Source organism: Motacilla alba, chromosome 1, assembly GCF_015832195.1.
Source record: "Motacilla alba alba isolate MOTALB_02 chromosome 1, Motacilla_alba_V1.0_pri, whole genome shotgun sequence".
In the NCBI taxonomy this organism is placed as follows: Eukaryota; Metazoa; Chordata; class Aves; order Passeriformes; family Motacillidae; genus Motacilla; species Motacilla alba.
Genome location: NC_052016.1, coordinates 50,692,064 through 50,836,242, shown reverse-complemented (window position 1 = coordinate 50,836,242; position 144,179 = coordinate 50,692,064). Strand labels below are relative to the sequence as shown.

General features: G+C 38.8%; 3 protein-coding genes and 1 long non-coding RNA gene across 16 annotated transcripts; 2 read left to right on the top strand and 2 right to left on the bottom strand.

The window, feature by feature from the left end:
- Positions 1 to 72,351: 72,351 nt before the first annotated feature.
- Positions 72,352 to 75,557, bottom strand: LOC119709984. Its single transcript, XR_005259468.1, has 3 exons — positions 75,466 to 75,557; positions 74,105 to 74,264; positions 72,352 to 73,607 (listed from the first exon to the last, which is right to left on the bottom strand). It is a non-coding gene; the product is annotated as an uncharacterized LOC119709984 (long non-coding RNA).
- Positions 75,558 to 80,606: 5,049 nt separating this feature from the next.
- Positions 80,607 to 109,077, bottom strand: AASDHPPT (aminoadipate-semialdehyde dehydrogenase-phosphopantetheinyl transferase). Its single transcript, XM_038147276.1, has 6 exons — positions 108,915 to 109,077; positions 107,896 to 108,121; positions 94,995 to 95,116; positions 94,115 to 94,276; positions 87,441 to 87,518; positions 80,607 to 82,736 (listed from the first exon to the last, which is right to left on the bottom strand). Exons 1-6 carry the CDS (start codon positions 109,056 to 109,058, stop codon positions 82,578 to 82,580), a joined length of 891 nt encoding a protein of 296 aa, XP_038003204.1. The 5' UTR covers positions 109,059 to 109,077; the 3' UTR covers positions 80,607 to 82,577.
- Positions 109,078 to 109,217: 140 nt separating this feature from the next.
- Positions 109,218 to 126,197, top strand: KBTBD3 (kelch repeat and BTB domain containing 3). Of its 9 annotated transcripts, none has more exons than XM_038148268.1 (4): positions 109,218 to 109,457; positions 116,389 to 116,607; positions 117,705 to 117,946; positions 120,605 to 126,197. In XM_038148268.1, exons 3-4 carry the CDS (start codon positions 117,723 to 117,725, stop codon positions 122,223 to 122,225), a joined length of 1,845 nt encoding a protein of 614 aa, XP_038004196.1. In that variant the 5' UTR covers positions 109,218 to 109,457; positions 116,389 to 116,607; positions 117,705 to 117,722; the 3' UTR covers positions 122,226 to 126,197. The 9 variants fall into 9 exon arrangements, with proteins under 9 accessions (XP_038004196.1, XP_038004181.1, XP_038004172.1 ...); XM_038148253.1 differs by having other exon boundaries at positions 116,267 to 116,607; XM_038148244.1 differs by having other exon boundaries at positions 114,564 to 116,607.
- Positions 126,198 to 128,184: 1,987 nt separating this feature from the next.
- On the top strand, positions 128,185 to 136,942 carry MSANTD4 (Myb/SANT DNA binding domain containing 4 with coiled-coils). 5 transcript variants are annotated; one of them, XM_038150687.1, is made up of 4 exons: positions 128,683 to 128,735; positions 129,803 to 129,878; positions 132,647 to 133,275; positions 135,002 to 136,942. In XM_038150687.1, the coding sequence occupies exons 3-4, from the start codon at positions 132,814 to 132,816 to the stop codon at positions 135,575 to 135,577; spliced, it is 1,038 nt and encodes a 345-aa protein (XP_038006615.1). In that variant the 5' UTR covers positions 128,683 to 128,735; positions 129,803 to 129,878; positions 132,647 to 132,813; the 3' UTR covers positions 135,578 to 136,942. The 5 variants fall into 5 exon arrangements, with proteins under 5 accessions (XP_038006653.1, XP_038006643.1, XP_038006615.1 ...); XM_038150696.1 differs by having other exon boundaries at positions 128,718 to 128,735; positions 129,807 to 129,878; XM_038150715.1 differs by lacking the exon at positions 129,803 to 129,878 and having other exon boundaries at positions 128,656 to 128,735.
- The last annotated feature ends 7,237 nt before the right edge of the window (positions 136,943 to 144,179 follow it).

The window sequence follows — 144,179 nt, the reverse complement described above, 5'->3', positions numbered from 1 at the left end:
CTGGAAAATCAATGTAGGGAACAACTGGCAGTGAGGCCAGGTCATTCAAGAACTGTAGTGGGAGTGTCTGGTGGAAGGAGGTCAGACTGGAGAGTGTGTGGCAGCTTGCTTGAGTCCTTGCTGCTCCAAGACAGTCCCACAATTACATTCCACTGCAGGAGGAAAAAAGCAATTGCTCAATTTATAATCTCTGTTGTCTATAAAATGAATGCATTTTATGACAGATGCCCAACTTTTAAAAGCCGAAGTTAGGTGAAATGTATGTCACCCATAAAAATGAAATATTTCTCAAAGAGCATAGAGAAAACAGGAAATAAAAAGCAGCACATTAATTTAACATAGGTTGTAATGAAGAGGGTGATTGGGAAGAGTACGGCTGTGGCTTCATTTATGGAAATGAAGTTGCATCCACTTACACAAAAATGATTATAGCTCCCACTGTCCTAGATTAAACAACCCCCAGGTCTCATTTACCTAATGTGCCCAAAGTTCAGATTCACCCAGCCTTTCTTGACATTTGAATAGCAATTTGAGGCTTCAATTCTTTCTGTCCTTCTTCATTCACAGCTGCTAATTTCTAATTACGCTTTTTTTAAGCAAGCAGCAGGCCAGTGACTCTCTTGCCTGAAGGACTTTTCCTTTCAGTTTTTTGCTTGTTTTCTTTTCTGTGGGGTTTTTTTGTTTGATTGGTTTTTTTAAAGATGGAGTAAGGAGATCTCAAAAAAGCTTAAAACTTCTGAGTAAAAGTATCAGAAGAAGAGTGTGTTGCTTGTATCTAATTCTCAGCTATTGGTAGCATAGTACCATCAGACATTTTATTCTGGTAGGCCTTTTATGTGTACCTGTTGCTACTCAAACAGTTTGGAAGAGATGCATATAGTTATTTTCTTGAGAGAAATAAAAAAAAATTCTCAATATTCTATAGGTATTCTTATTAACACAGTCTCTTAGGGTAAATAGCAAACACCTGGCAGGATGTGTAAGAAAACTGCATTACGACAATTAACTTTTGTTTTGGGATTGCTTAAAAAAGTGATTAATGCAAAATACATTTCATTGCTATATTTTTCTGCATTTTGGTAGAATGATATGGAATAAGATACATGGATTGCGTAACCAAGGAGGAGAAGAAGTTACTTAAAAACTACCTTTATCCTTTTATTTCTTCATCATTTTTTAGTGAAGAATGGTGGAATGACAATGCCGCATCAGAGAAAATGTCCTTTTAACCTTGCTCTGTATGTCAAACAGTGGAGAATGATGGGATCACTGGATAATTGTGGCAGGGAGGGACCTCAGGAGGTCCCTGGTCCAACCTCCTGCTTGCAGCAGGTTCAGCTCTGGGGCCAGTCCAAGCTGCCCAGAGCTTCTCCTAGCCAGTGCTTGCAAACCTCCAAGGACAGAGGCTGCAAAACCTGTGCCTTTGCTTGACTGTCCTCTCATGGCAAAAGTGTCTCCTTATATCGAGGGTGAGCCTTTCCTACTTCAATTACTGCTGCTGTCCCTTGTCCTCCCACCCTGCACAGCTGGGATGAGCCCAGCTACATATCCTTCCTGATCTCCACAAAGGTACTGGTACACTATTTTTTAGAAAAAAAACACCCCTAGCTTTTGTTGCAGTGTGTATTTATATTTCTTTTGATTAGCTTGCCTATCCAGTTTCTTACCTATATAGTTACCCACCTAGCTTGGCTGTGGTGTCCAAACATGAAGACTGGAACATTGTGGAAGATGTTTCTGAAAGTCTTGCCAAGGTTGATGTGTTTGGTATCCCTGCTCTCTCCTTGTTCATGAACACAGGCATGTTACTGTAGAAGACAATCAGGTTGGTCTGACATGATTTATCTTGGCAAACACATGCTCTCTCTGTCACTTTCCTCTCTGTTGTCAGAAATATGCTTCAAGGGGATAGAAACTTGTGCTCAGGGAAACATGAAGAGCTGGGAATGCAGAAGTCATAACTACCCTTACATGCATTCCCCATTTCTAGCACACTTCAGGATAGAGGCTTACTGAATCAAAATTGATATCTATTAGGGAACATCAAAGTACGTTTTCTCCCAATAATACCTGTAATTCCAACCTAATTAAACAGGTAGCATCTCCAACTATGAAAGTGTCACACTTTATTTCAGGCTCTGTGAAGATGTAGATGCCTCAGCTTTGGGGTTCAAAGTCTTCCAATCATCAGTCTTCTCTTTATGTTCAGTGAAGAGAAGCAGGCTCCTAAGTAGGAGGAACAGGCTGGTTTGCTTTGGTTTTGGTTTTTTTTTGGTTTTTTTTGGTTTGTTTTTTTTTTTTTTTCAAAAGACTTGTTTATTTTAAAGTGCTTGCTTGGAAAAGTAAATAAAACTCTCTTTTTTAGATAGAGGCGACTTAGGGTTATAGACTTTTATAGAATGAAAAAGTTGCTACTTCCTCTGCCCAGTGACCTTTGTCTGGATTTGTCAACATACTCAGAAATCATAATAATTTTTACTTTCATTTGGGTTCTTTTTTATTTAATTTTCAATTACTTCACTTATAGATACAGTTTGCCCAGGGAGAGGTCATGGAGTTGGAAATGCAGGGGGAATATCTGGTTAAGCATGATAAATGCAGTTACTGGGCAGGTTCTATGGGATCCCCAAACCACACTGTTAGATAATGAGCCCCCCCTCTCCTGACTGGGATACAGCTGCTTTGTTGTAGGATATCTTCTTTCCAAGAATGCAACCTGCTGAATTCAACTCCTGTCATTCAAGGTGAGATCCAGAATTTGGTCATAACCACTTGATGACAATTATTAGTGTTATCTGTCCTAGGATTGATACAGAGAATTTTACTTGAGACCACATCAGCTTTAACCACATACCCTTAGACTTCAGAGCATTAACCACAGCCAGTGTCTGTGTGTACTTTGCAACAACTTCTTGAATAGCCATTAATTTATACAGAGCTGTCAACTTCATTTTTCCAGCTGTAGGAAGGTACGAAATACTGATGTCTGAGTAATTTTTAATATCTTAATTAAAGCAAAAACATTTCTTTGTGTTTTAATGTGTTCATTTTTTTTATACTTATCTTTGATTTTATCTAGGCCCAGTGCCTTGACATTTGCCTCCACTGTTAACCTTGGTTGCTTCCATAAGTATTCCTGTGAATGGTCAAGCTCCTCTAGCTGTTAAGAATTCATGGCTGAAACTGTATTTGTGATTAAAAGTGCCTTGTTTCCTCAAAAAGCTTTCTCAGAAGGCAGGAAATACCAAATATTTGTGCTTCATGGAAAAACATGATGCACAATTGTCAAAATAAAAATGTTTATATGGACATCAAATTACCACGTTTGTTCAGGCAGGGGTGTGTGCATGTATGTCTGTAACATGGTTGTATTTCATATATACAAAGGATAGTTGAAGCACTGTTCATTTGTTTCAAAAATAATCATTCTTTGTATAGGCAGATGGTACGTGAATATGAATGAGAGTTTTTAAAAAAAATATGTAAATAGAAAACATCCTCCTGTCTTATCTGAAATATTTGAACAGGTTCCACTTGTAAGCACAAGGTTTTAATTTCTAATTTTAGAGTGCAGCCAGCAATAATAGGACTTAGAGAAAATATTGCAGTTTATATAGACATTAGAGATAAATTTTTAAGGCAGCAGCTGGAAACTTTTATTACTATGTCATATGTTGTTGGTTTATTTGATACAAGAATAGAAAAGATAATATACTTTGGGGAAAGTGAATGTAATGTAAACCATACTATTGTATTGTAAACTATTCAAGAAACATTAATTAATCTGGTGGCTGATGTGCCAAATAAGTAGCATCTTAAGGAGATCAGTGACAGTAACTCAGTACACTTCAAAATATTTGTACTTAAGCGCTACCTTTTCTTGTGAATTTTAAGATAAGATTAACCTACAGGCAATTGCAAAAATGTTTGTGAAAAATTCCAATATGGCAATGCCATTGCTGTAGAATCTATAAACTCTTAACCATGGAATAGTGAAAGAAGATTACATTATAATTCACCTTGGGTAGTAAGTTAAATGAAGGTTCTCTCCTGCTTTGAGTAAAGGGAATAATAAAATTGCAGTTGACTTCCCTTCCTTCCTGGGGGCAGGATAGGGTCCTGCCAGGCTTAGGATGATAAATTAAAATAGTGTATCAGCAGCAGATGGTTGCAACAGATGATTGAATAAACACTATGTTTAATTCTTATGAAATAACTTTTTTTTTTAAATGTACAACTTGTCAAGAACTTAAATCTGACTCAGATGAATTCTAAAATGTTCTATATTTTCATCATGGTATGTAGGGGACAATTCTATTTGCCAAAATAATCTCTATAGCAATAATATTATAAAACAGTAACATAATGTATATACTCATTCAAAGTCAGAAAAAAATTAGGTTGTGTAGAGTAAGAAAAATGCAATAGAAATAAGGAGAGAAAGAACAAAGAGAGAGTAGGAAGAGTTTTAAAATATTAGCCACTTTCCCTCCAAACCTTTTTACTCATACTACAAAGGCATTTAGATATCTATTCCCTTTGAAAATGGGAGAGTCTATCTTCTAAAAATGGTGAGGCACCAACATACCTCAGTGGATATGTCTCCTGCACACAGCTGACACCGTGTTATATATAAAACACAGCACTGAAACAGAATGGGTGTTTTGACTCATCCTGTCAACACGCATTATAGATGGCAAGAATCGCGCGTGTCCCTGTGGCTGCTGCGCACACAGCTGGGATTCCCCAGCTATGGAAGACATGTGAAGCACAGTGAGAACACAGGGAGGAAGCTGGATCTGTCCCCTAGGCATATGACAACTGCTCATTCAGTGGACAAATAATCCATGCATCTACAGCTTCGTAGCAGCCATCCAACAGCTCCAGCCAGGTGTGCCCCAGCTCTTCTGGATGGCCCGCAGGTACTCAGCCCCTTGAGGATGTCAGGAGCTTCCCCTTCCCTCTGAACAAGCCTAATAGTTTTATTAATACACATCTGTCATCTGCCATAATCGTAGAACCATAGAAGGGTTTAGGTTGGAAGGGAATTTAATTATCACTCTAGTTCAACCCTTCCCACCATGGGCATGGACAACTTCTACTCGACCAGGTTGCTCAAAGCCCCACCTACCCTGGCCTTGGACATTTCCAGGGATGGGCCATCCATTGCTTCTCTGTGCAACCTTCTCCAGTGCCTTCAGTGAAGAATTTCTTCCTAATGACTTCTTCCATAATGCCTACTTAAGCTTCCATAGAAGCTGTATTTACACTCCATGAATAAAATAACAAGGCATTGCCCATCCTCACACAGCTGATACTGCACATCCAGCTAGAGAGGCCTCTCTGAGTGCATCTCAGGGACTTTGAAAACAAATATCCGCTGTGGGCATCCCACTCCTGCCCACCCTCAGATTTCTGAAATATCAATATTCCCTGGTTTTGGTTTTTTTTTTTGATGGGGTGTGGCATGGAATCAATTTTCTTGAGCCAAACTCATGCCATGGAGAGTGCTAAATATTTACCAGCACACATGATCATGCAATGTGGTTGAGACCAAGGCCAGACTCTCATCACTTTACTTATAAAGACATAGAGAAGTTGCCATAAATCTGTTCAAATATGTTAGGAAAGGAAGGAGCTTTAGTCATGGACACAAGTTAATCTAGAAAAATCACATTAGCTAGGAAAGATTTTTTTTCAAAGTGTTAAATTCATTTAACACCAGGACTCCAAGAACACATTATAAATTAGAACAAAAAAGAACAGATTTGTAATATCTTCCCTAGACAAAGCAAGTTATAAAAAGTTTATTGTTGGAGCAGATTTATGCACATAAATGCAGTGTCTCAGAATTGCATACTCAGTGCACTCATGGCTGAAGGAAGACATTAACCACATTTAGTGCAAGAATGAGCTGTGCCTTGTAAGAGGCAGTGCAATAAATTATTGGGACAATGCATCAGCTACCATGGGATGGTTTTTGTTACTGGAACACTTGAAAGCAACACAAGAGAGCTTTTGAAAAGTAAGACCTCAACCAAGGACTCTAAGATGAATATAAGAGTTACTGTATAGAATCCTGAGTCATGTAAAAGATCAGAGCTTTAGTGGTGCATACAAGGCCACCCCAACAAGGAGAGGTAGGTCCATCTGGGTGCATACTTCAGGGTCGGTGCTTTCTCACTAGAATGTCACAGGTGAACAGATAACCAGTCATGAATTTGCTGCCCTTATTTCAGGTTCTTGATAGACTTCAGTCATTCTTCTATGATTTATGAATGCTTTGATTTTAAGAAATGCTCTTGCAGCTGAAGTATCTGATATGTGGAATCCTGGAAAATATATTGCAGATTTTTCAAAATGCACAGGAGACAGCAGCAGGTATGAGCATTAAAGACGCCATCGTTTTCCCTGCCTCCAAGCACTATGCAGTTGTCATGCCTCAGTTTGGTAGCAGCTGATTGAAACAGTCACTGATCTAGGGATTGCTGTTCAACCAGATGTTTGCAATGTCCTTTGGGACCTTCAGGGAGAAAAATGGAGCATGATCAACAACGATTATAAGTAGCAATGGACTTGAAGAGGCTCACAGACTGTGCACAGTGTGTTCAGCATTCGCAGAAATCTGTCTCTGCATTTGCTATGAGAACAGGAGAAGAAGTCTGAGAGTGGTTCACCTTCCTTACAGCTCTTTAAGAGCCCAGGTACCCTGAAAAAAGATGGGAATCTTTCTAGTCACTTCACAGAAATCTGGAACAGGAATACCCTACCCAGATAGGGTAGAAGAGGAATCAATCAGTTTTTACTAAGCGTCATCCTGTGAAAGGTATTTGCCAGGAAGGGATAAACCATCTGAGCAATTTTCCTTATCAATTTCAAGTAAACAAAGCTAACATGGTTACAGAGAAACTATGCAATGTGCAGCATTCCAAGAAAGAATGGTAAACTTAAAAAAGTAAATTAAAGAAAATACTCCTGTGACATATATGAAGACCAGTTTTGTTTAAAAGGACTGTGCACTTTGGATGGAAGAGCAAAAGCTTAAACTCCATCCTCACTACCAGATAATCACAGTACAAAGTCTTAAATGTTGACTGGCAATCCCTTGGGAGCTGTTATGACTTCAATATTCCCTTGATAAATTAATTTCTCCAAGATGTTCCCAGGGCTTTTGTACATTCTACTTGTGGCTGCACTGATAGCAAAGTCAGATTCCTCAGCTCTCAAAATCCAAGAAATACATTGTGTTGTTTTATGAGATTTGTCTGGTGTGCATTAGAGAGCCAAGAAAGAGGACATGACATGACCTTTAGCATATAGCCTTCTGATTCTGAGGACATGTTTTCATTTGTATGTTGGAGAAGCCCACAGCTCCTTTCACAAAGTGTGGCTGCACAGCCCACACCACAGGCGTGACCACTTTGATGACACATGGGAAAGAGGCATCTGAAGGACAGCATACCGTGGCCAGTGCTGCTGGGTGTTTAAATGGATACTAACTGCATAAAACTCACCTCAGTAAAACACAGATTCCTTATTCCAACAGGACAGTCTACAAACACAGCCCCTAGCCTGCTTAGGTTCCTAAGACATCACTGCTGCCTGTTTCCTCTAAAATTCTTCTATGCAAACTCTTGCTCCTCTGTTGATCAGACATTTTGTTGTGTTGGGTTGATCTGTGATTACCCATAGATCATATATATGTGGATGGTCAGTGAATGTTTCTGTCCTCCTCAAAGGGAAATCTCCAACCACTCTCACCTGTTGCTTCTTCCTAGTGCAAATGCTTGGTTCAAGTTTGGCCAAATCTGAAGCCCTTCATGATGAAGTTGGTTCCCTCTGTCACTTCCCAGGGCACTGAACTTGTCCTTGCCAGTCTGCACATGAAGTAGGAGCCTTCCCCTTTCCAAGTCTCATATCTCCAACCTCCTCCATCTCTGTCATCCAATTCTGAACCTTTACAGCTTCTGGCCATCCCTCCTTCGGTGTGATGCAGGTTCAGTCTCTTGCCTCTCTAGGGTCTCTGTACAGATCCTGTTAATCCTCCTGGATTCAGCTAAACCTGCTCACCTCCTCTGGCAGCTGCTTCAGGTGGCAAGTCAGCTCTTCAACCACAGTGTGTTTCTAGCAGGTAGGACACCATTACTCCCAGTCTCAGAAGCACCAGACACTCCCTATGGCCCAAGTCTTGGGTGGCCATATCTTCCCTCTGAAGATCCCTGACTCTCCCGAGATAGTTTATGCAGTTTATGAACTGGGCTATGTTCCCTACTGCTCAGCAGCCACTTGCTTTCCTAAGCAGTTTTTGGGATACTTCTATACCCCATTTTGCACAAGGTGTTGGAACCTGTTGATTTGAAAACCATGTTTCTGAAGATGTGAGTCCTCAAGAAGTTCAACAAAGGAAAATGGCAAGAACTGACCTGAGGAGGAATAATGTCAGGCATCAGGGTGCGCTGAAACAATTATACATCTGAAGATGATTAGCTGAAGGAGTACTTTCTATTTAAAAGAAAAAAAGCAAGCAAAGTGAAAAAAAAACCCACCAAAAAACCAGGGAAAAAAAAATCCTGAGTAAAGGCAGTTGCAAGACTATTAATCATAGTAGATTGGATGGTCTCAAAAAAACTCCAAATGTCACATCAACATTCCTGATGATATTAAGCCTCAAAAAGATGTTCTCATGATAGTTACTGTGCCACAGATAACAAAGTGAGTCAGAAACTTGAAAGACATCCAGAAATGAATGGGGGGAGGCAGAAGAGTGTCCAAATAAAAAATTTAGATAAGGGTTAGTTTTCTCCCATAAGCTCATTAAATTGGATTTTTTGGCTGCTGTTGTATGACAGTAACTTAACAACAGGGAAAGGGACAGTTTCATACATTTATCTTCAGTATTGGCATTAGCTTGTTAGATTCCTGGAGAAGGTAAGACTAGGTCCCAGTTTTACAATGCATTTCATCCCCTAATTTAACCTCTTAGATTATATTTTCCTTTTCAGTGTTCTGATCAATGAATGGTTTTTTTTTTTGTTTTTTTTCCCCTAGGTTTGTTCCAAAGGATAGCAAACATTGCTGATTTGAAGTTATCTCCTGGAGAACCCTCTGCAAGTCTTCTCTGAATCTGAGTCTATCAACCCCAGTACAATGGCTTTGTTTTTAACCCACAGTGCAAGACTGAGCAGGCAAATAAATGGCTTTTACCCTCTCTCAGCTTAAATAGATACCTAGAACTTTGCAGTGACTCTAAAGGTGGGAATCAAATCTAAATATCCCATTCTATTATTCTAACCAAAGCTGTGTTTCATCCTAATGGGGTCTAGAGTAATGAGACAAATTTATGTAAAATTCACTCATATTGCAGGAACAAAAAGGGTGATGATAAATATAGAGCACTGTGGAATTTGGCCCTTGGTTGCTATTACTGACCTTTTACATGCAATGGAAATTGTCATTATGTCCCCATCACCAAGTAGAGTTTTTATCTAAACAACCATTATAGCAGTTTTGCATGGTTTTGTTTAATGACTAATGTTAAGTATTCAGGCTCTTTTCTCTTTGTATCTGTCTATAAATTGCATAATTAACTGGCCTATAGATCTTTGCATTTCCTCTCTTTCCACTTTTGGAAGAAACTGGTTATTCTCTTTGACCTTAAACCCTCTAGCATTTCATCAGCACCCCTCTTGTTCCCTGCCAAGTGATCATCTCCAATTACAGTCCTAATTGCAGATTTTCAAAGGTCACAATAAGAAGCATTCAAGGGTAGAAAGACTGGCTGGCCAGCTCACCAAAACAGGGGGATAATACCTTCCCAAACAACATACAAATGGCACAAGGCAACCTATTAAATTAATCATATTTAAAATTCTATGATGTAGTCTTATATGTCAACAGAATTATGCCTAAAATATGCTAAATGATAGGCAGCTTAATCTCTGTGAATCATTTCTGTTTATGCACTTGAATGACATGAAACAAAATCCTGGATCTCCCATTAGATCTTGTCTGCCTACCATGATAAAGGAACCAAAACTTTTACAATGATGTTCTAATCTCATAGTAATGGCAAAAGAGCATAGTTCTTGCCCAGAAGTACTTGGAATCTCATCAATTACTTCTTCAAAGTTTGCTTTTATTTTAGATAAAGATAGTATGCTAAGTGATTTCAGAGGCTTGATTTCTCCGCTCCTGTTATTCTAGACATATATGCCTGGTGACTTCCAAGACTACCATCAAATGTTTATGAGATTCCATCTTCAGGAAGACAGTGATGAATTATAAACACCACCTAAGTCAACTACACAGGCAGGAATGTCTCAGGTGCTAGAATTACTGTCAAATCTAGACAACTCCAGATTTCATGGGCACCTCCAAAGGGGAAAAAAAAATTTAGTTAGTTAGCATCTCATATGCTCAAGTTTCCCAGAAGCAAAATTAGTTTTGAACATTGGCAGAATACAGTACATTTCCTGATCTTGGCATAAGGAAAATATTTTGAGATAAAAAACTTGTGCCTCTGTTGACAGCTAACAATTGCAGAGCAACAAATCAGTCATGCTGGGATTCAGCTCATTTAGCTTTGAGTGCCTGCCTGCAATGGACACGTTGGCACGTGTGACAACACTAAGCTTTTCGCACACTTTCTAGTGAGGAAGTTACACTTCAAGGACATGGGCTGTTTCCTGCTCTCTTTCAGATATCTATTCAAAGAGGCAACAAATGAAAATTGCTGTTTTCCCTGACCCTGATCACTGGAACTCTGGTAAGTGACACTGGCAACTGGATAACATGCATTGGCAGCCGTGGGAGAAGAGAGTGGGATATCTCCTGTCAAAGAGGCAACTCCAGTGAGATCTTGGGTCCAGCTTCTGTTAAAATTATTTTTGCAAAACAGCAGAGATGTGGCAGCTAAGGCACTAAAATATGGATAAGAACTCAGGAAGCTGAGTAATTTCTTCTACTTAAAAGGCAAAACATGAAAAATACAACTTTTATTTTCAGATTATCTTCAAAGGACAGAACTCCATAGTACTTCTATAAAGTGTTAAAAACTACTGACAAATCTTCAAAAAAGAAACTGAAGACTGTTCAGTGTAAATATCTGCATATAAAGGGAGATAGGTGACATTTCTAATGCTTCTTCTAAAAATTATTTTATTTTCATGTATTATTTAGAGGTGCTTAAGGCCTTTAGAGGAAAGAAAACCTTGCAGCTGTCCTTACAAATGTAATAAAATCATGCGTTGCCTTATTGTCATATTTCATGCCTTCCCTCCCTATCAACTTCCTACTAATCACTATTCCCTCTTCTTTCTATAAATGAAAAAAAGAATTTCAGGTACTGCAGTAATAATTAAGTCATATGGATGGCAGCAGGTTAGTGCTCACACCCACATTCTACCCCTATTCACTTTACTGGTGCAGTTGCAAAACCACCACTCAGCTGGGGAAAGAACAAGCAGTACAAGAGTACAGCTCATCATATGCCTATTCACTTGTTCTGCCATCCTCCTGTAGGTACCTGTGTTTTTCCTAGAGCAGCATTTTCTGACTAAGATGTCCAACTTACAGATGCTGAAGTGGAAGCAGATGAAAAGCAGTCTCACTTTCCCGCAGCCCATCCTGAACACAGCTGTCAGAGCTAGGCAAGCGAACACAATGGGACCTACACCACAGACATTTAATTGCAAACAGTCCTAAATTAGGGACCCAAGATATAAAGGTGTTTTTGAAAATAATTTTTGGTGAGCTTTGATGCTAGAATTTTCATTAATCCAGGTTGCAAGTAGAATTTTAGATAAGCATGGTATCATTGCTGGCTGACACATAGTGCCAGTAAGTGCATAGTAGATAATGTCAAATAACAGAATAGCAATCAATACACACACGCAAAAACCAGAGAATGTGATGGGGATTTTTTTACAATAGGTTGAAAGCAGAAACAATATGAAAAATCTAAGAACATACACTGACTGACATGTAGAGTAGCCTGGACAAATGTAGTTCTAATACTTGATAGATGTGCCACTTATTAATATTGTGTCAAAAGAAGGTATTTTTCCCTACAAAACCTTGCAGGGGCTGCTCAATGTATGGATGGATTAATCAATTTCCATTAAATAAATTGTCAAATTATGACAAGAAATGCTTGCTGACCCTCAAAATCTACATATTTCATCAGCTTGCCTTTCAGGCCAGCAGCCCAGGGGGCAGCAGAAGTCATGTAGTTGCAGTTAATGGAAAGAGACTGGAGTAACTAGGCAGAGACATGGCTAAATAGCTTTTAAATGAGATTGGAAGAGTGGGCGGGAGGGGGTGTAATAGAGGTCATCTCAGGGAGAATGCATAGCAGATTGAGGTGCAGGAATGAGCAGCTCTTGCAAGTATAGATAAAGAGTTGGAAAGATGTTTCTCCTTCACTGCTTGACTGGAAAGTAACTCAGAGAGAGTTGGGGTTTAGTACACACCATCAATAAATATTCTCTCATTTTCCTCTCTCTTCCTGCTTTTTTACCCTTCATGAAGTTATGTGGAAAATAACTCAGAGAGTGTTGCTGTTGGGTATAAAAATGTGTAAGGACTGGTGAAATGATTAACTATCTTACTGACATTGATGTTTTGTGAAGAGATGAAGGAGCTTCAGGAAAATTACTGCTGAAGTTTGGGTTTGTGAACAGCAACACAATTTAGTGAGTAGTTCTTATAACACCAAACTGGGAGCAGCTACTGTTGCAGTGGAACTGTCATTAAAGCTCATGAAATTTTTAGCTGTAATTTGACTCGAAAGCAGAATTCTAGTTTTTAAATGTACACAGAGTTTGGCAGTACTCCTTAAAACTTTAGTACTTGATCTAAGAGTAAGAAATTGATGTGGAAAATATTTTAATTGGTAATTTTAAGCTTAATCTTAGTTTTTAAACCTTGCACTGCAGACCCCAGGCATGCCTGCTATGGCTTTCTTTTTTTAGATCACAAAATGTGTAGGACCTGATGTTTGGTCCAGAAGATGCATTTATTCATGCTTGTCTTGAAACATTTAGACAATAACCATGAGAGAATATTCCCATATTTAGTCCATGATTAGGACCTCAAAAGAAAAGATAGCCTCTGAATGCCTCAAAACACAGGCAACTGTGACAGCATGGCAGATGACACTCTTTCTGTTGGAATGTTTGATGATATGCAAATCCAGCCCCATGCTGTATGTATTACACAGTAATGGACGATTGTCATTGCTAGAAGAAAAATGGCACTCTGTCACTTTCAGGGTAATTGCTAGGGAGCAAGGCTGATTTCCTTCAAATGTGGAGTCAGAGCTCTATGATGAATGGATTGACGAGTTCATTTTTATCTACAGTACAGAGAATCTGGGTGTTTACTCTTCATTTTCTGTGTGCCCTTATTTTCCTCCAAAGGAAAAACGATGACAACAAAAATCCCTCTTCTTCCTGCATTATTGGAAAGGATAAGAAGACTTTGCTACCTTAAATGGCCCTGCAAGTTTCTCATTTCTGGAAGCACTACCCTCTGGGGGTAAAAGAAGGCTGTTTCCAGAAAAGTAACAATGTATTTTAAAGTAACTAAATGTTTCTCCTTACTGTTCCAAAGCCAGCATTTTTATAAAACCACGGAATGGACCCTGTGCAAGAATGAAATAAAATTATAAAATTATTTCCAAAAGTGATGTTATTTTTTATACAGCATTCATAGGTTCAGTATAAAGAGGATGGAACACAAATGTTCAGAGACAATAAAAATGTTGGGCATAAACTGAAACTCATTGATGTAATCTTCCAGTTTGATAAGCCCAAAGAGTATATAAATAATTGACCATTGTATTCACCTTCTGGCTACATTAGTTTTAAACCTACATCTGTTACCTTGAAAGCTAAGACTTACATTTTACCAGTGAAAAGAAAGCTGAAAAACTGTCACATAACATGAGTACACCAGGAGCTGCTACTTGTGTGAAAACACATCAGTTTTGAAACCAAAATAAACTCCAAAAACTTCACAGATAGCGTTAGAGTTGGTTTTCAGATAAGTACTAAGGAGTGAAGGTGTTGTCATCTTCTTGGACAGGGCTTATGAGGCCTGACACAAAGTCTGTACACTCAAGTTGTTGCCAGCTTTGAAAAATCATACCATTTTTGGTGTCCTGTCAGACCTTATCCATGTCCTCTGCAAATCCTCTACAAGGTCCAAAATTGACTAAATTTTCTAAATTACCAGTTCTTCTGTCCCATCAAGAAACTTTGGTTACTTGTCCTGTGCTATAAGTAACTTTGGTTACTTGTCCACTGCATACTGGGGATGCTGAATCAATGCTCCTCAGGGGCAGGCACAGCTCTGCTTCCACCTCTCCTGATGTGGAGACTGTAAGGGCAGGGAAGAGCCAAAAATCAACACTTCCAACAGGAGATGAAGAGGGAGCAAAATTAACCAAATGTTTGAGGATAGCAGTACTGTGAATTTTCTCCTCTTACCTGAAGATTGTCCCATTAGTCTGGTCAGATCTGCAGAGAAATAGAGAAGACAAAATATGCTGCAGCAGTTAACCTAGACTGAATTTTCCACTGAAGAAGTCTCCCATGGGCTGAAAACGACACCTTATAACCTATCTGAAAGCCAACATTACATTGACAAGGATGGTGTGGATGCGCAAAGTTTGAAAATATAGACAAAGTACACAAATGAAAACCAGATCATATAAATAGGACATACATGAAATTTATGGGGATCAGACTGATAACTAAGGAGGTCACAGAGCTGAGCTATTTCCGTGCAGTTGGAGAAAAAGACAGCTTCAGTTCTCCTTCACACCAGCCCAAAGAGCTGGAGTGTCCTAGAGAGGTGACTAAGTGCCGTGTTTAGGAAAAAGGAGAAGAACAGCACATGCTCCCCTCTTTCTCAAAATGTCTTTGAAGAAAATTTGTTCACTTGAGAACTCCTTTGGGGTTGATTATCCCAGTTCAAGTATTTATTATGAAAATAAGACTGAGATCTAAGGGAAGACTTTGGATTTTTCTCATTGAAAGAAGACTTTGCAAGTCAGGGATGGCTTCAATACTTACTGACCAGCCAGGAGAAGCTATTTACAAAGGCCTGTGTACCTTTATTCATGTCCATGTCCTCAGGCATCTACAGAGCTCTCCTTTAGCCTTGAGGGGACATGAGAGTCTGGGGGTGAGATGCTGCAAATGAGTGGTTTAGGTCACTTTAAAAATATCACTGGTGAGGCATCAGCAAAAACAGGTTTAATACAAATTTGAAGAAGTTCAATGGCAAGGTTTACTCTAATGCTTACTGTGTAGACAATGCACACAAAGAAAACCAGAATAAAAGCAATCTACAATGGTTTGTGCGGGGACCAGACACAAAAAAGGTAAGGAAAGAAAAGAGTAAGGCAGGCTCTCATATTGAGTCACAAGGTTTAGAATGCCAAACTTAGTCTCAGACTGGATCAGCAGTTTAGGTCTAGAGGATTCAGCAACTAAATCACAGCAATATCCAATCCATACCATAACAGCAGCACTTAATCAATTAACTAATCTAACGGTTGCAAAATTATTCAATAGATTTTCCTATAAATGTAACAGTAATTTAACTATAAATCTAACTTAACCATAAGTTTAACACAGATTTTAATATTAAATAATAAATTTAATTATTAGTCTAAAAATGCAACATTTTTAATGTGCACACACAGAGACATAAAGAAGTGTGTGCAAAGGTATACCTATATATGAAAAATTCCCCTTGAGTTTAGTGAAATTCTCATATTGGAAGCCTTTGCATCTTCTCGAAGGGCAGAACTGATCCTCAGGGAGTGGAGGCTTGGGCTCAGGCTTCATCATCAGCTTTCAACAGCAGTCATCTGCAAATAGCAAACTGGAGATTTGGTGAGCTCTGGGAGGAGTCCACTCAGAATATGGTGCCCACAGGGGTTCAGGTTAAAGGGCCTTGCTTAGCAGCACTCTTTGTAGGGTCTCAAGATGCTGGGCTTTAGTCATCAGTAAATTCCCATCCTGGCCACAATCTGGGTCAGTAATTACTGAGACTTTCCTCAAAAAGCTCAATAACAAAGTTATCTTACTCAACCCGTTGTTCAGACATAAAAATAAAAAGTCTCAAGGCTACTTATTAGAAAAGAAGCTCATTAGGCAAAAGAAGTTCTGGGAGAAGTGTTTCTGCTCAAAGGGAGGTAACTGCCCAGATTTCATCAATTAATAAAAGCTGAGTCCTAACGAGCATTCCTGAGAACATAGTGTGATTGGGGGTGGGGGGTGTGAGGTGTGGTGATGGGAGAGGCAACACACCATGAGGCTGTAGAAATTCTATTTCAGCTGCTGATCCAGGCAAAGTGAGATTTTTGACAGGAAAGAGTATTGCTTAAGTTCCTTATTAAAAACTTATATGATGGGAAGCAAGTTGATATTGTCCAAACTCGTTCTGTAAAAATGTAAAAAGCAGAGCTGTGCTTTGTGCAGTTTGTACCAAAGTACAAACATGTGTAACGAACACATTATTAACAACAGTAAATCCTACTAAATCCCTCAAGGGAGTGTTGTTTCTTCACAGAGTGAAGAATATACAGTGCCATCCCCACTCACACTACTGAATCTCAACCCCTCTTAGAGGCAGGTTGCACAGAATGCTGAATCCTAATGGGTTTTGGGGGTTCTCAGAAGAGCACTTCTGTTTCTGGGCCTTTCATTGCCCAGGGAGGAAATATCTTCCACCTGGAGATGGTAAGACACAGTGACAACCACACCCATGAGTCTGTGACAGGTTTCTTTTTGAGTGTCTTTCCTGGGACTTGTCATTCTCTGTTCATTCCCAATACCTGTACATGGCTTTTAGCATGCAGCAGATGCCTGCTCTCTGGAGGATCTAAAGAGAATCCACTGAATAACTGGTCTACTACAGCTGTGAAAAAAGCTTTTTCTGATGCCTCAGAAAGTGTGTTTAGAAGCCATTGCTAGCAATGCACATCAAGGAAAAGCACAACTGGCTGTCTAGTGTGAAAAAGCATCCCTCAGGAGAGAGCAAAGTCAGCTTTAGAAAAGCAGTTTGGAGCGAGGTGAGCTCTAGAGACATTTTCTTTTCTTTTCCTTAAAAACCACTCACTCTAGTCCCTCTGCAGAAGCTTAATTCCATGAACAAAACCCAAACACCTCCATTTTCTGGCTCTCCTCTCCATTACCTGGCACTCAGTTTTCTGAATTGCAGTAGTGGATATTAACTGAAATACCTTCTCCTGGCTGATGTGGAAAGACAACACAGACTTCATCTGGAAAAGAGTTACAAAGGAATGGATTCACTCAGGTCTGCCTTATGGACCCTGCATTAAGCATCAGGTTGACAAAAGGGCCAAAGGATGATCCAGGTTAGCAGGGCACATGTTGAGGCAATCAGGAGAGGAGTGACAACAGAGCCATGAGCCTGCGAGCCAAGCCAGGCTAGGAACAGCAGGGCTTCAGTCTTGTTAGAGCCCCACTGATGGGGAATGGTCTCATGAAGGATGCCTGTCTTGGATTTGCCCTTTGGGACTCATGGTTATTTAGGAGTTAGCCAGTGGCTTCTGACAGGATTGTCCAAGGAGAATTGGAGTAACCACATAAAAAATATTTTTGTCTAATTGGCAGCCTAATGGTATTTTGTCATGAGTCTGGAGCAATGTGGCTCATTGTGTGGGAGTCTAGACAGATATAATTCATGTTTTGTTCTGCCTGTGAGAGAAACCTTAAAAATCTGAGGAATTAATTCCCCTTTGAGCTGAAGGATAATTGGATAACAGAGCCTGACATTAGGATAATCACTGCAGATCTGCTGCCCATGGCATTTCTGGACAATACCTTACAGACCCTTCCTGCTTGGCAGGTCCTGAGATCACCAGTCTTTGGTTCCCAATCCTTCCTATCCTCTGCACAGGGAGACAAAGAACTCAAGGGCCAACAGTGCTCAGCCTTCACAGTGGATGATTATTGCGGAGTCCTTCAAAGTCAAGAAATGCATTAATTTAGCTCATACTTTGGAAGGTTGACAGATGGGCTGAAAGACCTGATCTACAGTTTTCAAAAATAAGAGATGTAATAATCTTAGAAAGTAAGTTTTGGTTTGATACTTAAGGAAAATGGTCTTTGATTAGTGTAGCTGCTTGGAGCTGGCAAGTTCACATGTGACTAGGGAAGTGGAGAAGAAGTGAAATCAGGCAAAACCCCTGATCTAGAAGCAGAAGATGAGGCTCTTACAGAACCAAAGTGGTTGCAAAGAGAACTTTGAAAAGATATTTGGTGGCAAAAGAGCTCCACCATTGCCCTCTCCAGCTGCATCCATAGACAATATGCTGACCCCTTGCCCTGTTTCCTGCCTACCCTTACTGAGAGATGGGAAGGATGGGAAATGCTGGCCTTTAAACCAGTCCAGTTTTCAGATTCTTTACCTCTTTCTCCTCAACATCTTCATCTGCCTTAGAGTGATAAACTTATCCCTAAATAAAACTTACCAGCCCAGAAATGATTGATTACCTGGAATCAATCAAAATTACATTCAACCTGAAATTGCATTTGATGTTTTCAAGTAATGTGCATGTGTGACAGGTTAAATACAGAAAAAATATCAGAAAAACACAGTACAAAACAAAATGTATTTGCCAACATGCAATATCAGTAAACCAACAGATCAATAAACATTTTCAGGTTATGAAGAGGTGACCTTCCTCATGTGTTAAAAAGTTCTATTTATTATCAAACATTTTCTACCTTTTTTTAAAAAAAACCATAGTAAAAGCCAGAATTCTAGCAACCAGCACGTGGCTTGACAGTCTCAATGCCTGGATTTTAGGAAAAAAGCACGCTAAAAAGATTTGCCAGACCGGTTGGAATGGAAGTGACTTGCATGACGCTTTCTGTGACATTGCATGACTTAGTGTAAAAAGTTCCACATGTCAAGAGAGGTGTTCATATTTCCTGCCCTATGAAATCAAGCAGCCCGGGATAGCAGCTCCTCTTCAGGGATACTACTTCAAGGCTTGCAGCTCTTCACATCACTTCTTTGCTACATTTTCCAATACATGGAGCTTTTCAACCCTTCAACTACTGGAGCTGAAATTTTGAAGGAAGCTTCTGCCTGTCATCGAAGCTTACCTGAAATCAACAAAAACACATCAGATGAGCTTGACTTTGAAATTCTCTCAACTTTTGTTTTGAAGTAGACGTGCCTTGTTCAGCTAAGTGGTTCACTTTGTGCTGCCAGTATCAGCTCACATTTGGCCATACTCTGCACTTTTCAAAGCTTGCAATATGCATCTACTCAGCCGATGCAACATAAAGCTGGTTTCTAAACTCTTTAGACATTTTGTATAAATGGGGTGTATACAGCAGAGAGCTATTCAATATCTGTAAAAGTGGTGTAAGGGAAGAAAACTGGTTCTGGTTTTGTGGTGTTGGGGAGACTTAAATGGAGATTGCCCAGGCACTGGGGAAAGGGAGGAAGAAGTGGGATATACTAAAAAGAAGAGAGAAATTGATAATTGGATTTTGTTAAAGAAAATTAGGAGTTGAAAAGAGGATATTAATGGTGGATAAAGGCATCAGAAAACAGTGCTGCAGGAAGGAGGAACTGGTCACACAGCAGATCTGTGATAGGATGATTGGACTGAAAGCCAGAAATAGATGGGGAAGGAAAGGTGAGGTCCTTTGGAGATTCAAGGAGAATTCAAAGACTGATAGAGGAGACTAATGGCAACTGACAAGGATGAAGCTTGAGGATAAGGCAAGTACTTGGGGATGAGTTAAGACCTAAAGAATTTTATTCTCAGCTGCTGACTGCTGCTTCCTCATCTTTTGGGACAGCTCTAGGAAAAGTGCATGACTTTACTGCTAGGAGAAAGACTGCTAGGTATCCACAGTCTGATCTGTCCAGTGCTCAGCTTAGCCTCTGCCTATGTGTGTCAATGTTCCCATATTCTCCAGCAGTTCAGCAAACATATGAGGGGAAACAGATGCAGGATTGTTCCTATCCCACATCCTTTCCTTTGACTGTAAGATTTCCCAGAGAGAACCTGGCTAATATGGGATTTCTACAGAGGCAGGATTAGGCTACTTAATGCAGTTATTCTTTCAGCCTGAGAGGAGGGGAAACTGCTGGAAAGGTGACATACTAACAGCTCCCTCAACAGCACAACCAATAAGTTACATTTGGGCTTTCTGGAAATCTCTCTAACCTTTCAACAGACCAAGTTTTCCCATTTTTTTCCCATTCATTTCATCCATGTGCTGCTAAACATTCCAGGACAACAGCCAAGTTACAGAAGAGGCAGAGTTTGGGGGCTTGGAGGTTTATTTTTTGATTCACTCACAACATATTTTCCCTTTCTGTATTACTCAGGTATGTCCAAGAACAATTTATTTCGCTCAGATGCTTTTTTCCCTTCATAACTCACAAAGCATTCCTCTAGTCCCTGCACTATGCCTTTGATTTATTTCCTCTCTTCTAAAGTAAAATCCACTAGAGGGGGCATCTATCCTACCCTATCTTGGCAATATTGAAAGTCCCTGGAGTTTTCTTTGGCTTTTCAGACTCCTCCTTTCCTCTGTCTCGACTACCCACCCTACTCCACAGCTGGGTCCTAATGGGGCCCTTTCACTGAAGTCTTACCCTAAGTAAAAGCTTCTGTGTGAACAAGTATTTACAAAAGCCAATATCTATATAGTGTTTATCATAATTGTTTTTAAGCTCTGTGGGAAAGGCCATCTTTCATCCAGATGCTTCCCCACCCCTTTAACAGGACTAATACTGTAGAGGAAAGATATGACCTTCCTGCAAGGTTTTTGTTATCATGTATTGACTCCACTGGTCTTGCAATATCAAGTTAAATAAACAACAACCCCAACCAAATTATATATGAGATGACAAAGTAGAGAAGTGAGTTGAGAATGGAGAAACAGATTACCATGTACCACAGTAATGTCTATCTTAAAGACTGAAGGGCATTCATGCACAAGCGTCCTTTTTAAACTTTGAGGTGATTGTACCTGGCCACAAGACTGCCACAATAGCTTTGAACTGTCCTTTTGTCACTGGCTTCAGCAACTTTCTATCTCCTATTGCTGTGCAGAATATTAGAGGAAAACTTTTGTTTGTGGCTTCCCACAGCAGTGCTCTAGGCTACTGCATCTTGTTGAGATGGAATTGTGGTGCATGGCTGTTAAAGCTTGAAACATTCTTCAGTTTAGAAAGTATCGTGTAATCTTACTGTTTCCCACCTCAATATAAGGTGTTCACCAAATGGAAGAGTTTGAAAAAAATACCAAACAGCAAAAGAATTCATCTCTCCCCACATCCATCATGTTAAGTTAGAAACTCAGGAAGCCAGTAAAAGAGAATTGAAAACAGAACTTACCCATGGTCTGAGGTTTACCACATCCCGCAAGGCCAGAGAAGGATTGATCTACACAGAGTAGTTCTAATGATTATTTGTCAAATTTAATTTCCATAATGGATGTACCAGGACTAATGTTTTCCTGACAGATTATTCCACACTTTCAATAGATCATATTTTCCTATTGTTCAGACTAATTTTTCCTCTTCTCAATTCTGCTTCTTCACTGTGTCTCAGGTGAAATTTCATAATTTCATAAATTCATAATTCAAGAAAAATTTTGTTCCAGCTCTTTTACCTGAAAATATTATGAAAATTTACCTTTAGTACATTTTTTCTCTATAAACCTAACTTTGGAAAAAAACTAATTCTATCCAGCACATATCCTAACCTAGGTCCTTCCACCAAGAATAACAGATGTCCAAAGTTTCTAGGAAAAACACTTTAGTATACATTGCAAGTTGAACATATTTGGAGCTCTCCAGCGCTAGACTTACTCGAGTAAGTGTAAGCTGCCTACACTGAGTGCTTTCCAAAGCACGGCAGCAAGGACTGCCCTCAGGGGTGCATGGCGGAGCAGAGGGAGAGCTGAATGACTTCAGCTGATGGCTCCAGGTGTCTGAGCAACTGCAACTCTATTATGGTTCTCTGTGAAAGAGCAAAATTACTCCAGATTAACCAAAGCTGAACCCCAACTCACATAGCAGAAGAAATAATAAGAAGAATAATTTAGCTTATGTGTTGAGGTGCTGCCACCTAACTACAGATTGGACCAGAAAATGTTGGGTTTTTTTTCCTGTACTGCTCATGGGTGAGAAGACTCTGACCACAATGGTGTGAACAGAAGCCAAGAAGATCAGTAAATATTCCCTTACTACTGGTCACCAGGTCTCATTATGTTCCCACTAGTGTTATCCCCCTCCAACACAGTCAGACACACTGGATCGTACTGTCCTCCTCTGTTCATTACTAAAACACAAGAGGAAAATATCTGATGTTAGCATATGAGACGTTTGTTTAGCCTTTTAGCTCACATTGCATATTCAATTTCAAAAGGCATCTGCACTGAGACACAGCTGAACTTAAGAGACTGGCTTTTAAAATACATTGCTTTATATTGAATTTTCTGAAAAAATATGAAAGTACTATGTGCAAGACATTGTATAGCACACAATGTTTTGAAACAAAATATATTCAAAATTTGTTTTTGAACAGCAGACAAAAAAATCAGAATGTATTAGACTGGAGCACAAAATATGATTAAAATCAAATGGCATTTGATAAATTGAATATCCAAAATTAAATGAGATGTCATGGTCAAATGGGAGCAGTCATACTGTATGGAAGGAGAGAATACCAAGTTGGAGATGATAAACACTGGTCTGAGTATGTGGCACTGAAACACTGACATCATTCAGCAGGTGAAGAGAGGGGTATGAGCTAAGGCAAAGGACAGAATGGAAGAAAATACCTGCTGATGAACGAAAAGGCATAAGTTTAACATGAAGGCCTATCAGGTATGCCATATCTACTAAGAAACTGTAACTATTAAGAAACTGATGGAAAAAAAATCTGGTCTGAAAGCTGTGTATCTACCTCAGACTTCCAAAAGAGTTTTGCCTTTAAGTCTTTTGAAAGGAAAAGTCTCAGAGGTGGCATGAAAATGAAGCCTACATGTGGTGAACTGCGAATATGATTTGCTACAAAAATTTGATCCAATTACAATGCACAGAAGAACAATGAGCAATATGGTGGCAAGATATTACCTCATTCACTTGATTCCAATCAAAAGTGTTTTTGAGAATATTTTTCTAATATGTTGAAGCATATATGAGAGTTTACCTGAGAAAAATGAACTGCATTAGCAGCTACAGAAAATACAGAAACAAAAGAAAAAAACCCTGTTGTGATTGCTTTGAGAAATTACAATCTTGTAGTCATGAATGCAGCATTTTTATTTCTAAATAAAAAAGGAGATGAATAAAGTTTGGCACACTGCTGGCACAGCAGTCAGTGCAGCCTGTGTCATAGTTGTGAGCATTCTTTCTGCACTCACAGAGGATATTTTCCTGTTCACAAATTTTACCAAATCTCCTCTCCCCTGAGCTGCATTACAGGCTGCAGTGCAGCTACACACACGTAAGGCCATTGCAGACAGACCTGAGATCCATTTCCCTGCAGCCTGAGAAGGTCAGCTTCTCATTGAATATGCCTGGGCTGCAGCTAGGTAATACCCAAATCTCTTGGTTTGAAGATTTGCAGTTCATCAACGGAGGAAAAAAAAATGACAGGATTTGAGGATAAAACTTGTCAAAACTGACTATTGAGAAAGTTATTCTAAGTATTAAACACATTCACTGAAGGTCGGTTTTGTTTTTTTCTTTCATTGCTTTGGAACTGATGGAATAAGGGGGCACATGGTGTGACTGTGGGGCGGGTTCTCCTTGCAGTAAAAGCATATTTTATCCAGAGGGTCACAGGTGCTATGACTATCAGTGGAGGGTCAGCCCTTCTGTTTTTTTAACTCCCAGGCAGAAATATTTCAAATCCCCTGCTGTCAGGATGGTAGTCTGAGACTCAACAAATTTTGCTTGTACTTAGATGCCCGTCCCCCGAGTGATGTCGCCTTTTCCCACCAAGCATCGCCCCAGCTTTTGGCAACAACACAGATTAATCTGCAAACAGAAGGAAAAGTTGCAGAGCCCTGCTCCCCTCGCTGGTGGAGCTGTGGCCGCCACGGGAGGCCAGCACAATGAGTCCATTAAAATGCACAAGGCCAAGCCAATCTGCAGTGCATGGGAGAGGCGTAATCAGCTTTACCTTCTCATTGTAATGCTTAATAAAAATGGATAATAAAGCATTTGGAGTACTGTTGAAGCAAAATGCTTTTTAAAATAGACTTGATAGTAAAAGGCTCAGTGGGCTTCCTTGAATCAAGTGGCAGCCTCAAGCAATCAAAAAGAATTTCCCAAGAGCTTGCTTAATAAAGGAATAAATGGAAACATTTATTATATTTCACACAGCTCATTCTCCTCATCTTCTGTGGTTAACTGTGTTTGTGCTTAGGACCCATAGTGATGCCTTCCAGCCCCCCAATGGAGTAATAATGCCCAGCACCCCTTTGTCTGAACAAGCTGCTCACAGGCACGCAAGCTGCTTGGGTTGCAAGTGCAGAAACCACTTCTGTTCATCAGATGTCCAGGGGAAGCTTCAGAAACCTTCTAGTTAAGCAAGAAGAGACAGATAAGGATCAAACCTTTTTTCTGTCAGTTCTAAGTGCCAGGAATTTTGCCTATGGAGGGTATTGGGCAATAATTGCAAATGCAGGGCAATGTGCAGTTGGATGTACAATGTGAGTGATGCGCATCCAAAGGACATAGGGCTATGAGAAACTGTAGCCATGATATTTTATGAGAATCCCTTTGCTAGGATTTTCTTCTCCTGAGAAGCTGAGAGGGCCTCAGGAACAAATGAAAACAATTGTTATCTGCTACTGTGGAATGCAGCAGGTGCTTCCTTGATTGGTCGATGTGGGATGTTTCTACTTGGTGACCAATCAAGGAGGCAGCAGCTCTCGGACTCTGGGAGTCACAAGCCTTTGTTATACATTCCTTTCTATTCCTGTCTTGCCTTCTGATGCATCTTTCTCTCTGTTCTGTTAATATAGTTTTAGTGTGGTCTTTTTAATATAATATATATCATAATATAATAAACCAGCCTTCTGAAACATGGAGTCAAGTTTTCTCTGTCTCTTCACCAAGTCCTGGCTGCCCTGAAGACCGCATCAAGAAACTTGGGCTATAAAAAAAATATTCAAAAGGCATAAGCACTGTATTTATTTTACAGACCCTTTTAGCTGTCTCTCAGCCATAAAATTTGGAGGGCTACTGAACAACGCAAACAAAATATTTTTCTTATCATTTTATTATACTCAACCATTCTTTGTTTAAAATTACATCCTTTAAGTGCTGCCCTTTTCCTGGTGCCACCAGACCAGGAGCTGATAGTGGGTCCTCCTGTAAACTGGGAGGTGGAACACATCATCCACCCAGACACACCAGCAAAGAGCTGCCCTTCAGTCAAGCACTATGCTTTGTCAGACATTGAATCCCTTCCAGCAGACGCAGACTTTGGCATTAATCACACTAGATACGGTAATTTTGACTTTCAATGAGAGGAAAACTCTTTTAGTTAAAAAAAAAGAAGCCTGATCTATATTCCATTAAAAATAAATGGAAGTGCTTCCCTTGACTTAGAAATGGAAGATGAGCAGGCTTTTAATTCATTATCTCATTTCATATATAAAATAAATCTGGCTAAACTTTTGTTTACCTGCAGTACTGAAACTTGTCAGGAGATGTTATGTACTGCAGGGGAAAGTGTCACATTGCAAGAGAGTATGTTGAACGTCCCACAGGAGGAAGAGAAACCTTCTGCATGATGAGTCAGAGAAACTCTTGGAGACCTCTGACACTACTACAGTCATGGTGAACTGGCACTGTGGTTTGCTCCCCCCCCCCCCCCCCCCGATGTAATATTTACACACATATAAGCTCTTTCTTTAAAAGGATTAGTTTTCTATTTTTCTTATTATCTTACATCTCTGCTAACCATCAGTAACAAATGGATGAAATCCATCTTTTCCTTGAGGATTACCAGAATGCGTTTGGAAGAGACAGTCAGGAAGAAAGGAAGATGCATCTGTTTATATATTCCAGTCTTGTGACAAAGTAGAATATTTAGCAGTTTGCTAATGAAGGTGGAAAATTGAATGTGTTTCGCAGAACAAAGCAATCCTTTGAGAAGCTGCTTAATGAGGTGAAGGTTAGTTGATGACACAGTCTGTGGTTTAAAGTCCCAAACTACCTGTGTGGAGGAAAAGATACAAATAAGAAAGAAATTAAACTCCTTTATTTTTTTTTCCAGTCAGGGCAGGGGATAAGATAAGCATCAGGTCCAAAATTAGCAGAAACATGAGATTCACACCTACATAAAGAAAGAAGCTGCTCTCATTTAATACAATGTAGAAAAAAAATTGTACACAATTTACAATGGTAGGCTTCCAATCTGTTTGCTGCAGTTGTTCAGTAATCTAATACATTATATTTAATAGCCTTACAGTATGAGCCCATATAACCACATAATATCCAGTATTATTCAGTTTGATCAAATTTAAATAGAAGGGCTAAATACAGACAACATTTTATCCAGTGGAATTAACTGAATAAATGTAAATATGACAAATATGGATACAACTCACTGCCCTGAGCTGCCTTCTAGATTGAATCAAGGACAGAAACAGCCTATGCATATGGACTACTGAGTCAAATACTTATAAGCAGAGCAAAATTTAGACGTATTGCATTTACTTAGACTAAAAGGGTACAGGAGCCTAGGCTATACATTCTCCAAAGGCATATTGTTTTCTTCTTAGTGAGTGATAGATTTTGAATCCAGGAAGTATTTGAGATTGAAAACATCAGTTAAGCCATGATTTCTATAAAGTCCCTGAAAGACAATCTTGCACATGTTGCTCTTAAAGCACAATTTTGTGTAAACAACCCCCCTGCAGAAAAATGTTACCATCCAGTTCTAGAGTCAATAGATGCTATAGGCCAACAAGACCCTTTTGTGCCATCTCACAGTGTCTGTCTGTTCAGGCTTGCAGAAAACACCAATATTTGCCTCATAAGGAAGGATTGTTAAATGGCCCTTGAAAGCTGAGTGAAATTATTGTGACATGATGCATGTAAAAGATCTTTTATAACTTTAAGCTCCTCATGCCTGGTACTTTCATGATTGGGAGAGGCAACTGGTCACTTCTGGACTTCCCAGTTATTTTTTGTGTTGTGCGCTTGAAGGCTGGATGGAACTAATAGTCCTCTGTATTTGGCATTGAATAACCTAATACTTTTTGCAGTAAATACGTAATCACAAAGTGAATGCTGATTTTCAGCGTATGGTGCAGTTCATGATAAACTGACTACTAAGTAAGTACAGCTAGTTTACGGCTCTGACACATCTTTGTTTCCTTCTGTCCAGGTTATCTTCTGTCCATGTGTTCCTGGAGCATTTAATTTCTTTGTTAAGAGAGAACAGACACAAAGCTCACAGAGCAGGAAAGCTGAAACATGCAAAACCTTCTCTGTTTTTTGTCTGATTAGGGTGTATCAGAGGGAGTGGATGCAGCACACAGAGCGAGAGATTCTCTTTTAAGGATGGTTTTTAATACCTTCTATGTGTTTTGTTTATTAGAAATAATTCATATGAATTATCCACATTCAGAGCCACTGACTGCTACTTAATTATGATGTTATCAGTGCTGAAGGAAGAACGACTTGATAGAAAACAAAATCCTTCATACAATTTATCAGCCTGAATAGCAGCCCCAAATAATTAGAACCGTAGACTGCCACAGCATGCAGATGGTGCTGAAAAGCCAGCTATCTGCAGTCAGTCCAATCAATATGGGTTTATCTTGGCAAGGGTGCTATTCAGAGCCATAGAGAAAGACTGTCATGCTTCCCTATTTTATGAGCTTCTCTACCCTTAAATGACTGTCTAGAGGTCTTTTTGCTTTAACCTTATCATTTTCCCTGTACATGGCATAAATGATGTTCAGAAAAGTATGCTCACATTCTATTGTATCATATGACAAATGAACAGAGACAAAGAAAAAAGAAGACAAAACCCACAGACTAATTGGTAGGACCCGAAATTCCCATTGATTTTGACACAATGAGGAGGCTAAGTTCATAATCAAAAAACCAACAAAAAACATAGGAAAATCAATGTTAAGATTTCCTTCACAACCTTACTTTGACTCTTTCCATGACTTAAAAGATGGTTTTACATTCTTTTGTTCAGGCAATTCTTATCTGACATTTGATTTTTCCTCCCATTTTTTTGTAGTTACCATCGCCTACTTGCTGTTTAGCCACTTTATTGAGGCAAATAAAGCTGGCTTTTACAAAATCAGACTGAGGAAAAGGTCAATGTTTTAATTTTTGCAAATCAATAAAAGCAACCTTTGTAATATTTTAACTGCATCATTATTATTAATAACTGCTATTATTTTATGACTATAATAATCATAATAATGAAATACATGTTTTTCTCTGTTCTGTGAAGAGTCAGAAAGGTCTGCAAGACTGCTAGATAGCCTCCAGAAACCTACACCAAGATTAAAACTCCTGCAAGGAGTGAAATGGTTATACCATTTAATTTTCTAGAGTGCTCTTAAGAGCATTGATGGTCAACAATATCTCATCTAATCAGCACAAAGAGGCAGGGAAGGTCTGTCAGTCTCGATGTTTACAGTGGAGAATTGTGGAGATCTCTGGGGACAGAAGCAGCTCTTTGGTGGTGAAGGGGATGGGACATGAACAAAATGGTGAAAGGGGACTCCTTATCATCTCCTTGTGACAGCTCCTGGATCTCTGCAGAGCCAAAAATGCTGAGTTCAGACCTTTTCTTTCTGCACCTGTTCCTGACCAAGGGCACTGCAGCAAGGGCACTTGGTCAAGTCTGGCTGCAGGAGACAAACGGAGCAAATTTGATTGCACAAAGGAAAAATTATGCTCCCCATGAGTGAAATCCAAACCCGCTGTAATACAGCTGACATCAGCCAAGCTTCCTTCTAGGATTACAGCTAAATCAAACAAGAAAGGCTGAATAAGAAAAAGGAAAAAGAATTTTTTTTTTTCCCTTTATTGTGACTTTGTGAAAAAATGCCCTCAGATTCGTACAAATGTTCTGTTGTGTGTATGGCATAAACAGTGCTCTCTAGCCCTGCTCTTGATTAATTTTTTTCTCTTCTTTATTCATTAATAAAGAATTAGCTCAAACATGCATATATATTGACATAATTTGGGGTTGTCATGGCAATGATGCTATACCAGAAATAAATGCAGTGTGAAAGTATAGTGTAATTATTATCAGGGCTTAGATTCAAAAGGAAATATTACTGAGACAGCTTTAAGTCAATACAATGCAAGTACCTTATTTGTATGCATTTGCAGAGATCTTATTTTTATAACAGATCCTTAAGCAGAAAGGGCATTACTGAGGGCTCAGTGAAGACAATCAGATTCTTGCTGTTGATTTTAGCAATTTTTCTTCTAGGAGTGTACATTCACTTTGCTTTGAGCCTGTGGTTGGCAAAACACAAAAAGCAAATTTCTTGCTTTCAGCATTTTCATTTTCAATGCTCTTTTAGCTTCAGGCTTTGGCCAGTGAGTATCAGGGTAGATGCAAGTGAAGGGTGGCATTCTCACAGCCAGTCTAAATTCCCACCTCACTTTCACCCGCACACCAGGGAATGTAAAGGAAGATGCACGAAGAGGAGGAGGAGAGGGATGAAGATGAAATGATTTACAGTCTCCTCCTCTTTCTCCCTTGAAAGAACAACAAGAAACACAGAAGAATTGATGTGGGGAAATTGTGGCAGACCATGCACAAAGCATCACTGGGCAGGGGAGGAGGATGTATCACTCATATGCCCTAAGGCAGAAGCAGGTCTCACATCATGGAATTTCTCTTAATTAGTGTCATGATTTGGAAGGTAGGAGTGATGTCATCAAAGTGCTTGAATTTTCTGAGCAGTAAAAAAAGGCTGAGCTTGATAATACAAGTTCAGGATAGAGGATTGTCTCACTTGTTACAGTAAGTCAGTCCCTTGCAAATATTGCTGCTGAATTGTCTGCCTGAACATCAGTGATGCTTCTGTCACACCCTTTATGACTATGGCTCCTCCTATGGCAGGTTTACCTCAAGTGAGTGTGGCAAAGTGTCCCACAGGAAAGCCACAGAGAGGCAAAAATATCCGTGGGGACAGTGCAGGATGCAGAGCTCACACTCTGGTTACATGAGGAGAGGAGAGGAGAGGAGAGGAGAGGAGAGGAGAGGAGAGGAGAGGAGAGGAGAGGAGAGGAGAGGAGAGGAGAGGAGAGGAGAGGAGAGGAGAGGAGAGGAGAGGAGAGGAGAGGAGAGGAGAGGAGAGGAGAGGAGAGGAGAGGAGAGGAGAGGAGAGATTTCAATTGGAAGTGCCCTACAACAGTCATCTAGTCCAACTGCCTGAACACTTCAGGTCTGACCAAACAACAAAGCATTAAGGCATTGTCCAAATACCTCTTAAACACTGACAGGTTTAGGAGATCAACCTCCAGAAAACCTGTTCTGGTATTTGACCATCCTCTTGGTACAGACATTCTTCCTAACATCCATCCTGAACCTTCCTTGCTGCAGCTTTGAACCATTCCCACACATCCTGCCACTGTATACCAGGGAGAAGAGCTCAGCACCTCCCTCTCCAAGTCTCCTCCTCAGGAAGCTGTGGAGATCATTGACTTTTCCTCTCAGACCCCTTTTCTCCAACTAGACAAGCCCCAGGTCCTGAGCTGTTCCTCACAGGATATTTCTTGCAGCCCTTTCACCTGCTTCGTTGCCCTCCTTCAGAGACATCCAAGTGCTTTCCCATCCCTCTGAAATTGTGGGCACGGAGCTGCACATGGTCCTTGAGGTGAGGCCGCAGCAGTGCCGAGCACAGGGGGACAGTCCCATCTTCTGAGATTGTCTCATGGCTGGACATGCTGTGCCTGACGCATCCCAGGCTGGGCTGTGCCCCAGGATGGGCTTTGCCCTCCTGGCTGCCAGGGCTCACTGCTGGCTCACACAGAGCTGCTGCCCACCAGCACCCACAGGCCCCTCTCCGGAGGGCTCTCCAGCCACTCCTTTCCCAGCTGCACATGACCCAGTGTTACTCTGTTCTAGGTGCAGGATCTGACATTTCAGTGTGTTAAATTTCAGTGCTGGCACAGCAAGCACTAAACACCAAGGTTTCTCCAAACATCTGTTGCACTGAACACTCGAAGCCCTTAAGCAGTCACAGGAAAGGAGAGCTAGCCTTTTAATTTTTAAGTCAGGTCACATTTTTACATACATGTATCTGAGTGTGTGTGTGTATGATTTTTACCACCATAAATTTTTAATTTATTTATAATGCATAATAAAATAATATAAAATATTAGCAGGAGTCTTAAAAGGCATAGATGAAACAAAGTAAGAAACACTTGGTGTTGACAGAAAGGAGACAGGAAAATAATACATTCAGTGAGTTCATTAACATTTACAGGTGATTCTGATGCATCAAATAGCAGAATTAGAGTGGCAGGATGGTGTATCTGAATAATCATTCAAGGAGATAGATTTCCTGACAATAGGAGCATGTTTTTGGATCAGGAATTGATTTTAATAGATATGATATGGCTAAAAGGCTGCATAGTATTTTGAAAATTGACTGCTTGCTCTAGATGTTGTACCTTGCAGACAGATGATTCTGCCAAAGACTGGATGTCTGGTTTTCAAGAGGCAAAAGAAAGTAAGTGACATGAATCTTTAACTTGTAGAACAGGCATAGGCCATTACCACAGTACAATTTTGACCAAAGAGGGGAAAAAGAGAAAAATTAAAAAGCTTTACATGAAATTTAGGGAACTGAGACACAGAATTATTTTTTCTTACACAGAACATTGCTATTTAGGGGTCACTGAGAAGCAAGAAGGGCTTCCATGCCTCTGACATTAGTTGAGGAGTAAAATGGATTTGTAAAACAGAAATTGCATTTCAGTAGCACTTGGGCAAACTAACTGACTACTAATTAGGCCCTGGAATTAGACTCCTGAAACAGGGCAACTGTTCTGCTTTCTTCTTAAATAGCAATTAAAATTTGACTGCACTCCCTTCATGGATCAGTTCTGAATACAGAGAACTGCACTACTACACTGTTTATTCTATATTTAATTTATTTGAAAGGAAAACTACAAGGTCAGATATAGAAATTTTTACAGCCTACTCTTACTGTGTGTCTGCCATAAGATGTAATTGAGAAAAACAAACCAATGCAGGAAAAAACCCTTAAAAGGTTGAGAATATGTACCAGTAATGTCAGGTATATGACAGGAATCAAGAATACAGTAATTTTCCTAAACAGTCATTAATTTTTAATGCAAAATTTAGCATAATAATGTGTGTGAATTTGTAACTGAGCAACTAAAGGAATTTAAGAATATCATCTAAGGTAATAACAAGGAAAACTAATTGTAAATAATAATTACAGTATTTTTCTTTAAAAAGTAGTTGAGTCTGTTATGGTATCACAAGCACTAAAGTCAAAACAAATTTTTTTTATACAGGTATCTCTGACATCACTGAAATCTGAATTAAGAATAAATTAGAGATAGCTTAACAGCTCCAAGCACTGCTTCCTCCACACTGCTGGACTCTCTCTTGGATGTTGCTTATGATGCACACCCTTTTCTGTGCTCCTGACTTCTTAAAAAATTGTAAATGCAGTGGAATGACTCATTTGTGCTTCTTGATTCTGACCCAAGTTGTTGTTCCAAATATCTTATCTCATTTCCTCTACATGTGAGGAATCTTATCTCATTTCCATTACATGTCTATGTATTTTTTTTCACAGAAGTCAAATTAAAGAATTCTGTGTTCTTTTCAAGACACCTAATCTCATTTTGAAGACTCCAGAGCAATGGAAAACATATCACTTCTCTACGTAATCTTTGCAATTGGAAGTTTACTGATAGAAAATGACAGCTGATTTCAAGGTGCAGTGTGATGACCTCAGTCCTGAGATACTGCTTCTTGTTATTCCTTTTCACATCAGGGAAAAGGGAAAGTTAATGCTACTTGCAGTTAATACTGACTGACAGTATTTTCCTTAATACTGGTAATACTATACCAGAATAAAATAATTTCTTGCCCTTCTTATACTTTGCTGTCATAATAGTGAAAACTCAATAGTGGCGCTATGCCTTTAGAATCCCAAGAATAGCCTTTGTGATCCATCCCATCCTCTTCAGAACCGAGGGCAGCACTGCAGTGGTGATCTTCCTTGTGAAATGGATAGACCTGCGCAGCCATTAGGCAACATGAGATGGACCTCTTCCCTTCCTCGACTAGAGGGGCAAATGACTCCCTGCAGCTTGGAGCCCTACCTGCTGCCTCAACTTTTTGACCTTGAGCTGCATTAGAATGCAAATTAAGAACCTTGGTTATCAAGCAGGGAAAAGAAACAGTGACTAAGCCCTATCTCTAAATACCTTTGTGGGCAAAAGGGAGCAAAAGGTTGTGAGGGTTCCAGTCTTGTCCATATAAACATAATGAAATTAAATAGCTACGTGCTGTAGCAAATGCCTTTGGGGTAAAAATGAGATATACATCTTTAACAGAGAGGATTACTAATGACTGGAGCCACTACCTAGAAGTGCAGTGGAATGTCCAGTGGACATTAATTGCTTGAAGTCATTTAAAATAGAAGTGACTCCATCTTTCTCAAGATTACCTGTCCTAATTAATATGTAAAATGTTTGGAACACTTTTATAGAAAGGCACCAAAATCAAGCTACTCCTTTCTGACATTCAAAACCACAAATCATAGGAAATGATGACTGATAAACCCTATCCACTACTGGATAGGCATTAATTTACTGATGAGTTAGCACATAACAAGGTGGAGTTTATCTAACGTTTAACTTGTGGGAAACACTGAAGTGAAAGTGAAGTAACAAGATGCTTTCAAATATTACTCATAAAGTATCTTTACATGCACACAAAACCCTCCTGCCTGTAACAGGCAGTCAGCATAAATTCAGATCATTAAAGGATCACAGATCACAATTGCTGCTGCCGTTAATCATGAGACAGAAAAAGAAAACAGACTCTACAAACCACATGGGGAAGGTTAATGGGATGGAGGAGAAAAATCAAGAGGTTTTATCCATGTAATGTGCCCTGTTGGATTTGTTGCCAGCAGTGAGTGACAGCTCCAGAAGCATGAGGGACTGAAGCGTGGAGGCTTGGACAGCTTTCAGGTGTGAAAAGAAGCTCTGCTAAAGCATCCTGCTTAATGGGACAAAGCAGCTCCCAAAAGTCTCTCTGGGTATAACTGGTGGGTTTTAGCTCTGAATTTCACTACTGGTCAGAGACTACTAGGCTGCATAATATCCTGGCTGTAAAACTGAAGGAATGAAGTAAAGCAAGATGGGTTTTCTTCTGTTTCTTTCTTCTTGCTAAGTGAAGTGAGTGTACACCTGCTTCCTGGAAGTTCACACTAATACTGTTAAATAGTAACATTAGTAACACAAACAAAAGAAGGTGTGAATTTACTAAGAAGGAGAAATGGGTTAGGATTTCTTACCTTTCAAGTTAGGAGAAATATTTGGAATTTGTCTCTAAAATTTCTTCAGAAGTCTAAAACCGGAATCTTGAAAAAATGGATTTTTAAAACTTCCGCATGGTTTAAGACTTTTTTTTGTTGTTGTTGTTTCTTTGCACTCAGATTTTCAGCTGTTCAGGGTTAGGATATTTTTCCCCTCAAAATTGATGAAAACATACATAGGTTTCATTTCCTTTCTGAGAAACTACCAGGTGCTTGATGAATCCTCTAGGCATGAAATATGGTAGCTCAGTAGGTGGCTAGAACCGATGCACTTTTCCCTTTAAAAAGACATAAACTTGATTTCAGTATGAATAACATCCAGCTAAAGTAGCGATTCAATTTCGTAAAGAGCAAGTTAGAATGAGATGATTCTTATCCCACTAATGAGGACATTTGGAAGATGAATCAGAAATAGAAGTACACTTTGTACACAGAGCTAAGCCTACCATGGACTTGGGGGGGAAGCAGCAGAGGTTGGAAAGCTGCATGTGGAGAGTACAGATGGAAAGTACAGCAAAGCCTGGCTGAGTCTCCTCTGCCGTGGTGGGTGGGAGTGGGATCCTCGAGTGCTGAAGGTGAGGGTATTTCTGAATTGCTTTCCCTGCCTCTTTCAGCTTTCCTGAGTCCAGGAAGGTGACAGAGAAGTTCTGCTGACCCATGTACTGTGTACACAGGCCACTGTCTCCAATGAGCCAGTCCAAGTAGTTCTCTACAGCTCACTTTCTCCACTATCCTCCAGCATGGAGACATTAGAAGAGAAAAATAGGGATTTGTTTACAGGTGATGGGCCACTGCAGGTACCCAGCTGAGGTCACTGACTGGGGAGCAATCTAATCTCCATTTGACATCGTCCTGTATTACCAAGCAAATTGTATTCTATTTGCCATCTGTATGGCAGCTGTCTTCTGTTAAGTGGTCAGTTTTCCTTATCTCTTCCACAACCAATCCTCCCTCCGGGGAGACATCTGCTGATAACAGGCTATTGAATGTCACTGTAGGACGGATAAGAACTATAGCATCCCATGTGAGATGCTCCATACAGAGGGAGGAGCCAAGCTTTTCTGCCTGGATATAATCTTGAGGTTCTGGAATACCAGCACGGCTTCTCCACTGGATTTCCAAGAGGAATAGCTGCCTCTTCCACTGGATCTTCAGAGGAAGACTACACCCTTTTTACAGGATCCCTGCTCCAACGGAACCGCACCTGACACTCTAGGAGGACTGCAGCCACAATTCCAATTGGACTGCTACCAGCACCCTGACCAAAAGCGTGTCAGGTTGTATTCTGACTCTGTCAGTATTATTTTGGTTTACTGCATTGTTTATTTTATCTTGTTATTTTCTTCCCTAATAAAGAACTGTTATTCCTGCTCCCATATTTTTTTGCTTGAGAGCCCCTTAATTTAAAATTTATAGCAATTTGGAGGGAAGGGGTTTACATTTTGCATTTCAGGGGAGGCTCCTGCCTTCCTTAGCAGACACCTGTCTTTCCAAACCAAGACAGGCACACAGAAGGCTCACTGGAGGGCAGATGTAAATCTTCTCAGAAGCCACTCTGGAAAAGAAAGTGGGCAAGGACAGGAGCAATCCCTGAGTCCAGTGAAGGCTTTGCCACATCAACGCTTCTTTGTCACCTCCTGGGGTTTTGACTGTTATATCACCTGTTCCCTCTTCTGTTGCATTGGCTTTTTAGTTTTCCACTCTCTCAAGCTTATTTTAATAGTGCATTAAGTAACTCTTTATTAGAGACACATCTTTGTCCCTGATTCCCAGGCTGGAAACTGTCACACCAAATTATTTTGGAGCCCACATGTCACAGAATATACACCAAAGCATGCAAGGCTTTGAAAGGCCTTCAGACCTTTAAATATACACAGTTGTAATACAGAGGAAAAGGCATTTTACTTTGATTTTTTATAATCTTGAGTAACAGAACACTGGTAATGGAAAGTAATTGGAATTTTGGTAAGGAATTTAAAACATAAAAATATAAATTGAAATATCTAACTCCTAATTTAGAGAAAATGAGTACTTTCATCTTCACATTCTGGAGGGCGTTTTTGCAAACATCAGTCAAAATGCCTCATTATCTTCTCCAAGCCTCCTCTTAAAACATTTCTTGCCCTAATGCCAGGAACAAACTTACAGTGGTAAAACTGCTGTTGCAATGATCTAATGACACTTGTGTTGACTGATTTGTGCTACTGATTCCTTTTTATTTCCACCTGCCTCTTTCCATCTGTCCCTTGTCTTGGATGGTAATGTCTTGAAAATCAGAACTTTATTTTATTCTTTGATTAACTTTCTGCATATTTCAGTATGTTCTGCATTTCTGTATATTCTGCATATACACATTCTACGAAGAGGAAAAGAAGAAAATGTAAATACATATGAACAATTGTATTGGCTCAAACCAAAGATATGTCTCAGCAAGTCTCCAGCTATCAGCACAGGAATCGTAAAAGTAGGACTAGAGATAGCGTCCAGATTTGAGCAATCTGAAGCTTTGGGACTTCCTAAACTAGAGGTGTTGTTTTTGTTTTTAATAATCCTGGATTATGACATTTCCCAACTAAACTTACAATGTTCATGTTTTCCTGTGAAAATGTGTCACATATCTTAATTAGGCTTTATTTTGTTCATTTTTGAACCCTGCTGAACAGTTTCAATCATCACCTGCTTTGAAAACCTGTGGTAGCACAGACAAATCCATGGTAATATTGCCTAAGCAAGGTGCTGAGCCTGCAGTGTATGCTGCTGGCCCAGATCACTGCACTAACTCGAACCCCACTGATTTTAGTGAAATACTTTGCATCTGTACAACCTTGATTGCTTGTCTTTCATGGCCTCTGAGATATTCAGTGAAGTTCATACAGTGTTTTTGACTTCTCTTATTGAGAAAGGGCCTGCCCATTTTTCATTTCTCTGCACAGGAACAGGAACAGGAGCAGGGCATGTGAGGCAGTGTTTGAGGAGCCACAGCTCAGTACTTCCACTGTTGTGCAGATTGTCTCACAGCAGAGAGCATCAGCCAGTGTCTGTGCCATCACCTCAGACCCATCACCCTCATGGATGCTTGGGTACTGATAACCTCTCACACATGGGCATATACCCAGCTGACATGTCTTGGAAGGCAGACAATTTTTAAAAATCTTGGGTAATATCATTATTTGCTGAGCTTTGGAGCTCTCAAAGCACTATATTTGTTCAGGGATGTGAGAAAAAGTCCCTTCAAGGCAAAGGTAAAATACATCTGGATGCATCAATGGTGTTCTAATGTTCCATATCTGAGCACGTGTTGGAATGCTTTCATCAGGAGTAGTGGCTAAGTGTTTTAAATATGCACCATCTGCGTTTTCATGTGTTCTTGCTTCTGTTATTGGGATACTGAGATCTCCTGTTTCTGTTATTGAGATCAGATACTGAGAGCAAGCAGTGCAGGAGAGACACATTATGCTCTCAAATATTGTTCTAAGAAGCATCTGGGGCCTTGTGTTCCTTTCCTTGATGAGCACATTTAAAAGCACTTTTGGTGGTGAGAATACCTAAAACTATATTCTTCTAAAAAATCCCCCAGAACCAAAGTCAGAATCACCACCCTGCTCTTTGGAATACTGGAGGCAGCTTCACTGTTTAGATCTTGAGTAGCAGAAACTGACAACAGAGTGTAGTTTTATGTGACTCTTCTGCTCAAAACAGTAGAAATTTCAGATAGATCATCATTATCATTGAGTCATGGAATAGTTTGGTTTGGAAGGGACCTTCAAAGATCATCCAGTCCAGCCCCCCTTGCAATGAGGGTACCCAAACCCACTGCAACACAAGCTCTGTGAATGTGGGGTCTAGCAGCAATTACTCTGCCAAAAGTTATGCCCAGAGAACTGAGACTGTAGTCAGCTTCTGGACCAGTTAATACTGAGTCACTTATGCATTATGAAACAGTTCCAGTTACAGTGCAAGTGAGAGAGCATAGCTAAGGGGATGTTAATTCCCTCAAGGAAGACGTAGGTGAATTAATTCTGCTAAAAATAGCAAATTGTGAGCAAACGTATCCAAATATTTTCTGCTCATCCTGCACTTACCTGCTCAGAACTAAAAGAAAGAACTGATTAGGGAGAGTGTAAAACAAAAAGAAAAAAAATAAGTGTTGATGGGTTTCGTTGGGAAAAATAATTATGATATATCTGTGTAGAAGGAACCAGAGACTGCAGAAGGCCAAGACAAATTTGCTGAAGGCTGTTGAGAAACCAAAGTCTAAATGCACACAGTCAAATTGAAAGTTGTGGGAAACATTGTTTGACAAAGTTGTTCAGGAGAATACCTTGAAAGGTACCTAGATGTGATAGGAAAAAATGGTGGAATTAAACAAACTGGCTTTCAGGAAAACAATACTTGACTGCAGTATGGTCTCAAAAAAGTAAAAAGCCCAACCACCCTCTGCACATTCAGTTTTACATTAAAGTTAAACAAATAACAGAATTTTTTATTATTATATTAATCAAAGTACAACAAGTTTAAGTTCTAATATTATGAAAACAATAGAAATTCTGTTTCCTCATTAGAAGTTTCCCATTATTTTAATGAAAATTTACAGTTTCCCACCAATTAAGTTTAGGTAAATATATAAACTAAATATAACTTACTTGAAAAAAAAAAGGTAATACATTTTAAATATTTTTTAAAAGTAAGTTTCAAAAAATACAAGTTCTAGAGTGCAAAATATGTAACAGTGCTCTTTGTGCACAGAAATGAGATTTTGTATTTATGCTTTCTATTTATCCTGTTGCTGAAAACTATTTCAACTCTTAATTTCACAGATTGTCTTTAGACATCTAGGCAAAGCCCTAGAATTGCTCTACCAGAGGCAATTTTCATTGACAGGAAAATCAATAGTTGGCCCTTACTGCTCTTTTCTACTTCATTTTGTGAGGTAAATAGCAAGAGTGACTTTTATAGGCTACAAACACAATATTCTAGCAGTGGCTCTGACCCAACGTGCCTGACCCAACCCTTACCCCTGTTGCAGCCCCTTGCTGGTGTCTGTGTCACAGTCTTCTCCTGGAATCCTCTCAACATTTTGCCCCAGTCTCTGTCCAGAGGTGCCTGTGTGGCAATTTCTGTCCTCAGAACAGGAACAACCAGTTCAGACAGAAGTGTTGTTACCTCTTTCCTCAGATTTCCTCAAATGTTTCAGAGTATGTTAACTTATATTGACCATTTCTATGACCAAAATGCCAAATTTAAATGTCTCATTTTAAATACCTGAGTCCCTGTCATGGAGATGTGACATTTATTCACTGCCATGCTTTCCTGAGGTAGTTGATCCCTACCAAGGGTGGTTTTGCTTCTCATTCCCTGCCTGGGTCTCAGTGCTGCTCACAGTCCCTGGAAATAATTTCTGGTAAAGACCATACTTCCCATTTCATCTTCTGGAGTAAACTGCCCTTCGTACCACTTTTTCCAGATACCTTCATTTGCTGTTGTTACTGTGCTGTGAAGTTTTTCTGGAACGATTGTTTGTAAAGAATTGTTTAGCCACACAAGATCTCTGGGAGCTGACTAACCTGCTTAGCTACTCCATTACACCAGTTTTGAGATTATACACCATTATGAGATGTGAGCCACTTTAGTTCAGTTTTTCTCAGCAGACAAGGAACAACACAAACCTGTATGAGCCCATGATGATATGGGAATTATCTGGCACAGCAGCAGATGCAGAGCACACCCTGAAGCTCAGGGCAGCCAGCCCTGCTGGCCAGACTCCAACACAACCTTCTTGAAGAACTGAGGGCAAAGCCACATCTTGGTGGCTGATGAATCAGCCATCACCCATGACCAGGGGGTGGAGTTGAAGATGAGAAACAGACACTTCCATACGATCCTCCTGATGCACAGAGATGACTTTACTGTGGTCATGAACATAAGACTGCTGGGGAAAACACACTTTTTTACTGCTTACAGAAGAGCCGTCTTTTCTGAGACAGTGTGACAAAGCCCAGGATCATACAGGCAAGTAAGCAGCCTAAAACACCTTTATCCTCATGTAAAAGGAGTCCAAGAGATGTCTCAAACACAGAGGAAGACTGTTCAGCTCTAATTCTGGATTTCAAACAATCTAGCCAAAATATGACAGACACAGATATCCAATAAGCCACTCATAATCTTACCAATACATTTATTACTAAACAGAGCACTTGGGAATGAAAATATTTTTTTCTCTTTCTTGCTGGATTTGTGTAGATTTAGCCTTATAGCTGTTTATATAAATATGGAAATAGTTATCTAGCCACCAATGTAAATTATGATTTTTATTTTTGGGGTGCCCCTTAGTATTAGGGTCCTCCTATGTCCTGGGGCACATACAGGAAAACTACTGTTCAGGGACTGACTGTGGGATGGAGTGAAAATCACTGCAAGGTACAACAATTAAGAATAAATAGCTCCATAAAGATTATTTGTGAGTTTTGGTGGGTCTGTGATACCAAGGGAAGAGCTAAAAAGTTTTACTGTCAGAGAAATAAGAAGGCTCATTCTCTGCTTGAAACTACCTGGTAAAAATGCATAAAAATCTACTATCCAAGAAAAATCCTTTGGCAAAATTAGGGATTCTTTACAGAAGCTCCATTTCTTTGTTCATGGACTTTAAGTTTTTTAGGCAGAGTTATAAATTCATAACAGTTTTTGTGAGTGCTGAGATTTTTCATTTGGGAATACGAGTGAAATGCAAGATGTTCACAGTCACAATTATCATTGTATATTTATAAGTAGGGCTCAGAGTTGTGACAGCATTTGCATATAAAATCCAAGATATTTGTGTATCTTTAAGAACATAATTGATTGCATGTTCCTATTCTTCATTCAAATGCATTTTAATCTTGGCTGACAATTTCTACCACAAATTATCCCCTATGCAATTTGCAGTTTCTGATCAAATTTTGAAAACAAAATTATTGACTTTGTGCTGTGTATTAATATTAGGCAAGATACAGTTTAGATGCAATCAAACATTTAAGCTAATATTAAAAGAAAGTGAGGAAAAAACTGGATACAAAATCTGGATGATAAGTCACAAAAGTGCAATACATTTAAGTTCATGGGGAGGGTAAGGGGCTAAGAGAATGGTGGATTAAAGACATTATTCAGATTTTCAAGGCATTGCTCTTTTTAACTGCTATTCCATGGTGTTTTACAACAGCCTCAGCTCCTTCTATTCAATGAGGGATGGGATAGGCAATGCACTAAACTCCCAGGAAGGGATTTCTCAACCATAACTGCCTGACACTACTCCTATATGCTCTGAAGCCAGAGGACCACGGGCATTGGAAAAGGTCATATAACCGTGAAAGAGAGAGAATGACTCAGGCTGTTTTCTCTCAGTGAGTCATTCTGAGTCCCACAATCTGCCACTGGTCCGGACCTTTCATAACCCTAACACAGGATGAATAAACTCCTGGTGGGACTGCCATGTCATGGAGTGCATTTTCAATGCTGTTACAAAGCCAAATAAATGGATAATTAATGCAACAGCAAATCCAGGAATTGTCCAGATAAGACTGTTGAAGGATAGAGCAAAAACATTATTGAAATTACTTTGTTAGTAGTTTGTTTGGTTTATTCATATCAAAGAATTAATGCAGTTAGAAATACAGGATTTTTTTATGATCTAATCCAACCTTCCTGTGTCAATAATATACATACTATATATTTCGTGTCCCAGAACTGTAAAGATAATTTAAAATTCTCAGGCTGCAGATCAATGCTTTGTTATATTTGTAAATATTTTTCTTTTATTCAGTAAAAGGCATTATTTCCTAAATCTGTAAATCTATCAAGTGTGAGAGCCAATGAGCAGTATCTAATACATACATACCCTACTGAATAATTCTCTGTCACCTTCTTTCTAAAAATATAATAATGTAATTTATTGCAAAGTTCCATTTGTTTGGTAAACAGAACTAGTTTTATATAAGTCTGTCACTGAAAATGAAGAAAAGGTCTATTGGAATGATCACCACTTTGAAAACAGAGATGAAACGGAATTAGAGGTAATTACATTTCAGCTAATTTGAATAGACAGCACATCTACACAACAAATTCAGAGTAAATAACTTCGGTTCATCTTGTGACTGGTATTTTCTTTCTTCACTGTCAGCCTAGCATGCTAAAGCAAACTTTTGAAAAATTAAAACAGATTGTTTGAATTATCCAAGTTAATCTTGCAAAAAGTGTCAAAGTCAGGTTGATAATGCAAGTGTCATTGTGGTCTCAGATTATTTTAAGGTTGTTTTTACATATAGCCCCACCCATGCTGTCGGCAGACCTGGACATCTGGGGGTTCCCACGGCAGACATACCAAGGTAGGTACCAGACCAACCAAGACACAAAGTTGTGCATGGGCAGGACCACACTAAACACAACCCGAGTCTGAAAGTCTGAAAGTGAGCAAGACTACACTTTCCCATGGGAATTGAGGAGCTTAGAGCTCTTTTAATTTATTACTCTCCAAACAACACTCTTCTTCACACCTTGAGCCATACCCAAATGCAAAAACACACTAATTCCTAGGAAAGAGCCCTACTCTTTTACAACCACCTCCAAAAGGAAAATTGTCATGATGTGTATTCATTTCTAATTATAAGCTTGTTGATTGCAAGTAGCTATTTTTAACAGAAAAAAAACCTTCCTTTCACACTCATTTTCAGAAGTAGGAAGTTACACAGGCATTACAGAACCTTATTTTATTCTCCACAAACCTGTTCTGTCTTCCACAAACCTGGTCTGTAACAAAGGAAAGACACTTTATCTTCATATGCCTCATTTTATTCCTCCACAAATGGAAACAAAGACACTCTTCCTTGTGGAATCCTTTAAAATATTGTAACAAAATGCTCTAGAAAGGAGCCTGTTACTCCTGAACTGTTTGTTGTGCACTGTTTTCTGTCAGTAGTCCAGGTGTTTGTGACAGAAAACTGGAAGGAAGCTCTTAAATCAGTGAGTCCAGTCCCCTGCTTGAATTTCATCATTACTGTATGTTTTTTTTCCAGAAGACAATGGAACTCTATCTTGAAACTACTTAGATGCCTTCTATTGAAAGAAGGTGTGTAATTAATGGCATGTAATGATAATAAGGAAATATTTTATTTTTATTATTTTTAGCCTAAATGCATTCCTGCTCAGTATATATTCATTTTGAAGTTTATTAAGGGCTGTTTTTAAGGATTGTTTTTTGGCTTCCTCCCTCCCACTGCAATACTGTGCTTTGGTTTACATATCTGGTCATGTAATGTGTTTATCCCTTATTATATGCCAAATTTTCCTTTGGAACTGCAAAGGAGTGCACACAGGGGTGAACACAGATTTGCAGAACAGCAGAGGAAGTCTCACAAAAACCATCAATACTCCTCACAAGAACCATTTTTATTTTTTTACCTGCACTGAACTTCAGTCTGCCATGCAGGTAAAACAGACAAGTAGCCTCTGCTGGAAATACGTCTCTCAAAACATCTGAGGAACACTCTAACTTTTTTATATCTGCATCCCTGTGGTATCTCAGAAGATACCTGTGCTCACATAACACCATTTCTCTGCCTCATTCAGCTGATGAATTCCTTATTACTGCAGAAATTCTTAAGCATATGGTCTTTCATTTTATACACCATTAAATTTAATTCCACTTCCATCACTGCAATCTCCAACATAATGCTCTTCTTCCTGGCCTGCCTGTCTGCTAGGAAAGTCAAGATAGCAGAGAGTTCTATCATCACATGCTTGTTTTCGAGATATGAAAATTAATGAAAATACTAGTAAATTAATCTCACAAGCAATTTTTGAGGATCCTCACTGTTACCATTCCCTGGTGACATACCCTCTGGAGAACACCATTTTCATCCGGTCTTTGTGCACTTCCCTACCCACCTTAAAGTAGTTGTACTAATGCATTACCCACATTACAATTAACTCTCTTGTTCTTCAGTCTCACTATGATTTTCTTAATGTAAAATTCCTACTATATTTAATTTTAAAATTATTTTAGCTTTTAAAGAAAATTAATAATATTATGACAGAACTTCAATAAAACCATATTGCATTTATCTATCTATTTATTTATTTATTTAACCTTGTGTCTTTTGTAATTTTTTCTATCAAAATTTGTTTCAAAGCTGTGCAATCAAATTCATTCTTCAAATTTAAATATCTGAGTTGGGCTTCCAAATTTTAATTAATTAGTTCTCCTAAAAATGGGTAGATTCCCTACATGCAGAAAAAAAAAGCAGATATTTTAGAAATTCTTCAGAGGACAAGCTTGTCTGCATTACTGGGGTATTATTAAAACACTGGCTAAAAATATTCAAATACCATTTTAAAACTGTAAGAAAATATTTTATGTAATTTTATATCTTTGACTTGTTTTCCTTCTTTTCACCATTCTTAAATCTGTATTGGCTTTTTTTTTTCCCTACAGTTTTCCCCCGTGTAAGAGTGAAATTCATCTCAACTAATCTTAATTATAGGTTAATCAGTAACTTATCCAGTGTGTAGTTCCAAAGGTAGTGGTTCCAAGTTCCCCTACAGTTCAAAGATACCCCAGATCTTCTCAAGGTAGCCACCCTAAAGCACTGTTCAAGATAGGTGAGATGAATTAAATTTGGAGGTAACATATTTCTTTCCACTGAGTACACAAGAAACTAGACAATTATAATGAAATTAGAAGCATAAAGTTTAAACAGTTAACATTTAAAATGCTTTAAATTAGGAAAGATTAATCCCACCCTAAAAGATTGATTTTCCTTTTTTATTACCTAGTTTTTCATCAGATTAACTTTTTAAAATTTGTTTTTACTATCTTGGCTGTCTGTTAAATTCCTTTGTATTAGGTGTCTCTCCTACCTATCACATAATTCTTCTATTTATTGCTATCCAAGTAGTTGTTATTCACCCATGTTCATCATAAAAATAAAATAGAACAATCCCTAATATTAACTCATGTATTAATGTATTTGTGTTCCTACCAGCTTTTCCCTTATTGTCTGCTTTGACTAATTTTCATTTTTGTTCATCCATGTTTTAATTGCTTGTGTGCAAATGGACTTGAGGGGTTCAGAATATTTGTGCTGCAGTCCAGCACTCTATAGTTTCTGTCAGAATTACAAAAAATTCATAAAAAGTACTGTAAGTATTCAAAAATCATTATCCTGGCTCAAAAAATCCACCAGCTTCTATTTAATTTGAAGGGATTAATTAAAAAAAAAAAAGTTTAAAGATCTATTTGCCTTGTGCTTTTTAAGTCTTAGAGAATTACAATCCAATGATTTTTCTCCCCAGCCAAACGGAAAATGTGAAATATTCATAAATGCCAAAAAGAAAAAGAGGGAGAGATAAAGCAGTGGAGGTGCTACAGAATAGCATGAGCACCAAAGCTAAAGAATTAAATTTCTTGTTTCATGTTAAAATATTGAGTGATGGTAACCATGTTTGAGAATATTGTTGCTTAGTTTTCCCTATCTCTTTCTATAGTTGATAATTCTGTCAAATAATCCTCTATATATTTCTGTGAGTTCTTAAATTTTCCTCTTATCTCATTTTGATTGGTTTAAGGCATACTACATTTCAGAGCACCTTAGTCCAGCTGCTAGATATTTCCCCACACATAAACCTGTTTTCAGTTTTATTCCAAAGTAAATCTATTCTGTTGAGCTCCAGGTCCACTCATCTGTTAGAGAGTTTGACACATGGACATCCTTTCTGAAAAATCCCATTGAAGTTCAGGGCTTCATGCAGTTTTCATACACGCCTCAGTCTCTTAAGCCTTTTCAGAATGCTGGAAGCATGAGTGTGCCCAGGCTGGGTAATGAAGCAAGCCTTACTGAGTTCCCTTTAAGTGTCTTAATCCAGGTGATTGTTAAGAAAAGAACAGCAAATAATTGTTTGAAAAATGAGATACGATTGTGGATACTCTAAGAATGCAAGAAAAAGATAACCTGACCGGTGGGTTAAAAGGCATGCATTTGTTCAGACAGCCACACAGGGGTGGGTGAGCCTGGCATCCTCCCTATGCCTTCAAAGAGCTCTCTCATTAGGCGTGCTAGTAGTAGTGATTATCTATTTATGCTACATAAGCACCAGGAGCCTCAGCAAGAGAATACTGGTGGCCTCACCACATGTCCAGCCTCAGTGGTCAGAGGAGAGCAAATAATTACATTATTTGTGGGCAGGCACCCTAAGATGGAAAAACTAGCTTTGCAATTTGTCCATGTGTTCAGGGAGGAGTCCTGCTGAGGCAGCTGTATGGCTTCTGATAGCCAGGCCAGTTTGGGTGTTCTTTCACAACGTTGCAGTTGTACTGTATTCTTGTTGTGTTGTAGCTGAGTTGTTGGATTCTCAAAGACTCTCCAATAACAGAGAGTACTTCCGTGGCTTTTCTTTAAATTCTGAGCTGAGTATTAGAGATATGTGGTGTACACACCAAATGTGCCTAGAACAGATATCTCAAATTTTCAGCTAATGAAAAGACCTAACTGTCTTTCCTACTGGCATTTTCACTTATATTTGTGTCTCCTTTTAGCCTGTTTTTAGAAACTTGTGGAGAAAAGGAGTGCCTCCAAAAGAAAGACAAATGAGATAAGCTATCAAATTAGTTCATTTCAGCTGCTTTGTTCAAGTGACAGCTCAAAAGGACAGCAGGCTAAATGACTCAGAAGCGTGAGAAGAATTTGAGTATGATTTATTATCTTGACACTCATTATATAATCTTTGTTTTGTGCTGTACATCAGAAACTGTCTCGCTAAATAAATTTCCAAGGATTTTATTATTTTCTTTACTTAAATCTATTTTTAAGCAATTCCTTTTTCAACACATAAAGATTAGTTTTGTGATGGATGTCTGGGGACAGTTCACAGGATTTTCATTTACCTCTACATCACATACTGCATACAGAGCAGAGGCACAGGTTTTAGAATTGCTGTCTTAATGTAATGGGTTTTGTCAACTTTTGGCCCCCACCCTTTTTTAGATTTGAGCTCTGCTGGCAAGTCCATATGCATTGTACTCTCCCATGTCTTTATCTTTTGCCTCAATTTATCTCAGTACTGGTGATTGGGATATTTTGGTGCAATTTTTAGTTTTCCTTTTCTTTCCCTTTCAAGGTCAGATTTTAGGAGCCAGAGTGGCAGAGCTGAGCAGCAGCATGCTACTTCCCTGTGCCTCTGAAGGCTGCAGAGGGTACAGGCAGAAAAAAACCACATGAAAGACGCTTATGAATGACAGATCCAGGTCTGAGACACCTGTCAACTCTTATCTATGCTGCTTGAACTGAATCAGATTGGGCATCAACTTTGTCCACAATTAAACAAGGAGCTGAGTTTAATATGAGCAGGGATGGAGACTGCAGTGATAGTCTGGCCTAAGAAGGTGTAGAACAAGCCACTGCAAATCTTGATAAGAAGCATAGAGATCAAAAACTTAAATATCCTAATGGTCTACACCGCCTATTCTATAAATGTTGTATAGATGCTTCCTTTTCAGTCGAATTTATTATACTATTGTTAAAAATTTCATGGGAAAAATGACAGATCCTTTAGTGTGACACCCTATAGAAGATAAACCTGTTCTGAATTCACGGCTTCCCAACAAACCATTATACTGGTGATGGAGACTGCACCAGGCATACTGGAGGGCTGCCTGGCTGGTGGCTACCCTCCCTCTGGAGAACAGAACTTTATTTATAACCTCAATTTATCTAATTCCAGTTTCCAATCACTAGAGTTTGTAGTGCTTCATGTGCTAGATTCAAGATTTCTTGTCACAAGCCAAGTTGAAATGAAAATGGCAATCTCTTCCTTTAAAGCTTTCTGAAGCCACTCAGTACAAATGCTGCTCCTCCAGCTCTGACCCCTCTGGGATGGATCCTGTGCCCTTCTCCTCATCCCTGGCACTTTTTCTTCCTCTTGTCCATTACTGTGATCCCCCAGTTAGTACGGTGTGGGTGCTGATCCTCTGCTCTCACAGAGCTGGTGAACCAGACACCTAAGGCAAAGAACACATATTTGGGTCAAAAGCTTTCAACACAAAGAGTAAACATTTCTGTTCTGTTAATCCTCAGTTTCAGAGCTATTTACTATCCCCTAATGCAGTCTGGTCCCTCACTGCCATCCTCAGGGCTTTGAAAGGAAATTTTCATCAGCCCATCCAAATTAGCCAAGGCAAACTTGGAAATGAGGTTCCTTCCAGGTATTTTTTCCTTTTTTGCTACCTTTTTGTATTTCATCTAAGTCAGTTTATTTCATGCAGAAAACTTCTTTAACTCTGGAGAGAGAGGCACTCTTCCATTTGGCAATCATTATCAGGGTACTAAGACAATGCATTTATGAATGTTTCATAGTGAAAGTCTGGCATCTCTTATTCTGTTGTCATTGGCTTTACTGGTCCAGGAGGACAATTTCTGCATGCTGTTCTCTTTTTATAGCATGGTCATAATTCAGGACAGCATTGAGCTGTTTTTTAGCATTCTATTCAACAGTTTGAATGTAAAAACATGACTGAACTGAGTCCTGTATTGGGACCTTTTAGGCATTAAGTTAAATGGAAAATCTGCTCTATGGAAATGTAATTTGCATCAAAAATCAGAAAGTATACTTTCCTTTTGCACTTTTCTTCTACAAAGTGGCTTCAAAATATTAATTGATTAATCCCACAGTGATTCTGGCATTCAAACTTTGATTAAAACTTTCTGTAAATGTTAATGTGCCACTGAACTTTGAAAATGTAGACTGTACTAGGAAATGTGTTGAAATACTGTAGACTGGATTGAAAATGTAGATAGACTGTATTGAAAATGCATCCTCTCAAAAATGCTCTTCTGAAGCATAAAAGGTAAAGAATGACAAATTATTCTTAATAATATTGTTCAAAGATGCTTAAAGGTCAGCATTTTAAAGGTGTGCATTTTAAAGCTTTCACCTTCTGAAGAGAAAACTCTTACCCTTTTGAAGTGTTGTTATCAAGCCGTTCTTTGGACTTTCTGTGACCCAGCCCTTCCACTTCATCTCATCCACCTCTAAATATGAGTGTTTTTTCTATTGACTCAGTGTTAGTGAAATCCATCTGTAGCAACCAAACACACAGAAAAATAAGAACACCTTCATTTACAGATCAACTTTTGTGTAATGAAAATGCTGATATGCTCAGAGAAAACACCTAGAAGTTGTACAAAAGCAACCAGCCAAAAATAAAACCAGTGTAAAACAACGACCCTTCTCCAAGTAAGCTGAGCATCCTGGGAAGCAGGAGGGGCTTCAGAAATTCCTCAAGGACTTTGTTTATGGAAGGCACTTCACAGCCTGTATCTTGGGCCTACATCAGTCGCTGCAAACAAAGATTTCAGAGCATTAAGTAGTATTAAAAAATTACAATTAGAAAATTACAATTAGAGTACATGGTAATAAGCTTGCTCTGGCATCCTCTGACATCTTGATTTCATCCTGTAATATCCCCAGTGGAACTATAAACAGAGTGATACTATGAATGGTGTAAAACTAGAGTTAGAGCCTGAAACAAGACCTTGTTGAATGTATGCCAATGTGGCTTCTTGTTCCATGAGATTACCTTCGCTCTTACACAGACAAAACGAACATCGGTAAAAAACAGCCAAAAAAGATCTCTGAGTTTTATGGCTCCTCATGCAGAATTTTGTAATGAGGACCTTGTCTGAGAAATACTTCCCAGATGCTATCTTTCCTCACGGTCAAGAATTTCCAGCAGGCTATGTGAGAACATGCACTTCTCTGCCGGGCTCAGACCTGTCGGAGTCTCCCCCAGGTCAGGGTGACCCCGAAAGGTGGAAAAGTCTCTGGTCCAACCCGTGCCTTCAAAAAAAGATTCAATAGTCTTCAGTCATCCGGTCTCAAGGTTGTTTATTGAATGTTATCCAAAAGATTTTCTTCCTGAGCTGCTGCAGTCTGCTCAGCAGGTCAGCCAGAGGCACACTCTCCGCCCCTGAGGCTGGTGCTATCTTTTATACTAAAAACTACATGTACTGTATTTACAATTCTGTTCCAATAGCTATCACCTATGTTAGACAGTCAGCTTATATTCTAAACCAATCTAAAAGTGCCAACATCATCCAAATCATGGAGGCTAGGAAGAAGAAAGAAAGAGGACAAGGCATGCACTGATTCCTCCATCTTGGAGCCTCAGACCCCCATGTACAACACTCAAAAACTCTTTCCTTCACTTTGTGATTATCTCTACTATGCTATCTAAACTTGTGCAGCTTGTAATTCTTCATACAGAGTTGGTAATTTGCTCCATGGGCTAAGATGGAAATCCCATGTGTCTTTGGCTGCATGCCAGGGTCTCAGAGCCCCCTGCCAGCGGCTTGGGCCATCCAGGGCACCCAGAGGAGTGTCCTGGGTTCCGACACAGACCCACCTGAAAGAGTTCCATTTAAATATTCATGTTTGTTCAGCATGCTTAATGACCATTGCAATTATTTACAACTCACATTCTAAATTTCATATGATCTTGCGCTGTCTTCATCAGCTCTAAAGAAGACAGAAACAGGCAGTAAGGTAAAAAGAGTCAGATCTGCAAAGGGATTTGGAGACTAAATTTATCTTTCCCATCCACTATAGGGGCATCTGCTCCATGTTCAGGCATATTCTCACAAATTCAAAGATGAATTCATGCTTCTGTTTTGAGAAGTGGAGTTCTGTTTTGAGAAGTGGAGTAGGAGCTGCAATTGCTTAGGATTATTCTGTCCTGGTGGGCCTGCAGTCCTGCAGCGCCTTAGGTGGAATCTGAGCACAACTGAGAGACGTGAACTCTTAAAATTGACTCAAGTTGTTCCAGAAACAAAACTGCCCCCACATGCCCAGACAAGAGAAGAAGGGCCCATTTGCCCTGAATAACACCAGTCTCAATCTGAACAAACCAGATCCTTAGCTGGTATATTTTCCTCAACAGAAAGCTCTGAATGTTTTCCAAGTGATGAGAAGTGAACTGACAGCTAGTGTACAGTCTCTGTCCCTTAGGGGTGGCTTTCCCAAAAGAAAAGCTAGGCAACTTTCAGTATTAAGGTAATTTAAGAGAAAGAGAAAAAAAGAAAAAAGTTCCTTCCCTGCCACAAGTTAAAAAGCATAACCAGGCCACCAGGGTGTGTTTCTTATGCAGGTAAGAAATAATCTCCTTCTGCTGTTGACATCACTTAATGAAGAAAATTTTGGAGCTGGTGAACAACAGAATATATTTTCTTAGGGATAAAAATGGATCTTCTCTAAATAATTTGACTTTAATCCTGCTGTGGAAAATTCCTGGAGACAATGGGACAAGGAGGCACAACTCACTCTAGAGGAAAGACTGACAGACCAACCCATGAGTTAGATCAGAGAGCAGAGCAAATGATGCAGTGCTCTCCCTTGCAGAGTTGTGTGAATTATTTGCTGGGATTATTTTTGTTGAATTTAGATGTTTTATGTCTTTGCTGAATGGTTCAGAGAAGATAGGGTTTTCTAATTTTTTTCAGGTTTCTTTATTTCTATTTAATCAATGCATGTACTGCATGGATATGAGCTGTGAAATCCTGATACAAGCTGGTTACAGGACAAAAAAAACCCCAAAAAAACCCAAACAACAACAACAACCACCCCAAAACAAAACCAAAACAAAACAAAATAAAACCCCACCCCAAACAAAAGTAACGAAAATTGATACTTTTAGCATCCTTGGAGAACTGGCAGGTTCTCATAATAAATGGTAAATGCTAGATGTGAGTTCTAGGGGAGAAGTGTCATTATACAGGTGGCTTTTTTCACAGTAATTTTTGTTGGGGGAAAGAGGCAAGGTCACAACTATCCCAGCCAGAAGTAAGGAAAGGGGCTTAGCTAAGGTGCACAGGCCAGGAGAAAGACTGCTGAGGTTCATGCAGTCCTTGGACTATAACTCACAGTGTTCCTCCAAATGGGTGCCAGCAATATGGCCTGGAAGAGCTGGAGTGTGCTTGGAGTGACCACATGGCTCTGGGGAAAATAGTCAAGACCATGGGGTCCCACATGGTTTCCACCTGATCCTGCCTGAGAGGGAAGGGCTTGAGAAGAAGGTGATAGATCCTGCAGGTCCACAGCCAGTTCCATAGCTATCTCAATAGGGAGTGTTTGGTTGGCAGAGCCCTTAAAACCCCAAGACCCTGTTTGAGGCTATAGGGTAAGTGTGGAGAGACAGGACACACCTGACTCAGTGGCGTTCTCTAACAAAATGGTTGTGTTTCTGGATGAAAGGAGGGCAGTGTGTCCCACAATATCCTTGGATTCCTTGTACGACATGATGGTCTGGAAGGTGGACAAGCAGATGGTTTTGATAGGTGGAGAGCAGTGTTTAATGGGCTGTACTCCTTCTGGAGGCCAAGAACAAGAGGAATAACACATGTGTATCAATTGCCTATAGGAGGAGACAGAATTCCCCCTCTGCAAGACTGCAGATAGCACCAAACCTGAGGTGCAATTGGGATCCACGATCATGTGGCAGGGAAGGCTTTCCCTATGCACACTCTGCTCTGCTTGTCCATTGTTGCCCATTGTTGATGTTGCTAGGAGACTCCTCCCGCTTCTTTTGCCTGGAGGTTACAGGAACAAAGGGACATCATGATAATATAAGTTTTAAAACCTTTGTTTATGTTAGCTAACTTTCCTGCTGCTGCTTCTTCTCTTCTTCCTCCAGGTAGCTTTGAGTGTTGCTCATGGGGAAGATGGACGTGAGAACTCTGCCCACATTTGGAAACCAAAGAGACAGATGATGAATTTGTCATTTACAAAAAGCTTTTACTTCTGTTCTTGATGCACTGAAGAAAGAAGTGCCTCCTCTTGAAACCAGCAGGAGTGCTTTCCCTAGAAGGTTTCCCATACAGCCCTTCAAATCTCTAGGACTCACTTGGGCATCTTTTGCCCTGAGGTCTTTTTTGTTCTTTGAGGTTGAGTTAGAGAAGAGGAAGTTGGTTTTGAGGTTTGCCTCTCACCTGCTCCCTCTTCTCTTGTTTTTCTTGCTTTCTTTCCTTCTCATTGTGTGTTTTGATGACTTATGCTTTCAGAGAAGCAAGGTGCTTCTGGGAATGTCTGTTGCTATTCAGATGCCTGGAGGAAAAAAACTATTGTAGGAAGTTGCTGAAGTTACTACTGAAATCATGTTAATTTTATGTTCTTCTGCTTTCCAACTGAAATCATCTCTGATACACATAAGGGCATTATCCTGATCAAGAAGTCTTGTCTATTTCTTGGCCTACATTTCAGTGGAATATTCACAAAACGCTTTTTTGTTTTTGGAGATTCAGGGACTCAAGAGATGTGGGAAGAGCAATTGCCAGTGAAAACTGATGCCAAAAAGTGGTTGAAAACATCAGTCTTCTCCATAACAGTTGTTACCAGATGCCCTGTCTTATTCATCATGAGAGGTGCTGCAAAGTCAGCAGAGACATGCAGAAGTCCTTGGAGGTCTGTCACATGATGCCACATGAAGATACAGCACAAAGCAATCTCATTTTCTGGCACACACATGTCCTGATGCAGAGAGGAATGCAATTCAGAGTTGAAGGCAATGCGGTGATTGCTTTTGAAATTAGGATCTATAGGAACTTACTCTCAAATTTCCCTAAGTCATGATCAAAATGCTTACATTGTTCAATACATGAAGGAAGGAGATTTCCTTGTGTTAATGTTTGGGAAAGATACCCTTAAATCTCATCACACTTATCTTTTTCAGTGCTGAATCCCATACTATTACGTGGCTCCCAGAGAGGATGCTCCTGGGAAAATGTGAAACATTGAGATAGAAATCCAAATGGCAGCAACTGTGGACAGTGTGGTTAGATCTTCTCAAGTCAGCCCTCCTCAGCCTTGCAGGGGCCTGCAAGCCTCTACAACGAGGTTTAAAGCTGTACATCTGGCACTGTGCAGGTGGCAGAATAGCTGCTGCACATCTGGCACTGTGCTGCTCCCAGGGGAAGCCAAGGGGCCTATGTGAGCACAAGAAAATGACCCCCCCCCCCTCATGGCCATGTTGGACAAGTATATGCATTGCAGCCTACTCTGGCAGGTCAGAATTGTATCTCAAGCTGTGCCAGCAGATTAAAGCAGACATTATCCAAATTTACCTCAGGAGGCCATATTTGCAACCCAGCACTCTGCGCTGAGCTCTTTGCAAATGGAGAATCTGGCTTTGATTACTGCTTTGATATAACTACTTGTTAAAACTGGAGGCTTAACATTTAGACTTCCAAAAAAATAATTCAGGGTGGTAGTTCCTTACATTCTTCATTAATCTTGCAATATTTGTTGATTTTAAGGCTGCACAGATGTAGGAAGATAATTATCCCATGTGCTTTTGGCTTGATCTGTTACCACATCCAGGTGGGTGAAGGTGCCATGAGGCTCCCTTTGTCTTTTGTCAGTGCCAAAAGACTGTGTGTGTGCTCTTACTTCAGCCACTTACCTTCTGGCATGGAGAAGAACAAGCCAGAGCCTTTGATGTTTTCACTGATTGTGTCAGCTGTCCTTGTCGTGGTCATCAGAAAGCAGGGAAATATTAGTTCCCATGCAATTAAAGGTAGTACATTTTAACACTCTCAGGAGGAGGGAACTGGGCACAAATAACAATTAATTCAAAGTGCCTGACTGAACTTCTGATACTATCTAGAGTCTGATTTGATAGCGCTGTATTTTTTCCCCATCATTTGATTTTTGTGGCCATGCATTACCTCACTGGCATGCTCAGTGGAGTCAAAAAAACACAGTTCCAGCCATTAACTCTGACAGTGTTATGTGACATGCTGCTATTAAGCTTCTGAAGGAGTGAGAAGTGATTTTCTAGTAAAGGGATTGACTCTTCGTGCTACAAGTCTTCACAGGCTGCCCTGAAGCATTATTTGTAAGCAACTATCTTTTCTGAATAAGAAAGTTCTTACAGTACAGCCTAGAGGGTTTTTTGTTCTTGGAAGCAAGCATACAGATACTCCTTGAAAAATATAGCCATAGGACTTCTGATCTTGAGTTTATTTTAAATAAGAAATCCTTTTCTATAATGGAAAATCCTGCTCAAATTTAATTCTCAGAGCCGAAAATCAACAGTGATTAAAACCTCAGTGTCTAGACCAAAGGAATATACGTTTTAATGATAAATCCAAATGGTTGAATTAAGCAGCTATATCTGTCTAATCTTCTTTGATCTTCAAATTGGTTCTCCAGCTCCTTTTCTAGTACAGTACACAAATACATTAGTGGACTCTAATCTGGCAGTTAAGAACATAACAATGTAAAATGGCTTGAATTTGAAGTAAATCAAATTTAGACTGGAATACAGTGAACAGTTTTAATAGTGAATGTTGTACGTTTTGATCAGATTATTATTCATAAACTATATAAAATTATGGAATTATGGAGACACAATGATGGAATTTAATTTTTAAAATGCAAATGCCCTGATAGCCTTTTGTCACTGGAACATACCACATTCCTAAAAATTATTTTAAATGTGTTAAATCAGTGGCTACCTGAGAAAATAGTAGATCCATCACTACTATGCAGCAATGACCTTATTCCTCATGCCCTACACAACATATCTGTGCAAGCATGTCTCTGTTACTGAGATGCCCCTAAAATGAACTTGCCTTTGCTGGAAGAGTTCCAGCCCAGTTGCATTAAGGGCATTGTCCAAATGTCTCTTAAACACTGCCAGGCTTGGGACACTGACCACCTTTCCAGGAAGCCTGCTCCAGTGTTTGACTGCTGGTAAAGAAATATTCCATCTACATAAAGAAGTATTTCTCAATGTCCTGCCTGAAGCTCCCCTACTGCAGAGCTGAATCATTCCCACACAGCCTGACACTGGATACCAGGGAGATGAGCTCAGCAGCTCCCTCTTTACTTCCTCAGGAAGTTGTGGAATGAGAGGAGGTTGTCACTCAGCCTCCCTTTATCCAAACTAGAAAATCCCCAAAGTTACCTCAGGTGTATTAACTTCAAAAAATGGTCAGGCTTCAGAAGTTTGGAACTTTTTCAACTGGAAGTGTTTACCAACAAGTAGTCCTCAGGAGTGGATATGAAATTAAGTCCTGATCTCATTAGGATCCATCCAAGGCAGAAGGCATGTTAGTAACCCTTGTGTTATGGTCACACTGGTAACAATGGAGGCAGAATTGTCCATCATGGTGGCAACTTCAAAAGCTTTGCAGGAATGAACTGTTACAGACAAAGAATTGCAAAACTCTGTCTTCTAGGGAGCCTGGCCATTGAACACATTCCTCTTTTCAAGTCCATCATCAGCTCCCTGTGTGCATAGTCATGCTGAGGAATGCCAGCACTCCTAAGAGTAGTTTGCTTTCTGTCTTCTTTATTCACAGCTCTCTATTCATTTCTGCAAATAAAGCGGCCACCTCTGAAGGCCGTGAAGATGGGTTATGGATTGATTGCAAACTGGCCAGTTTGTAACCTGTTCAGCTGGTGCCATTGAAGAGTCTTCATTTCAGACTGTAGGACTGCTGAATCTTTCTCTTGTTCCTGATGAGGAACCTATTACTCACCAAACTGACTCCAGATTATCTGTGTTCAGTCTTACACCACAGGGATTATTTCAAAGACTGCAAATGGAAGAGAAATGATAGCTTGGAACTTCCTTAGTAGTTAATGAGTTACATCCCTGTGATGAACACATATGCTTAAAACCAGCAACTGTGAAGACAGAAACATTTTCATGTGTTAAACAGAATGAAACAGAACCACACATCAATCAGCTCTCTGTGACAAATAACATGAGATTAACAGAGTTCTGAAGCTGAGTTGCAGACTGGGGAAGTATATGAGCATGTGCAACCAGGCTGAGCCAGCTAGTTAGTACAAAAGCACATTACAAGGATTATTTTTGACATACATTCCTAAAAGTCTAACACTTGAGCTAGCTTCACACCAAAGAAGAGCAGATGCAAGTTGCACTTTGCAATGGTATTTAAAAGCACTCACCACAAGCAGAAAGTTATTGACAGTCATTTTTTTGAACTCTTTAGAACAGAACCTGTTTTCTGCAACATTTAACCATCCTTCTCCTGTCAGAATTGAAAGTATACTGTGCTGGCAGACTAAGGCATGTCTTCGCTGTTTTGATGATGTATGAGTAAAAAGGCAGTGGCTAATCAAGATGCAGAAGGTTAATGTGAATGGAAGCACAGAGTGCCTTTAGATGTTGTTAGCTTTCCATTTTTTTGCTGCTATTTGTTGGGTATTGCCAAGAGTGCTTGTTTTGAATAAACAGCTCTGCAGAACTTTTTGTTTTCATAAAATTCTGCTTTTGTTTCTCTGAAGCATCAGTGAGAAAAATTAGGTCTGTGGATTCTGTACAGCTCGGATAGCTTTTAGATTTGCTAAATAGCAAATTTTAACTTGTTTGTAGTTGTTATTTCTTCATTAAAACCTAGATGGACTGGTTATCCAAATGTGGTCTACTTCTGTCATATCTGCTGGAGTATGACTTGCTCCAGTAGAATATTCCAATGTTCAAAACCTACCAACAGAGGGATACCAGAAAATAATTTAACTCATAGCATTTTCTTCATAGGGCAGTGACCACAGGCTGGGAAGGATCTTTGAAAGTTTCCAGGTCTCTGAAAGTTTGTAAGTGCTGTTAACCCAGGACTTCAACTGTGTTACCCAAAGGTGAGCAGTGCCAGGGCTCTGACTGCACTCAGAGGCTCTGCAAGTCCTTCCCCTCTCCTGTGGATTTGGCTGCCTGTGTTCCAAGCCTGTCCTGATACAGTGTGGCTGGGTAACCTCGGCTCAGACATGCAGCAGAAGACCTGGAAGATTTTGACCTGGCCTCACTTCTTCATTGGGGAGCTGTGTTAATGACCTCAGCCCTTGCCTGAGCTTCATTGCAGGGGTGCCGGCACCCAGTGTTGTCCCACACTTCCCCCTGACCCATCCTGGTGACTTGAATTCCTGGCTTGGCCATGGTCCTGCCTTGTCACTGCAGACCCGTCTGGCAATCACTGGGCTGTGGTTATGGACACAGCACCGGCTCTGTCCTTGTTGTCTGCGTGCCATGGGGCATGGCACCTTGGCGGAACGGGGACAGCCGTGCTACTGTAGCTGTCACCCTTGGCTCCCAAACTACCTTCTTCCATGAAGCAGCCTGCAGCTGCTGCTCTCTGACAAGCAGATGGTCCAAACAATTTCAAAGTCTGTAGAGTATTTTTAATTTCAAGTACATAAAGCACTCAGAAATTAGTATTTCTATTGTTCCTGCATTTTCTTTCTAAAAGTGAAAAATGAGCATTACTCCATGGGCTGCCAGTAGCATATTTGCCTTTCAAGACTGTTTATGTTTGATGCAAAGGTTTGCATCTAATCCATTTTTATCTGAATTAGGTCTAATAAGCAGACACACATTTTCTTCATGACTGTGCTATATGCCAAAACTGCTCAAGTTTAAAATCAATATTGCATTATTGTGCACCTGTGACAATATGGCTAGTAGCTTGTTTCCCAGCTTTTTTACCTGTTGGCTGCACATGAAATCCTTTTCAATCCAACACCTTTCTGGTTGGAATTTAAGCTTGTTATCTTGGGACCTGTCAATTTAAAACATACCCATATCACTCTGTCCAAAGGTTGCTTGGCACCCAAATGACACCATGACACCCAAGGCTGCTCGTGTGTGGGAGTATGTTCCTCAGAAGAATGGCAATTCTGAGCAGTTTTGACAAACTGGAACTAAGCATTGAAATCCAGCTGCTGAAGAGCAAAATTCACCATCAGGACATCATCTTTTTTAGCATTTTCAAAACTGTTAGTAATGTTAGACATTTTGTGACTCTTTTTGAAACTGGAGCTGGTATAAAGGTTTACTGACACTTTGTGTTTGTGTTTAATCCATATTTGAGAAGCCTTAGATAGAACAGGTTCATAGACCTCTTGTTTTCAAAATTATAAATAGGCCCAGTTTTTCTGTTATTACTAATTTTACATGCCTATAGTAAGAGGGTAACTCTAATGTAAGCACCAATTACAAGTTTGATTTTTTTAATCAATGTTGGGAAATAGCTATTGCTATTGCTGTTGCATCCCCTGATGCAATATTTCTGAGTAGTGTGATTTCAGAACTTCAGAGTAAAAATGAATAAAGAACATCTATGCCAAACAGTATGTCCTTATATAACTGTTGAAAAACAATTTGAACTGATGGAGCAAGAAGAATATACATTGCTTTTACAAGAGAGCATTACAACAAAATTTTAAAACAGAAAAAATATTGTTTGAATGAAAGAATATGATGAGCAAGGTCACCTTGTGGTGACTTTGTGCCTAAACTGCTTGTGGTGTATAAGCATGCCTGTTAGATGCTCATAGGAATCAAAACAAAGACCATAAATTTTGAATGTTTTTAATCCATGTTCTCAAAGTAGGTATCAGATGTCCAGCAGGGAAAACATGCAGATGAGGAATGGTGAAGCCTGATGTGAGCAATGATGTGAGCAATAAAGAAATCATACATACCATGAAAAACAAGATACGAACAATGGCAATTAAGAAGGCACCTGAGAAGGTGGGGGGTTTTCCACTCTTTGGTGTCCTCAGCTGAAGATTTCTATTACATTCAGGTGAAGATATTAATGTCTTTTGGGGAAATATGCTATAGCCAAGCAAATCATGTTTTACTCACATATACTCTGACATGATGAAAACAAGTACATTTTTTTCTGAAATTTTGATACAAACCAGAGAAAATCAGACACTCAATTAGATTATAATTGGAAAATGGATGGCTATCTGTCAAACTCCTTTGTAAAAAGCTCTTTCTAAATCTGCCTGACTGGTGTTGTCATACTTGATTTTTTTTGTAAGGAAAACAGATTGCTTTCTTCTTTATGGTAAATTACTGTACCGATGTACTCAGAACATCCCTTAATGGTGATATAACCTAGTTAGATGCACTGTATTATCAGAATTTTCATTTCTGCATACATTTATTGGGTGACTGGACTGCTGTAGTTTTAGAGTACCTGCCCACCTTATGTCTACTTATATTACAGATGCTGCTTCTTTAATTTTCTTTTGTGCTTCTCTGGAGTTCATAGTGCTCCAATGAATTTGTAGTTGATATTGTAAGAGTGCAGTTTGTATTAGCTGAGCAGAATGGTCATGCATGTGTTCTCCCATTTTTTGTTTTTCAATGAAAAATGCACATCCAAGCACTAATTCCCAGAGAACTCAGCAGTGACTGTACAGATGTGTAATGGTATTGTACTAAGAGAGGATTCCTATTCTGACCACTGGAGTTAAAACTGAAATGTACAGAAGAAAATCTGAAGCATATCATGCTGGAATTAGGCTCTAGATGATTACAATGGTTTCTCCTTAAAATTAAGGGTGAATTTGTGAAAATTCCTGTTAAATATTATTTTTAAATGATCACTGATTGTATTTCATGTCTGATTTAGTTATACATACAACTCTCAGACAACAAGTTGGAAGCCAGAAAGCACTATAAAAATAAAAATAATTCAGAAGTGGTAAAGTAGAGCATCACTGAAGAAATGTTTTATTTGTCACCTTCAAAACCAACAGGTTTCTTTTCAAAGTAAAACCAAAGCTTGTTTCAAAGCTGAATTGTGTCACAACTGACTACACATTTCAGCCTCACTAAGGCAGCCCTTTCCAACAGGGAACTGTTTAAGCAGAAAACCCTTGAGGGTCTCTGACCTTGGGAGAGTGGATCAACCTGCCCAGAGATGCTGACCCGCTTGGGCAGGACAGCAGGACGTTTGTGGCTGGGGTATATCATGACCCCACACCTCACTGTGGCATGTTTGGAGAAGCTCTGTTCAGCTTTTGTGTCAGCTGTGCCTTTAATACAATGCTCTCCTTTATTTTTGTGGTCTGCTTCTCCTAACTCGATGTTCCCACAGTCCCTTAATGCATAATTGTGTTCAGGGAACTGAGGCAACCTGCTCTTTCTGAGGCTATTTTCCATGATAAACAAAATAACAACATGTAAAAGCTGCTAATAAATGGCACATCCCTCAGGAGAGAAGGTATTACCTCAGTATTATCCCATTTTCTGCTCATTCAAAGACTCTCAAGGTCAAAGAGACTGAGGCCTCCCTCGAGGCAGTGCTAATGCCAGACTGGCTGTGCATGCCAAGCTGCCAGCCCAAAGGTTATGTGTTACAGGCTTTGACTGTCAATATTACTATACTGCTGCTTTTCTTTCCTATTTACCATTCCCTTGCACTGCACCAATTTTATGTCAGGGTTTTAAAAAGTCTCTTCTTCTCTTATCACCTGAAATATTTGAAACAGTAGGTGAAGAGGCAGGCTATATATAAATACTTACATACATTATGCACAGAAAAAAGATAGGTTGAAGGAACTATCTCAGGAGGATAAAGCACTTGAATTCAAGAATTAAGAAGAATAGGACTAACTGTGTAGTTTTAATTTATTCTCCTGCCCTCCTTATATAAAACTGAAGTGCTGAACTGAGTTACCGTATCTCAAGAGACTTGTAATTTATTCTCTTTCTTTTTTTGAGCTCAGACTGGACCACATTTCTGATAACCTAATGCAAACAAATACTCTGTGCTGCAGTGTTCCTTCCAAGAATGGGTGTGATCATACACGGCTACAGAAACTGATAAGCAAGCAAAAATATTACAAAGAAATCAAACCTGCATGCTTTGTATGATGCAATTAAAAAAAAATCTTCAATTAAAACATGGTCTTAAAAGAAACCTGTCATCCAGGCTGCTATGCAACACACTGACAAAAGCAAATTCAGGTTGGCAGTTCCATTCCAAACTTCTTTTTACATTTTTAATCTATTATATTTAAAAGGACCTGTGAATGTATTTGCATTAGGAAAGGCACACACAGGGGTTTAAAAGCTGTCTGTGCTCATAAGGAGGGAGAGAACACTTGGGACTGGGATTTTCTTTCTCATCTGTCCACCCTGCACGCAAGGGCAGCATTAGGTTGCTAAGGGCAGAGAAAGAAGGTGTGCTACATTCCCTGGCTGCCTGATGGGTCTGAAGAGAACAGGAACTGGGAGAGAAATAAAAGGAGAATTCCTGTACCTCATGACTGGCACATGAATTCTGCTGTTACTGAAATGAGAAAGTGCAACATTTTGCAGTGTTGCCATTGGCCTCCCTTATGGGCTGTGCCACAGCAGAGAAACTTGAGAGTGAACGCCTCTTCTAGGGTGGAAAGAAGATGACAATTCAGACCAACCATGGGGATTTTTTAACACTGACTGTACACAGTAACAGTCTCCACCCCAGCTTAAAACAAAAATTTGAGTTTCAGAGAAAATATTGATGGGAGAAGGGACTGGATGATCATTCTTCCCTTGTGAGACAAAACTAAAAGGCTTTGCATGAGGCCACAGAACTGAGATACCAATACCACCATTAAACCTGTATCAGGTGCTGGAGAGGTTGTGCTCCTGAGGCTGGTACTAAGAAGTTTGCATCACTGTATATCCCAGAGGGAACTGTGAGTTAGAAAACCTTTAACTGAGCCAGCATCTTTAAATGGGTCTTTGCAGAGTTCCACTCTGTTGCAATTATATGCTTTATTCTCCCTCCGTTCAAACATTGCATATTCTGGTCATAGGGTCGGATCACTTGAAAAAAAACCATGATCTTCAGTCAGTGCCCAGTCCATTCAAAGAATTTCAGATACAAAGTTTCCACAGCTGCCTCTGCTATAGTTCTCTGAGCAAATGTTGCAGGCTGCAAATGTCTATGTTTGTCAGAGATGTTTACAACTCTGTACATGGAGAGAACTGTGCCAACAGGGAAATGATGACTGCTTTCAAGGCTAAGAAAGATCTATTTCCTGTCTTTCTTGAAAATCCCCAGCAAAATCTGCCCAAGTTCTTCTGTTCTGAGAGTAGAAAATGAAGCATTTTGGAAAACTTAAGGAAAATATCAATATATGCACTGAACATTAACTCATGATTAGCTCATGATTTCATAAAATAAATTTTTAAAATATTTAAACTTGGTTTGCTAAAGTGGATTTCTTCAAATTCATGGTTTTTTTATCCCTCCTGCTAATTTTGCATGAAAATCAGCTATTTCTATAATTATATTTTGTAGTGATATTTCAAATATTGCTTAATTACTGTTCACAACAGCCTTGAGAGTAAATGGAAGTCAGAATAAAACAGTAGATTTAAAAATATTTAGTACAAATGGTCACTATTTTTTCAGGTTTTAATCTTCAAAAAACAGCAATTAAGGTTAAGTGGATAAGACAGCACATCAAATCCAACAAAGTGGACTGAAAAGCCAATTCTGCAGATACAGATCTCCTCAGGACCCAAGCAGACAAATATTGCCTTTCCCAAAGGATACATGGGTGGAAGGTTGACCACACAGCTGAGTGACTGTCACTAGTGTGACCTTAGTACAAATCAGGGACGTTCCAAAAAGGGTAAACTCCATGCATGGTCCCCACACCTGCAACTGCTTTTAAAACTTTTATCTGCAAACTAGATAGAAGGAATTGTTGCTAGAGGGAATTTTTTTGCTTGTATGTAGTTTCTGGAAGGTTTAATTCCTGCTTTAACCAAATGGATTTCCTTGGAAATGTTAGTTGTGAGAAGAACCCATAAGAGAATTTATAGACAGTTGAATTAAAGATAATTCACAAAATATCTACATTCTACAAAATATCTACACAGAGCTCACACCATCTATGCTATTTACTGTTATTCTAAGATATGCAATTATTTCCCCAGTGTCTTAGGAGAAAAAAAAAGGTTTGGAGTATTTCATAGTAACACTAATGCCAGAATACAAACTCTACCTGAATGTCTTAGGCACAGTGTATTTGATAAAGGGCCATACCTTTCAGTAGCATATGGATAAAAACAACAAATGCTACTCCTTTATTCAGGCTTAATGTCTTTGGGATTTGCTGCAGTTGCCACCAATTAGAAATCACATATTCTGCTGTTAAAAAAGAGAATAAAAATAAAAAGGATACAATGGTTTTAGTTTACTCAACTTATTCAACCTCTTATGCCTTATTTCACTCTGCAGCACTTTTCCCAGGCAGTGACTGGGGCCTCTCTCAGCAGCCAAGGGATGAGCTGGTCAGTACTGTGGAGCAAGAGCCCAGACACTAGCCCTGGGTGAAGAACTATCAACACACAAAGGGTTCATCTTTCCTTATTTTTCCCCTTGGAAACTTCAAAGTGAGACCATGCATTTAATGTGCGGATGTTCCTGTCAGAAAGTGATGAATGAATTAGAAAAAAATCTTCATTTTCATCCCTTTGCCCTTTTTCCCTTTCTGTGTTTGGTTCAATGCTGGATCATGCATGTTTCTGCAGAGAGGTGGTCTTTTTTCTCTACATGTTTTTGGTGTTTATTTTAATATTTACATTAATTAGTATAAACAGCCTTTTTGTAACCTGGATGCTGCCCTTGGGTCATTTGTTCACTTTCAGATGGCCCCTGAACTCAAAGCAACAGCCAGATTGCATCCTCTGGCTTGTCTTTTAAGCATCATCTCCCTATTAAGAGTCAGTCTTCTCCAGATATTCAGACATATATTCACATCCAAGTGCAAAACATTTTTATATTGGGGATTTATTTTGGATAGGTAATTTCATTTCTTTTCTACAGTTTTGAAATGCTGCAGAGATAACGAGCAGTCTGTCCCATTCCAGATCTGGCATGAAGTGCTGCAGAATTTCCATGCTGATTCAAGTGGCACAGCCATTCATTTGTCATACAGCCAGTTGGAGAAGTTGTTTATAACTCAGCAAATTCAGTTGGTTTCCATCTTATACTATTTTCCAAAAGATTTCACACCTGATTTTAATTTATTTTTAAAATTCTCTTTTTGCAATATCTCATACTTTTTGAAGTGACCTTTGCTTGCAAAGAGGAGAGCAATTATCTCAGAGAAACCTGTAAATCTCTGGACTGTCTTCATCCTCCTGTTTTGGCTTCTACTGCTGATGCTCTCAAATTTTTTGGACCATGTTTTAGAAGTCGTCAATAATGTTCAAGAAATGGAAAACTCATACTGCAAACAGCAACTGTTATATTTTTGATGGTTCAGGTTGCAGCTAATAGCTTCCATATAACTATCAAGAAACAATTTTTTCAGAAGGTCTATCTTAGCAGCACATATTAACCTCTGCAATTTCACCTACAAATGCTGAATTGAAGTGGTTTACTAAAAATTCCTCTACTTCTATCAGAAAGAAAAAAAATCACACCTTATCTACTTTGTACATTCTTATTTAGTGTTATTCTAACAGGTTTAGCTATATAAGGTTTGAACAGTGGAAAGCAATGAGTTTCAGAGCTCTCTCTGTACATTGCATCTTGAAAATTGAAGTAATCACAGATGATTGTTTAAACATGAATGGAAAACAGCTAAGCAAGATTTTATGAAATGTTTTTTCCTCAGCAACCCTTGGTCATGGGGCTTAATAGTGACTTACAATGGCTACAGCTATTTAATCAAGCAGTTTTCCAGGAGAAGTTAGTAATTATTAGTCTTGTATTTCTCTTCTCCTGTAGAGTGCCAGTCTAAGACAAGTCAAGTTACTGTTCTGCTTTCTGCCATTTTTAGATAGACTCCTAAAATAGGTTACAGAAATCAAGGATAAAAATACTATATATTCTCTGAGGAAGACTATTCAGTTGCAGACACCTCAGACCAGGCATTCCTGCCTCCTAAAGGTAGCTGCATTGGGGACAAAATAAACACCTACACCAGCACCAGAGCTGACTCCAACTTCGGCTGGATTTAAGTTGCCATTCTTACTGAAGTCAGTACACACTCACCAAAACAATTGTCTGACACAAATGAAATTGAATTCTTGAAGTAATTCTCTGAGCTGTCACCAATGCAGCACTGTGCAAAGCACAAAGCATAATAATGCTTCTTAAAATTACAATGATGATACAGTAACCTCACATGTATTGTGTTTCTTAGGGGGGGTTTTAATCATGTATAATACAATATGATAGATTTCAATGTACTGCAAGTCACTTAAATACTTTCATTTTAAAAAAATTTTGAAATGACTGTTTTTCCAATATGTTGCTGATGTTAAGGCAAGCTCTTAATCATTAATTGCTCAGAAGGCACCACCTTGTTTAGGTGAGTCACTGTTAAATTTTTTAACCAAGAGGGTGGATGAAGACTCCCCAAGCCAAGAACATCAGCATTCACCTTTCACTCAGAGTAAAAGTGAAAAGCAGCTAAGTGCCTCCAAGAAATGAGAGGAGCCTTTGCCCAAAAAGCACATTGCACATTTATGTGGTGAGAAACTGAGCTGCATGAAAGGCAGAATAACCTGGGAGGTGGTGCTGCTCCCAGGCCGATCGACAACTGAGTGCTAAGAGAGAGTGTGTGATTTTGGGAGAGTGGTAGATGAGGAATGGGAGATACTCAGAAGGAGCTCCCACAAATTGTTTGTCCCCTGAGGAAACATAACTTGGAGCACCTCTTTGGGAAACTAATCAAATTATACGATAAAATTCATAAAGCCCAAATACCAATAAACCTGGCCAAATAATTAGCCTTCTTTCAGCACATATGAGGGGAGCAGGCAGCAAATTACAGTCATTCTTTTCATGTTGGACAGCACAAATTACAGCATTTAAAGCCCCAAAAAGCATTTAGGCCCCCCAGTGCTGGGCACCAACAGACTCCATTTAATGATGTATGTCTTTCCCCAAGGACACCCACGTGCTCAGCACTGCTGAATGTAAAGGCACCTCACTGACATTTCAAACTTTCCTCCTCTCTGGAGCCTGTGCCCCAGCACCAAGAAAAGCCAAATCCACTGCTAGAAAAGTACCTTGTAAAAGGTGAAGTATGGGTTTAATCCCTCAGCTTCAGTTGTAGCTGGCTGTTTCCTTCAAGCCACAGAGCAGACTGAGGGCACTGCAGTCACCACCCACTCCCGGGCTGAGCAGGTACACGGACTCTTCTCCCTGTAAGGAGCATCCACCATGCCAGAATTCAGGCCAAATTTTTGTCATCTATGTGGAAAGCAAGACATCAACTCCAGCCCACCAATACAACATGAACCCTTGGTCTCCGCCAGTATTCTTTTTACAACATGAAAAGATGTAAGTGATGATGTAAGAGGCAGGGATATCTCACCGTTTCATGCTGAAATAAATTCTGACCTTTAAAAATGGGCCTTTATGTCATATGGAAGCCTGCACAAGATAAACGAAGAAGCAGTTAGAGGCTGTGATTGAGGCTGCTCCCCATGCCCTGTCGTCTGCCACTCAACCTCCCCTCCCAGGTGCCAGTGCTGAAGCCGTGGTGGGCAGGTCAGTGAAGGGAACTGAGCTAGCTGAAAACTGTGCCCTCAAAAGTCCATGGGCTTCTCTAGAGGACGCCTACACAGCATATGCTTTGTGTTTGACTTGTGTTGTCAAGCAGTACCTTTTAGAGGTAGCATCTCATTGCACTTCAGTTCTTCAGCACTGTGACAAATTCAACCTTTTGCTTGATGGATTGCAGTAGTGAAAAGGGGACAGTAGCCAAAGCATGTGAATTGTGAACAGGATGAAGGAGGTCTTTTATAGCAAAGAGAGGCAAACTGGATGAACACCTATTGATTTAGCTTTATTTATTATTTTGCAATATACCAAGGTAAAGGACCTGTTCTCAACACCTAATACAGAAAACATTTACTTAAAACTTCAGCAGTTTTTTAGGCAAAGAGTTATAATTTAAAAAACCTTCGCATCTGTTTCTTGCACCAAAGATTTATTTTAGAAAGTTGTAAGAATTCTTTCCAGAAAGTTCATCAAAGCTCTTTTCCTGACAAACTAAGGCAAAATGGCAAACATAGATATGAACAGCAGTGTTCTCATTTGCATTTAGATAAACATTATAAACACAGTTTAAGTAGTAGCGATTCTGAGAATACTTAAATGGCTTCTAATTGTAAATGCTACGCTCCACTTAGCTTAAATAGTTGCTTTCTATGCATCATTACATTTGCATTAGACACCCTGTTCTTCTTCATTCAAACCAAGGCCAGCCTTGAAAACATCAGGCAGGGTGTGGATTTTGAATGGGATCATTATTTCCAGAATATTGGACCAAACTATAATCTGGTGGAAATAGGCTGGAGGATTTTGAAACAATTGTACAAAAGAGGAGACTTGAAAATAAATTTGAAAAAAAAATTAAATACAGCACATACCTAACTAGACTGAGTGCATACAGCCCCTGCTCTTCCTAGGCACTGCTCCAGATCCCTTGGAAATTCAAACCCAGTGTTTTCACTGGGAGCCTCTGAGCCTGAGACACCTCAGTGGCAGAGAGGTCTGCCCACATATCTGCCTTTGCTGATTCAGGGTAAACTCATCCTCAATTATATCCATCAAAAGCTGTCTGGCAATAGCACCAGAAATGTGTTTTCCTGCAATAATTTAAATAATAATTACATTATAGAAATATTTTAAAGGTAAATTTGTATTGGCCATTCAGCCAAGGCTGATTTATACGAACAGTTATTCCTTCACCATAGTCTGTAAGTTGTTTTAAATAAAGAATAAAATATGTGGTATTGAAGTAAGGAAAGTTAGAGAGGAGACTTGGTCTGGTCAAAATTAAAGGACACAATTTTTATAAACAAAAAATCATGGATAAAAAGAAAAAAAAAAACAAATTTAAAAGTAATCAGAAGCCTAGTATATGGAATAGAGAAGAGACCCGGAAAGGCTTTTCTCCAGAAAGTATTTCCAAACACTGTTTGAACTTCTCTACATTTTTATGATTACATCTGACTTGAGGGAGAGGATAAACCTATGAGTAGTAACCAAAAACTAGAGCAGAAGCCTAAGTAAAATTTTGAAATGGTTTCCTCTTTTTGCAACTGCTGAGACAAGTCACAGAGAGGATAAAGAAAGAAGCTTATGAGAGAACTTTGCCTTCTGACTCTTTCTGGAGATTTCCAGTGCCTGGAATCAAGGAGGAGAAAGTCTCATTTGCTCCCAAATGGCAATGGCAGTTCAGCTCACACACAGAGGTCTGACTCTCTCCTAGCCCATCTGTCAGTCAGTGCCTGCAGGACAATTACCCATAGGCACCAGTTGCAAACACTCCTCTTGTTTCACTTCACCCTGCTGGCTCTAATACTCTCCTTTGCAGCATCCAGGTAGGACTAGCTATAGGATAAGCAGGATGCTGATCCTGTAAATGTGGGACAGTAAGGAACTTGCAGAAAAGGTCCAGCATCAATAGCCAACACAAGCTTTTGATCTCATGTGCATATCAAGTTTTCCTGTTTTCCTGGCTGCAGCACTGCTCAGCGATCACACAAGTCCCAGCTGTCTTCAAGCACAGGTAGGAATTCAGCTGCCATTGCTAACAAAGAGGAGGCACCACTTCTGTGTGACTCCATCTAAGGACCTCCCAAGTCCCAGTGACAGCTGGGCCATCCTGCTGCATATCCAGCTCAGTCTTCTCCCAGGACTGTCCATGTGCCGCCCCTGAAATAGAGGGAGAAGGTCACAATAGAGGAATGTCTTTACATTAGATATAGAACAGAGTGAAGGGAGGGAAGCACAGAGTAACCATATTCTCTTCTTCTCACCTTCTCTGCATGGCAATGATATATTTTCTAGCCCAGGCAGTGCATTCTTGTTATGTTGTTTTCTTCCTCTTTGTGGCAAAATTTGATTTTGCCTCCACTGCTGTACAGGGCTGTACTTTGCAAGGAGTCTGAGGTCTGTTTCTCATGAGCTACCACAGTATGGCACCACCCAGCTCTTACCGGAGTTCAGTAAGTCAGAGCTTATTACATCTTCCTTCCCGAGTCAGACATGGTACTAAGAATTTAAAAAATTAACATAATTCTAAATTAACATAATGCAGAATTTCAAACCCATCATCCTGTAACAGTTTATGAAATTCAGTGGCCCCCAGAGGGGCATGGGATTTTCTGTCTTGCCTCTACTGCTTTTATTTCTCAAATGGTTGTGGGCATAAAAGGTCTGGGGTCTCTGTCTCTTGGGCTTTGTCACCTACAGTGACGGAATTCCATCTCATACATTGACCGGTCGTCTGTCCTCCAGGAATCAGAAGATATTGCTTCCTCTTTCATAGCTTATATACATCTGGGCCCAAAATTTCTTCTATTAAGAATGCTATTTAAAGGCTTCTAGATTGTAGGTTCCCTTCACTGGCTCATACATACCTTTTGGACATGGCTGCTCCTGAGATCTTCATTTGAAGTTGCCCCAGGATGTTTAAAACCTATCAAAACGGCTGGTATTTTAAAACCTCAAAGGTATTTTTTCTAGATTGCTTCATGCTATTCCCACAATGACAATCTTCATTTCTTAGGACTTATATATCCAGTGGAAGAGAAGCAGCAAACTAGTTATATGTCGAGTTTAAATGCTGCTTTGATTACAGCTTTGTTCACTGTCTAATACAAGCAGCCAGAAGATGAATGTTCAGATACATGATTCTCTATCACAGATGACATAATGAGTGATTTGGACCTCATAAGTCTGTTGGACAAAGACTGAAGAGAAGCAATATCTCAGTTTATATTTATTGGATAATATATTCAAATATACTGAAATATTTATATTTCTCTCATGGGGAAACAATAGAAAACTTATTATGTACTGCAGAAAATAATAAACTCATAAGCATTTTACTTTTTATGCGTAATTAAGCCAGTCACTGTTTCTGTTCCTGTGGTGTGCAACATAAATCATTGATAAGCAATTAAAATATAAAACAAGCTTTTGAAAACATTAAGCTAACACAAAATTATTCACTTGTCACATTAAATGAACGTTTATCCAATTCCTACAGCTTAGCTGTGTGACCTCCAGCTATCTACTACATTTTGATACCCCTGAGAAATAATTTTATCCTTATAAACTTCTAAATACCTTAAGACTTAAAATGAAACTTTATATGCCCTTTATGCAAATGATCTCATCAAAAATTCCAGTTGCACTAAGACTGCTCACACAAACCACAGGAAACCACTGTTCTTTTTTGATTTGCCACATTGTTGTGGTACTTCTTTTTTGAAGTCTTTTGGTGGAGTTTTCTGCCATTTGCAGTCTTTTGGCTACTATCAACCACCTCAGTGAGAAGGTTTAATTATCTTGTGTGTGATTTCATCTTTTCCATCAAATGGATAATTTGAACACTTTTGGTTAAATTGACTCGATGCCAGACTGGACCAGCCTGGGAGGTGCAAAGAAGCAGCAGTGGCTCAGTGCATCCCAGAGGGCTCGCAGTGGTGGTGTAGTTGGCTTTTTTGGCTCTACCTGCACTGATAGAAGTAAAGAAAGCAGTAGACTGCCACCTAAATCCATTCAGGTATAGTATAAAACTTAATTCTATTCTGCTGGTAGTGTGTGTGGATGCACTCAGAACCTTCAGAGTGGATTATGCTGATTTCTGCTTGAACACAGCTAGCAAAGCCTCTAAAGTCCATTGATGTCTTTCCAAAACCTATAGACCCAACTGGAATAACAACTTTTTAGGACATTTTAATCTCTTTAAAAGCTTGAATCTGGGGCACTAAACAAATCAAACCACTGGATAATAGAAATGTCTCAGCCCATTTTACACATGAGGAAGCAAATGCATTGATAACTTGATGCAGGTCCCACGTAAAGAGGAAAACAATGCTAGCAACACCCATGTGGCACAAACCCACACACCTTCCTTGCCTCATTATAAATTCAGGTCCTGCCCCAAAAAGATAAAATAAAAAATATTTATTAAATCAACATAACCCTTAGTCTGACTGCTGCTCCAAAAGAGTGAACATCATCTATGCCAGAAAGCAGGAAGACTCTACTCCTGCCTGAAAACAGTGTCACAGGGAGATTGAGTCAGTCTCACTCGATGCACCTTCCCCACCTCTGTAGCCAGCACAGAGCAGCATGAGATCTTCAGGCTGTGAAGAGGGAGCAAACTGGCAAGTAAAATGTGGATTTGTTTTATGAGAAAAATAGAAGAGGCTTTAGATTGAAGAAGAGGAAAACCTATCCAGAGACAAACAAGAAACTGAGAAAGAAAAAAGGGAAATTATAAAAGAGGGAGAGAAAATACCCAGACTCACACTGCAGGTATTCACTTTCACTTGTACAAAATGGGAGTCTGTTGCCCAGAATGCCTTTGCAGTCAAGGGAAGGAAAATCTCCACTGCAAGTGGGACTCAGACTCAGTACCCCATAGAGGGAAATTAAACTGAAATGGGTAAAAGAATAGGAACAGGAGGAAGAGAGTGCTCGAAATATGCTGTGATTACAAAGCATTTGTGAACTGGCTTGGTATGTAAGCAGTATCACAAGAGACCTTGGCCAGCAGAAGATAAAAATATTCTGTCCAAGAAGTTGTAGGTTAAGCAGGAAAGCCTGACAAGCAGAGGCTATATACCCTAAGCACAACTGAATTATCTTTTTGTTCATACATACACTCACATTTAATTAAGTTATGATATTGTCAAGCCTTTGGCATACTGCCTGCTGTATAAACATTACTGGCACAGACATGCTATAATTCCATTACAGACTTACTAATTCAAATGGAGGAGCAGGCAGGCATGAAACCAGCTGGAAATTTCATCTGAAATTCACCTCCGGTTCAGATGGAGAAATGCAATGTGCCAGGGTGGCAGCAATGTCTTCAGTCACAGGAGCCACCCAAGGTCTCTGCTCATCTCTTTAGTGTACTAGCAGACAAACATCCAAGTCATTCTTGTATCAGCACAGCAGCTCAGGATGATCCCCATGCACAACATCATCATCTGAGCTTGAAGAAGCTGCTGCTGGATTATTAGGTTTGCTGTTGGTGGGATCCAATTATTCCTGCAGTATTTACGTAAGAGTAATGCAAAGGGTCTCCAGCTGGGACCAAGGCTCCATTTTACTGGAAGACAGTTTCTTTCTCAAAAGAGGCTTGCCGTTTCAGCTCATGATATACAGACAGAGGGAAAACAGAGGCAACAAGAAGAGATTTTATTATGGTTGCACAGAAATACAGGCAGCAGGCAGACACTAATTCTAAAATGACACTTTTATATTAGCAGACATCCAGTTAAAACATAACCATATGCCCTTCAATAGTTAAAGGAGAAGAAATGCAATTTTAGACCAATAAAATAAACAAAAAGGCATATATCATAATAACAAGAAAATGTATGTTAGACATGCAGAAATATTACACTTTGGAAGCTAAAGGAATGGAGAAAAATATTTTACCACCAGAATTGGAAGACTTCTTAATTCTTATCTCCCCACTGTGCTATTGTCCTGTACTATTCGTAATTGAAAGTCCATGCTTTGATGTACATAAATGAAAAACTGACAGACTGGGACTTTTATCTTAGATTCTATACATCCTAGAACAGTAGTTTTCACCACAAATAGAACACTAGAGACTCCAGTTTTAGCTGCTTTTGTACTTACCTTAAGAATGAAAGCTTCTTCTTCCAAAGTCTTGTTTGATGTCAGCTCAGGTGCTAGACTGGTTTGCTGTGCTTGGCCTGAATCATTTTTCTCACCAAATTTCCCCAACTTATGTGAGCTCTCAGAGACCCTCCTGGGTCCAGGAGGGAAGCCCTGCATGCTGTAATGGACAAACATCTGACTCAGCGTCCCACGGTAGAAATGGGATACTTTAGAGCTGGGGAATCATCACACATAAAAGATAACAGCTGTCCATTCTTAGAAGTTCAGGATTAAAGAATTCACGAGAGTTGAGATTCAGACTTCCATTAACACTTATGCTCTTGATTACTCTTTTACCAATAATTTTACTGACACCAACAGCAGGTTTGTCTAAGTCCTAAGGACCTGTACTGCACAAAGAAGATGTAGGCAGCATTTCTGATACTCTGCCTTACACCAGCACCATGAAACCACCTCTTTAAAGCAGGACACTGTAGTTATTTGACTGTGATGCGCCCACCAGTTTTTCTAATTAACGGGTGTTTTTCTACCTGGCAACCCACCATGAGCTTCTCTTTCTCAGAAGCAATTGTTTTCTGAAACAGTTGCTCCTGGTCTCTTCAAAAATATTGCAAGCATATACTGTAAAGGTACCATGGATTTTTCCTGTGTCCCACTGAATGCTGAACTAGGAAAGGCCTTAAGAGCAATGGACTAAAGTAAAATAAATTCAGTACAGATTCTTCAGTTCCTGTTGACTTCCTTCATACAAAGTACTAATCATTAAATGATAAAGAAAATAGATATTTACCTACTATATTCACTAATTTTCACAGTATTTTAACTCATGTATTTTTAATAAAAGCTTCCAACAGATAAAAAAATTACATCTTAATCTGCTCCTTCTCCTATTTGTTCAAGGCACTTTTTTTTATTTCTCAGCTAATGGATCCTAAATTTTCTCTTGCATCAGCCAAAATTATTTCTACCATTTTTATTACCCACTCTTGGAGCACTTCTCTGACACTTCCTGGTTACAGAGTTAATAGAGATGGGGTTGGTTCCTAGTTCTTGTAAGGCTGATTATGTGTGTAAATATATGCATATGTATATGTGTGTACTCCACATATCTGTATCAACATAGCAAACAGATACTTGCATCAACACATTTAAATTCTAATGCAATTGAATTTTCATTTGCCTTTTAAAAGCCTGTTTATACAAACTAAACAACTCAATCCAATCAATGCTGCACTCCAACTGCTGTCACTCAAAGAAAACCCCCAACATAACCAAAACCATAATCATTCTATTAGAAGACTTCTGAAGTCCCCAAATTGGCATCTATAAGTAAATCATATGTGTTTTAGAATTCCTACCACATTCAGGAGGTCTTCACTTTTTCAGCAGTCCTCTAGGAGAAATTATTGCCTTCCTTCCTTCTGCCACTTCCTTCTTTCCGCCACTTCCTTCCGCCACTTCCTTCCTTCTGCCACTTCCTTCCTTCCACGACTTCCTTCTGCCACTTCCTTCCTTCCGCTACTGCCTGCCTTCCACTGAAGGCTTGCCTCAGAGAATAGAAGTATTTTCTGATTTCTTAAAGGCATTTACACAACCAGCACTATATAGCGCTGTGGCCAGCACATCTGACTTTATCCAATCCAATTGAAACTAATGTGCTTCCACTGCAATCAGCAATTTGCTATTTTCTGGTTTTATCCCAAAAGGTGACCAAGACATAACAATGATTTCTGCAAACAGGAGAAGTCTGACTTCTAGAGTTGAAATGCAAATAAATATTCTACTGCACTCTGTGGAAAACTTTCTAAATTAACAAAGCAAATAATCTAAAGATCCTAATAAGCAATTAGGCAGAAACAATGATATCAGAAAGATCAGTCTCAGTCTCTTTGTAATACACTGTTTTCATTCACATGAGAACAGTAATTGTGGTATGTGGAAATACAAAACCAGAGTACAACCTCTACCCACACAGTTTTACTACACAAAATTAGTCGAATACATTTTCCTAATGTTGTACAGGCAGCTAATTAATTGTAGACCATGTAACCATCACAAGATTAACAAAATGCTTTTATGCAGGTAGGAAACACTGCTTGCTGAGAATATTATTCTATTCAGTGCTTGAACTTAATAACTGCAGGAAAATTCCATTTCTCTAACAAAGAGACGAGTGACCTCACTGAATAAGCAGTTCACTGTGCCTTTCACAAAAGCTCTCAATTAGGATGAGGAGCACATTGTACAACCAACAGATACAAGGATTGAGAATCCACTCACCTGATGGCAGCTGTGATAAATTACTGAAAACTTTGCTACTGAAGCTGAGAAAACAGGGTATTCATTTTAAAGAGAAAAATATTTTCAAGGCAGTATGTTTTGAATTTTGCCTGTGTGCTGTTTTAAATGCAAACCCCAAGTAACTTCTATAGGGAATCATTTAAATATACCAAAACACCCCTATGATGAAAAATAACAAATGAATATTTCAACTATGTATTGATAATTGTGTACTTATCTGAAGAGGAAAATACAGACCTGTGCTTAACTGAAAGATAAGATAAGCAGTGTGTGCATATATACAGAAGTCCACATTTATAAATATATAATACATTTATTAAATTATTATTGGAAAATATTACATATACAGCTTAGTACATATAACATGCAATTATACATATAAAATATGCAATAATTTTAATAAAAATTATTAATATTTTTGCTATTCTTATTGCATTTCCCTTCTGCACTCGTTATTACGATTGCTATCTATGATACCTTAAAGCCAAAACCAATGGTATATTGATTCAAAGGCATAAACTGAAAACAGTGGTGAAAACAGGTGGTAGCAGATTCATGGGGCAGAATGTTTGACTCCAACACTGCAAAATAAAGAATCAAAACAGTCACCCCATGCAGAGTTTGGTATTCAGTGACACCAAGCAGCAGTATCACTCAGCTGAGTGAGGTAATTCCAGAAACCAGGAGGCAGCTTTAGAGCCCCTGCAGCAGGAGCAGGTCCTCTCCTCCTCTGAGCAAACCTGTGTCACACCCAACAGCTGAGAAACCACTGCCTGCTCAAGCAGCTGCTGAAGCAGGGCACGCCAAGCTCCTGATTTGTGTCTTTGGACAAAGATTCCCAGGAATTAAGTGGATGTGACCGGCTACTTGGGTGAACTTCAGCCTATTTCAGGATTAAAGGAAAGCAATTTTTTAGAACACTGAACCAAGTCTGGAAACATTAAGCTACAGGGACAAGATAAACTCACAACTGGAAAATCTTAACTGGGACTTTGAAGTTGTAACACAGATGCTACTATTTAACCTTGAGAGGAAAAAACTCCAGAAACCCAAATAATAGGATTGAAGCAAGTTCAGCTGTTTTGAGAACTTAGAACAAAGCAAAACTAAGAACTTCTGTGAGTTAAAAGCTAGCATTAGTATACCTTTTCTTTTACATTTACTTTTCATTATTTGCATTACAGCATTAAAGTCTTTACATGCAATTTCCTTACTCATATTTTCCATTAATCTACTAGAGTTTGGTAATGGTACCAATACATTTTCTTCCCAGCTCAAACACAACTTTGCCAGCAGAAATTGTAGGCATGGTGGGACTAGCCCCACTGAAAGTTGTTGCAGTAAAAGTACCTCAGGTAGGTGTGTTAGAGGTCCTATGGTACCAAGGGCACAGCACGAGGCACACCAACACACACAGAAACAGGACAGAAATGAGGCACCTGTCTACTCAGGTGTTTTAACAAAAAAAGGGGCAAGCTTGCAAGGAAAATCTCAGTGCTCTTGTGGAATATCTGACTAGACTTAAATGCCTATGTTTATGAGGAAATTACCAATCCAAAGTGAGACATTTATACAACTTTAAAAATATGAATCTGAAGAAAACTCTTACACTACCCCTTCAGAGGCTTTGCCATTCATAAGTATAGCACTACCATTTATCGAAGCCCTTAAAGTCCTTCCAAGTTGTGTTGGTGTTCCTGCTCCAAATGTCAAAAGGCATCACTAAATCCCTAGGACATATCTGACAAGCATCCTGGCAAACCTTTGAAGAACTCTTAAGAGATGCTGGAAAACAGAAGATGAGCTTCAATTGAAATACTCGTCCCCTTACTGTTTAAATCATTTATAAATACAAAAAAAACAGGTTTTCATATTTTTTAAAGAAAAGTCTTGGGCGAGTAAAAAAACTTTTTCTGTGTGAAGAAGCTCCTACTACAGTCTCAAAAACTGTTCCATGTCCTAATTAAAAAACAAATCTTCAGAAATTTCATTTTAAGCAACACTGGGCAGCACTGTAGTCTTGTATTTAAAAATGTGCATCTTCCCAAGACTGTTAAACTTCACACTATACCAGTTTCGACCACGAGATGAGAAACACTCCAGCACAGAATGCACCAATATTACGTCCTGTTTGTCAGAAACTGGGTTGCATGTTATAAAATTAAAATTGGAAGAAGTAGTGGAGAATTGGTCCAGACCTTGGCTTCATGGTTCATCCAAAGGATGTCATTAAGAATGTACAGTTTCATGGTCCCATAACTTGTTACCGAAATAGCAAAGGAGTGCTAGACAAGTGTTTCAATAATCTTACCTCTGTCTCAATCTAAGTAATAACAAGGTAAAATAATAACCACAAATAGTCAGCACAAACACAAAAAATTCCACGTTTTATTGCAGTAAAGAAATTATACCTAATCTTAGAAGAAACAGGATTCATAATAATAATTTGCATGTGCAGAGAAAGAAAATAACATATTGCAAAAAATGACTTTTTGAAAAAAAAAGTCATTATTTCAAATGCTGTTTCCCTTGAAAATTCAGAATTTATTTTCATGCTTACATTTTCTACAAAGAGTGAAGTAATCAAAACTAACTGAATTGTGGAGGATAATGAAGCACACCTGCAGAATTAGGCAGCTGTTAAGACTGACAGTCTCAATCTGCCAAGAACCACTTATCTTCTTTGTAGAATGCAGCATTATAATCCAGTAAAGCTCCAACAAAGGGCACTCTATGCTGACTTGCATAAACATCTTTTCAACTTTTTCACAAATCATCTCCTTATTGCAGTGTCTTGGGTAAAGATGGTTGTTTAAAGTTGAGCTGTTGCCTGGATGTTTCCCAGATCACACATATAACAACCATATATACATTACTTCTGTTGATGCATCTCTGATTACTTGTCTAAGATGAGCATACTTGATTAACATTAGTGGATTTGATCCCATAAGATAGTAACAATCTACATCTTGTGTAAGTTTACAGACTCTGTAAAAGGCTGAGTGAACTTACATGATCCACTTTTCAGTTACAGATTTTCACATCAAATGGCACCTGTCTCTCATCACACACTTGATAAATGCCTTGAACCCAGTTTTACTCCCTGAAGTTCCTAATCCACTTGACCATTTTTGATGTAAGATACTAAAAGTTTTGAACAAGTCCAAACTAAAACACATCTATTCATTTCTAACAATCTTTTCACTGAAGAACAAAACTTTTAAAATTTATTTTTTGGTCAGAGACTATTAAGAAATACTTCTCAGAAACATTGTTGATATGCCACCTAGGACAACCTGGGATCTAATCTAAGACCAAAATCTGAGAATTTGAGAAACGGGAGGATGGGTCAATGCTGTTTCCATAGGGGAAAAAGTCTACAGCCACTGCTGGGAAAGGCTCATGTGGAGCAGAACATGTGTTTCTACAGCTTCTTACCCTCACAGGCACATGGTACAGTTATGTCAAGGACACTATGTAGAAAACAAAACAGATGGAGGAATGGAGCTCTGGAGAAGGAAAGGATAGGCCCTGAGGCTTTTAGATGTAAACAAGACTGAAGAATGATGGGAGACAGCAAAGGTCAGCTCACCTACCCTGGACTGGGCTGACACCTTGACCAAGCGAGGGAAGCTGAAGCCACTCTCAAATGGCAGAGGGACTCTGTGACCATTAGGACTGTATTCTGTGGAAATGCAAGTAAGGCAGTACTGTGGCCTAGTGTGGAGAAAAGGCTCAATTATCTTTTTGTCAGCAAAAAGTGTGATGGTGAATTAAAAAAGAAATTTATCTTAGAACTGTGAAATAACATTAATTTATTTGTACACACTAACACCACTTATTTCAGTATGTGCCTCCACAGCACAGATATCAAGAAAAACTTACTTCTGACTTCAAGAAGGATCATTCACATTCCTAAGGAATCAGAATGTCCTGCTGGCCTTTTAGCAGCATGCTTTCAGTCAAAAATTCCATAACGATCCAGCTGCTCTTTCCCACTGAGGTAAAAGCAAGTATAACAATTGTGTCCATTTGCACTGACATGAAACAACCTGACTCAAGTGGCTCTTCAAAAGGCATTACCATCACGTAACCTTACTGCTATTAAAATTAAAAATGAGATTAACCTTATTTTTCAAACAGCTCAGTGCAAATTAAAAGACACAGAAAAAAAATCACATTATGAGAAACTGCAGTTTTCTAGAAAATTCTTTATGAACCACTCTAAACTAAGATTTTACTTAATGGAAAACTAACCAAAACAAACGCTTTCTAATTAGATACAGTCTTGAAGACTATCATATTTCTTGCAAGAAAACCAAGCACAATTTTCTAATTTAACAAATTTGTCTTGTCCTCTACTTACATGCAAGCACAATATTACAAATAATTTCATTAATACTTTTAAAACTCTTTCCAATGAAAGAAAATTTCTGGTTTGAGACACTGCTTTCATGCAAAAATAACCAATCTCTAATATGAAATTAATTCTCTTATCCCCAGAAATCTAGATCGGAAATTTTTCTATTCAGCTTATCCCATATTTGCAGTCTGATTCACCGGCCTACAGAAAAGTTGGCAATTTCAAACTGTCTGGCAAAGCTGCAATTGATAGGTCCAGTGACTGACTGGCATATACTGGACCTCTGTGGATTACAAATTATTTATTGCAAGTTGAATTTAATTTTTCTAAAAGACAATCTGAAATTCATGACTTAGAATTTGTATATAAAGTATTCTGTATTTTTTTAAACTTCAGATTTGAAGTTGCTGAACATCTAATTTTGTCCCTGTGGAGACTGGAGGGAAGAGTCATTGTTACTGATTTGTAGTTTTGGAGGGGAAAAAAAAGCGTAACATTAAAAACTATGATGAGCATGCAGGATGAGAGACTCAGAAATTGAAAAAAAAATTAATCAGCACTGCAAACAGGAGAGTTTAGCAGCATGTTTGAATTCAGAATTACTCAATGGAGTTCAGAACTCCAAATGCTTGTATAATAGTTGTAAAAATCATTCTCTCTCACAAAATTTTCTTAATCTTATTAATAAGGCATAGATTCAGTGGTTACACTACAAGTAGATTCTTCTTTTCATGGTGTACACCAGAATACAGGGTGCAGACTACTTGTACACAACCCCAAATTCAATGAAGATCTATGTTTAACTGTAGGACAGAAGGTAATTATTTTTGTGCAAAGATCATTCTGTTCAGTGTGTTTTCTTAAATTTAGATGGACCACATTGTATCTATGATTTCTAGAAAGAAGAGTGAGAAGTAATGGCACAAAACAGGATTTATTTTGAAAAAGAAGACAAAATATTCTAGATCAGCACTCAAGATCTACAGATCTCCAGAAACCTTCATTTGATGTTAGGACAGTAAAATGTTCTGTCATCAGACGTTACAAGACTATTTGGAAAAAAGTAAATAGCTTTCTTTTTTTCTTTGGGCTTCCCCCATGACTGATGCAAATGCAAGCCTAGGAAAATTGAACTGCTGCTTGGCTTGCATCCATTGCTGAGGAAAAAATACAAAAAAGAACTGTTAAAAGACAAATACTAAGTTGTGTACAGGAAGCTTTAATTAACAAAGATAAGAAGAGAAAAGACTATGAAATATCTGTAAGTGAATTCTCTGTCTCAAACTATTTTTGCACACACGTAGCTCCAAGATTACTGGAGACCTTTTCAGCCTGGCATTTCACAAACACCAAGTGTTGTACAGTATAAGAACTTGTAGCATTTTTTTTATTTGTCCATCTGAGAATAAATGAATAATTTTTGTAAGAGAAAAAGCAGTATCATAATTTAAGCTTCAGCATAAATTAGTACGGAAACACATTTTTATATACTAAACACTTGTTCACTAATAAACAACATTATTGTACAGCTGCTTTCTGCTCCTAGCCTGGATAAGTACTGAAGTGCAAGAAGCACAGGCAAGGAGATGCAAAAAGGCATGTTGGTTTAGGCTTCTCATTCAGAATTCCTTCAGTAAGGAAATACGTCTACCTTACAATTCCAATGAAATGTCATGAAAATCAGGTTGTCAGCTTAAATAGGGAAAGATACATTTCATTTACATATGTGCACTTATTCCTGTACTTCAAATTCAACAGGATAACAGCATAATAACTTTGACAAGTTTCTTTTTCTTATACACAGTCTTATCTTGAATGTGAACTCTGTTTCACTGGACCCTCCTGCTTTGAACAGAAATTGTCCCAATATGCAGAATCCTCAGGTGCAACAGGAATACCAGATGCAACTAAATCTTCAAAACTCAATACTTTAAATTGCGGTTGGTTAGGCTCCACGGAATGGACCTAAAGAAAACACACATTAGCATAACATGAATCAATAAATATCAATTTTCTTCCTGTAAAATTCTCTGTCACATTTAAAATACACATTGCTTACTGAAGAAGAAAGAAGACAGTCTATATTTGAGACTAATGTCACTTCCCCTCATTTAGGCTATGCAGTCACTATTAGAAGCATGTAACAGGCCACATAGAAAAATCGAGCTTTTTGTTGAAACACAGTTCACAAAACTGATGGAACAAGGGCTATAGAATGCTTCAAGTATGAAAGAATGACTGTTTAAGTCCAGTAAAGAAGAGAAAGACCACCATCAAAGAAATTGTACTTCATTCTTTAGCAGATATGATTATTTGAGACAATTGTGCAAGGATTTATTCCACTAGGTGTGCCTATTTGTACTCATTTTAATACCAGTAGTCACTGATGTTTTGCATGCTTCTCTCAGACTCAAGTGCTACTTAAAAACTAAAGTAATCACAATCAAGCTGCAATTCCCCATCTTAAAACCAATTAAATGTGGACTGAGATATTAGAGATGATGGTGTCACAGTCTCCATATTAGTTTCATCACTCCAAGAAAAAAAAATAATCACATTTCAAAGAAAAAGATTTGGGTTGGGTTTTTTTTTGTTTGCTTTTTTGAGCACACTATTGTGAAGCCTGCTGCATGCCATCTCTAAATGTAATTGTCTGCAGACAGCAGGGCAGATAGTACAGCTTGCCTGAATCAAACATAAATATAGCTGTTTCTTCTAAATGGGCATTTGCTGGAGCAACCTATTCTTAATGTTTAATGCTTCATAAAATTCAGTAGGGCTCCTCTGCAGTGGTATTACTCAGTACATCAGACAAACTGACTCATTTTTGATGAGCTTGTCAGGGTCTCTCTGTGTGGCACTACAGCCCTCTGGTGTATCAGCCACTCCTCCCAGTTTGGTGTCACCAGCAAACATGCTGAGGGTGCACTGCACCATCATCCAGTTCATTAGAGAAGATCTTACACAGGACTAGACCCAGTACTGACCCCTGGGGCACAGCACTGGTAACTGCCTCCAACCAGACTTTGTACCTCTATCACCACACCCTGGGCCCAAATGTTCAGCCAGTTTCCAATATACTTCATTGTTTGCTTACCCAGCTCTCAGCATTTTTCTAGGACAATCTTATAAGAGACAATGCCAGAGACAGAAGGTACTGAAATACAGGTAGACAATTACCCACTGCTCTAACCCCATCTACCAAGCCATTTCCTCTGTCATTTCATGGCAGAAATTTACCAAGTTGGCCAAGCATGATTTTCTCTTGGCAAAGCTAGGCTGACTAGTCCTGATGATTTCTTTGTCCTTCCTGTGCCTGGAAATGGTGCTCAGATTTAGCTGTTCTGCCACCTCTCCAGCAATCACAGTGAAGTTGTCACACCTGTAATTGCCAGGGTCCTCCTCCTTCCATGTTTTCTTCCAGTCTTCCGGCACTGCTCCCAGTCCCCGTGACCAACCAAAGATTATTGAGAGGGACCTTGTAACGCCAGCTGTATCCCATAAATATTACTGACTTACACCCATCCAGTTTGCTCAAGCATTCCCTGACCTAATCCTCTTCCTCCAAGGGTGCATCTTCCTTGCTCCTTCCTCTTTCATCCCGTGTCCGGGATTCTTGACATCCAGCCTTGCTAATAAATATTGATGCAAAGGTGGCACTCAGCACCTCAGCCTCATTCAACATTTGTCTTGTTGAGTAAAACCCTTCCCCTTTGGCTTCTTTGCACTTAGAGAAGTGCTTCTTGTTGCTTTGAACATCCCTGGTCAGATTAAATTCTATTTGGGCTTTAGCTTTTTAAACTTCATCCCTGGATTCTCAGATATTTCTGTATTCTTCTCATGTTACCCATTCTTTGCACCCACCCTCTATATGCTTCCCTTTCTATGTCCACATTTGGCTAGGAGCTCCCTGTTCATCCATGCAGACCTCCTCAGGTCTTTTTGCCTGACTTCATATGCAGTGAGATGGAACTCTCTTGAGAGCAGAGGAGATGATCCTTGAATGTTAAGCAGCTTTCTTGGGCTCAGCTTTCATCTGAGGCCTTATCCCACAGGGCCCCTCTTTGTCCTTTGAGGAGGAGAAAGTTTGCTCTCCTCATGTTAAGGGTTCTGAGTTCTCCTCACTGCCCTAGGATCGTGAACTCCACCATCTCGCGCTATTGGAACCCTGCAGCCACAGACAGATCTGTGACTTATCATGTTTATTCCCCATCCTGAGCGCACTGGTGTACAGGCACTTCAGAGGCACTCCAGCACGTTGAGTTTCAGGAGAAGATTTGGGGAATTTGTTCATAATTGTGCCTTATAGACCCTTCCTTGCTTACATCCAAGTGCTGGAGGTGACTCAGTCCAAGGTCAATTTTGAGCATTTTGTTATCCCTTTCTGTCACATCAGTGAAGGTAGGTCACTAAATAGGCAAAAACCAAAAATTCTCCACTTCAGTATTTGAGCAATAGGCTACTATTAAGAATAAATGCAGAGACAACAAAATAGTTTGTGCTTGTTGCAACAACACAGAAGAACTCTTAGCTGCCAATGCAGACTGAAAGTGAAAAAGACTGAGCTGCCTCTCACTTCATGTCCTTACACAAGTGACATGGTGTTGAGACTTTTCTGGTCATCTGACATTTTGGAGATGAGGTAAAGCTGCAGAAATGGTGCCTAGAGCCATGCAAGTGACATTATAGATGCATACCAAATATGAACCAAGCCTCTGAGCTAAGTAGTTGCTAGCAGATGTAGTTTGAACTTCAGCGTGTGCTTGTCTGAAGGAAGTGTGTCCTGACTGAATGCATCACAACTCTTGTGAAATACAGCAAGCGACAGACAAACGAGACTTTATATCCTATACAGGATTTATAAAGAATTTTAAACTCAACCATCTTTTAGTGAGACTAGCCTCAGATAAATGTCTAGATCTAGGTTAAAAGCACAGATAAACGTTCTGTTTCCTCAAGCATTCAGCAGTCACTAGCATTTTGATAAGACTGTTGACACTAGAGATTTTTAATTACAGTATATTGACATAACAATTGGTCTTTCCTGGGAATTGTAGACACATGCCATCATTTTGTGAAGAAAACTGAAAACAGATGTTCTATAAGCAGGCCATAATGAATTACTCCTGTGATTGCAGAGAGGGAACAGACCAGAACACTGACATCCTAAAACAACTGGGTAACATTTATACACACGTTAAGCTAGAATGAACAACTTTTTCTTTCAACACATCTAGCAATAAATAGAATAATTTTTATGGTTCTTTTAAAAAGAGTGAAAGTAATATTCATTTTTTCCATATTCCTGTTAAAAGGAGGCCTAAAAAGGCACAATGCAACAGTACGTAAATTTTCATCTAATTTCCTTACTGGGGAGTCTCAGAAAGCTCTCTTGTTCTGCTTAAAATGACCTTTCTTCATTGAACTGAAATAATGAAATTTAGCCCATCATAAATTTAATCAGTGGACAAGTAAGCCTTTGAGACTCTTGATTCAAAGACTTTTCATCATAACCTTTGATATCATGACTATTTTTTCTATGGTACATTTAAGATAAGTGGCCATGATGGTGAAGATCAATACTTAAAAATCCTGGATTCTTGTAGAATACTTGGGTAATAAACTTAAGTACGTCCTGCCAAAAAAAATGCACATAATTTCTTAAAAAATATTTGTCCACTGATTTATCACACTAAATCCTCAAAGGGAGTTTAACACCTCTTTTTCTCAATCTAACCAATACTAGTTAAAAGGTCTGCATCCCTTTGTTATCCATGAACACAGAACTTGTTACCATGATAGATAGTGTTCATAACCACTTCCATGCTTTTATCCATTCCTATACTAATTTTCTTTTTTATTTTTTTTCTTTTCTAGTTTCTGGTAGAATCTTTGTATCTAAATAACAGAAAACAGCTAACCAATTTTCTTGTGAGCAACTAGAACAGCAGAGAAAAATCTGGCAATTTGTCACACTCTCATTTGCTGACTGGCTGTTTTGGCTACAACTTGCCCATCTGCCTGTCCCTTAAATTTGACTTTTATTGCTATTTTCAGGACTGAGGTCTTTTTTAAATTACACAGAAAATCATGAAAAGCTTTTATGTAGCTTTTCTCTTTCTCTCTATAGAGACACCACATGGAATGAAGACTAACACTGCTGTTCTTCCCATCTGTTGGTTATTGCTGTTTGTCTCAAGGGTTATCTTGTCATAATGGTGTTTGAGCGATGGATCTGCTCTGGGATACATGTACTGACAGTCCCCCACTATAATCAACTTGGTGAGGTGTCACACAAGTTTAGCAGTACAGATTGGCTCACTGTTTCCATTTCCCTCTGTGAAAACCATCTTTCCCACATGTGTACCAGCAGGCTGTGACAAAAATCACTTAATCTTCTCTTGAATGAACACATTACATACATGCATTACAGACTTGACATTATCTGTTGCTGTCCTCTGAAACTATTTCTCCTTCACAGACTTTTCCTGAAATAGGCACAACAGAACTAGAGGAAACACTTCAGTAAAACTGCTTGGTTCTGGTTAACACCATGCCTAAGTTAAGCCTTCATCTTGGCCATGTATATGAGTTGACACACTTTTAGCTATAGTGTAAGTTTATATTCAATTGACCACCAAGAGATGAAACTGCTTCACAATTCCTTACATCAGAATCCTTCTGTACAGATCCCTCCTGTTTCCCAAGCGCCACTGCAACATGATGATTGTCATCCAAGCGGGTTTCCTAATAAAGATGAAAAATGGCAATGTAAATGCATTTTCTTTATTCTGTTTCCAGAGTATAGACTATGTAAGTGTTTAGAGTATGGTTCAGAACAATAGCACAAGATCATTTAAAATACTTTAAAATAATGACATTCAAAAAGCAGTAGTACTTTTTAGCAGCTTTGTTGGAGAGTTCAATGATGCAGACACATTAAAATGTTCACAGGGCTGAGGACAGATTACTATAGGTTACCACCACCTTATCCATTTGTAGATACTTGCTTTCAAGTGTGTGACCTAAGCATTCCTTTACCAGTCTCTTCTAAGTCCCAAACCATATAACCCACCTTAGCTATCCTTTTCCAGTGAGATGAACTGTGAACTTCAAGAAGGTATTCTGAAAAACAGTGACGTCAGTGTAAACTTAAACCAATGACTGTCTCCCTGCTGGCTTCAGACAGCATGTAAGAGCACAACTTTGAATTCCTGACATAGTTGGAGTAATGCTATGTGTAAATAAGAATCAACATTTTTAGATGTGTAACTATAATTTTAGTAATATAGATTTTTTATCTATTTAATAGTTTGGTTTGAAAGTGTTTTCTTCTAGAAAGACTAAAAATTAATCCTAAACAATTTCAGGAAAAAGAACCCCAAAGATATTTACTGTTTTTGAATAATGCTTGTTCTACAGCCAAGCCATAATTCCATTGACTTTAAAAATATATATATATATCTAAGAGGACAAAATAAAATTTTCCCTGCTTATTTATTCAAGTTTTCATGTAATTTCTGCACACTTTCTGAACTAGAATTCGAGAATAACAAGAATTTTACCTAGGAAGGTGATCCATTTCAATATTGCCATTAATCTGAAAATTAGAAAGTCATTGGGATATTCTCCTGGGACTTAAGACTGAACCTCCAATTTTGGTTCCTTGGGAAATATTTTAACTGCACTATATTATAATATAAAGAAAGCACCATGATTTCCTCCTATTTCCTCTGACAGGTTGTTGATGCCTCATTTTCTCCCCTTTTAATCTAGGCAAAATGTCTTTTACAACAATGGTGTCAGTGTGCTTCAGGCTTTCCTACAGTTCATCTACTACACAGAATTTTCAAAGGCTTCAGTTGCCGGGATACCATTTCTGTGATTCCAAAACAGCCTCTGCATATACATATATATATATATATTTTTTTTTTTTTTTTAAAAGCCAACTGCTCAGCTCAAATCTACTCAGCCCAGCTCAGTCAAGCCAGCAGCTGTTCCAGTCATGTGCAGCACCAGGACAACTTTAAGGTTGGGGGATGTGTCTGGCATACGTGGTGCCTTGACTGAGAGGTGATGGTGAGGAAATAGAACTATGCTTTTACCTTGACCTCTTCAGCACCAAAACTGTGCCCATTTGACAGCTTTAGCAGTGGACGTTAGAACCCTCATCTACTTAAAAAAAAAAACCCGTCAAGCTCACATCATCATACCTTTCTGCAAAGTGATAGTAAAAAAATGAATATTTCTGTACTGTCTAGATTAAGAAAAATATTTAATATAAGAAAAATTAATAAACCTACAGAATAAGCAGTACTTTATATGACTGCAAGAGCTATAAATGTACTTCCTATGGGGTATTTTATTGGGTTTTCCACTCCTTTACTAGGATACAAAACTGAAAGTAAGTCAAGCATAAAGAATGCTATCTCAGAGGTAACCATTTGTAGTCAGTGTGCACATTTCTGTAACTTCCTCAAAAATAAGAAAGACTATGAATACTAGATGCTTGATCAGGTGTTGCTAAACCATTTCTATAGTTCTGGGGTGGCAGTTTTGTGTTCTTCTAGATGGAAAAATTACTATATCCCCTTTTTAATTGCCTCATTTTCCACCCTTCTTTCATTTTTTTTGCATGCCCAAGAGGTCAAAGATTGATCAGAACAGAGGGCACAGTACAGCACATTCACAGTACAGCAGTGGCTTACACCTGTAATTAGAAATCTGCAAACAGCTTTAAGCACAGAATTTTCCTTTTGTGAGAATTATATCACTTATATTTCTTCTTGTTTGTTCAACTAAAAACATACTATAGATACTATTTCACACATTGTTACCAAAATAATGTTTTTTTTCAGTTCAAAGCTGCATTTAACAGGCAGTGATTGTTTAGATAGACCTTCCCTGCAGAGACCCTGCCCAATGAACAGTAAATGAAAAAGGTTCCATTTCATTTATTTCATGTATCCTCTATGGTCACAAGAGAGTTTTCAGCATCTCATAAACTATGTCCTTCATCTATCTTTGCTGTTTCAGAGCAATGTAAATCCAAATGAAATACAGAAGGAGCATCTTTCCTGGTCTTCACTAGTGGCCAGCAAAAACCTTAAGCAATGGAATTAATGAAACATACTGAAACTATAAAAAACAGTGGATCAGCTTGTTTCCCTGGAGATACTGCTATACCAGCTTACAAAATCAGTATCTTAAATGGAAATAGATGATTAACAAAAAGAGGACAATCCTATAGGATTCCTTCAGGGTAGAGAGATTGTTTTGTTAAGATTCCTTTCTATAAACCAGAAGTCATATAATGGACCAAAATTTGTTTTTGTCTGCACAGAACAAGAGTGTTACTAGAGCACACAGAGATTTACAATGATCTCATTTCAAAGACTTGGCAGAATGACGTGTCTGGAATTCAAATCTTTATGAATTCACTCAACAGCTTATGATAAATCTGTACCTTCCCAGCCAGCAGAACTGATTGATGAGTGAATCCAGTTGGATTAGCTAGTCTTAGAAATGAAAGTTTCGATTCTTATTTATTCCTGACAATGCAACAGGATTAACTTCTCTTACTGAGGGTGAAAGGTGCCAACTACAGTTGCACACTAGCAATTACTAAATATGTTTCAAATTGACCCAGGTAATCTCTCTTTGAAATTCATGTTCTGGAAGTAATCCATCTGTATATAAACAAACCAAGCAACTATTTGTTGTGAAAAAATGCAAAAAGTTATTTGTGCAACAGCAGTCCTGCCAGGTGATTCTTAATCCCAGAGCAAAGTTTAGGATACATCATGTGCTTCCTATATAAAATAATTGTATCCAAAGTTGAGGAAGTTACGAAAACAGAAATGTCTTATGTCTCATTTAAGATTATTTAATATATTCACAGTTATTCTTCCTGATCAATTGTACACAACTGGGACTAATAAGGAAAGGGTCACAAATACATATAACATTTTGCAAATCACTAACTAGGAATTTATTTTTCATAATCTCATAGAATGGCTTACATTGGAAGGGACTTGAAAGATCATCTCATTCCAACCCCCCTGCCTTGGACAGGGACACCTTGCACTAGACCAGGTTCCTCAGGGCCCCATCCAATCTAGCCTTACACGCTTCCAAGGATGGGACATCCACAACTTCTCTGGGAAACCTTTTCCTGTGCCAATATATTTTTCCATACCTAAAATCTGCTACAAATCTGTCTATCTTATATACTTGCATTGATCTCTTTAAATTATAGAAGTTGTCATAACTGTTTTCAATCAACTTCTTTTGTTTTTACTAGAATTAACTACTACTTCATTCTCATCATAGCAGTAGGCAGCTCATATATAGCAGGCAGCTCATACCACACAGCCTCCTCACTGGCAGGGCACTATGAGAAACTGGAGTCCTTGACTTAGTTTCAGTGTGTTAAAAGCACTACTCTCATCCTGAATTCAAAACACAGCACTATGCCAGCTACTAAGAAGAAAATTGACTGTAGCAGAGATGAAACTAGGACAATTCTCCAAGTTTATTTTCTTCAAAGGAAGTAAACGGAGCATATAGAATTACCCATAATAATAATCATCATCATCACCATCATCATAATGACTCCATCCTAAATCAACACCCGGACAAAATACTGTTATCACTCTTCACTGGGCTAGCTGTCCTTTAGTTATTGCGAAACAAAGTCACCTTTTTAAAATGAGGAAAGCATGTACTGTCTATATGAATAAAGCATTTCAACACATACAGCAGACATATCTTAAAATTACATTGATGCTTTTAAACAAAGCTTTTTTTCCTCCAACTCCTTCCAAAACAGCTGAAGGGAATCTGCGTAGTAATCTCTAGAGTAATATACAAAAAAGACCCTAAAGCTAAATCCTTCCATCAAGGACAAACAAGAAGAGCCTGTTTCTGATCAACTGCCTTCCATTCAAGCCCAAAAATGTGGGGTGTGAATGAGGGCAAAAATACTTCCAGCAAAACTAAACTCTTGGTAAAAGGACCACACACAGTCAACTACATAAGATAGCAGATAATTCGGTATTTACAATGAAATAAGAGAAACCTTTTTGCACTGTTCACAGAAAATTCTATCTCCAATTTGAATTGGTTTTGCTCTGACTGTGAACAGTTACAGGGTGTCTAAATAGTGTCAACTTTGATTTGTTCTGATTCATTAGTATTTCTCTTGACCTTTTAGTCATGACAAGTATAAGGTGAAGGATCTTTTCTTAGTCTTTATGAATTTAAAGTTATCTTTTTCATATTACATGGTACTTTCTGAAGGAGATTTCAGAATATTTTCTGTAATTTAAATGGATCAAATCCCCTTTATTTCTCCCTTCCATTATTAGTAAATGAGCTTCTCTTCAAAACTGAAATGAATCAAACAAAAATACGTGATAACTGAATTTTAAACAGTCTTGCTCTCTTTGATAATCTACTTTCACTACGATATAGTTCTGAAATGTAGAAGTGAGGTCGTTATATTTTTTTATTTGATAGAAAAAGCTCCACAAAGTAAAATTGACACAACAGGGAACCCAAGAAAAAGAATGTATCAGTAATATGTAGTCTTACAAGTGACACTTTCAGATTTCTCAAAATTAGTGTTTTCATCTGAAAAGTTATTTCAAAAATCTGATGAGACAAAAAAACCCCAGACTTTTCTAAGTAAGAAAACGGACACAAAATAAAAAAAAAAAAAACCTTGGAAAGAGACAAAAAAGTAAAGCAATGCTTAATTTTAAGCTCTCCAGAGATTGGTAACTGAAAAACATGCTATTTATTTAATTTTAATGAATGTTGATATTTAAATGAAGTTTTATCCCAAATGAGCTTGTATTTAAAGGAAACTTGATATTAAGCCGTTTCTTTGAAATACAGGAATCTGCTTCATTATAACGCTGCACTCTTGGGAAGCAGGTGGGCAAGCGTGGAAGTGGAGATATTCCTCAGACAAAAACTGCATGAATGTTCTAGCAGTAATTACTAAGTAGTAAGGAAAATCCAAACAATCAGAAAGCATTTAAGTATTACAGGGAGCTATCTGCATCATCATCTTCAGGCTATTTCTGTCAATCAACAACAGGCACATCAAAGACCAAAATGAGGAGTTCCAGAATTTAATGAAGACAGGCAAATACTCCCTTGGCCAAGGGACACTGCAATAACACAGAAAGCATTCTGGTGCAAGACATATCAGAGACTTTCCCAATAACTTCCTTTGCCAGTGTAATTCCAACTAGTGAATTTCATGACATACTAATATTGTTATATTATATAGGAATTGTGTAAGAGGACTGATTCAGTATGCATAGACTCATAACACAAAACCAAAAATGGACAGGAATGCTGAATAAAGGAATGAACTGTGAAGAAAGAAACTAATACTCTGAAATTAAACATTACTGAAACATTCATTCTTTCAGCCCACGTGCACAGGGTACATGTAGCCTGTATACTAAGAAAATAAATATATAGCAGAAATTTGTCATTTAGACAGCTCTATTGGAACAGCTGTTTCCAACAATATAGGTATTTTCAAAATGCAAATACATATTTGAAACTGAGTTAGCTTACTGAAAAATGCCCTTGACAGTTTGTGCCATTTTTCGCTTTGTTTAAAGGGGTTAAACAAACATGTCTCTGGAGTGTAGAGATACAGGATTGTCATTAATTCTGCTTTTAAAGCTTGTCTTTTCGGTAATTAAATAATTTGAGATTATTATGAATGAGAATCATCTCAGCTGGAAAACACCTTTAACACCAGCAAGTCCCACTGTTAACCCAGCACTGCCAGGTCCATTAGTAAACATGTCCCTACGTATCCTTTAAGCTCCACTAGATGACACTGATTATTTCTTGCCAAATCTGAAAGGACAGATGTTTTAGTGATAAGCCCCAATAACTTTGAAGAAGGAAAACAAAAGCCTAAACCCCAAGACTCAGTTAGACTATTGAGACCAACAATTCTAGAGCAACTGATGAAGAACTTTAAAAACTTAAACCTGTTCAAGAAATCAGGTCTGAATATATTTCTGTGAACTTCCTGCATACCTTAGGATGACCTTCCCAGAGTGCATGAAATATATTCTAAGCACAGGAAAAATAAAAAGACATTATAACAAATCCATATATGAGGTGTCCTTGCAATCTTAAAAAAAATCTTTAAAATGCTGCAGATTTATATCCTAAGTTTTAATTAATATAAGCTCAATGGGGTTATACAAAAGAAAGATGTGAAGTTGCAATTAAAAAAAATCAAACATGCAATGCATCATTAAGGAGCTGAGACTGCTTATCACTAATGAAGACATGTTCTTTACCTCAAATGTCCACTCCTCTTCTTTTTCTCCATCCAGAAGCATTTTTGTCTCCTTATACACTTTCCCTATTTCCAGTTGCAATGGAGACACATTAAATTCAATTCTTTGCAAATTAAAGCCAATTCCAACTCCAATGGCCTTTAAGAAGCTTTCTTTTAAGGCCTAAAAGAAACAAAAATGTATTTTATTAATACTGGCTACAAACTGTTTTTTAAACTGCTATTTACTGTTCTATAAACATTACTTCTGAGCACACATTGCAGATAAAATAAATTTAAGACTTACCCTACTGCAAATGTGAGGGTAGACAGATGAAATTATCAAGAGAAAAAGTTATCAGCATAGTTTGTACCCAGCCTAGCCTGCTGCAATAAAATAAATATGCAACTGAAATTATTCAGTGGCACACACAGATATGAATGCTTTAATTTGTTCTGGCTATGTGTTTAAAACTACTATTAAATCCCATTGGAAATGTCAGCTGTACCATGGTTCTCAAAGTTATTCTGATATTAAAATAATCACTGAAATATAAAGTCCAAGAATATCTTCACATGAAATGGTATCAGGTAGCATCAAAGGAGTTTAGATTGGATAACAGGAGAAACTTCCTCATCAAATGGCATTTCAAGCACTGGAACAAGCTGCCCAGGGAAGTGGTTGAGTCACCCTGAAATTCTTTATAACATAAGCAGAGGTGATGCTTAGGGACATAGTGTAGTGGTGGATGTGATGATCTTAGATGTCTTTTCCAACGTAAACCATTCTATGATTCTACGTAAATACAAAAAGATTACATTTTTACTATAATGGAAATAAAAATTTTTATCAGAAAAGAATGTGAACATTTTCAGACTTTGAATAGGAAAAGAAGTATTACCCAGTGCCGATAAAACATATCCAGCTGCATCCATTCAGTACTCATTGACTTGATTACATCCCACTCTGTTTCAGTAAACTGTCGCTTCATTATGTGAAAGAAATTTGGAATTGAGCTACTACCTATAAATCAGACAGAGATATTTACAGAAATTTTAACAGAGTAGTAATAATAAGCAAATTAATTACCTCACGTTATTGCTCTAGAAAAAACTTGTAAGAAAAAAAAAGTGAGCTGATGGTTATTCAGGATGCAGTATTTTCAGCATTCTCTAAAAGGCAAAGTATTTAACCAATGATAATTTTATATAAACATCAAAAATTTATATTCTACTGCAAAAGTAGGATATACAGTCTCTGGCATCTGACAGCTTGATCTAGCAACATTTTATAAAATAGCATGCTGTTTGTCAAAATTTATCAAGCTATTCTGCCTCCCATCCTTGGATGCTGGGATACAGAAGAAACACTTTTTTAAGCACTCGTAAAAGCACGGTTTTCTGAATTTATCACACACATTAAGCTATTTGGATTGGATTTATTCTGGAAGAAAATGTGGATAGAGAGGTGACCATAATAACAGTAAGAAATATACCAACGGAAAAAAAATTCTCCAAAAAACCCAGCCTCAAACTACCAAACCGTCAAATCCTTAGACTAAATTTAAGCTTCCTCTAAAAATAATCACAGCTGGCACTGCAGCAGCAATTTGGCGGCTACACCACTTTTCCCCACTACTCTAAATTTACATTATAGAAGACACTACAGTGTGTAGTTATATTGATCAATGGCATTTCTATAGTACATTGAAATCTATGGACCTTGTAACAAGCTTGGCTACCCATAGCCAATGTCAATCAGTATCCCATGCAAGCATCCAAGTCCAACTGGACTTACAGGTGGCTAAAGAGATAATGGCAGAAAACAACCTCTTTTCTCTAGTAGGGATAATAAAAATCTGGATAGAGAAAATTCCACATACCGAGACAACTTCTCTGTTGTCTTGATAGGTTACTCAATGTTCTAACTAAAAATATAACATTAGTCATATTTAATCCAAAACGTTTTCCCCCTCCCAATACCACACTGCTTTGAAGAACCCACTCACTAAATAATTGCTTAAGATGTAGATTCTAACTAGCTGTGCCAGTAATTTTTGAGTTGACTGGGCAAGGAACTCTCCTTTTCTATGCTCATGTTACCCATCCTAAACTAGGGGTAAAGGCATCAAGCCTTCTCTATAATTTGCTTGTCTTCTCCAGCTATCTAAACAGTAAATAAAAACAGGTACTGGCAGCAGTTATAACTGATCTGAACAAATCAGTGTTACACTAAAACACACATTCAGGTTTTCTCACAATTTCCAAACCATACTGCAAAGTCTGACATACACATCCCACAAGACATGGCAGTGACATTTCACTGATGCCCTCAATTGCATTTTAAAGCGAACACCTTAAGACAGAATTTTGTTGACAGTTGAAGCACTAAGCTATGAATGGAATGATCCAGAACAGTCTAAGGACAGGACTAACTTCCCTCTGGAGAAAATAACAGTAGAAGAAGAAAGCAGCCACAATGTCCTGGTGTACCCTTCCTCTCCTATTTCTTTCAGAGAGTTCTCCTCCTTTCAATGACCCAGGACTACCAGAGAAAACCACCCAAGACTGTTCACACTACACTACCTTCAGCATGTAGAGGTACAAAAAGGCTCCTGCTTTGTCAGTCCTGCCATCCCAGCTTTATCACATGTGGTGAATACACGTGATGCTTAAACCATCTAGTACACCAAGTGCATATCCAACCCACATACTACTGCTTTCTTCACCCCTTTTCTTGTCCTAGGTTTCTTCAACTGTTCAGCTACCCTTCTCAAAACTCATGTTAAAAATCACACAGTACCTTCCCCTCCACTCCCACCCTCTGTCACATTCCTCTTCTGAAAAGCTCGGGCACCACTTTGTCCTTAAGTGCACTCCCTGTTTCCTTAAGGCAGTACAGTTGCTTTGCTCTGAGGAATGGATCAGAGGACTTAGGACTCCTATTCTCCACAAGTTACCTGCAGTACCACAGCCTGCCTAGTCCATTCCCCATATTTGCTTTAGCATCAGAGAAACAGATTCACAGAACCCTGGAGAAAATGTAGGTTGAAAAGGACCTTTGGAGACCACCTGGTCTAACCTTCTGTTGAAAAACAGCCTTATGTTGGGTTACCCAGGGCTCTGTCAAGCAGAGTATTTCACCCCTTCTCTGGGGAACATAGTCCAGTATTCTGCTGTTCTCATGGTGCAGACTTGTTCTACAGAGACAGAACTCTCCCTGAAGCAACCTGAGCCTGCTGCCTTTTGCCCTGTTCCTGTGCACCCTCATGAAGACAACTATGAACATCCTCTCTGCAGCTACATTTCAGGGAGGCTGTGATTAGATTCCCCTCTTCAGAACTCTCACCTCTTCAAGTTCAACAAACCCAGCTCCATCCATTTCTACATCAGTCAAGTTCCTCAACCCTCTAATCACCTTGGTGGCCCTTTGCTAAATCCCCTTCAATTTTCCCATGTCTCTCATGACATAGGAGATATGAAGGGGATAAAACTAGAAGCAGTAGAAAGTTTAGGTTTAAATGCTATGTTTTTTGCTTTTAGCTTGATTTAAAAAAAACAGCCTCAACTTGCCACAATTTATAAAAAACTTTCTTTGAAAGAACTGGAACACGTCCATATAGCAATTAATTATTCAGTTTTAAATTTGCATTTCTAAAGTAGCTCTCCTTTGTCAAATTCAGAAATAAGCTGACTTCTTAAGTAAGTACTTCTTACTTGCCTAGGTCAGGAAATACAGTTCTTCAAAAATAACAAACTAACTCTTTTTAATGCTGAGCATTAATTACATTGCTGTCTCTGATTTTAAGATACATGCCTTGTTAATAAACTTTTAAGTACATCAGCTCCTTAAGAATATAAACTGAGTAATCTTTCAAAAATTGCATTCTAGTCATTAAAAATAAAACCTAAACCCAAAGTTAAGTTTCTTCATTAAATTAAAAGCACACAACACCCCGGAAATTTCAGGAAGAGTGATGAGAGGAACTAGTGAGTGATACTGGAAAAAAGACTCCAATATTAAGCATGGAAAGTAAATATGCTATATGCAGGTAAGTGTGTGTGCTCCTATATGTGCATATGCCTCTTCGTTTTGGATTTTTTGCATGAGCTATTTACATTAATACATAATGCCACATTTTCCACTGCAATGACGTCTGGGTTTTTGTTACTTTTTTTTTTGAAGTCCAGACAAAAAATATGCTTGGCATTTTCCCTGTAGAACAGAAATGCCACAGACCAGATGTAAAAGACGGATTTTAAAAAGAGGAAGAAGTGAAAAATAAGGAAACAGACTATATTCTCTAGTCCTGTTTGCAAATGCACTGCAGAAATAGTACATAAATACACCGTAATTTCCCTCCATTTTTCTCCCTGCTAAAGAATCCCAACAAGCTGTATTTGTAGAAGATAAATGCAATCAGAATTAAGATCCATGGAAACTCCGATGCTATTAATAGTGAAAATTACTACCTATAAGGCTAATACAGAAATGTTTTACATTTTTACAAACATCAGGGTAATCTTAAGTCAGCTTTGGTAATGCAGTGTATACTTCAGAAAGGCAGGGTACAAACTTGTACCAAAAATTATTAAAACCATGCCATGCATTCTCAAAAACAGTGGGAAGAGTAGATGACCAACCATCTTCACTTCAGGTTTTATGAGTTTACAGTCTTCAACTCGATCAGATCCAAACAAACTAGCTTATAAAGCTACTACTGCCAGCTCACTGACCAACTAATCTCCTGAAAAAACACAGCAAACAAACAAAACCAAACCCAAACAAACACTCAAAACAAAAATATGAAACAAATCTCTGAATGCAAACAGCCTCCTCACCAACTTGAACTGCACAAAAGAAACAGGTCAGCAATTAAGAACCAATATCTAATCAATACAACCAGTTCACTTTCAGATGGAAAGTGGCAGTGTGACACCTCATACATAGCAAAACAAACAACTGAAGCGTGAACAGCTCAATCTACCTAATAATGTGAAACACACGACAGCTATGAAGCTTCTAAACTAACCAACTGTATTGGATGAATGTTTCAAGTCCTGGACTCTTGGGCTGACAATCCTTTTGGTGTAGGACCATATTTGATCACATTTTACCATCTCTAAAGGAAACCAAAGTAACCTGATACAGAGAAAACATTTCTGCTGCAACAGATGCCCAAGCCCTAATTGTTTATTAATACCAACTAACCCTTGTACAGACGTTTAGAAACAACACAAGGCAAATAATTAGTGAGATAAATGACTAACTTACAAGAACCAGATAGAACATTAACAATGCATGTTTTCTCAATCTACTGGCTCACACAGCTTTCGTGTGAATTGGAAATTGGATTTACATTCTCTGACCTCCACACTTCCTGTCAGTATCCCGCAATTCTCCCAATTATATGTATGTTAAACATCTATTCTCGTCATGTTAACATCAATGTGTTTTATCCTGGCATACCCCAGAGAAGCACTAACTCTAAAATGCCTGAAAATTTGACATTGCCTCCTATGAATTACTCAACATTTTCCAGATTATAAAAATGTCAATCTGGAAAATTCAGCCATAAAGAGACTGAAATAATTTGATAATGTTTGATATTTTCTCTGCAGATAGCCTCATTAAGTCTCTGCAATACTAGAGAAACTGTTAAGGTTTCAATTCCATTAATGTGTTTGGGTCTACCAGCAGTGATGAAGATTTAAGAAAGCTGCCTTGATAGCCAATGTAAAACAAAAGGAAGTAAAGAGTCATATTGGCTTAGATAGCTCTACCTCTAAAACATGACTGGAAAAACAGCAGCTATACTTGGTTAAAAATAAAACCCGAAATAAAATTAAAAGCTGTTAACAGCATACCTCATAGCTGATCAATTTAAAGACAAGTAGCACACTGTCTGCAACAGATTCATGCTTTTTGTCATTTATTCTAAAAATTAAAAAAAATCCAGATCCTCTCAAATTTTGTTCAGACTCCAGAATATTTCTGTACGTTCTTCCCATGCCAAACACTCAGCTGGAATATACACTTGCTATTGAAGAGCTTGCAGTCAAACACACACAAGCCCATGGTTTTAGCTTACTTCTGAGTGGAGAAAATTAATGCATTTAAAATACAAAAGGTCTTAATCACTAAGACGACTCAGGGACCTCAAATTCTTTGAGGAAAATGCACTTACAACTAAATAGAGATAGCAAGTAAGAAAACAAACAGTAATAAAAGAAGTTTCTTAACTTGTATTTTGTCAACTCTTATTCCTTTTACTTGCTTAAGCTCTTTACAAGAAGTTGTATGACCACAGCTAGCAGAGCTCTAGGTAGCCATAATACTTCAGCAAAAACAAAAATTACCCCACCAAAAAGACATTTAAATCAGTTTTTCATTATAGAACATATATCAAACAGTTACAGCAATCACTGCATTGCCAGAACAGCAGGAACTCTACTTCCACTCAACAGTTAAAAAGTTATGCTGCATCATACTAAAACACAACCCCCAAAATCTAAATAAACATAAAAATACACTTTCCTTTATAAAGCAAGTCATGAGGACTCAACTACAGATGTAAAAAAAAAGAAGTCCAGATGGTGTCTGACCACCTACAGCCTTACACTACCTAGTACTACCAAGCCACCAGATCTCTGAAAGGTTTAATTACATTTTATGAAGTAATATGAAGACTAGAAGATCTTTACACACACTCAGAGATATTGACTGAAATCTTTGGCAATTAATTCTTCGCTTTAAAATTAACATGTTAAAGAAAACCTACTTTACTAGTCCATGAAAACAGACAAGCAAAAAAAAAAAAAAAAAAGAAAAAGGAGATTTAATCACAATATCAGATCTCCCTTTCACAGTTTATCAAGTAGAAAAAGTTAGGTATTTAGTGACAGTGTAATTATAGGGAACGTAGGCCCATCTTTAAGAAGCTAACACCACTGCAGAACCTTGGGTTGCATTGGAATCCAGTTGGTACTTGGTATATAAAATACTATACTGGATAAAAGGGGTGGGGGGGGGGTACCTAAGTCATCCTCATCTTCCACATGAATTTCACTACATGATTCACACTTTCTAACACCTCCTTCATCTGACTAATGCAAATTTTTCCTGGGAAGCTCTGTGACCTTAGAAAGCAGAAACTGATTCAAACTGAGCTGGTTTCCCTGAAAGGGTCTGATGAGAGATGCCTCCTCTAAATTTGGGGTGGAAATGGTCCTCAGTATTGAGACACACACTCTGGGACTACGTCCTTCAACCTCATGATATCCTATGCAGTGAATGAATCCAATGAACAACACAGTTGCTCTTTAACGGCAGAAGTCAGGACAGAAGCCTGTCCCAGACCATGAATTGCACACCCGAATGCAGTAAAAATATCACTTATTTTCCACACTTAAACTTTCCCACCTCTGTCTGTACACCATCCTTCCCTCTTTTCCCCCTTCACAATGAAGTCCTAAAAACCCCACATGATGACAGAAGTAGTTTTAGTGTTTTAAATTTGGGAATCAATCTCTCCTATATAAGGACATTCTTGAAAAAAAAATGAACAAAAATCCAAAATTCAAAACCTTATAAAGCCGTTTGTTTGGCTTGCCAGCAGATGAAAGACTGCTTGTCACATTTGCCAGCTAAAATCCAGTATGATTTCCTTTGGTCTTCCCACAGAGAAGAGACCGCAGTCAGCTAGTCACTGGCATGTTGTCCCCCCATATCCTTCCCCTAACATCACACAAAGTAAATTTTGCCACTACAGGAGCTGTCTTTTACCCAGCCAAAATATACAAGGAAAGATGCAAGTGGAAGATAAATGTGCTGCAACATGGCAGAAGCAGATGAAAAAGCAGAAGCCCACAGATGAAAAACTGATGAACTTCAATGGTCTATTCACCTGTATCAGCTGTATCTGCTCTCGTAGATATCATCTCCAAGTGTTTGCTTTGCTTTTATTAAATTTGTTTTTACTAGGAAAGAAGAAGGAAGATATACATACTTAGCACAGAACCCAACAAGTCTGATGAACAAACCGGAAAACTGTGCAGGCCAAGTAATAACTTTTTAATACACTACAAAATTGGATTTTCTATCAAAATACAACACAGCACATAATAGCTATGAATGCTTAGAATTCCCAGCACCAACCCAATAAATGGCAAGAAAACATCTACCTATGGAACTCGCAAATGTCTCCAAATCCTAAACACTCCTGAAAAACTGACATAACATGAACAACCTGTTATCTTTATGAAGGAAATATAAAAATATTTGCCTTGTTGAAAATCAGAATTTCTCTTAGAAAGGAAATACATCAGGAAAATACAGCTGAGGCAATTTTTTCTTATATTTATTGAGAAGAGTTGAGAAATACTTAAGATAAGTTTCTAGCATTTCATAAGTCAGTATAAAACAAATCTGCAAGTCTGTCTCTAAAAGACTGTCTCATAACCTTGAAACCAGTAAGGGCTCCAAACTGTAACACCTGCACAGTCAATATCCAAATAAGCCGCTGACAACACAAAGTAAAGTCAGCTTCCATGTGGTATTCTTGCAACAAATACATGTATCTGTAGAGCTCAAGCTATTGGAACTGGGCAGTGTTAGCAAGAAACTCCTCAAAAGGCAATTTTTTAACACCTACATAGTAATTACATAACCTTAGTCCTTGGATCAGATTTTTCTGCTACGCTTTCTTAATTTGGAAAGCCAAAGCTAACTGTCATTAGAGCAGGCTGAGAAGCACTTTAAGTTTTGTTTAAAAAAAAAAAAAATCAGTTCTATTTAGCTGCTCATTGTGACTATACAACTTAATTTCCCAAAACACTAATTTAGTAATAAATTGTGATTATTGTTAATTCAACGTGCAGAATGAAAAAAAAAACTCACAATACCAAAAAAATCTGACAAGCATTTTTATAGTTACTCTTTATTCCAACTCTTATTTTTAATAAAAGCTCCTAGTTTAGGATTTTTCTTTTCCTAATTGCTAGTTTATCCCTCATTTTAAACATATATTATTCACAGCCAATTTTACAGTTCTGTAGTTTGCCATCAGTTTATATTTTAATCCAAATGCTTTTACATTTTTCTATTAAAGAAATAGTCATAAAGGACTAAGAGTGTTTCTCTGGAAAATACAGAAATTATCCTTTAAAGAGGAGATTTAATCATAATATCAACTCTCTTTCACAGTTTATCAAGCATTGGTGCTTTATGAATTACAGAATTGTGTAGTTCCTTGTTACAACTGTGTTAGAAACATGAATAAAGCACAACAATGAAATTGCTACATATCATACATCCTTTAAGAATAGCTGTAAGATGGCTGTTTCTTCCCAGTTGCAAACAGAACAAGAACAAAGAAATGCCTCTCTGTTTACTCAGCCTAAGTGCATAACATCACTGTGATTCTTTAGCTCAACAAGGATATCAGCTCTTTCAACATCCTTCACATCTAAAAATGATGTGCTTACAGAAGTATCGATAAATTATGACTCCTTTGATCTGTAATAAGTAACATTTAAATCAAACCCTTCGTTAATTTCTTCATTCCAAGCAATGCATTTACACACCTAAAGCTCTAACATTAGCTAACAATTTGGCAATTATCTCTAGCAGTAAAAGATTAAATACTGACTGCTGCCACAAGATTTACTGAAATACAACAGAAATAAAACCAGAAACAGTTAAAACTTTGTTTAAGGTAAAGGTAGATCACCTTAAGGACAAAAGCACTCTAAAGAACAATCTGATTTGGAATTTCTTTCTAGGTAGGAAATTCTTATTGAAAAGCTGAAATGCAGCAATTAAATAAGCATTTCAATTCAAAAAATTGAACATGGCTGCTAGCTAAAAGACATGCCAAATATCTGAACTATGATGTAGGTGAAGCTAACTCAGTTAGGCTTAGGAATACACCAAAATTAACAACACAAAGTTTAAAACTGTCTGGAGAGAGAGTTTTCCTCCACTAGCTAGACTGAAGTATCGTATTTAACTTCCTCATGTGGGACCTGTTTACATGTTTACCTGTTACCTGTCTCTGATTTGAAGAACTCTATAATCCCTTGCATTACCTCACCTCAATAATGTGATAATGAGAATAAAAAGAGAAAAATTAGTCAAGTTCCTTTATATTTCCTTGCCTCAGAGAAAACCAGTTTCACATAATAAGGTGTTTGCACATAATAGCCTACTTTATTAAAAAAAGCATTTATTTGAGTATTTTTAGATCAAATTAATTTTTCTGTGAAATTCACATGCAGAGAATTTACCCTTTTGTGTCTTTTAACAAGCAAGCCTAGCATAAAATCAAAATATTAATGAGAAAAGCTAATTCTACTACAAGCCAAATATTTAACTCTGGAATAAAATTGAGATTGGAGACATCTGGATCTAAGTAAATATAGTGGCATATGTAAGAAAGATTGCAGGCTGATTTTCAAAGATATGGAATGAACTGTTAATTTCTTTATCTTTGCAAATACATCTAAGCTAAAAAATTGCATTAGTGAAAAGAAATTCACTTGCACAGCAGGAAAGCTCTTGAGCCTCAGATCTAAACTTGTTTCAAATGCTCAAGGCAATCTTTATTAAGCTATAATTATTTCCTAAGTCTCTGAAAACGTTCTATTTTACAGAGCTTAAGTGACTGGTCAATCAACACCCCACACACCACTCAAACCAAGTTGACACTTGTTGCAGAATTTCTTTTCCATAAGCTAAAAAATCAAAGACAAGCTCAGTTTTTCCCACAGGAGTTAACAGTACTGTGAGAATCCTTCTCATTTCTTTTTTGAAAGGCTTAAAATAAACTCATATGCATTACCTGGCCAAATAATAACCATAGACACTTCTACAAACAAATTTACAGGACAGTGTGCGTGTTTCCAAATGACTCAAGAGTTCATCTTAAACTGATCTAAAGAGAAGACAAATAACCATTGATCTCAGTAATTCTTCAAAGAACAATTAAACTGAAATACTTATTGAAATCTACAATAACCTGCCAGATAACCAAAAGGCAGCAACACACAATCCCTGAAGAGGATCTTTTCCTTTTCTACCATCACTACACTATTTACTTCAATATCTGAATAGAGGAAAAAAGGTGATAAACTGTTGCACCCCTGTGGAACTTCTGCAGAACTGCTGCTTTTTGCAGCGGTAAGAATAGCTTCTAGTGTGGCCTACCTTCACCTTTGAAGAAGGCTATGTTCTGTAATGGTTTCATTTCTCAGATTTTAATAAGGAAGCACAAGTGATATGGAAAGGGACAGCTTTTTACGAATAATAAGTAAAACAAAAATACATTGGATGGATTAAGAAGTGACATAAAATGTTTACGTGCACCAGGACTCCTTGTTACATAGTAGCACACAAACAGCTGACTTCTCAAAACTTCCAGCTGCAGGATACTCTCCTATATCTGCACTGCAGATTTTCCATGCTCGCTGGTTGAACAATAAGAGCTACAATACTAGAGACCTCAATCAAGAAGCTGTTGGATAACATCACAAGATGAAGAACTTTGTATTTAAACAAGTGTTTGAAGAAAACAAACAAACCTACTGAAATGTACTTTGTTCATAGGGAACTCTTTGTCCTTGTAGCTGCTCCAAGGAAAGAGATTTATAGTGGATCCACCTTCAGAAATAGAATGTATTTAGCAAGTGCAGAACAAGAGCACCACTCAGTGGAACTACCAGAGAAAATAATACTGGTAAAGTCAGTGCTACTTATTCATAGCCCAGCAACAAAAAAAGAGTTGCAGGTGATTCTACTAAGACCAAAATCTTCCTCAGAATAATTGCAGGTGAAAAGATGGCTAGTTTTAAATTATAGTCTCTGTAATACGAAGTTCTAAGCTTAATATTACTTATTTACTGGCTCTCTTTTCAACATACAATTATTACATTTCCATTATTTTTTTTCAAAAATACAAATTATAATTACAAAAAGGAAGACACATGAGTCATTTTTCACTGTTCAGTTATTGGAATCATCAGCATCTCCCAAAAACATTGAAGCCTGTCTGTATCAGATCTCAAAGTCTTTAGACCTCAAAAGTAAAGCTTAACATGCTTCACAAAACTTGTCAGCTGGACATTGACAACATGCCTTTAAAATACCAGCTACATTTACACCTGCATAAAATACTAGCAGAGGATGTAAGATATCCCTACTTCCATATATAAGTTTTTCAATTTTTCTGTATAAATTTGAATTTTGCGGTTCCCAAGAAAAGCTTCAAATACAAGCACTTGAATGTTTTGATTTTCACTACTTACCTGCTGAAACTAGAAACATCTTGGAATGAGGAATTAAAATTAGTGATTCCTGTGGTAAGGCCAGTGGCAGCCCAACCAGAGCGTTTCCAAGGGTACTGGGTCCAGTTGTTACTTTTTCCTTGGCAGCCTGGGGAGTGCTGTGTTTTAGGTCCATGTCTAACCCCGTGTTGATACCACGCCGGTATCAGCAGTGTTTGCACGGCATCAGGGCCTTCTCTGTAACTCTGCTCCCCCAGCAAACAGGCTGAGAGTGTGCAAGATGCTGAGAGGAGACACAGCTGGGACATCACCTTGCTTGCTTGGCCTGAGAGAGCTATGATAAGGCACCAGTTTCAAGCTTAATCTGGTTATTTGGGTCCTGTGTTACCCGCAGTCCTGTCAGGTGTGGCCCTGTACCAAAGCAGCCTTACACACTTGACAGAAAACACACAACAGCTCTGCTGCAGGACCCTCCAAAGGCTGTCCACTGTGTTCAGAGTGAGGGTCTACAGCAGGTGTGAGTCACAGGTATGAATTTCAGATTGCAGCAAAGCTTCTGTGCATCCTAGCTAAACGTGACAATCCAACACTTGTAGTTGTCATTAAAAAGGTGTAAAGTGATCAGACAGAAAGTTATCCAGTCACAGTTTACCTGAATCTCTCCCTTAGAACTCAATGTATTTTGCAGCATAAAATGCCAGGCAACTGCAAAAAAAACTGCGCAGAAAGATTCTCTAAGAACACAACTACCACTGTCATATCTGGCTAAATGTTTAAGGAAGGTTCTAAAAAAACCAGAATTCCAGTGAATCATAAATCCCAGTATGTTTCTCCTTTAACCCATGACTATGCACTGATGAACATTTGCAAGCTAAATCATCTCCATAAAACTGTATTTAAAAATACACTTTGCCACAATCCTAATTTGGATCCTGAAGTTCACTAACCTATACAGTAATTTCATACTAATAAATAGGCCAGTAACTTAAGTTTGTAAAGTCTAGTCTTTTCCCAAGACCATCATGCTCCCTCCTCATGAACCCCTCTCACTGAGGATTACTGCACATTCACAGCAAATCTGTCCTGCCAGTTGGCTGACACATAAAATGTCCATAAATATGGGACAACTGAGTAACACAGTCTATGAAGTTCTCATGGGGATGGATCCCATTGTCCCTGTTTGGAAAGATGCTCCTTCTTCTGCCTCACACACAGCAAATCCATAATTAAATTATCTGCAGATGCTGGTAGTGCCTATATGATAGAAGGATTCATGATCTTTACTTTCCCAGAGTTCTGCTTCTCTAAATGAGAAACATATCCATATCTGTCCTGCAATGCACGCCAAAATAAACAACAAGGAGTGCATTTAACAGCTAGAAATCCCAAAAACAAAACACATTCATACACTCTCTGCTAATTACACTACACTTCTAGGACACAGATTGGTTCTTTGGGAAATATGAAAATGTTCAGTATTCAAACACTGCTGAATCTGCTTTAGTCTCCATAATGAATTACCTGGTAAATCAGTCTTCATAATATCAATGCCGACTTGAAGCTCAGGCTCAGCTGCAAGGACTGCATAATCTCCTTGATGAGAGACATTGAAGTTGTAATTTGAGTTGATACCAACTAAGTTACTGGCCAGGAATGGTTTTCCTTTTGGTGTCCTTTTCAAGTGTACTTCATTCCAAGGTATGCACAGTTCCTCTGCAATTAATTTCCGCATCAGCAGGCGACCAGCCTATGAAATAAACCAGAAGTAATTCATACAGAACTATTATTGTGCTACATGGTTGCTAGAAAACCACCCACCTAAAAATGTTGGTTTATTAGCGTTGATATCAATTCGTGTATTTTAGCCAAATAATTTAAATTTCTCCCTTTCATAAAAGCTGTGTCAAGTAAGTTTTGGCAGAAGAGTCCATCAGAGTATCAAATACATTCTCACTATTAGCACAATTAACACAAGTCCCAGCCCAGACAAATTGCAGTAGTTCCTTTCTCTAACTTAGTAACTTATTTATGATACTTTATGGCACAAATACATACTTTTTACACCATCCTAAACAGTAAAATTATCTCAACAGCCTTCCTTTCAGGACATCCATTCACTACCTAGATGCTAAATGAAATACTAACAGCTAAAAGTGATGTGTAACTCCTTTCAGACTAATTAGCAGGCGTGTATTACTATGTTATTAGGCGAGATTTAAACCCTGGATCTTGTAAAACAGCTTTATTGTCCTAGTCGTTACCCCGATGTCCCATGTAGAGTCCCTCAGGGTACGCTGATTGTGTCTCCTGACTCGGTATCACGACTTAGAAGTTGTGAAGTCTTTCAGAGTAACTACGGGCAGCAGCCTGCCGTCCGTCCTGGCTCCTCAGTGAGGCAGAGCTTCATACTTTTATACAAGCCTTATCCTTTAGCTTTACATCCCTGAAATGCCCTCGCACGGCACGTTTTCCTACGACAGATCAGGAATTTGGGCAACGCTGACTGTGCAGAAACAACCGCGTCCCGGCTCCCCATGTACCAAGGCGGCTTTGGCATCGCGGGCAAAGACAAACTGGCCGATGCGCTCCTTTTCCTCGGGCTGCACCAGCTGCGCGGCCAGCAGCCACTCGCGGCGCCGGGGTCGCCATGCGCCGCACGGGAAGGCCCAGCGCACGGAGCCCATGGTCCGGCCCGGCCCGGCCCGGCCCGGCCCGGCCGCGGGCCCGCCCCGCACCGCCGGGACCCGCCCCCTCGAGCCTGGCGGGAGCCTATCGGCGTGCGGGAAGCACGGATGACCCCGCCCCCGACAGCAATAACTAACCCGATGTCAGAGCGCCCTGTGAGTGGCAGCGGAATGCGCCAGGTAGCGACCTATCAGGGGAAAGGCGGCGCCTGCGGCGGAGCTGCACCCGCGGTGTCGTCAGCGAGGACAGGTGGGCGGGACCACACCTGGAGTGGCGGCCGGCGGAGCCATTCCGAGTGCAAGGAGCAGGAGAATGACGCCGGAAGGAGCCAATCCGCCGGCGTGGCTGCTGCGGAGGGTGGGCTAGAGCGGTCGGTGAGCTGCGGGTGTTGGCTGCAGGTGGGTGCGCGCTGCTCGGAAGGAGCGCTCAGGGGGGACTGGCGCCTCGCCGCCTGCGGAGAGGCGGCAGTGGCGGGGAGCGCCGCATGCCGCGGCCGGGTCGCGCTGTGAGGGAAGGGGATCGCTTTGCCCCATCCCGGCGGTCCTGTCAGAATTAGTCCTCCCTTAGAATGAACGGAGCCGCCGCGGGGCGCAGGCGCGGGCGGCCTGAGCATGCGCAGTAGGGGCGCCGCCGGCGCTGCCCTCCCGCGGTGGGCAGGGCGGGGCGATGGCGGCCGCTGCTGCGGGGCTGGGGCTCCTGAGGCCGGCCGCGGCCGATAACCCTGGCCGTGGCGCAAGGAATGTAGTTATCCGCTAAATTCTGCTCCCTTCGGCCCTGTGCGGCACTGGGAGGTGGTTATGCCCTCGAGGGGGTCCGGGGGAGGTGGTTCTTAGCGGCAGCGCGCCCCGCTGCGGACAGGTGATGCGCGGTCCATCTCTGCCATCAGCGCATCCTGCTGAGGTGGCGCCGTCAGCGCATCCATCCTGCTAGAGAGCCCTCCGGGCCCCCGGCACAGCTGTCGCAGCGGGCTGGGCTCTGTTTACCTTTTATTGACTATAAAGAGGAGCTGATTGTCCCGAGAGCAGAGGCAGCACGCTGCATCACCCTAGCAGGGTTCTGGCTCCTAAGGATCTGTGCAAACAAAAGCCTCTTGTATCCCTCATTGTTCATTCCCTCAAGAATTCCGATGGTTGTCAACTCGATTCCCATTTTTCCTCAATTATAGGCCATTTGTAAGACCTCAAAAGGGAATAAATTTGCTTGCCCTTTGGTTCTGGAATTGAGCCATAGCTAAAAAACTAGGGCCTATTTGAAAATTTACAACCCGTCTTTCTTGTTGCTTGCCTTTAGAAATACTTACACTTCATCCGTCCTCATTGACGATGTACAAATGATGTAGAAATGCTGAAAATTGTATTATTGCACGTATTTGTTATATACAATTATTGTTAACAATATATATATTATTGTTATATACAATCCTCCTTTTTTATTGTTCACCATTGCTAGCTCACTGTTAATATGGAAAGCTGCTGTTTCTGCACAGGCCAGAAGGTCTTTCTGTCCAGAATAAGTCTCAGTTATAGCTGAGTATAGATTGGTCTTTGCAAAATATTTTAAACACAGAAGTAACATTGAATAAAAAAAATGTTTAATCAAGGAATCAGTTGGGTATTTGACTTACTTCAAAATATTATTCCTATTTTTCTCCATGATTTAATGAAGTAGGGAATGTCATAATCTTATGCATTATCCAAACCAATAGACAAAGTTAACTGACAGCAGAGGAGGAGTTAACACAGTCAAGAAAAAAATCCCAGGAAAATGCTCTTCACCAGTATCAAACTGTACCTGAGGCTTACATTTCAAACATTGTATTATGTGCACTTTGAAGAGAAAATTGTGGCCTTTTGTATATTTAGTTACTGATAGATTATAATAATAATGAATTGTGGATCTTACCTAATTCCAAAAAAAAAACGCTTCTGGTTTGATTGATAGGTTTGGCTTGTCCATGATCTCTACTTAAGAGATTTAAACATTTAGCACTTTTTTTCACTAGTGGATGAATGTGTTTTTTTTATTGAGCTTCGCGTGTAAATGCAATCTGAAGCTCAAGATGCATTGTATAATATGTAATTTAATTATGGATGTATTCAATATAAACCCATATCTTTACTTAAAACATGCTATTATAATAAGGTATGCTAAATTAACCTCTAAAGATGCTCAATATTGCATGCACGTTTTGAAAACCCACATTTTAATCACATGCAAAAGTGACAGACTACAGAAGCCATCAAAAACTGTCATTTCTGCTACAGAATTTGCAGTTATTTTCAGCAGAATTAGAAGTACAGTGTGTCATTTCAATTCCATTTTTCCTGAAAATTAAAATTACAGTTCTTGATCTTTTTTGGCTAAAGAAATAATTTGCAAAGTAACTTGATGAATTGGAGAAATTTAATTTTAAGAGAAAATCCAGCTAGTTTTACCTCTTTTAAGTTACTGCTTTATCTTAATGTGTTCATGTGTTTATCAGGGAACATGCACTTAATAATCACTGCTTGCAGAGTGGAAATCTTCCACTTTGGGGAATGCCTGCAGGAGTTACTGCTATTTCCTTACTCCCTACTGATGCCATGCTAGGTTTTTTTTCCCATGTTGATTTTTTTTATCACTTCTAAAGAACACAAAGCTTTAAAGTCTCTGTGTCACCTTTCAATCTGAGAATACTATCCCAACATTTATTATTGATAAATGTCATTTTTGTGGATTAAATGTCTCAAAATGTCCTGTGCTTTTTTTTTTTCTTGCTAAAATGATTGACTGAGTATTATTTTTCTTTGAAGTTCAGTTATTTATGAAAAACCTGTGAGACTCAGTTGCATTGAAATTTCCAGGCAGGAACTTGGAATTCTCTTAGTGTTTTCAATCTTAGGCAATCAGTGACAATCAACACATTAATGGACTATAAAAGCACAGAACTTGTACTCAGTATTTATCGTTTAATTACATTTTAAACCACTCTTGTCTTTTTAGTCAGTAATTAGAAGTGTCACCAGATCCTACAGATATGTGTTCCACTCATACTCATCTTATTGAATGTTAAAATAGATGCATAGTGTAGAGTGGTGTCCTTAAAACTTATTAACAAGTCATTAATTTCTCTTCTTTTGAAGGGACAAGGAATGAGAATAGCAAATCATCTTAATGGGTTCAATAATACAATACTTTTAATATTAGATCTTAGAATGCTGATCTTGACCTTTTCAAAACATCTATTAATGCACCGTTTAATTTTGTATGGAAAAAACCTCCTGAAAGTTCTCTAGAGAAATCTATACAATTACTTCATCTCCACTATGCTCAATTCTTTCATCCTAGGTACATAAAGTGTTCTGTAAAATACCAGCTCTTAGATTTCCCTTTTTTAAAATCCTGGTCCCTAGTAAGAGATACTGTCCAAGCTGGGAGAAGGCCGTGTAATACGTATAATATTCCATTGAAGAACAATTTATTTCTCATAAGTTACCTGCTGTGAAGTACAAAGATTTATTTTTTTTTAATTGGTGAGTGCTGTACCACAGCTGTGTTGTGCTTTCAGATAAAAGCAATAGATTGTTTTACAATTTGTTGTAAATAAAGTACCAAATCAGAGTTGAGTTTAGACTGGTTTTGCCAGCTACGTTGGAAGAGGAGAGAGCTCTTCCATGCATGTATGTCTACCTGCACAGTGTTAGTTGTAATTTCTGAATGGCCTCTCCCTTGTGCTGGGAACAGTGTGAAGCCTCAGTCCCATTCCAAGGGTTTGGTCCTGTTTATTGTCAGGCAGACACAGCCGTAAGGGGCTTTTCCTGACAAAGTACGAGCTGAGCTATGTGTGATACTTATGTGTGCTCAGTGCTTCCACAAAACAGAGTTCCCTAGGCTATTTCAAAGTCACGCATATTTGTACGTATATTTTTATCTCACTATTATAAAGTGATCAGACAGTTTGATGTCTTTGCCACTGTCTTTCTGGGCCCACATTTGGGTGTTCATGCTTCACTGTTATTACACATCCTCTCCCCTAGTTTGATACTTTTCCTTGGTTAAATACTTGCACATCTTCCACCATTCTCAACTTCATTAGCATATTTAAACTTCTGTAACCATTTTATTTATCAGTTGTAGCAGCTAAGGCTGTTTGGGCTGTTGGTTAAGCAAAATCTTTTCAGCAAAAGTGTTTATTAATATATGTACATTACGTGAGTACGTTCCCATCAGTGCTTTGGCAGGAACTACAACAGATTCTGCACAAACAAAAGTTCATCTCTGCTCAAAGGTCACTTCACAGTTCTGTTTGCTTTACTGTTTCTGATCTGGCGGAATGGATGTGTAAGTCATTTCTAGGAGGTGTATTGCAGTGGTTATGATTTTAGTGCATGCCTGAATGTTCTGAAAATGTCTGGCCTGGATGTTTTTGATCTCCTTTATGAGTTTAACTGTATGCTGTGTTTATAGTCTCCTAGTATAGTATTTAGGATTCAACATATATCCAGTTTATTAAATTCATGTCTAAAGGTCATTTGAACTTCCCAAAGGAAAAGTGTAGAAAATCAATTACACATTTCAGTGTCTTCTACGTACAGAATTATAAGAACACTTAAGAAGGATTGTTGATGGTGCTAACTACAAGACAATCATAAATATGTTACATCCTCCATATATCTTTGGAAAGAGAGCATTAGCATTCGTGAAGTGAAAAATTCCACTAGAAATTCAGTGAGGTTTTGGCAGCTGTTTGCATGGAATCAAGGTCAGTTAAACACTTGTAGCTTTTTACAAATGCTTAGATACTAAGAGGAACGTGTGTATATCTCATATTTTGACTATGGTCTTATCAGAGTTCTCAGTGTGGTTACTTGGCATCTGGGTCAATGAGCTCGTTATGTTCTAGACTGCTCTGTCACTTATTGTCCTGGGAAAAGGACAGTGTTAAATCTGTCAAAGGCCTGTAACTAAGTGATCCCTAATGGCCCTTCCAACCCAAACCACTCTGTGCTTCTATGACAGAGGGGTCTTATAAACAGCACAGCTAATGAGGTCTGGGCCCTTATTACTAGATTTTGAGACAGATCGTAAGAATGCTCTTACACTCCGAGCTCTCAGGTGGTCCCTTATTTCATCCACCATAATGACCAAAAGTAGCTTACTATGCCCAGCCTTCTGTTCAACTGCTGGCTGCTCTGTGGCTCTACACAGACTGGCCATTGCTTGCCACTTGACTGTCAGGCATACAGAATGCCTGGCCCCTCAACCTGTACAGAGAGTTTTGAGAGGTACATTTATGTCCCCCACACATGTGTTATATGGGGTTGACCTTAATAAGTCTGAAGTTTGTGTCAGTTTTCACTGTAGCAGCCAACTGGCCTTGTGTTTCAGGTGTCTTACAATAAAAATAAGCCAGGGCAAGTGTTTACATTTTAACTTTGGTGGAGTTTAGTTTTGGAATTGTTTTCAGTTGTCTTTGTCAGCCAGTTGTTGGTTTGTTGATTTTTGTTTTGTTTTTTTTTTTTCAGAAAAGCAGGCTAATAGCTAAGGGGGCATTTTCCAGCGTAAGACTGTAAAGGTCCAGTACGCGAGCAGGGAGGTTTTGTCAAGTGGTGAGAGATTGGATCACGTACAGCAGTACTTGTGTCATGTTCCAGGACAGGCTGCAAGGCCAGTTGCTGAACAGCACACAGACATGTCTTAAAAAGCAAAAGTAAGAGATCCCAGTTCTAATAAACCATTTACTGGAGCTTGGTTCTTGGTAATCCACATGAATACAGGCTGTGTAATTAGAATGCTGTGGGAGTTTATGGAGCAAATAAAAGGAGGGGTGTTCCCCAGCTGAGCTGTCCCTCTTTCCCGAGCTGCAGACCTCTTTAACATATATCTGCACCCCCTACGTTTCTTACCCTTTTGTCAGAGTCAATCAAATATTTATAAAAACCCCTACTGTTAATTAATGTGGCTTTGTAAAAGAATGCATGAAATAATTATAAATGCCTTGTTTAACATACCAAGTTTTAGCTGAATTGTTAAGAGAGTTTGGAGGGCTCTAAAATCATCAACAGATTCAGTGAAGTGGTACATTAATACCAAAATTATAAAGTAAGTCAGGAGTTGGCTACAAGACAGCTGGAAATTGAATTTATTAATATGTATTTTTTTAATGGAGAGAAGGGTGAATTAGGCTAAGTCATTGCACAGTGTTCATTATTACATTCCTTAATCGTGAACAAAAAAATTAAAGATACACTGCTAAATTTTGCTTTTAAGAAAATAATGAGACACTGCTATTAGAGATTAGGATTAGGATGCACTGGATGACTTGGAAATTGTTCTAGTGAGACAGTGATGAGGTCTGAACCATAATGTTGTACAACAAATCTTGTATCAGTGAAAGAAATTTAGGATCAAACCAGAATAAAGAGAAAACTGCAAGAAATAATGAGGAAAACCAGAAACTCGGCCTTATAAGTGGACCTTGGAAAGTTTGACAATTATTCATTCTAATGAAAGTTGAGAAAGGGTATCAACGCTCTTGATAATTGTAAGAATGAATAAATATACAAAGGAAAATTAAGTCAAATAAAAATTTTAACTGAAGAACAAATATATGTAAGCATTAATAAATTGATGGGTAATTAAGAGCTACACCAATGTACTGGAATAGAGTTTTTGTAGTAATGCTGTGGTAAAAGAAAACTTTCTGAAACATTGATTGCTTGTTTGAAAGTGATCATATGATATCTTGCCTAAAATAGCATAGTTCGACTTAATTACAGTAGATGTTTCCATGTTCATAATACAAATATGAATATTACTGAAATTGATAATTTTATCATCAGAAAGCATGTTGTAGGTTGGAGCTTGCTATAGGAATTACATGTAAGTGGAGAAATATGTCTAGTATCAATTGTGAGTTCCAGAATTTTGCAGAAAGGTTTATGTTTCTTTTAGAAGAAATGTTATTTGATGTGATGCCAAATAAACTTTGAAATTCACTTACTTTTTAAAAAAAAAGTTTCATTTAAATGTAGGAAACCAACGTTATTGAAGCAACTCTGCTTTTGAAGATTCAGCCTTTTGAGGAGCAGGCTTTTAAAATCATAATAAAAGAGTATTCTAGAAAATTCTGACATACGGAAAAGTTTCATGATATATGGAAGTTGGGGTTTATGAGGCCATACATTATCAGAATAAATGGTGGTCTTGTTCTTCTGTATTTTCCTAGTTCCTCAGGCTTAGAATGGAAAGAGTGAATACGTTGAGATTGTCTGGCCATGGGAAGGAGAAGATGCCTGCTCCAAGGGTGCCAGTGCTGGCAGCAAGATCACTGGATCTCTTCTCTTCCAGGAGACATGGAGGTCTATTTGTGGTTGGAGCTACCTGACTAGATAAAGAATAGATCAGTCTGCTGTGAAAGTACCTCACATGAAGAAGACTGCCTGATGGTTTAGTTTGCTCTGAATGTGTCGTGTCATCAGATGAGCCTTTTCAGAAAATTAAAAACCAAAACCAGTATTTTCTTGTTTCTGGGTTTTGTTTGGAATTTTTTGTCCCCTGTCAATTCAGGTGGGCCATTATCTGTTGCTGATTTTAATTTGAATTGGAGAAGCAAAATCCTGGAATTAAAAGAAAAAATGGAATGTTTCTTTAAGCTTTAAAATAGGCAATCTTGACTCAGATTTGCAGTCAGAGAAGTTTATGCATCTGCAATATATAAATAGCTCTTTAAATAAGTGTAAATAAAATATACTTGTGTTTAAAGTTTCTTTATATTGACAAAGTGAAATAAAATATTTTCATTGTGAAAAAACAATTAAAACCAATTTACCACAGAAAAAACCTCACTTCAGTGTAGGGATTTTCATCAGAAAAAAAAAACTTGGCTGCTGAAATGGAGATGGTCTTAAATTTAAATGTGTTTTAAAGCCAGTTAATTTATGCCACTGTAAATGAAACTCAGATTGGGCAAACATAAAGCTTCCTAACAAGACTAGAGGTACATGACAAAATCAGTTTCAATTGACTAAACACTCAAAGGTGTACTGTCACCAAACTGTCTCTAAATGACCCTGTTTGGTAAACCCCAGCAATCCTGTTATTCAGCCAGGCTCTTGGTGTTGTTTGTATTCCACTATTGCAGTCCAGAGTGCCTCGTGGGAATCCACTTAGTATGCAGTCTAATAGCCTGTGTCTCCCTTCCACTACAAGATGTATTGTGATCAGCCTTTTGGAATGTAAAATATGTAACCAAGTTTCCTTTTTCCATCTTAATTTTACATAAAATTGTAAGAATTTGGGGTTTTTTGAGGGTAAGCCTAGGACTAGTCTTTCTCTTAAATGACAATTAAACACACTTCTTGATGTGCTTCCCGTGGACTTAATTAAAAAAATTCCTACAGGTGGGTATTATCTGAAGAATTGTTCTCTGATATATGGCAGATAATCTACTTTACCAAATTTGCCATGGGAATATATTTTACAAAGTAGTAGTATTATCAAATTCAGTGTAAAAGTCACTTGTAACACAAATTTCTAACTGTGCATATGATATACAAACTAAATTCAATGCTGGGAACTTCTTTGTTTGTTTTATGGTGTATTGATTTTGTTTGGTTTTTTAAATAATAAGACTGTAGAATCAATTACTTATTTTTCCATTTCAGGAATAGATTGAAGAAAACATGGCCAATCAACGGGATTACATTAGCAGACCTATTTGCAATGGAATTTCTGTTCCTGAAAATAAAATCAATTCCTTAGTGGCTGAAGGTCATGGACAACAAATTCTAAAAGTACTACAAAAGTTCAGAGAACAAAATATATTTTTTGATTTTAAAATTCGTGTGAAAGATGAAATAATTCCCTGTCATCGTTGCGTACTGGCAGCATGCAGTGATTTTTTCAGGTAAACCTAATTTTGGTGTGCGTTTGCAGGAAATAGATTCTAAGTTCTCTGGGAGGGAGGGAGGGAGGGAATAGAAGTAAAACAAAACAGAACAAAACAAAACAAAAGTTAAAAAAATTATCACAATTTACATATATCTGCAGAGTTTTGAGCACAGCATTCAGACATCATTTTAGGGGTATGCCAGGTACGGCTCTTTGCATTTTCAGAAAACCATGAGGCCTCTATGAATCAGATTCCAACAGCAGTTGAAACTCTGTAATACAAGTTTCAAATCATAAATGTGGGGCTCTGCTGGTAGGTTGAACTGACACAGGTTATGTATTTTTAAGAGTTACCTGTTGCCCATATCAGTACTTGAAGATCTACAAGGATATTGTTTGACTTTTTATATGATAGTCCATGTGCTGTGACACATTTATATTGTGAAATGATTGATTACAAATACATCTTGTGCTGAGCAATTGGGTATAAATTGTACATAACTTTGGAATGGAACTGGTTTTTGTTTGTCCAAGAAGAGTGGTCAGTAAAGTAGAAATTGTCTTCAGAGGTATTTAAACAGATAGGCATACTTTTCCTAAACTTCACATTTCAGCCTTTCAGCATGAAATGGATCTTCCTTCTTGGGCTTAAAGCTATGTATTCTTAAGGGACAGCCTTCATTCACATACAGAATATTGATTTATAAATAAGCCTCGCTAAACTTTTTATTAGAAAGGTTCAAACTTGCAGTTCCACACTGAAAGTGTTTCTGAATAGGGTTTACTAAAAACAAAGCTAAGACTAACAATGAAAAAATGGACTCTTAGGAATGAGTTAATAGCCTCAATTCGGTTGCCTATACATAGGTGAGTGTTGATTTTCAAGTGTCCTGGTACATCCTATGGTCTAAGTGAGTCTGCCATATATGACAGAAGATAGCTAGATGTGTTCTAAGAATTACTGAAAAAAAGAAGAAATGCAGATGAAATAAGCACTTTCTCCACTGTAGGAGCAGATTTGGTTTTTTTCTCTGATGCACAGGACTACTTTCATTTGTCTTTAACTGCTTGACAGCACCAAGATGAGCTGGCGGATAATAACAGCCATCAGGCTCATAAGTCATCCTGCAATGCAAGGCCCATTTTTTACCTTCAAGGAATAAAAAGTACCTAGGTCCACAACAAACATTTTGAAATTGAACACCTTTTGCCTTCTTTGGCCTTTGGACTTCTCTTAGTTTTGGCTTCATTGTGTAAACCGAATAATCAGCAACATTTTCTTCCTCACTTGTTAGCTTTCAGAGTCAAAGCCTTTGCGTACATTGCTCTTCTTCTACTAGTATTGTTCAGTTGCTGTTTTACTCCCTAATTAGAGATTTCATAGCTCATGTGTTAATGAGGAAAGGATTATAAGGGTCGTCACTTAGTATGCAAAGAGGTCTTTGGGATACAGGTGTCTTACTGTAATTTCATGTTCTTGTTCGGGAATTCAGACAAGTTCCTGCTTTACCAAATGCTCACATCTCAAAGAGTATGTGCTACATACAGGGATGGTATTTTTTTTCCTCTTCAGTTTCAGAAAAGGATGAGATTTTAAAAATCCTATACAACAGAGATACTAAGTGTATAACTGAACTATGACATAACACTTTTTTTTAATATGAATTATCTATGATGTATTAATATCCAGATTCTTTACTTTGCATTTGATGATTTATCCAGCTCTTCCTCCACTATTATCTTGTGTCATATTCAGAAGCCACTGCTATACTGGCTTGAGGCTTAGTCTCTGGGAGGGTAGGGCAAGGGATATTGCAGCACTGTTCTGTTGCTAGCACTTACCCACTTGTAAAACTTTAATTATTTTATCTTGCCATTTTAGATTGTGTGAAAGAGTTAAATGTTATTACATAGTTAGAACAAAGCAGTTACAGTTGTAATAAAATTTCCACAAATCTCCTGGTCAGTAGTTCATTCCACAATTTCAACCATCATCTTTGTCAGTCACAACCTCACGCAGTCACATCTCAGTCACAACCTACTTTCTGCACAGTTTCATTGTGTCATGCAATCATATCAAAATATCTTGTTTTCTCTGACTTTGGCCTATACTCATACATCTCTCTGTCAACTCTAAAGCAATAATCAAGTTTCCTTGTGTTTTTTCTCCTCATTTACCCCTTACCTACTTTTATTTCTGAGGACTACACCCATCATCTGTCTGGCCATTTGCTCAGCCTGGAATTTGGAAGGGGTTTTTTTCCCACATAATTTTATGTACTCATCCATATTGCATGACCTAACTAATGGGGCTTTTGTATTATGTATTCTTTAAATCAGGCTTTCTTTCCCAAAGTTGAAACTGATGCTGTCCTGAAAAATGTCACATTTTCTCTCATGCTGAAAGCTGCAGACTTCATCACCGTTTGTGAAAATCCATACAAAACACAGGTGCTGCTATGATTTTGTTAAGCCATTACTTTGTATATGTTCTTATCACCAATCATTTTTTTCTTCAAACACACCAAGTAAATTCATTATTCATGTAAGAACTTCCACATTTTAGACCAGCCCACATTATTACGGGCCCCTAATTGTCTCCTTCCACATCAGTGTTCTCATCTGTTTGCTAAATCTTTAATTTGTGTGTATATCTTCTGTATTCTATTCACAGAGCCATGTTTGAAGTTAATATGAAAGAACGGGATGATGGCAATGTTACTATTAGTAACCTATCACCCAAGGCAGTGAAAGCTTTTCTTGATTATGCTTACACAGGAAAAACAGAGATAACCAATGATAATGTGGAAATGCTCTTCCAACTGTCGTCATTTCTTCAAGTTTCACTCCTTTCCAAAGCTTGCAGCGACTTCCTAATAAAAAGTATTGATCTTGTGAATTGCTTACAGTTGCTTTCTCTATCAGAAAGTTATGGGTCTGTCCGCTTGTTTGATCATGCTCTAGATTTTGTACAACACCACTTTTCATTGCTGCTCAGATCGAGTGACTTCTTGGAGATGAATTTTGAGATATTACAAAAATGTCTCGAGGCTGATGAACTAGATGTGCCCGAGGAAGAATCAGTGTTGAAAGCTGTCCTCCAGTGGACCAAACACAACTTAGAAACACGGCAGAAATACCTGCCTAATTTGATTAAAAAAGTGAGATTACACCAGTTACCTGAAAAGACTTTGCAGGACTTTCTGCATTCTGAAGAACACTTACTTAAGAGTGCTAATTGCTCAGTAATAATCAATGATGCAGTTAAAAGTGTGCAGAACTTCAGTGGATTGTTTCCAGATGCACGTCCTTCAACCACAGAAAAATATATATTTGTTCATAAAACTGATGAAGATGGAGAAAACAGACATACGTTCTGCTACAACATCAAAACAGATAAATGGAAAGAACTACCACATACGCACATGATTGATCTGCCAGGGTCAAGTTTGTCTAGCTATGGAGAAAAAATATTTATAACTGGAGGATGCAAGGGTAATTGTTATAGGACTGTCAGGCTTCATATTGCTGAACCGTTTCATGATGCCACTGACCAAACCTGGTGCTACTGCCCAGTCAGCAATGAATTCTCCATAGTGTCAGCTATGAAAAAACCCAGGACAATGCACACATCTGTTGTAACCTTAAATCAGCTCTTTGTGATAGGTGGAAAGACCAGAGGAGCTCAAGAAACTCGAAGTCTTTTGGATGTAGAATCCTATAACCCTCTTTCCAAAGACTGGAAATCTGTAAGCCAGTTACCAAGAGGTATCTACTATCCAGAAGCAAGTGCATGCCAGAATATAATTTATGTCCTTGGCTCAGAAGTAGAGATTACTGATGCCTTTAATCCATCCCTTGATTGTTTCTTTAAGTATAATGCTATGACTGATCAGTGGTCTGAGCTTGTAGCAGAATTTGGGCAGTTTTTTCATGCAACTCTAATCAAAGCTGTTCCAGTGAACTGTACATTGTACATATGTGATCTCTCCACCTACAAGGTTTACAGTTTTTGCCCAGAAACCTGTGTTTGGAAAGGGGAAGGATCTTTTGAATGTGCTGGCTTTAATGCAGGGGCAGTTGGGACAGAAGACAAAATTTATATACTAGGTGGTGATTATGCTCCAGAAGAAATCACAGATGAAGTTCAAGTCTACCACAGTAGTAGGTCTGAGTGGGAAGAAGTTTCACCAATGCCAAGAGCCTTAACTGAGTTTTATTGTCAGGTCATTCAGTTTAATAAATATAGAGACCCCTGGTCACCTGTGCTGACGATTTGCTCTGGAGAATTTTGAAACTCCGAAGTCAAAAAGAGTCTATTTAAATGCACAACTTGTAGAACAGTTTTTAAGTATTAGTTTACGGATAGAGAAATATGTACTCATTTGTTTAAATTCTCAGTTTAGATTAAATGCTGTAGGATTGCTTTTGGAAGACTCCATTAAAATGTCATTCGTGCTAGTCGTTATACAGACAGTATTGTATACTTAATTTTATATACTACTCTTCTCTGTAATTATCAGAATAATTTTGAAAATTATATTAATTTTCCAAAAAAAATATGCATGAGGAATTAGTTGTGTAATATGTGTAATTATTTCTGTAATATTCACAGTTGTCCCAACAGACAAATTGTTAAATGAAAAAACTGGCTGTGATACTGTTTTCCCTATGTAACTGAAGTTTAAAAGACATTTTCATTATTGTTATTTAGATTTTCTATGTTCATAAACCTGTAAGAGGAATTCATTGTCAGCTTTATCTTATACAATGACCTTAGCAAGGACAAAGAGCCAAAGTGACCTTCACAGTATTAAAACCAGGTATCTAACTTGAAGAGACTGATAATTCTTGTCATCTTACTTCAGCTCTTCAGTTTTACCAGTTTTTCTCCATCCTTGTGCCTTAGTAGTAGCTTTATTTTCTGTTTCCATGCCATTAACTGTGGCAACGTAAACTTCAATAATATACTGCAGGGCAGGTAAGATTTCTACAGGAGAGATGATTCATGTGATATCTTTGCTTCAGTCATGTTGCTAACTAAAGAAAAAACACTTCAGGATGTTTTCTAACAGAAGTCTTCATCTCTGAAGTCTTCAGCGCTACCTACTAAGCAGTCACTAGGCTGCTTATAGCAGCAAGCTGTAAACTGAATCGTAGCTGTTGCTTCTGTTAACTATGGGAAAAGTTTGTATCTTGTCATACATCAAATACAAAGTTACAAAACTACACCCCCATATTAAAAGTCAATAGTATTTCTGAGGTGAGAAATCATCTCTTGTGGTTTAAATTAATTAAAACACTTTATCTTGAACTTCATTGTATTGTTAGATGTTAAAATATTACACAGTAAACACTACATATTGCTTGATAAACTTTTAAGTAGTCAGCTATGATAATGTTAAAATTGTAATGGACTTTTACTACTAATATTAGTCTAGCCATATGTTCTGAAGTAGATTTGATCTCATGCTTACAAAGTCAGTCTTCTTTCTGACAGGAGGACACTGAAATTAGCTAGGTTTCATAAATTAATTTGTAATCTTCCACAGCCTGAGAATTTCCTATCTTTCCAGGTATCCAGATAAGACACTGAGAGTCCTTACGTTCCATAGAAGTATTGTGAAAGCAGTAAGGTTGTCTTCTGCCAGACAGAATAATGGTTCTAAACATTTATTCACATCTTTTCAAGCAGTTTAAATAATAAATAAAATTTAGCGAGGCATCAGAGACATCTTTCGTATGTCTTGAGACAACTGTGGTAAGTTCATTATCACATCACTACTGCATGTACTTTTGTAAAACCCAAGAATATTAATATTAATGCTTAAAGCTTAATATTGCCTAGAACAGGCTTCTGTTTTAAACAGTAAACAATGGAAGGTTCTGATTCTGTGACTGACTCTGTAATTTGTTATCAGATACCTTTAAAAATCTAGATAACATTCATCATAACAATTTTCATGAGCATGTAAAATAAAATCATGTACATTTGGAATAGAGCAGGACCCTTCCACTCAGTAATTTCTGTATATTAATATGTGTGTCAGTTCTGTAGAAGTAAATAGCTTGCTACAATATTTCAGGCAACTTCCACATAAATGTTTTTTTTTTTCATAATAAGTCTCCAAATCATATTTTAACTAAATGTAGCTAGGTAACCTCTACAATCACCTTGCAGAAATGCAAGTATTTTTATATTGGGACACAACTACTTTTTGTTAGTGCAAAGCAAATGTATTGAGTAGAGAGAGGAAGAATACTATTCCTACTTACTGAAACAATAGGAAAAAACCAAACACATAGGAAAATGGTAGGTTTGGTTTTAATGAATCTACTGAGGGTAGCATAGAGACTTCATTAACCATTAATTATTGCAACTTGACACATCATTGGAATACAAGGCCAAATTCACCTTTGCTTTTGTATTTGTGTTGTGTTTATACCTGAGTAATATGAGTATACAATTTATGCATTAAGAAAAGTAACCTATTACGCCCGTAGTACATGGGCATAAATAGCTATGCAAATTGGAAGATATCAGAGAATTGCAAGGGTGTTTTAATTGCCACTGTCATGGCCAGATTGCTGGATCACATAAACAGCAAGCGAGTCATTCAGGTGATGCTCTTTCCTCTAAGTTTTTCCCTACAGCAGATCTTTTTGGCAGTCTTCTACCCAGCTATTTGCTATAAGACTCTTGCATCTGATATTAGACAGAGCAATGATGTATGTGAGAAATTCCTCAGTACAGAGGAAGTATAGACAGTGAAAACTGACTGAAGCTGCATTGGGAAAATAGACATGCTTCTTTAATATTCTACACTATACTTGTGCAGGAACTACTGTCAGTTCCCAGTTTGACAAATCATTCATGGATTTCACAGGGAGTGGAGTTCTTACTCAGTGATCAGGAAATAATGTAGTAATGTCAGTTACTTTCCAGCACTGCTTACAGAAAAGTTACTGTGAAATGGTACTGATTTTCTGCAGTTAGGCAGGTAAACCTGTACTACAGCTCTCACAGAAGGAAAAAGGATCATTTGCCACATTTCCACATACAAAGTATTAAATCTGGTAGCAGAACTGCATGCAGAAGAAGCAGAAGTGTTAGAAAGTCATATTTAAAAACAAGGCTTTATCGTAGAAGAAAGGACTTATGTTCCAAACCCTGTGATTAATTGTTAAAGATGTAAGAAAACTCAGTGAACTACACAAAAAATTATTAATTACTTGCATGAGTAACTGTTGTAGTCTGGATCAAACAGATTTTTCAGTCTACAGAGCATTTATGCAAACAAAAGTCACAAAATTAATGCAAAGTGAGTTTTTAAATATCTTTTTATGACTTTTCAAAGCTCTTTGAATCAAAGCTTTATGAAAAAGTACCTTCCTCTAAAAATAGTAACTAGATAACGATTACATATGTTCTCACTGAAATAGTGATGTTTAAACATACAAAATGCATGTAAAATTATAATCTACTATTTGCACTTAAATGATGTAACCAAAACATTTCTAATAGTATTCTATTTTATGTCACAGAATACATTATAAGCATGACCAGTATAATATACACAAAGATAATATATATTGTATGTGGGATTTTAATATCCAGTGATGATTATATTGGATAATCCTAATTTTTAAAGAATGCTATCAAAACATTATGGCACTTTGGTAATGTTATCAGACTGCTTTAGTTGTTATAATAAATATCAATTATTCAGGTGTTTTATTTATTATGTTTGCACATACCTGATGATTATTATTTAAGGACTAATTAATTTGTTTTCTATATTCTAAATACATTTGTAGTAAGTCAGTTTACTGCTGTTAAAAATTGTTATATTCACAAAATGGAGTAGATTTTTCTGGGTCAGATTTATTTATGGTATTACTCTGTGAAGAAAATTGTTTACCTTCTCTGGTTAGTATAGGGTAGTAGGTAAGGTATAGGCTATAGAATATGCTGACTGCAGTTCCTAATGAGGAGATTAATTTTAGATGTTTCTGTTTGTAGGTGACCAACAGGAGGCAGCATAAGCTCTATTTTAATTAAAACAGACTGAAAACAGGGATGTATTTGACAGTATTTATAGTTGAACATTATGCTCAATTTACTTTTTTCCTTCTAACACCCAGTGAAGCATAGAGAACAGTAACATTTCGCTGCTGCCTGGGCTCTGCTGATATGTGGAAAGTACAATACTACACATTTGCTGAGATGTTCATTCTTTTGTGAAATAAAGCACTGAGCAACTGAATCCTTCTTGGGTCTCTTTTTTTTTTTTTTTTTTTTTTCCAGTGAGTTTTAAACTGCAGAGACTCTACAGTGTTTCTAATGCAGGTAATATCTTTTGGGGTTTGTTGTTTTGTTGGTTTTTTTTTTTTTCTTCAGTTGAAGAACATTTTGAATGTCATAACCAAGAATGCAGTTAGCATGGATGAAAACTGCAGTGAGGGGGGTTTATAATTATCCTTGGACCTTGTATTTGCATTTCCTTTGCATACTGAATTACTGTTCCCATGCTACTTTTTGTCTGCTGAAAACTTCTTAAATTTACCATTGTAAGGTACTCATTTAAATTGGTATCATTTTTAAAATTTAGATCAGATTGATATACAGGGGTTTTTTAACAGTTTAAGTATTGCAAATGATTTGGTGTTTATTGTTACTCAAATGGACCTTCCATACTAGTCGAAGGAGCTTTATATAGAAGGAGATAAAAGCTACAGAGTCCAAAATTTGTATGCCAAGCCTTCAGAAATGGCACCAATACAAAGTGATGGAGCCCAGTGTTGTCTTGTATCCTTCCAAAACTTAAAATTCTGTAACACTGAGACTCCTCTACAGATAGATTAGAGTTACAGCAATGCAAATTAGCTTTCCAACACTCCAAGGCCTTTGCCCCAAAAGCCTTTCAACTAGCAAAAGCCCTTTGGAGATGTGTGCAAAGCATTCCAGCAGCATTCACAATATTAAAAGCTTATATTGAACAATGAAGGGATTCACAGACCAAATCTGAGAGCTTAAGTTGTGTAACACTGTGCACAATCAAAAGGAAACTGTAGATGTATGTTCTACAGATCCAGGGAATTCACCATGGACTTAAACAGTTTGCGTCTGAAGTAGGCCATATGGCAGGGATTTTCTTCTTGTCATCAAAAGCAAGGAAGAAAGAATCTGGATTTAATGATTAAAATACACATACATTACACATAAATTTGAGAGAGTTCACATAAATGAAGGAGGTCCAAGGATTTTTGTTGGAGGAGGATGGTATACACCAGGATTTTTCACCAGTGATCAAGAGCCTCCATAAGAATAACAACTTTCAGGGAGAAAGTAGAGCTATTAAGGCTTGTGTACATAGCTACTCTAGGAAATCATATGATTCCTAGTTAAAATTATTCCAATGGATACTAATCAAATTTGGTGGATTTGTCCTTCACAATAAAAGGAGGAGGTATAATTAGGACTAATTATTTTTGTAGACTAGCAGAGGATCACACTGTTAATGACCTCCCCTTTCCATCATTTGTCCACCTACTGCTACCTGAATCTAGTTTGAACTAGCTTGCAAGACCTTTACAGTATGCTTGAATTTGATTTCTGAGCGCCAAAAAATTGCCAGTTAAAATACTGGTAATAATGTAAAGAGAAGTCAAGTTCATGTATGGGTCTCAGTAAGAAACATCCCAGTATTATAAACGTCAGCAGTGTGACATGGTCTTGCCACTACTCCTCACAATTTTCCTTTTTAACTGGATGTTCAGTACCCAGTGGGCAAGCATGGCAGCAAAACTATTTACCTGTAAGCAAACTGGTAAATCAATAGCTGGCTGAAACTGGAAAACACCGTTTTACAGAGAAGTGTAGTTTCATCACAGTTATGATCCCTTAAAGCTGTATTAATCAAATAACTACCCGTGCAGTGAAAGAACTTGGAAAGACTGGGCAAGTAACTGTGAACGAATATGCGAAGTAATAAATGCACACATCAGGTTCGGCAGACTAGAGGTACCAAACTTCGAAAAGTAGGGTTACATCATCAAGGCGCCAGGACGTAACACAGAGGACAAGGACCAGACACATCTTGTGTGGCGGAGGGGACGAGGGGCCCCAAGCCCAAAAGCTCTAGGAAAGCGTTTTATGTGTATATTCACACACATCAACGGCGTGTGCAGCACTTCCCGAAAAATAATTTATTTCTTTAATTACAGGATGTGATAAACGTCATTTCTCCATTTAAATCACGAACCGCGCAGTTCAGGACGAACAGCCGGTTGCCACGCGCTCGCTCTGGGCAGCAGCATCATAGACCTGGCGGCCACACCGGTGGCTTATGCACGGTCGTCCCGCACGTTCCGGCTGCACCTGCTTCTCCCTCCTTCCTTTCTTCCCTCCCTCCTTCCCTCCTTCGCAGGCCTCCGCCGAGAGGCGCCGGGCCCCACCCCGCGCCGTGCCCTCCGGCGGAGCGGCAGCACCACACCCACCCCGCGGAGGGTCCCTTGCTGAGGGAGGCGGGCCGCCACAGCCCGCAGCCAATCATCGGCACGCCTGGGGAAGACAAGCGGCGGCTGCAGCCAATGGCTGCCCGGCGGCTGTGCGCGGCGCGGCCCCGCCGGCGGAGGAGCTGTGGGGATTCCGGCCCGCCTGGCGCGACAGGGCGGGGCGGGGGAAGTGGCGGACACGGAGCACCAATAGGCGTGCGGAGAAGAATGACAGGCAGGCAGCTTGCCCAATGGGAGGGCGGTGGCCGTTAAAGGGCCGGCGGCCCGGAGGGGAGCGCCGGGCGCAGGTGAGTCGTGTGCGCGGCCCCCGGGGACCGGGCGGGGCGGGCAGCGGGACCGGCCCGGGATGGGGCGGCCGCTCCCCCCGCGGCGGGTGGGCAGCCCCCGCCGCCCTCGCGGGGGTACCGCGGTGGGGCTCCGCCGCCCTCGGCCCCTGGGGGTGATGAGGCGATTGCCCACCGTCTTATCTGTCCACGGGGAGGTCCCGTTCCTATTTCTCCTTCTCCCGGGAGAGTCGCAGGGGGGCCCCGCCGGCCGGAGAGGCCCTGGCTTGCAGCAGAGCCCACGGGCCTCATCAGCTCCCCGGGCCTCGGGCTGTGCCGGCCGGGCAGCCGGCCGTGCCCCCGCCTCCCTTTGTTGCCGCCTTGCTTTCCCTGCAGCGCTCCCGGTGGGACCGCGCTGAGCCCGGACCCGCGGCTGAGCCCGCCCTGACGCCTCCCAGCGCGCTTCCCGCGCAGGGACAAGGCCTGCTGTTCCCAGTCATGGCCGTGGCTCGTCCCCGGGAAGGGGAGCTTCGGCCTGATTAGTCTGTGCCTTCATTCGCCTGACTCCCCAGCTGCTTCTCATCTTCCGCGCTTTCTCCCTGCTTCTTTGAGTTATCCTTTTAGGTGCTGTTGGTTCCCTTCTGTACCTGGTTTTTCTTAGTGTAAACCGCGGGCTTCTTGCAGGGCTGATGTGTTGTGCAGCGCCCTGATCCTCCTGTACTAAAAAACTTTTACAAAAGCATAAGTTGCTCCACGCCAATGTAGCCATCTGTTAGGAATCACAAAAAAGTTTTCTAGAAAGCCTTAGGCAGAAGATACTCAAGACCCTAGTTTTGTTTAAGAAAACTTAGAGATAGTAGGTCTTTGTAATTTGAATGTTTTTTATTCATGCATAAGCCCTAAAAGTTTTTTTAAAATAAAATCAAGACATCATCTTTTGTAAAAACTAATTGGTTTCATAAAATTCAAATTTGTTGCTACCAACAGTCTTCCACTCGTGGTGGAGTGGAAGATCATGGATCTTTTTGTTTGCTTCATTGTTTGTTTGGTGCATTTGCTAATTTTTTTTTGTTGGTCCAACATGCGGTCAGACAGTAAAGTGCAAGCAAAGGAGACGGAGAAGATAGAGGCAGAATAAGGATTCTTCTGTCTTTGCCTATGCCAAAGGTATTCAGTGTATGCATATTCTGTCTGTCTATGGAGTTTCCAACTTAGTTTTACAGTACTTGTTTCTTTTCAACCCCAACAGTTTGTATTTCTTTTGTGCAGTGATAAGAGCCTTCTTGATCACAGGTTGCTTTTGGCCTGACACGCCCAAAGTCAAAGCTCCATGTTGCCATTTTTCTGGAAGACCTTGAAGTCTTTATGATGTCATCAGAATTGGTTTTTTTAGCCAGCACTTGACGTTTCTACCTAAACTGTCAAAGTATGCATTTTGCATTGCAATTCTCCCCATCTTCTTGTGCATCTCCTCACTGGCAGAGCACGGGAAACTGAAAAGTTCTTGGTTCAAAGTAAGCACTACTTAACCGCCACCTACACTTTGGTGTGTTGCCATCATTATTGGCACAGTAATCCGAAACACAGTGTTGTCCCAGCTACTAGGTTGAGCATTAACTCTATCCCAGCTGCTGAGGTTTGGAATATTAGTTTTTTTTTTCCTGTAGCTATCTAGAAGGTGTACAAATCCTAGTTTATTTACATTCCCATCTCTTAGGTACTTTGGGTATTTAACAGCTGATTTTTTTCTCATTAAGGAGTAATATCCTGGAAAACATCTGGCAATGGCTAAGAGTTGAATATCCCAAACCCAGCTTTTGTTAGATAATAATGGTTTTTAGTTAATATATCAAATAGGTACACAGAGCCATCTTTGGGAGTAAATATACTGTTAAGACAATTCACTAACTCCATTTATATTAATTGGAAAGGAATTGTCCTTAACAAAGCAATGTGCAGGATATCCTTACCAATTGGAAGTTGATAGTCATGGGTTTTAAAATATATATGTTCTGCTGATGTTTCACTGGGAAAGTCAGGGGCTGGTATCAGATGTGTTCTAGCAAAAGTTTTAAACACAAGTCTAAAAGAAAACTTCACCTCGTAAAGGAATTGGATGTCTGTAGTTTCCAAGTTAGCATTGTAGTTCCTAAAGGTCATGTCCTTGGCTTATGGCATAAAATCCAAAACTGAGATTAGACACTTAACAAAGCGTGGCTGAGGAGATCAGTCAGGTGATGCAGACCACTGCTGCAAGGAGCTGGCCCACAGGGCGGCCTGACATTTGCATGTTTTAACTCTCAGCCCTCTCCAGAGCTAAGGAGAAAGCTTACCTGTGAGTGTTTTCCATGTTGACGTAGAATTGTGGAAGATGTTTGGAAGATGATGAAAATTTGATTTGGAACATGTTTTTCCATGTTTGGAAGATGATGGAAATTTGATTTGGGAAACCAGTTTATTTTTTGTTTGTTTTTCTATGTTTGTTGGCTATGAAAGAAAACATGGACGTGGAAAACTGCAAGTGAGCCACTTATTTACAGTCAGTAGTATATTGGAGATGAAGAACAATGTCTAAACTGCTAGACCTTATTCCCCAAGGGGGGACTTGTAGTGCAGTATGTATGATTTAACCAAGTTTAGGGAGAACAATAGGAGGAAAAATACTTAGTAATTTAAGAGTCCTGTATAGCTGGGAGTGCGTTATTTAAGAATTAAGTCCATTAGTTAGTAACTAATTGAATCTATGCATAATTGAATCTGTAATCTGGAAGCCATTTCCCTTCAGGTGGACCAATGTCTCTACTGCATGAACAGTGAACAAACAGCAGCTTGAAGCTGCCTGTAGTGTATAGTGAATCCCTGGCCCACTTAAAGCCTTTTAAATCTGCCTGCAGTGGTAGGTAACATGGTACAAAAGATTGCTCAAAATAGTCCTAAAGTGAACCTATTGCCAAGCAGTCTGTGAGCAAGAGCCATTTTTGATTCTTGGTTTTTGCTTCCAGGATTTGGTGGGTTGTTTTGGGTTTTTGTGGGGTTTTTTTTGGGTAATATAATTCGTTATTAATGCAGTAATAATATTCATTACTGTATTAATAGTCCCCTTACTCTCCACTTATCTGCAGAGTTGCACACAGTCTGTCAGGTGAATTAGGGGGGTTCATGCTCCCTTCAGCACGAGGCACAGGACCAGCTGGTGCTGAGGGTAGAGTGCTGGATGAACTGTAAAGCTGCCATGGTGTCTGACAGGACATGTTCAGCAGCCTGAGAAGGAAGCCTGGAGGGTTTCACCATGGGCATATAGTGACTTAAATCTATTTCCTGTTAAAATGTCTCTAATGAATGACATTTGTTTGAACTAGTAGTTATTTTATGACATTCGACAGGATTGCTCCAGTTCTTTTATTTATGATTATGTGAAGTTAAAAGAGCCTCGAAAATGTCAACTTTTCATATTAATTTACTTTTTTTAAAAATGAAAATGTTTTCTTATTTAAAATGTCTCAGAAATTTTAGTACCCTAAAAATTTCATGTTTTTGAAGTAATGATACAACAATTTCAGCTTCTTTTGTAAGTAGTTTAGCATTCAAACTGAAAGGTGTGTGTCAAATTTCAGGCTTAAGGAAATCCCGACTGACAAAACTCTTAAGAGCTGGAGGAAAATATCTGTAGTTTTGTAATGGAAATACCAAATCAACCTTAACAATTTGTGACATGGATATATTAATATATCCATGGTTTTATAATTTATAGCAGATTAGAGGAAGTATCTATAACTACTTTGTATTGGAAGTTTAACAGAATGGTTTTCCTTTATCAAATAAAATGTTAGTTCCAAATATGCATTCCTTAAAGGATGACCTAGGAGTCAAGTTGTTAAATGAAAATATCTGGTGTATACCTTGGAGATTTATCTTGTTTGCTCTTTTTCTCTTAGGAAGCCTGACAAATAGAAAAACACAACAAAGTGAAGAGAAAATTTACTTCATGAGAACTGAGCTCTGCTTTCATTTGCTTTTAAATTTATTTGTATTAGTTGCTGATTAGTGTCAGATCATCTCTGTGGTCTGCTGTGGTGAAATTTCTAGGTTAAGCCTGGAAAAAATGAAACAGTTAAAAAGAAAAAGAAAAAGCAATTTTAGTGTTCAGGAAACTCAAACTCTCCTTAAGGAAATCAGAAAAAGGAGAGAAGTACTCTTTTCGAAGCAACTTAATACAACAATAAATGAGATGAAACGTAAAGCTTGGGAGGAAATAGCAGAGTGTGTCAATGCTGTAGGTGAAGGAGAGCAGAGAACAGGGACAGAAGTGAAAAGGCGATACCTTGACTGGAGAGCACTCATGAAGAGAAAACGTCTGAATGCAAACATCAAAGTAGTAGGTGCTGGGTTTCACCTTCCTTCATCCAATTTAGATGAATCTCTCAATGAAGACATGGATGAGAAAATGGGATTTGCAATTGAATCTAGTTTTGAGTGGCAAAATATCACTGACTTCAGAGAAGCCGGTGGATCTTTAACAGAAATCAAAGTAGAAGAGGAAGAGGAAGACCCGCAGAATTTTGAAGTGAGTGACATATACATGAGTTATATGCAATATGGACTTTGCTTCATTTCAGCATAATGCTTTTTACTGTGTTGTCTTCATAGCATCTGTTTCTGTTTTTTTCTGAATGTGTGAATTAAACTGTAGAAATAAATATAATTCAGAGACATGGTATTCAAATCTAGCAGCTTGGAGTTGTCTGTAAGGTCTTGGATGTTGATTACTGATTTGATATCCCTAAACTTTGAGAATGTCTTTGCATGTGTATTTTTCATTTGTGCGTGCCACAGATAAGAATTAGTTGAGTCAATGCAAGGGGAATATGCTGTTGAAGGAAACTGGTCATTTTAGTATTCAGAGTGCCTCGATGTATGAATGGAAAAGTGCTCATCTTTAACAAATGAAAGTAAATGTTACCTGCAGGTACAGAAAGACATAGAATACAGAAAGAAATATGATACAGAAAGAAATATGATACTGCTTGCATTTCTTGAAATGAACCTACAGGAGATAAAAACATTACTTGAATTAGTCAGCCTTTCCTCTCTGTCAGAATTTTAGTGTGAATTTGGCAAGCAGTAGTTGATTATATAGACAAGTTGATACTCCTAGTAGTACTGTGACTGTCTTGGGATAGGCAACCAGCTGGAGTGCAGTGAAATGTTGGGATAGTTTTGCTGTTCCTCTTTAAACACATAGTTCTCTTTTCCAAAAGGGGTACTCAGACAATTTTGTGTGGGGTATTTTATAGCTTTGGGTTTTTTTGGGGGGAGATTTTTTGTTGGGTTTTTTTTTTTTTGAGTGGGAGGAGTGGAGAGGCAACTCCTGTCTTAACTCCGTTGATATGTCTGCTGGGAGAAAACCAGTGTAAGCTGTAAGATGGTAGTGAGAACTGCTGTCAGACAGTGCTGAAGAGCAGTGTGTGTCTTCTCTAATGCTAGAGGACTGGCAGTGGCTCTCCAAGTCCTAAGGTTGTTCTGAACACTTGCCTTCCTCAGTTTGCCTTTCTCTTGCAGCATACACATTGGGAGACAATTTATCTCTTTTGTACTATGAATTTGTAAGGGCTGTGATACTACACAAAATGTTACAGTCTGCTGAGAGCAGTGGTCCTAACCACCTCATCATGTGTCAGAAATCGCTTTACACCAAATGTGATAATACAAAATGGTTAAACAAGTCCTTCTTGTTAACCCAATTAATAGAGTTGGAAGAGTTAGGAGCATGTGAAAAATGTCAGTGTTATATGTTTTTTAGGAATGGAATAGCCCAAGTTATTGAAGTTTAGGCTAGCTTACATAACACATAGCCTATGGATCCATCTGCTCTGATAAATAATTAGTCACAACAAATGCCTGGTGGCTTACATAAATGTCACTCAGCTCTATGAAAGGTAAGAACAACATATGGTCTTCTAGATCCAGTTTTTTATCAGTTGTTCTGAATTATCTGTAATAGCTACTCTGCTGTATTTTCTGGATGTTTTTGTAGGTTCACTGACAAGATTTTCCATTTTTCACTACCAGATATTATCTTGCAGATAAAGCCTGTCTCTCTTCCTATGTAATGATAAAAAAAATCTGATGTAGCATGGTTATTTCACAACATGTAAATTAAACACTTCTGAATTGCTTTAAAGATGATGAAAAAAATGCAGTATGTTCTTTTCAGTCAAATTGTATGTAACAAATTTCTTCTGGCATAAAGACTGGAATGTAATTCTTGTCTGTCGCATTCCTCTCTGCAGTTTCCTATTGAGGAAGAAGAAGAAATATTGTCATCAGTTCTGCCAGATTCAAAAAAGGAAAATGACCTACCAGACTTCCCCCACATTGAAGAGTTTGGAAATCTGAGCTCTGCTCAAGCTAGGCTAGCCTATGAAGATTCTCACTTGCTCATAAATCTGGAGAAGCAAAAGGTGGAGCTGGAGAAACAGCGACTGGACATCGAAGCCGAAAGATTGCAAGTGGAGAAAGAGCGCCTGCAGATTGAGAAGGAGCGGTTGCGGCACGTTGACTTGGAGCGTGAGCGGCTTCAGATTGAGAAGGAGCGACTTCAGATAGAGTGGGAGAAATTCAGGCTAGAGACTCTGCATGCTGAAAAACCTGCCCTGGAAAATGACCTCACCCAAACTGAAAAACCCGTCATGCAGCCTCTGGATCTAGAAACTGAAAAGTTAAAACTCGAAAAAGAACGTTTGCAGTTAGAGAAAGAGAGGCTGCAGTTCCTAAAGTTTGAATCAGAAAAGCTGCAGATTGAGAAGGAGCGCTTGCAAGTGGAGAAGGAGCGCCTTCGAATTCAGAGAGAGGGTCACTTGCAGTGAATGTCTCAGCTAAGGTGTCAACGTTAGTGTTTTGATGTTTCTAAATTAGAAGTAGTTCTTTCCTTGATACTGAAACTGTCCTAGAGGCTTAACATTCTTCTGTTCAGAGTTGAATGTTGATGTTAAATTGAAAAAAAAAATGGTGCTCAATATGTCAGTGTGCCTACATAAATGATCTTATGTGTGAAATTGCTTTTCAATGTATCAGAACTTAAGTGTTATGTTCTCTTGTCTTCAGTATTGTGCTGTATTAGTTCGGTGTCCTCCTCTCATGGAGGCCGTGAGAAGAGTCCAGGCTGAACCTTGTACGTTTTGTCACCGTACTAACAGGAAGGATCAGAATAAATCAGCTTGGTGTGAGAACAAGTGGTGCTGACAATAGCCTATATGGTAAAGAAGTATAATTTCTGCAGAACACAGGAATACAGAGTCATTATGAGAGCAATTCATTAAATTTTATTCCCTCCCCCCCTTTTCTTTTCTCCACCCCCACAATTGGGAAAAACAGTTGAAGTGTTATCTAGAAGTTAAAGTGCAAGTTAAATTCATTGCAGTTATGTTTACTGTTGTTCCATGGCTTGAACTGAATAGGAGTACAGAAAATAGGTTTGAGGGTTTTCTTTGGGTGCCATATTCATATTAGGCAAAGTTACACATCAGCGATACATACTGTGAGCTGGCCTGTTGGCTTCACCAGGCCATTAATAATGGTGTATGGAGTAGAACACCTGTGTTGGCATAGGACAGGGTTTTACCGATTGATCAGGCATGCTGTCTGATTAGTCTGTGATGACCCCCTGAAGGAAGTTGCTAGACTTTGTTCTTGGAAGCCAGTAGCTGGTGATAGGAATCTCAGAAGTGGAGACTAAGCACAGCCTAAAAACCTCTGAGCTTGAACACTTCTACACTCATTGCTGGTTCTGCCTGGCCAGCACCAAGGTCTGGCTGCAAGGCAACCAGAAGAGGCTTCTGTGGCTCTCTATGTAATATATTTTAATTAGACACAGAAATGGTCAGTGCTGAAGGCTGTTAGTATTTTTCATAGGCAATAGTAGTCATATAATAAAAAAAAAAAAAAAGCCAAGGAAGGAAGCTTTCTGTTATTTCATATATGTTTAAATCCCAACTGAGCCAGACTTCACCTTTCTTATCTTTCTGCAAGTAACTGTCTTGTTAACTCCATTGGAAATATAGAACTGTGGGAATACTAAGTCTGAACATACGTTGAGTGACTTAGGTGAATTCGTGTGCAAGTAAATAATATTTATACCACTACAGGTTTACTTTTATTCTGCAAAGATTATTTTTTTATTACTGAAACAAGTGTGCTCTACAATGGAAATAAATTTGACTACTACACTCCAACATGGCTCTTGAGGCTTTCTTCACAGAGAAACCAAACTACATCTGAAGAGAAACCTGGATACTGAACACTGCAGCACCCCAAAATTGCTGGTGCCTGTATTCCCTGTGTAGTCAGTCAGAAAGATGAGGCACCTCAGAGCTGGACTTAAATCACCTGGGACTTCCTTGGGAAAGGAAAAAGGAAGAAGATACCAACCAGTTAGATAAAAGTGCCTTGGGGAAAGTTTCTCTTGAGTTTTTTCTTCCTAAATGTGGTGAGCTGACCTCAGTGGGATGCCAGGTGCACACCAATATTGCTCCATCACTCTTCAGCTGGACAGGGAAGAGACAATATAACAAAAGGTTCATGAGTGGAGATAAAAGCAGGGAGAGATCACTCAGCAATTGCAATCATGGGCAAAACTGGCTTGACTTGGGGTTTGCTATCAATCAGTTAAGAGTAGAGTAATGAGAAATAAAACCAAATCTTTAACCACCATTCCCACAGTATTCCCTTCTTCCTAGGCTTGATTTCACTCCTGATTTTCTCTCCCTGCAAGGGGTGCAGGAGGATGGGGAATGGGGCCTGCGGTCACTTCAGCACATGCTGTCTCTTCCCCTCCTTTAAGGGGAGGAGTCTTCACACATTTCCCCTGCTCCAGCATGGGGCTCTTCTCATGGGAGACAGTCCTCCATGAATTTTTATAACAGGAGTCCTTCCCACCGGCAGGAGTTCTTAATGAAGTGTTCTGGTGTAGTTCCTACAGGGTGCAGTCCTTGAGGAATGGGCTGCTCCAGTGTGGGTCCCCTGTGGAATCTCAAGTCCTGCAAGGAAACCTGCTCCAGTGTGAGCTCCCAGATCCTGCTGGGAGCCTGCTCCAGTGCAGGCTTCTCCCAGGGTCACAGCCTCCTTCAAATGTTTCCACGCGCTCCAGTGTGGGTTCCTCCATGGGCTGCAAGGGTGCAGCTGCCTTGCCATGGTCTGCAGCATGGGCTGCAGGGGAACCTCAGCTCCAGGACCTGGGGCACCTTCTGCCCCTCCTTGTGCACCGATCTTGGTGTCTGGGGCTATTTTGTCATTCTTCTCTGGCTGCATTTGCTTCTGTGCATTTTCCCCTTGTTAAATAAATTATCCCAGTGTCAGTAGCACCATCACTGATGGACTTGGCTATGGCCAGGGGCAGGACCATCTTGAAGCCCCCAGGGGTTGGCTCTGTTGGACATGTGGACAACTTCTGGCAGCTTTTCTCAGAAACCACCCCTGTAGCCCCTCTTCCTACCAAGACATTACCTCACAAATCCTATACACCAAAATAAAGGGACAAATAAACAGCTCCCTGATATGCATCATGCAAATTGATATTAAAAGTAACTTTCTGTGATTTGGAGAAAATACTTACCTTTTCCTTTTAAAGCATGAAAGAGGCAGAATTCACGGAGTTAGTCAGGTGTCTAGTGCATAGAACATTGACCAAGATAGTGGGATAGTGGGACCAAAATAGTGGATTTTATGATTGTGTGCCCTGGGGTGACCAACTTTCTAGATAACTATTCTGACTGCCAAACAGGGTCAGAGTAGGAATGAGGGGCAACACTGCCAGCTCTGCAAGAGGTAGTGACCAGAAAGAACAACTAGGAGAGAGAGAACATTCCTATAATCTTATCTGGAAGACGTGTCTTGCCAGGAAGGAGCAGCTGTGGATTCTGGCTCCTGTTTTGATGGGTAGTTGCGCTGCTGTTTGATCCCAGAGCCTCTGTCTTCATGAATTACTGCATTTATCCATTAGGATCATGATTTGTATTTTACATTTAATGTCTTCAGAATTGTACCCCAAGAGCATTAAAGGTTTTAGGGAAAATAGGTAGATAAATCTGAACCATCTCTGAATTTTTAATCGTTTCAGTAATTTGAACATTTTCCAAATGTTAACAGAGCTGTATGTAAGCAATTACTTTTCCTAACAACTGTTCAGACTCCTAGGGAAATGATACATCTTTTGGTTATAGAAAACATCTTGGAAAATACTGAATGATGAAATTAAGTATTGAGAGAAATCATTGAAAATACAGTTTCAATATAAAATATAGAGAAAATGACAGAGTTTATTACGTCTATTTTATAGCTTGCTTTTTTCATTATGAAAATACAGTAATTTTGTGATAATTTGAATTTAAATGTTATATATTTAAATACTAATCGGCAATCCCTTAAATTTTAATTGCTTAATTTACCAACCTGTGATCCTGATAGTGAAGCCTAAGGTCAAGATTTCAACCCTGTAAATGTCACCCAAGGTAGGACATACACATGAACTCACTGTTCACCAACACTGATCATGGGGTAAATGTTGTAAATGCTCTCCCCAAGAACAGCCCAGGATGAAGAGGATCCCAACAGGCCACAGCTGACAAAGCACACTAGGATTCAAAGACAACTTCCTTTCCTTGAGTCAGTGGTGTTATGTTATTTCTAGGACATTTTGAGCAGCTGTCATTTTGCATAAATGGATGCTGCAATCAATGTACACAAGGTATAAAATATTAGTTTATTAAGATAAACAAGAGATTATTATGATTTCATAAGCATTTGTATCCTTATCATCACAAGGTATTTTTGCTAGCCAGGGAATTATCAGCCACGAGAGGAGGGGTTTCTAAAAGCCCCCTTGCAAGTGGGAACAGAAGCCTGTAATTTATATTTCTTCACCTTTTCACAGAACTGTTCATGCAGTTATCACAAAAGAGCATCAGTGATGAGTATCCTCTCTGCCTCATTCGCCTCCAAAAGCTCCCTGCAGAAAGGCACGGAGTGCTCCAAGGAGATGGAGTCAGTCCTAGGGCTGGTATTTTACAAACACAAAAATACCCTCAAAAATCCTACTCTCTGCCAGTCAGGAGCCTTGACAGAAGTGATAGGTGGGAGAAGAGGGAGGAGGACAGACTGATTTTTCTCTGTTGTTGCTGAAATTAATTAGTGAATTTAAACCAGACTGTGTCAGAAAATGTTACCACATGCAATAGTATTCACTTTTTCTCTTTTATCTTTTTCCTTCTTCTTTTCCTTTTTTATATTTTCTTTCTCTTTTTCATTTTCTTTTGTGTGTATCACTATAAGTCTGAATACCTGCATCACTCAGACACTGCTGAAGTTTGCAGCTAACATTAAGATGAAATATAAGTAGGCTGGATTATTCTGTAGGATAATGGGTTTGTTTTGTATCAGGGGCTAAGAATGTTTGTAGTTGGTATTAAGACTGTGGAAAGATTTTAATCCAAGTTTAAAAAAAAAGAAGAAAAAACATAAGAAAAGAAAAATTATTGCATTTTTAAAAATATATTCCCACCTGTTTTTGTGTTTCCAGATAATCAGCTTATTTGAAGATGCACACTTCAAGCAAATATGAGGAGTGAAGAACACCTTTAGTATGGGCTTGGGGCAACTTGTAGTACTTCATCTTTTCATTTTCTTTTTTATTTTGGGATTTTTTTTTTGGTTTTTTTTTTTTTTTTGTTTTGTTTTTTTTTTTTTTTTTTTTTTTGTTTTGTTTTTTGTTTTTTTTTTTTTTTTTTTTTTTTTTTTGTTGTTGTCAATTTGTACCAAACCCATGATTTCCAAAGCACTAGCTATGCCACTTGTGCTCTTGACTTGGTGTCCCCAGGTGATCTAGCAGTGACACAGTGATCAGCCTTTTGCCACCCAGGCAGCATCAAATGGGAGTGGAGGAGGAAGCTCTGGACAACGAGATCTCTTGCCCACACCTCACTGGCTTTTTCTCACTAGTCTCTTAAATCAAAATCTCCTGATGCAAGGTCACATGATGCCAATGAATGCAAGAGTTCTCAGCCGTCACAAAATGTACTAGGGAAAAAAATAGGCCTGCTGACAGAAGACCAGAAGAAGCCCTTTTCAGATGCTGTGCATAATCCTTGTAAATTTGACCTGCTTTAGAGGACACTTCCATCCTCTCCTTTTACAGATTATTAAGAATGCCATTGTTATTTTCTGTTCTAGTTTTATTGGTTTTAATTTCCCTGCTTCATTCTATCAGTAGTTTTATTCTATACATTAGCAGACTGTGAAATACCTTGTCTTGTTACTTCCATACTTTCTAATTGCAGCACTCCATCATTACTCAACGGGTTCATAATGTGGAAGGCAAAGTTGCTATTTCATTTCATGCTATATAATACAATGCTTTTGGTTCAGTAATTACATTGTGCCAGACTTGTGATCAATCCTGAGATAGCTCACTTGTGATGGATAGCCCCATCACAGAGCGTATAAGAGTTAAAGGAAGAAGCAAATTTTTAATTTTGCTCCTCTGTCAATTTAGCTACTTGAATACTTCTTTGCAGACCAATATTTATCTCACTGTAGAGATTACAGAAATGAGAACTTAAAAGAGAAAATTGAAGTTTGAAAAGCATTTTATAAAGTTTTGGTTTGCAAACCAGGAAAGATAAAAAGTAAATGTTCTTCCACAGAAAGCTATTGTGTGTTATTCTGTTAATGGATTGCCAATCTTCTAGTCACCTGTTTAATGTACTGGAGAAAATCATTACCTGCTTCTTATAACTATTCTAAGGGTTATGTGAAATGAGCTCATCATCTTACTACTACTATTGCTCAGTGCTAGGCCTGTGAAAAAAAGATTTCCAAAGTTTTTTTTTCCTTTGTCATAGAGGTGTTTGTGAGTCAAACAATTTTCTGAAGTCCCAGCAGTGTTCAAATAGTCATAGGATATAGGGAGTGCCCTCTCCTAGCAAGGAAAGAGTTGCAAGTGTGGGGTGCAAGAGTGTAGCATGGTTTGCAGGGACAGCCAGGACAGCCACACCAATGGAGTAAAGGTGGGGAGAGCTGTGGCCTTTAGAGACAAATGGCGTCCTAGCAACCTGAGGTTGCAGCAGAGGAAAGCCTGATCCTAGTGGGGCATGTGTACACTTTTCTGATAAGGACCTGCTAGGAGCCAATTTCACAGACAGAATTTCTGTCCAGACAGACTGTTGCTTTGGTTAAATAAATCAAAACTCATATTCTTGCATATCTTTATAGATAGGAGGTCACAACCTATTCCTAGTTTTTGAACATAAATAGAAATTTTTCATATTTATGTGATAAAATTCTCTGGTCTTCATTGTTCTTTGACTTTTGCTCGGGGCTGCATCTCAGACTTTTCCATCTTACATCCTATCTGCCATACGTTTTGTATATAATCCTTCCCCCAGGGAATACAAGCAAGATCCCACTAGTGAGAAACAACAAACTTAAAAAACCCTCAGAAAGCCAAGGTCTGGTACCCTAATGGGGATTTTGTCATCTCACCAAAGCAAGGCAAGGTGGCTGTGTCTCAAATTATGTCAAGGTCATTTTGTATCCAAAACTTTGGGAAAGGTCTGATGTTCAGAATTCAGTTAGAGGTAGTTCAAAGGAGAGAGGGCAGCGTGAGGACTAGACTGGTGAAGCAGGTAGTACACACTCTATTCTGACAGTGGATATTAAAACACCTGAAAGGAGTTAACTGTGATACCTAATGAGTAGAGAGACAAAGAGGTAGGGAAAGGAGCCATCAGACAGAGCATTCTGGATGGACATAGGCTGCCTTCCACTGCCTCCTCCCCTTTCTCAAGAAGGAACAATACAGCATTGCTTTGGGTTTTCCATTACAGCAACTCCTTACAGCATTGCCTACATGGCAGATGAGCAAAACCGACATGGCAAGGCCAGCTGTAATGACAAAAGAACAACACAAAAGGACCACATCTGGAATTGGATTCCAGAGGTAGAGCCAGTAAATGAATTCCAGGGACATGGGTGAAGGCCAAGAATGATGGCAGCTACAGAATGGATAGCATCTTACCTCTCTTCTTGGCTCTGTAGGGTCAATATGCTTTTCTATTGATTTAGGTAGTCAACTGACTGAAATGGAAACATTGCTACTATTTTATACACATGCTACTAACACAAAAGTTTTTTAGTTGAAGGACTTCAGGTTGTTTCTGAGAGCAGCAAACTGCTCCACCCAAGAGAATTTTGGAGAAGTACTGTGAAGACAGATCTTCTGTTCAGTTACTCCACTGTTGGTATGCATCTTTTTTCACTATTGCATCAAAATAGCAATTAAGAAAGTAAAAACACAGCAGAAAAAGTGAGGGAATTGAATATGCAAAGGTGAAGAGATGAATTACTAATTTTACCATGTCTGGGTTCAGATATGCTGAGCAAGAACAACACTAGTGCTTTTGAGCTCTTGCAGAACTGAGGTCTGCTTGGTGATCCCTTCTTGGGGAATAAGCCTCAAGATTTCTGGAGAGGACCTGAGAATTCAGGAGGTGAAACTAAGATGGTGGGCAGTATCAGCACAGACCCCTGGGGAGTGTGATGATCCCTAAGCCTGAGATGCCAGGGGTCAGCCTGTGCCTACTCTGAGCAGCTGGGGGAGGAAGAGAGGTTCAGCATCCTGAACTGTGGTTGTCCTCTTCCAACTGCCCCAAAGCATAAGGAATTGCAAAAATACAGAAAGGAAAGGAAACATGGATAAGTGTTACTATTCTATCATATTGGTTTTAATACACAATAAAAACTCAGAACTGAGAGCAGGAGACAAAAACGAACGAATCTAATGGAAACATTAAAAAGAAAAAAAGTTTTTCTTGTGTGACTGTGCAGGTGCTACTTTTCAATATCTGCACAGGGCTTAGGCAAAAGTACAGCTGCTTTTAGATGTGTGCAGGTCTCCCTGCAGAGACCTCCCAGAGCACTGGCATGTGGTCTGCTCTGGGGATGGTGGCTGGTGCACTAATGGCTCTCTAAATCACTCAGAGCAGATAACAGTTAAAAGAACTAACACTGTTTCTCTTACAGGTTGGACCTGGAGAGGTCTTTTGGCTCAGAAATATAGAGGAAAACGATGGGCTAATCCAGAATGATTTGCAGGAGAGCTCTTACTTCTAAAGGACAAACTAAGGGGTATTGCCAGCGTCTGAACTGTCTCATACCCAAGAAAAAGCATTTCTGTCAAGTCAAATAGGCATTGTCACAGAAAGTACTGATTTATAGTTGAGCTCATATAAAAGATGTACATAATCTAATTTTTTTTTTTTTTTTGTCCTAGATCATCTTGATAACAAAATATTTTCTGGAAGCAGTTCTTTCAGAGGCAGGAGTGAACACAAACACTTGAACTACTTCATTTTGTAACAAAAGGACCCTTCCTGTGAATCAAAGTGCACGTGCCAGCTCCTCCTTCTTCCTGGAGCC

Bases quoted from the DNA above. Each gene is read 5' to 3' on its own strand.
- AASDHPPT (XM_038147276.1), bottom strand. From the start codon at position 109,058: ATGGGCTCCGTGCGCTGGGCCTTCCCGTGCGGCGCATGGCGACCCCGG. The intron at 95,117-107,895 runs GTAATTCATTAT...TCTGATTTATAG, and splicing joins TATGAAGACTGATTTACCAG to GTAGTAGCTCAATTCCAAAT. The intron at 94,277-94,994 runs GTAATACTTCTT...TGTTTCTTTTAG, and splicing joins ATATGTTTTATCGGCACTGG to GCCTTAAAAGAAAGCTTCTT.
- KBTBD3 (XM_038148285.1), top strand. From the start codon at position 117,723: ATGGCCAATCAACGGGATTACATTAGCAGACCTATTTGCAATGGAATT. The intron at 117,947-120,604 runs GTAAACCTAATT...TTCTATTCACAG, and splicing joins GCATGCAGTGATTTTTTCAG to AGCCATGTTTGAAGTTAATA.
- MSANTD4 (XM_038150715.1), top strand. From the start codon at position 132,814: ATGAAACAGTTAAAAAGAAAAAGAAAAAGCAATTTTAGTGTTCAGGAA. The intron at 133,276-135,001 runs GTGAGTGACATA...TCCTCTCTGCAG, and splicing joins AAGACCCGCAGAATTTTGAA to TTTCCTATTGAGGAAGAAGA.